At 44.2% G+C, this 138,055-nt stretch overlaps 19 protein-coding genes across 26 annotated transcripts; 7 read left to right on the forward strand and 12 right to left on the reverse strand.

Annotated features, from left to right (window-relative positions):
* Window positions 1-8,691: 8,691 nt before the first annotated feature.
* On the forward strand, window positions 8,692-10,242 carry LOC136355534 (serine/threonine-protein phosphatase 7 long form homolog). Its single transcript, XM_066308226.1, has 5 exons — window positions 8,692-9,018; window positions 9,111-9,409; window positions 9,486-9,744; window positions 9,837-10,091; window positions 10,213-10,242. Exons 1-5 carry the CDS (start codon window positions 8,692-8,694, stop codon window positions 10,240-10,242), a joined length of 1,170 nt encoding a protein of 389 aa, XP_066164323.1.
* A 1,710-nt stretch (window positions 10,243-11,952) lies between these two features.
* LOC4323837 (eukaryotic translation initiation factor 4E-1-like) lies at window positions 11,953-15,187 on the forward strand. Its single transcript, NM_001372193.1, has 5 exons — window positions 11,953-12,326; window positions 13,842-14,007; window positions 14,091-14,216; window positions 14,809-14,874; window positions 14,952-15,187. The coding sequence occupies exons 1-5, from the start codon at window positions 12,052-12,054 to the stop codon at window positions 15,000-15,002; spliced, it is 684 nt and encodes a 227-aa protein (NP_001359122.1). The 5' UTR covers window positions 11,953-12,051; the 3' UTR covers window positions 15,003-15,187.
* A 3,867-nt stretch (window positions 15,188-19,054) lies between these two features.
* LOC4323838 (transcription initiation factor IIA subunit 2) lies at window positions 19,055-21,149 on the forward strand. The gene is made up of 4 exons (XM_015785326.3): window positions 19,055-19,160; window positions 19,464-19,620; window positions 19,707-19,757; window positions 20,659-21,149. Exons 2-4 carry the CDS (start codon window positions 19,492-19,494, stop codon window positions 20,806-20,808), a joined length of 330 nt encoding a protein of 109 aa, XP_015640812.1. The 5' UTR covers window positions 19,055-19,160; window positions 19,464-19,491; the 3' UTR covers window positions 20,809-21,149.
* A 36-nt stretch (window positions 21,150-21,185) lies between these two features.
* Window positions 21,186-25,065, reverse strand: LOC4323839 (DEAD-box ATP-dependent RNA helicase 58, chloroplastic-like). Its single transcript, NM_001372194.1, has 10 exons — window positions 24,691-25,065; window positions 24,526-24,619; window positions 24,311-24,424; window positions 24,118-24,213; window positions 23,724-23,828; window positions 23,394-23,552; window positions 23,219-23,287; window positions 22,747-22,836; window positions 21,839-21,979; window positions 21,186-21,737 (listed from the first exon to the last, which is right to left on the reverse strand). Exons 1-10 carry the CDS (start codon window positions 24,852-24,854, stop codon window positions 21,453-21,455), a joined length of 1,317 nt encoding a protein of 438 aa, NP_001359123.1. The 5' UTR covers window positions 24,855-25,065; the 3' UTR covers window positions 21,186-21,452.
* A 1,119-nt stretch (window positions 25,066-26,184) lies between these two features.
* LOC4323840 (plastoglobule-localized metallopeptidase 48, chloroplastic) lies at window positions 26,185-28,708 on the reverse strand. Its single transcript, XM_015785242.3, has 8 exons — window positions 28,458-28,708; window positions 28,240-28,297; window positions 27,942-28,009; window positions 27,325-27,504; window positions 27,077-27,173; window positions 26,884-26,990; window positions 26,651-26,784; window positions 26,185-26,543 (listed from the first exon to the last, which is right to left on the reverse strand). The coding sequence occupies exons 1-8, from the start codon at window positions 28,653-28,655 to the stop codon at window positions 26,402-26,404; spliced, it is 984 nt and encodes a 327-aa protein (XP_015640728.1). The 5' UTR covers window positions 28,656-28,708; the 3' UTR covers window positions 26,185-26,401.
* Window positions 28,709-30,325: 1,617 nt separating this feature from the next.
* Window positions 30,326-33,697, reverse strand: LOC136356316 (protein MAIN-LIKE 2-like). The gene is made up of 5 exons (XM_066310059.1): window positions 33,551-33,697; window positions 33,096-33,475; window positions 32,597-33,010; window positions 32,268-32,468; window positions 30,326-32,163 (listed from the first exon to the last, which is right to left on the reverse strand). Exons 2-4 carry the CDS (start codon window positions 33,198-33,200, stop codon window positions 32,361-32,363), a joined length of 627 nt encoding a protein of 208 aa, XP_066166156.1. The 5' UTR covers window positions 33,201-33,475; window positions 33,551-33,697; the 3' UTR covers window positions 30,326-32,163; window positions 32,268-32,360.
* A 3,906-nt stretch (window positions 33,698-37,603) lies between these two features.
* On the reverse strand, window positions 37,604-42,627 carry LOC4323841 (pentatricopeptide repeat-containing protein At3g48250, chloroplastic). The gene is made up of 2 exons (XM_015785177.3): window positions 40,849-42,627; window positions 37,604-38,111 (listed from the first exon to the last, which is right to left on the reverse strand). The coding sequence occupies exon 1, from the start codon at window positions 42,588-42,590 to the stop codon at window positions 40,869-40,871; it is 1,722 nt and encodes a 573-aa protein (XP_015640663.1). The 5' UTR covers window positions 42,591-42,627; the 3' UTR covers window positions 37,604-38,111; window positions 40,849-40,868.
* Window positions 42,628-45,802: 3,175 nt separating this feature from the next.
* On the forward strand, window positions 45,803-48,170 carry LOC4323843 (protein DEHYDRATION-INDUCED 19 homolog 5-like). Its single transcript, NM_001372195.1, has 5 exons — window positions 45,803-46,008; window positions 46,636-46,748; window positions 47,316-47,393; window positions 47,495-47,718; window positions 47,820-48,170. The coding sequence occupies exons 1-5, from the start codon at window positions 45,924-45,926 to the stop codon at window positions 47,926-47,928; spliced, it is 609 nt and encodes a 202-aa protein (NP_001359124.1). The 5' UTR covers window positions 45,803-45,923; the 3' UTR covers window positions 47,929-48,170.
* A 211-nt stretch (window positions 48,171-48,381) lies between these two features.
* On the reverse strand, window positions 48,382-53,047 carry LOC4323844 (uncharacterized). 2 transcript variants are annotated; one of them, XM_015785198.3, is made up of 15 exons: window positions 52,714-53,047; window positions 51,813-51,965; window positions 51,625-51,733; window positions 51,396-51,539; window positions 51,093-51,197; window positions 50,556-50,639; window positions 50,202-50,317; window positions 50,018-50,119; window positions 49,827-49,940; window positions 49,508-49,564; window positions 49,367-49,433; window positions 49,044-49,097; window positions 48,890-48,964; window positions 48,765-48,800; window positions 48,382-48,670 (listed from the first exon to the last, which is right to left on the reverse strand). In XM_015785198.3, the coding sequence occupies exons 2-15, from the start codon at window positions 51,839-51,841 to the stop codon at window positions 48,554-48,556; spliced, it is 1,209 nt and encodes a 402-aa protein (XP_015640684.1). In that variant the 5' UTR covers window positions 51,842-51,965; window positions 52,714-53,047; the 3' UTR covers window positions 48,382-48,553. The 2 variants fall into 2 exon arrangements, with proteins under 2 accessions (XP_015640684.1, XP_025878288.1); XM_026022503.2 differs by having other exon boundaries at window positions 52,065-53,047.
* A 2,553-nt stretch (window positions 53,048-55,600) lies between these two features.
* Window positions 55,601-57,421, forward strand: LOC4323845 (cysteine protease XCP2). Its single transcript, XM_015785228.3, has 2 exons — window positions 55,601-56,607; window positions 56,972-57,421. The coding sequence occupies exons 1-2, from the start codon at window positions 55,729-55,731 to the stop codon at window positions 57,188-57,190; spliced, it is 1,098 nt and encodes a 365-aa protein (XP_015640714.1). The 5' UTR covers window positions 55,601-55,728; the 3' UTR covers window positions 57,191-57,421.
* A 1,457-nt stretch (window positions 57,422-58,878) lies between these two features.
* Window positions 58,879-60,422, forward strand: LOC4323846 (cytochrome b5-like). The gene is made up of 3 exons (XM_015785314.3): window positions 58,879-59,077; window positions 59,843-59,909; window positions 60,000-60,422. Exons 1-3 carry the CDS (start codon window positions 58,994-58,996, stop codon window positions 60,254-60,256), a joined length of 408 nt encoding a protein of 135 aa, XP_015640800.1. The 5' UTR covers window positions 58,879-58,993; the 3' UTR covers window positions 60,257-60,422.
* Window positions 60,423-60,760: 338 nt separating this feature from the next.
* On the reverse strand, window positions 60,761-66,732 carry LOC4323847 (glycerol-3-phosphate dehydrogenase [NAD(+)]). Its single transcript, XM_015785217.3, has 12 exons — window positions 66,185-66,732; window positions 65,364-65,440; window positions 65,208-65,280; window positions 64,634-64,851; window positions 64,442-64,549; window positions 64,276-64,339; window positions 64,159-64,196; window positions 63,954-64,074; window positions 63,829-63,883; window positions 63,597-63,645; window positions 63,384-63,513; window positions 60,761-61,226 (listed from the first exon to the last, which is right to left on the reverse strand). Exons 1-12 carry the CDS (start codon window positions 66,294-66,296, stop codon window positions 61,216-61,218), a joined length of 1,056 nt encoding a protein of 351 aa, XP_015640703.1. The 5' UTR covers window positions 66,297-66,732; the 3' UTR covers window positions 60,761-61,215.
* Window positions 66,733-66,980: 248 nt separating this feature from the next.
* On the reverse strand, window positions 66,981-70,043 carry LOC107281139 (pentatricopeptide repeat-containing protein At1g11290, chloroplastic). 3 transcript variants are annotated; one of them, XM_066306852.1, is made up of 2 exons: window positions 68,087-70,043; window positions 66,981-67,219 (listed from the first exon to the last, which is right to left on the reverse strand). In XM_066306852.1, exon 1 carries the CDS (start codon window positions 69,910-69,912, stop codon window positions 68,212-68,214), a length of 1,701 nt encoding a protein of 566 aa, XP_066162949.1. In that variant the 5' UTR covers window positions 69,913-70,043; the 3' UTR covers window positions 66,981-67,219; window positions 68,087-68,211. The 3 variants fall into 3 exon arrangements, with proteins under 3 accessions (XP_066162949.1, XP_015640465.1, XP_066162950.1); XM_015784979.2 differs by having other exon boundaries at window positions 67,073-67,211; XM_066306853.1 differs by lacking the exon at window positions 66,981-67,219 and adding an exon at window positions 67,612-67,736.
* A 509-nt stretch (window positions 70,044-70,552) lies between these two features.
* LOC4323848 (uncharacterized) lies at window positions 70,553-72,681 on the reverse strand. Of its 4 annotated transcripts, none has more exons than XM_015785275.3 (5): window positions 72,192-72,681; window positions 71,952-72,125; window positions 71,330-71,512; window positions 71,009-71,079; window positions 70,553-70,904 (listed from the first exon to the last, which is right to left on the reverse strand). In XM_015785275.3, exons 1-4 carry the CDS (start codon window positions 72,624-72,626, stop codon window positions 71,077-71,079), a joined length of 795 nt encoding a protein of 264 aa, XP_015640761.1. In that variant the 5' UTR covers window positions 72,627-72,681; the 3' UTR covers window positions 70,553-70,904; window positions 71,009-71,076. The 4 variants fall into 4 exon arrangements, with proteins under 4 accessions (XP_015640761.1, XP_015640769.1, XP_015640748.1 ...); XM_015785283.3 differs by having other exon boundaries at window positions 70,553-70,912; XM_015785262.3 differs by having other exon boundaries at window positions 71,009-71,115.
* A 1,599-nt stretch (window positions 72,682-74,280) lies between these two features.
* LOC4326391 (transcription factor PCL1-like) lies at window positions 74,281-75,580 on the reverse strand. 2 transcript variants are annotated; one of them, NM_001401653.1, is made up of 2 exons: window positions 75,424-75,580; window positions 74,281-75,334 (listed from the first exon to the last, which is right to left on the reverse strand). In NM_001401653.1, the coding sequence occupies exon 2, from the start codon at window positions 75,318-75,320 to the stop codon at window positions 74,604-74,606; it is 717 nt and encodes a 238-aa protein (NP_001388582.1). In that variant the 5' UTR covers window positions 75,321-75,334; window positions 75,424-75,580; the 3' UTR covers window positions 74,281-74,603. The 2 variants fall into 2 exon arrangements, with proteins under 2 accessions (NP_001388582.1, NP_001388581.1); NM_001401652.1 differs by having other exon boundaries at window positions 74,281-75,537.
* Window positions 75,581-76,596: 1,016 nt separating this feature from the next.
* LOC4326392 (pumilio homolog 1) lies at window positions 76,597-82,976 on the reverse strand. The gene is made up of 9 exons (XM_015785166.3): window positions 82,144-82,976; window positions 79,814-81,060; window positions 79,396-79,537; window positions 79,215-79,322; window positions 78,563-78,775; window positions 78,342-78,452; window positions 77,587-77,781; window positions 77,261-77,435; window positions 76,597-77,166 (listed from the first exon to the last, which is right to left on the reverse strand). Exons 1-9 carry the CDS (start codon window positions 82,597-82,599, stop codon window positions 77,129-77,131), a joined length of 2,685 nt encoding a protein of 894 aa, XP_015640652.1. The 5' UTR covers window positions 82,600-82,976; the 3' UTR covers window positions 76,597-77,128.
* Window positions 82,977-84,912: 1,936 nt separating this feature from the next.
* LOC4326393 (probable E3 ubiquitin-protein ligase RHC2A) lies at window positions 84,913-86,254 on the forward strand. The gene has a single exon (XM_015785339.3). The coding sequence runs from the start codon at window positions 85,027-85,029 to the stop codon at window positions 86,029-86,031; it is 1,005 nt and encodes a 334-aa protein (XP_015640825.1). The 5' UTR covers window positions 84,913-85,026; the 3' UTR covers window positions 86,032-86,254.
* Window positions 86,255-105,587: 19,333 nt separating this feature from the next.
* LOC4326394 (zinc transporter 1-like) lies at window positions 105,588-107,484 on the reverse strand. Its single transcript, NM_001397949.1, has 2 exons — window positions 106,765-107,484; window positions 105,588-106,198 (listed from the first exon to the last, which is right to left on the reverse strand). The coding sequence occupies exons 1-2, from the start codon at window positions 107,429-107,431 to the stop codon at window positions 105,807-105,809; spliced, it is 1,059 nt and encodes a 352-aa protein (NP_001384878.1). The 5' UTR covers window positions 107,432-107,484; the 3' UTR covers window positions 105,588-105,806.
* A 10,294-nt stretch (window positions 107,485-117,778) lies between these two features.
* Window positions 117,779-118,748, reverse strand: RTFL3 (Small polypeptide ROTUNDIFOLIA LIKE 3). The gene has a single exon (NM_001397950.1). It carries the CDS (start codon window positions 118,553-118,555, stop codon window positions 118,181-118,183), a length of 375 nt encoding a protein of 124 aa, NP_001384879.1. The 5' UTR covers window positions 118,556-118,748; the 3' UTR covers window positions 117,779-118,180.
* Between the last annotated feature and the right edge of the window lie 19,307 nt (window positions 118,749-138,055).

Raw genomic sequence — 138,055 nt, forward strand, 5'->3', positions numbered from 1 at the left:
GCCTACACATAATCCATCGAAGAAAACAAATGTTCTGTGAGACTGTGACCTAATCACACGCACAGCTATATATATATATATATATATATATATATATATATATATATATATATATATATATATATATATATATATATATATATATATATATATATATATATATATATATATATATATATATATATATATATATATATATATATATATATATATATATATATATTCAAACCGAATACAAACATTCCAAAACCATAATTACGAAAATGATTTCACATATGGTTCTCCTTGTTGGTCTTTAATTAGATTCGTCATGTTCCATGAATTAATTTCCTCCTCCTCTTGAGCCGGCGCCGACTTTGCAGTTTGCACGGCGGTTGGAGGACGGCTTTCCTGTGCGGCATCTTGCGAGCGAGCGGGTTCCTCATCGGCGCGGTGGCGGGATTTTGATTGGTCGTCTGCGCAGTGCACCGCCCGGCATGCATGCGTGCTTGTAGTAGTGTTCCTCCTTTCTCTCCGGCGGGCGGCGGCCAACCGGTACGTACAGTACATAATTATTGACAAGGAATTACAATGGTATACTCCATTTACGAAAGTTATTTTAAACTACGACACGGTCTCCAAAACACAACTTTAACTTCTTGTTTCTATAAAAATATTTATTGAAAAGTGATATAAAAATATTTATTGAAAAGTGACATATGTATACGTTTATGAAAGTACTCCCTCCATCCCAAAATGTTTGACGCCGTTGACTTTTTTTAACATGTTCGACCGTTCATCTTATTCAAAAAATTTTAAGTAATTATTAATTCTTTTCCTATCATTTGATTCACTGTTAAATATACTTTAATGTATACATATAGTTTTACATATTTCACAAAAGTTTTTGAATAAGATAAACGGTCAACCATGTTTAAAAAAGTCAATGGCGTCAAACATTTTGGGATGGAGGGAGTATTTTTCAAGATAAATCTATTCATATAATTTTTACATTTTCAAACTCAACAACTTGAGAGTTATTCTTGATTTATATTCCCAAGGTTTAACTTAATCATTCTAAACGATTTTCTTTACGAGTGAGTACGGAGGGAGTATATAGCAAGTGTCAGATATATATATATATGATGAATCCAATTAAGCACTTGTATTGGTAATACAACCGTAAGAAACGAGAAGAGACGTATTTTACGGAAAGACTAAATTCGCGTGCGTTGGCGCGCCGCGTTTTAGGCCCACGCCCGCATATGCGTTTCTGGCCCACCAGCTACAGTCGATTCCAATTCCGTCCGACCGCCAGCCATCTGCCAAGTGCGTGCGGTTACTACAGGATTAGAAAAGATCATTTTATAATTAAGTAGTTACTAAACTAAGATAACCTTTCTTTTTATATTGGCGGGAGTTTTTTTTCTCTTTCTCTACTATTATAAAAATTCACGATATTTTTGTCGATATTTTGGTACGTCATCCGTGTATGAGTGGGTTTTTAAGTTCGTCTGCTTTTGGAAATACATATCTATATTTGAGTCGGTTTTTAAGTTCGTTTATTTTTGGAAATATATAAGGAGTCGTATAAGAAATCTCTTTAAAAAGACTCGCATGCTAACTTGATATGATCGGACTCCTAACTGCAACTCATTGTTTTCTAGAAATATATATATCCAAGCGAACTCCCATAGTGAATTTTATCTTAACTAAACCATATAACAATAATAAGATTAAAATAAACTTCATCCGTTGCAACGCACGGGCATTTTTGCTAGTTTACTAAAAAATTGAAAATCTATACATATTTTTTCTTAACTTTCAAATAAAATCTAAAACTTCCTAAGAAATTAAAATTCATTAAAAATGTAAAACTTCCAACTTGAGATTTGAAAACTTTCAAGTCAAATTTGAAAACTTTCAACTCGAAATTTAAAAACTTCCAAGTCAAATTTGAAAACATTCAACTCGAAATTTGAAAACTTTCAAGTCAAATTTGAAACTTTCAATCTGAATTTTAAAACTTTCAATTTGAATATTGGAAACTTCCAACCCAAAATCAAAGACTTCCAACTCAAAAATTAAAAACTTCCAACTCATAATTCAAAAACTTTCAACCAAAATTTAAAAACTTTCAACCCAAAAATTAAAACTTTTAATTTGAATTTTTGAAATTTCAACTTGAATTTCAAAACTTTCAATCCGAATCTTAAAACAAATGCACCTAAATTTTTGAAAAATTTCAACTCAATTATTTATTTATTTATTATTTCATTATAAAGGACTACTTAACGCTAATTGTTACTCCTTGTTAGCGCTAACATTTGCTCTACGGCACTAGGCTGTGCGGTTGCCAGCCTGCCACGCGTGTATGGGCCGAAAAGTTGGGGAGTCGGACTGGGCTAGGAATACGATAAAAGAAAAAAAAGTGCTCGCGACCTACCCTTCTCGCGCGTCTGCACGAGCTAGGCATTCTCGAAATTTTATGGTCATTATAAAATATCCCAAGGTATCTCAAGTTACTTAACTAGAAAAAGTGCCCGTGATTTGTAACGGGAAGTGTAAAGATCAGAAAATTAAGGAAAAGTTGAGAAAGATTTACATTAGAGTAAAGTGCATTGGCGGTCCTTAATCTTGTAGGGTTGTGTCATATAGATCCCTAAACTCTTAAAATGCATATCCAGATCCCAGAACTTATCAAAGTGTATCATCTAAGTCTCAAATCGACACATCTCCTATAGGATCCTACGTGGCGCTGATGTGGCATGCCACATGGACGTGACATGTCCTTTTTTTTCTTCTTTTTTTCTTTTTCTTTTCCGTTTTCTTCCCATTCTTCTTTTTTTTCCTTTCTTCTGCTCAGGTCACACAGAAAGGAGAATAAAGGGGGGAAAAGAGAAGGAAAAAAAAGAAAAAGGAAAAAAAATTAAATAGGTCCCATTTGTCAGTCAAAATAATGCCACGTTATATCTGCGTGGCATGCCACATTAGCGCCGCGTAGGATCCTAAAAGGGTTATGGCGATTTGGGACCTAGATGACACACTATAACAAGTTCTGGGATTTGGATATGCATTTTGAGAGTTTATGGACTTAGATGACACACCCCTACAAGTTTAAGGACCGCATATACACTTTACTCTTTACAATATGTGATTAATTAAAATACAAATTTTCTAAAATATTTGGTATTTTTAAGTAGGTAGGTATATAATTAAATCAATTTACAAGTAAAATAAGTGTGAGAAATAAAATGATATGGTTAAATTTAATTTTATTAAATTCCCATGATTAGTTACGCTCTTTGAATTTTATTGGAATTTTCAGAGCTTAATTGCTAATTTTAATAATACAAACATCATTTAACAATTATTTAATTAGAAAAAGGAATCAAAATCCTCCCTTTTAGTTTGGGCCGAATATGGAAAAGTTTATAATTCTCCCTTCTCTCTATTCTATATGTCTGGTCTGTTTCCTTTCTCTGTTGAAGTCCATTTTGTGTCCTCCTACAATCGGGCCTATGAAATGATGTCCCAGAAAAAGTCTAATTTACGCCCAGTCGCTACAGTAGCTTCTTCAAGCTCCAGCCAGTAGCCCGGTCTACACCCGACGACACCCGAATCCCGCGTCCGATTCAACTAAACACGTGGAGATAATCTTAAATTAGTTGAGGGCTTTTGTTCTATATCTTCTACTCTATTTTTTCCCTCAAGAAATTGAAGGAAATCCCGTGAAAATCGCTCCCATATTAAGCTCGAACTCGAGTTTATCTCTCCAACGAACCCTAGTTTTTTTCTCTCCGGCGAACTCGAGTCCAATACAACCAAATTAGCGTGTTTACGGATGAAAACACGAAAAAAAAACAATGTAACGATCGGAAAGTTACGAATTTTTTAATTAATTAAGATTAGTACTTTTAAAACTAAAAAAATACCAAATTAATTTTAGTAATAAAAAATATGGTACAATGACCCTACCTACGGACGTGTATGCTCACGAAAAAATTGTTTCTGTTTTGAATTTATTTTGAAAGACTAACTCTGACGATTAAAAGTAGTATTCCTATTAGCACTAAATAGTGAATTTTTTTTATTTATAATTTTTTTTATTAAAAGTTTTACAAAAATAATTTTCCATTTTGAAAATTGACGGAAATAGTCGCCTACCGCCCTCTGGGAGGGCGATTTTTAAAAATCGCCCTCCCAGAGGGCGGCGAAAATGACGTGGCAGACGGCCGTTCGCTCTCGGGCGACGGCCGTCAACGAAATTTGCAGGCGGCCCCCTTGCCGCCCTCCGCGAGGGCGATTTTATACTGTGCGGGGGGCCGCCTGCAAATGGGCGGCGAGGGGGGGCATGGAATTTTGCAGGCGGCCCCCTTGCCGCCCTCCGCGAGGGCGATTTTGTACTGTGCGGGGGGCCGCCTGCAAATGGGCGGCGAGGGGGCATGGAATTTTGCAGGCGGCCCCCTTGCCGCCCTGGGGGAGGGCGATTTTTGCCTCCCCCCTATAAAGCCCAGCCCCTCCCCTGTGAAATTTCATTATATTCACTAAAAATCCAAAAAAACGAAAGAGAGAGAGAGGGGAGGGCAGCAGAAGGGGAGCGGCGAAGCCCTGCTGGTTCGCTCACTTCATCACAGGTATGCTCCCATACATCTTTTGCATTTGTACTAATATATTACGTTTGAGTACATATGTTGCGTTTTAGTTTTAGTTCCATATATTTTAGCAGATCTGTAGCACACAGCACATATGTGTAGATCCAGAGCATAGAATATAATAGTATGAATTGAGACATAGACAGTAGTGTTAATTGTAAGATGTAGTTTAGTTTGATCTGGAGAATGTAACCTACTTTTAGAAATTTAGAGAACAATATTGTAGAGAATGTAACTTAGGGCGTAGTACAGAAATGCGAGGTTAACGCAGTTATTGTTTTCATCAGGCACAATGTCAAGTAAGGTCACATTTCAGATAGTTCACGGTGAAGGAAATATTAGATTTGGTCCAGATGGTGTTGATCTGTCAGATTTTGTAATGACATCTAAGGGCATCGATAGGCCTGCGGAGAGAACATTTCAGTCAATTTATAGTTGGTTGTTGAGAGGATTTAGAATAGACCAAGAAGTCTACACAATGTCAGTATCTGTTGTAGTGAGTCGTGCAATAGAAGGTTATTTTTGGGAACTAATGCCGATGGACAGCACTGCTGCTTGGAGACGGTATGTGGAAATGGCTTTTGAACGGTCATGGCCCCTCGTTATATTTGTGTCGGTACAAGAGAAAGATACAAATGTTTCAATGCAAACCGAAGATGTGGAGGGTCCTAGCAATGCAGGGGATGTTGTTGGACCATCGATGCAAAATGAGGAAAATCAACCAAGGGAGGAGCAGGCCATGGGCATGGCGGATGAGGGGGAGAGAGTCGGTATAATTGTTGATGAAATGGAGAGGGAAGATTCGGATAATGAGCAAGCGGAGGACGACGCATCATCCGATGAGGAAGGTGATGTAATGGCCACTGATTGGGCAAATGAGGACTTCTCTGGTCTTGTTATATCAGAGGGTGATCATGTACCCTGGGAGTATAAGGAGAACGAGGTAATTGAGGGTGCAAGGTATGCTCATAAGGATGAGATGAAGGAGGCGGTGAAGCATTGGGCAGTTTCATTGCAGAGAGAGTTTAGGGTGGTCAAGTCAACAAATTATGTGTATGAAGTGAGGTGCATGAAAGAAGATTGTCCGTGGCGTGTCCATGCATATAAGGGTAAATGGAATGATTATTGGAAAGTTAGCATTGTGACCGAGCACAAGTGCTACTTACAAGGGGTGGAGAAGTATCACCGAAACATCACTTCAGCTTTTGTGGCAAGTGAGATGTACAGCAGTGTTGTTGGTAACATTGGCTTTGAACCAAAATCAATTATTAGGCACATCGAGAACAAATTCAAGTACACCATAAGCTATGCAAAGGCCTGGAGAGCCAAACAAAAGATCATTGAGATGAGGTATGGCACATTTGAAGCTTCTTATGATAATTTGCCTCGTTTGTTAGCCACCATTGCCCAGAGGAATAATAATACTTACTATGACCTACATACATTTACATCGGTTGAAGATCGAACAAAGAGTGTGCTGCAAAGAGCCTTTTTCTCATTGGGTGCTTGCATCAATGCTTTTGTGCATTGTCGACCTGTTCTATGCATAGATGGAACTTTTATGACAGGTAAATACCGAGGTCAGATATTGACAGCAATTGGGTGTGATGGGAACAACCAGGTTCTACCTATGGCTTTCGCATTTGTAGAGAGCGAGAACACTGAAAGCTGGTACTGGTTCCTAGAGAGAGTGCACATTGCAGTGGTGCGTATGAGGCCCAACGTTTGCCTTATACATGATCGTCATGCGGGTATGTTGCGGGCTATTGACTACTTGCAGAACGGTTGGGATGAGAAGGGACTTCCAGCTAAGTGGCCTGATGTTCGGAGTCGGTGGTGCATGCGTCACATGGGTGCAAATTTCTACAAGCAATTCAAGAACAAGCATCTTATGGATCTCTTTAAGAGGCTCTGTGCACAGAACCAAGAGAAGAAATTTAATGAGTTGTGGGACAAGTTGGATGAGTTGACAACGAAGCAAACAGATGAGCAATCTCGCAGACCACAAGTTGAAGGTGACGAGCCTCCCATACCTCTTGGTGCATTACATGATGACCCACCAACAATGAGAAGGAGGTCAGGGTCGGCCATCAGAAATTTCTCTCAGTGGATTGAGAATGAGCCTAAGGAGAAGTGGGCTCTATTGTTCGACACCGATGGATCTCGGTATGGCATAATGACAACCAATTTGGCAGAGGTGTACAACTGGGTAATGCGAGGAGTTCGGGTACTTCCATTGGTTGCTATTGTTGAATTCATCCTTCACGGCACGCAAGCCTACTTTAGGGATCGATACAAGAAAATTGGTCCGTCCATGGCCGATAACAACATAGTGTTTGGCAACGTAGTGACAAAGTACATGGAAGATAAAATCAAAAAGGCACGGAGACATAGAGTTGTTGCTCAAGGCACACAAGTGCATCGGTATGAAATAATGTGTGTTGATAGGAGCAGGCGTGGTATCTATCGCAAGCAAGCCGTGCAGGAATGTATCTTGAAGGCGGATGGTGGATGTACCTGTAGTTGTATGAAGCCGAAGCTTCATCACCTTCCTTGCTCACACGTTCTTGCTGCTGCCGGTGATTGTGGCATATCTCCCAATGTGTACGTCTCAAATTATTTCAGGAAAGAAGCAATCTTTCATACATGGAGTGAGGAGATATATGGGTTCGGGATCTCAGGATCTTACACAACGCTGAGTGCCCAAGTTTTTTATATTCCAGATCCATCTAAGTTAAGGGTGAAAAAGGGTCGACGCCAAACTAGACGCATCAGAAATGATATGGATGAGTCAGAAGCAGGTGGGAGGACTTTACGCTGCAGCAAGTGTGATCTGCGCGGCCATACTTACAAGAAATGCCCGAAGAATGCAGAAGTTCCAAGCGGCGCAGATGCTAGTCCATCTGGACAGGCAAGTGATGGTAGGCGACCACCTGGTGAAGGAACAACAAGCAGGCGCGCAAGGCCAAGGCGTCGTCGCGCAGCAGGCGATTCCATGGTGTAACAATGCTTTCGATTTAGGAAATAAAATGATGTAATGAGTGTTCGGACTAAATACTTCTATCGTGTAATTTCAATTCAATCTTGTTGTAATGAGTACCTCCGACTATTGTTGTACTAGTAGTATTGCGAACTATTCGGTGTTGTATCATAATGTTATCGTGATGAGTGTTCGGACTAAACACTTTTGTTTGTTTGTACTCTTGTTTAATATGTGTTAGTAATTCGCTTATGAACATTTATTACTTATGTTGAACTAATTATTTATATGTTTCTGATCAACCTATTTGATGCAGGTATGGCGTACGACACACCGGCGCTGTTGAACCGTGGGATTGACAGGAACCACCGCTCGTTCCTGTCAGCAGTCGAGGGTGCACAGCTCGGCACCTTCCGTCCACGCACGTCGCGCGAGTGGTTGCGTGTCGACCCCCGTCACGTTCCTTGGTACGCGTATGTTCACATTTGAACTCAACTTTGCTTTGTTTTGCACTTATGTTTGAAGTTTGCTCTATACAGGTTGCGTGCGGCAGGCCTTCTACCACTTTGTAGGCTTGTTGAGGCGGCGGCGGACGACCGTGACCCAGCGAAGCGGTGGGATGCAGACCGGTCACTCCTTGCCGCTCTTGTAGACCGCTGGAGACCTGAGACGCACACGTTCCACCTTCCCTGTGGGGAGATGGCTCCGACACTGCAGGACGTGTCGTACCTGCTCGGGCTACCGCTGGCGGGAGCACCAGTTGGTCCCGTCGACGGTGTTTTTGGGTGGAAGGAGGATATCACTGCGCGCTTCGAGCAGGTGATGCGCCTTCCACACCTAGGACCGACCACCACCCTTCCTCCGTACTCTACAGTCGGGCTTAGCAAGGCTTGGTTGCTCCAGTTCACTGTAAGTAAATAAGTTGTTATTATCATACATGCTTATTTGCGACCGGATGAGTGTTTTGTACTAACATTTCATTCTTAACTGTAGGCGGACCTTCTGCACCCTGACGCTGATGATTACTCGGTCCGACGCTCCCTTGAGGCGTACCTGTTGTGGTTGTTCGGGTAGGTGATGTTCACTAGCACCCACGGGCACGCTGTGGACTTCCGGCTGGTCCACTACGCACGGTCCATCGCGGATGCTCAGCCACAGGACGTGCCGCAGTGGAGCTGGGGTTCTGCCGTGCTAGCAGCCACGTACCGTGCCCTCTGTGAGGCGTGCACGAAGACTGACGCGGGAGCGATCATCGCTGGCTGCCCTATGTTGCTTCAGCTTTGGGCAGCCGAGAGGTTTGCCATAGGGCGACCAGTGGTGGACAGCGCACCCTACGGGGTTGGTCGCAGCGCGCAGTGGCCAGAGGACGGTCCCACGATGGGGACTTACTGGTGTCGACGTGGGGTTAGTGCAACTTCGCTGCGTTATAAGTTTATCAGTCCTCTTCTTTTTTTTCCTTCACATAACATGTCTAATTCCTATCATGTTTATTGCAGCGTCGTTACGCTCACGTCCAGGTGAGACGTGGTTACCCGGACTTCGTGTTCGAGTTTGACCGTCTCCAGCCGAGCGACGTCATCTGGGAGCCGTACACAGAAGAGGCCGTCGCTGCGAGAGCACCGCTAGGACTTTCGTCCTTGTGCACACGCGACCAGGCTTACTGGCTCACCATCCTGCCGATGGTGTTCGACATTTTCGTTGAGCCTCACTGCCCGCAGCGTGTGATGAGACAGTTCGGACTTAGGCAGGTGTTTCCGGGCAACGTGCAGCCGACCGTCCCCCCTGCCGACCACTCGTGAGTTCGGATTGTTCATTTCTAAATTTTTATGGTAATTACATCATCGAGCCATACAATTTACCTCTCTTCACAGGTTGACTCGACGGGGACAGCTAGCAGGCGCACTTTGGGCTCCACGTGTACAGCAGTACGTTGACGACTGGGTGTTAGCTACAGAGGAGGTGATCAACGAGCTCTTCCCACACACGGAGGAGAACTACCGTGACTACCTTCGCTGGTACCTTCCTCGCACTCGTTCGCGTGTGACCTTCACTCCAGACGCCCCAGAGCCGCACGTTGCCGCTGTCACGGACGCGTATCCCACGCACCGTGACCGAGACTACTTCGTGGCGGTACGTCCAATTTGTATTACTTCCAACAATTATGTCATTTATCTTGCATAATATAGGACAACTACTGAATTTTTTATTTCCATCTTGCATAGGCTGATGCGGCACGGGATATCAGTGCCGATATCACCGCAGTCCAGGTGAGGTTGAACAGAGGTTTGCACTTGACTGACGTTGAGCAGAGGGCGACCTTCGACCGGATGCAGGAGAAGATGCGTGCGGTCATGCGCGTCTTCTCCTGTCGCAGCGCCGTGGACGTCGTACCTCCAGCTGGTCCGGTACACCCACGGCCTCGCGCGCCTACCGTCGGAGCAGGACCTCGTTTGTCTTCGAGCGCCCCTAGCTTCGGAGCAGTGCGACCTACAGCACCGGTTTCGCACGGTACAGTTCAGCCCAGATATTAGTTCATTTTTGTTTCAGCTTTTGCACGAATGTGTCACCATGTTTTAACTGCACGTTTCCTCATCGCAGGACCTCGTCTGCATTCGAGCGCGTTCGTAGGCACGACCGGCGCTTCCGCGAGCTCCGCAGGGGCGTTCGCCACCTCTTCGGGCGCGTTCGCCAGCTCTTCGTCCCACGGAGCGTCGATCCCTCACCCACACGGTACTTTACTTTTTATTAATACTGTTAAATACCTGTACGAAACTGATGGTCCTTGTCCAGCAGGATTTGCAGCCGGGATCTTCGGTACTGGGGCCTCTTCGTCTCACGCCGGTAGGACTGGTCCTACTAGCCAGTTCTACGACGACGACTTGCACGGTGCAGACCACCAGGACGTACTAGTCTCCTCTCAGCTTGGAGGAGCTCCAGAGGCGCACACTCAGGAGCAGCCAGAGGTCACACCTGTACAGGCAGGACGGGTTGGCCGTGCCGTACCCCCGGACCGACTCACGTACTCCCAGGGGCACATTAGGGCGCAGGGTAGGAGGGACAGGGGTAAGAGGCCTCGTCAGTAGTGTTCTACCTCTTCAGTCCTTATGTGACCGTTTCTTTTGGCTTACAAACTTGTAAAGCAGTACTACTTTTGCTATTACTACTGCAGTACTACTTGTGTTTGTCTCGTCTACGTAGTTCTTTTCATTCATATGGTGCTTGAACAACTTATGCTCACAACAACACACTTTCGGCGCTTCACGGTAGTGCCATATCCAGTAGCGCGCACAGTCCACAACAGCACACATGAAAAGCGGCAGCTCGAGTTATCACTATCAACTTTCGGCGCTGCCTGTTGACATAAAGTGAATCACGCCCACGCGTGATCGTCTTGTCACATCTAATGAATAATGTATCTCATTGAGTTCACATATATTGCACTGAAAACGACGCTATATAATTGACAATCTGAAGGCAACCTCTTCATATCTTCTTTCCAACTACCACACCACACACGAAAATGGAAGCCTATTAATTGGTAATACGTAATCTAGAATTGAGATTATGTACAACATTCTTCACTACAATTTTACATTTTGGCAGCAAACCAAATATGATCAAATGCAATTTTACCTTACCAAATATTTGGTAGTGCCAAAACTTGCTTATATTTTGGCATTAACAAAATATTTGTACGGTAACATTCCAAATATGCCCTAAAAAATAATAAAATTGTATTTTACCAGTCTTGGAGATTTTAATCTTGTATAGTTTTCAATATAAAAAGATTTGATAACTATTGATATTTATATACAAAAAAAATATAGAGCACAGTACAAAATCGCCCTCCCCCAGGGCGGCAAGGGGGCCGCCTGCAAAATTCCATGCCCCCTCGCCGCCCATTTGCAGGCGGCCCCCCGCACAGTGCAAAATCGCCCTAGCGGAGGGCAGCAAGGGGGCCGCCTGCAAAATTCCATGCCCCCCCTCGCCGCCCATTTGCAGGCGGCCCCCCGCACAGTATAAAATCGCCCTCGCGGAGGGCGGCAAGGGGGCCGCCTGCAAATTTCGTTGACGGCCGTCGCCCGAGAGCGAACGGCCGTCTGCCACGTCATTTTCGCCGCCCTCTGGGAGGGCGATTTTTAAAAATCGCCCTCCCAGAGGGCGGTAGGCGACTATTTCCGTTAATTTTCAAAATGGAAAATTATTTTTGTAAAACTTTTAATAAAAAAAATTATAAATAAAAAAAATTCCTAAATAGTCCTTATTTGGGCCCATGGGCCTGATAAGCCCAACGCATCCGGTACAATACAAGTTCTTCTTCTATACTACACGAGTGGAGAGGGAGATATAGAGACGGAGAAGCGAGAGGGGAAGAGCACCGACCTCGACCTAGCTAATTAAGGCGCAACACAGAAACCCTCACCGCCGCCCGCATCCATGGCGGAGGAGCACGAGACGAGGCCGCCGTCCGCCGGAAGGCCGCCGTCGTCCGGCCGCGGCAGGGCCGACGACGCTGACGAGAGGGAGGAGGGGGAGATCGCCGACGACGACTCCGGCCACGCGCCGCCGCAGGCCAACCCCGCCGCGCCGCACCCGCTCGAGCACGCCTGGACCTTCTGGTTCGACAACCCGCAGGGAAAGTCCAAGCAGGCAACCTGGGGAAGCTCCATCCGCCCCATCCACACCTTCTCCACCGTCGAGGACTTCTGGAGGTTTCCCACCCCCCCTCCTCTTCTTTTCCCCTCCACAACCTCTCCATCCCTTGCCTTCATGAATCAGTATTGTAGATTCCCCATCTAGCTGTTTAACCCGATTCGATTACATGCGTTAGGCTTGCCACTCATGCCCACTTTACTTTGTCCATGTCATAGGCTTCATGTGTAGGACTGAGATCTAATGTGGATCTAGTTTTTTTTTTTTTTGACTTGGTTGCAGATTAGGCAGAATTGTTTTGAGGAGGAGTACACTCTTTTCGTGAATTATAGTGTTTTTCTTTAAGCAGAATAATATTTCACATCTTCATCGATCAGTTTATGTTTCATGCTGTGGATGGATGCTTTTCTTTGTTTATCTATTTTGATGGAAACTTTACTTAGTATAGGGTGATAATCTGTATATGCTATCATCATAATGTTCTTAGATGAACAACATGTCTTGAGGAAAATTTGTCTTGAGTGATTGATACCCTGGAAGAAAACGTCTCAAGTGAGAAGTACCAAACTCAAATACTTATTCCATGGTCAACTGTAGAATTGAATTCTTAGTGCAGGCCACATGATTTGTTATGCCTTTATTTTAATAAGCCTAACTGTGGTTAAATCGGTGTGCAGAGTTTGTTTGTTGAAATGTCGGTACGCCGATTGTGATTTCTTGGCATGGTTGGGGAAATCAATATTATGTGTTATCCTACATTGTAGTGCATTACATTTGAGGTGCAGAGTTGGGTGTTCTTTGGTTTCTCTTCATGCATATGTGTTGCAAATTGTGTCCAAGTGTTCTGCTTGTTCACACTTAAGCATTTGTTTACAGTCCTGCTGTCATAATTATGCTTTTGGCACCCTTCATGTTTCATGTCAGAAATATTTGTTGATCTTGCTGTATCATTGTGCTGTTGTGCCTTTTGACATCTTTCTGGCTGCATCATAAGCCAGTTATTTATTGGCGTTCTTCTATTTTCAGTTCTAGGTTATTTTGTCTAAGTCAGATATTATATTTAATATAAACATATCTTTTTCCATTGTCATCATGAAAGGACATGAATCAGATCCTTCTAAAATGCGTATGATCCTTCTTTTTTTTTTTCTGGCCGAATATTTGTCATCTTTTACTTTCCATGTAGTATTAGAACTTGGAAGGTGATTGGCTGATGGTGTTTTGTTCTGTTTGGTGATTTTGAATTTTATGTATCTGACATTTATAAAAAGAATGTTAATTCTCTGTGGCTCTATTTTTTTATGAGTAATTTGAGCATCCTGAGTTGATACATGTTCAGAGATCTGAGATAGTCCACGTATGTTGACACATGTGTCGTCCTGAGTTCTCTCGACAGTTTATAACATGTGTCATTTGTCGCAAATTATATCAATGCATGTGCTTCAGGGCTTCTTTCTTTCTGCTAACAGCTCGCTTAAATATTATTATTTTTTGGCAATTTGCTTCAGTATTTTTTTTCCTTCTATCTTTTCATGTATTCCTTTAGTCTAATAAGGTTGAATGTGGTATTTCAGCCTTTATAACAATATCCATCACCCAAGCAAGTTGGTTGTGGGAGCTGACTTCCATTGCTTTAAGAATAAAATCGAGCCAAAATGGGAAGATCCTATCTGTGCTAATGGAGGTAAATGGACCTTCAGCTGTGGCAGAGGAAAGTCCGACACAATGTGGTTGCATACTGTAAGCATTATTTGAATCACTTATTTGCACAGTTATCCTTTATACAAATATCTCCCTAATTCTTTACCTTATCCTGTGCTTAGTTATTGGCAATGATTGGCGAACAATTCGATTATGGGGATGAAATTTGTGGAGCAGTTGTTAGTGTGCGTGGCAAGCAGGAAAGAATAGCTATCTGGACTAAAAATGCTGCCAATGAAGCTGCTCAGGTACTATTTCTAAGATATGTGCTGCTAATTTATTTGTTACCTGCAGATAATAACCACATAGTTTTCAACATCATTAAATTCAAACTTTTACATGTCATTGCTGTCAAATACCACTATGTATTAATAATGGCATGATCTGGTTATCTGGAGCTATTTATGTCTTGAGCCTGTCCAAATGTTGCTCTGTACATGTGGAATGCTCTCAATCTGCATATACACAATGCATAGCTGAAGAGATATATTCCTGAAAAGATTGCAACATTTGGGTGCACTTGCTTAAACTTCCAGGTGAAGTTTGTCATAGGGGGATTTTCATTATTTTGGCCAAGATCATGCTATATACATTGTGCAGCTATTTTAACCAAGGTTTATATTGAAACGTTAAGTTCTGTTCTATCTTGGTGTTCCTTTCGTGCTATATTGTCCGCGTTATCTCTTGTAGTATTTTCTTGCCATTTTAGCGTTTTGTATGACTGCTGCAATATATGCATCTTGTGGCAAGTTTTTTGGTTCCTCATCACATCATTATTATATTTGATTCGCCTAGGTAGGTCAGATAAGCTGAACATAATTGTTTCTCTTTCTTCATCAGATAAGCATTGGGAAGCAGTGGAAAGAATTTCTGGATTACAAGGACTCGATTGGGTTCATTGTTCATGTGAGTAGTCCTTAGCTTTGTTACATTATATGCCTGGATGAATAACTGTTTCTTATTCGTGCCCTTTTTGGTTGTAGGACGATGCAAAAAAGATGGACAAAGGTCTCAAGAACCGCTACACAGTTTGATCTGAGCACTCCTGTCCAGATATCCAAGAGAGTAGTATATCCACATGTAGGATGGGTTTTCTTCGATGCTTTAGTGTTTGTCATTCGCTTGTAGCGAGCGCTTGAAGGCTATAATATTGCCGTGAACTGTTTAAACTTGAAACGTAATATAATGACGTATCAGAGGTGTCTCTGTACTCTATAAATCAGTCCAGTTCTTCCTTTGTTTGCTGGTATCTGAGGGTGCTTGTTTGTTTAGTCTGCCGCTACCGCTAGCTAGTTTCTCTGAACCTGCATATTTTGACGACGAATATTGACTGGGAATTGCAGTGGGATATACTTTCCAAATATGAAGACATGAGCGAGTTATATGCTGAGAGTTTGGTTAGCTGAATTTGCTTCATACCGTTTTGCGATCTGGGATGGTTTATGATTATTATTATTATCACTAATTGTGTGGTTGCATCTACCCTATAATTCACCAACTACACTCCTACAAACCCCGTTCATCAAATCTGACGGTCCAGAATCATTTGATCCAACGCCTCAAAATCGTCGCGGACCCTCCCCTCCGCACGCGCGTCCTCCTCTCCCCTTTCCTCACGCGCATCCTCCCAATCACGCTCCTCACACGCATCCTCCTCTCTCTCGCACGCCGCCGACGCCGCACTCTCACGCCGCCGCCATCGCCCTATCCAGCGCCATCCGCCATCGCGACGCCGCCACGCCAACAACGGCCATCCCTCCTCCGTCGGCCGGCGTCACCAACGTCGTCGATCTCCTCCGCGCCTCCGCCCAAGCCGATCTCTCCCGTCCGCATTGCCACCGACGGCCGCTCACCGATCTGCTCCGCTAGCGTCGATCTCTCCCGTCCGCATCGTCACCGACGGCCACCTTTGCCGATCTCCTCTGTGCCCAAGGTAAATTTTTGCTCACAAGAATTTGACCAGGTTACGAACTGAATGAATTCCTGCTTTTTTTGAGTTCTGATTTTGGTAATGCACGTAGAATAGTGTTACAGAGAATTTGGTAATGGAGATAAAATAGTGTTGCAGAGCCCTTCTTGTACAACTAGACCCCATCCATCCCTTTATGTCATCATGTGTATACTACAAATTATGGGAATCAACTAAGTTCCATTGTACTATTGCAACTGGTAATAGGATTTTATTACTGTACTCCATTTTGCTACGAGTTGCAAAACAGGATGGTGATACAGGTAATCAAATTGATTTGAGTGTCTTTTTTCCACCGTCATGAGATAGGTACTGCTACTGCTGCAATTTTTTCCCATATAGCAACAACCCAGTTATCTGGATTCACTACTTATATTTGTGTAAGTAGATACCGGGGTGGGTAGATAAATATGTTTCTGATGAACTTCAAACATACGAACTGAAATTTTTGCAAATGACTTCACATATTTATTTGTGATAAATCTCCTCTCACATAAGACAAACAATTAGCAATATATGGAGCATCAACATGTACTCTATTTGATAATTTGTTCCCTTTTTTCCCTTTACAGGACAGAGTGAAATTGCTAACCAACTTGTGGGGTAACTACTCCATTCCAAAAGACAACCCATACACTGATGACAGTGACTTAGAACTAGAAGTTTGGGCATTGGGTCTTAGAAACCCGTGGAGATGCAGCTTTGATTCCGCGAGGCCTTCCTACTTCTACTGTGCCGATATTGGTCAGGTAACATTCAGCATTATATGAGCAACTCATGATAATTTGCTACTTTTAAATTTAATACTATTGGTTAACAACTGATGCAGTAAAAGTAGTGGTTCTTCATCAGTTCTTCTTTTTAAGGAAATTGTCCATTTTACTCCATAAAGTAAGCTATCAGTCATCAAGTGTGCTGGCTTGCCAACATCAGGTCACTGTCTTCATACAGTGTTTCTCAATTCCTGCATTTTGTTTCCACCTCTCCCTTGCACGAAGCCCTCTGCTATCCACCAGCGTACAACATGGGAGCAACTTTTTCAGATGTGCTGGAAGGTAGATGTAGCTAAAGGTTAAGGATATTCCTGATAGGTTCTACGCTTGGGTTGTTGCTTATCTCCCGGTTAAGTTGTTTATATTTGCGCCTAAATACCACTTCGTTCTTGTCACCAACAAACATCGATTCTTCATATTGGATTGGAGTTACAAAATTAGCATTTCAGTTTGCAGTACATGACAGATTCATGTGTTATATCGACTGAAATTCATATGTTAGTTCTGAGCTCAATAATGTACACAATGTTGGAATGCATAGTTGTTTGGCGGGCTTTGGCAAGGGTTGTTTCACTTCTGAACTTTATTCATTTATTTACCCCATATTTTCTATTTAGAGAAAATATAATGATCTCTATTTTGACATGTGATGGAATAAATTTGTGCTTTGGGCACTTTAAGTGTTTATCTATGGCTTGCATTTTGAAGCTTTATGCCTATGCTTTGAAAATTAATGTATGGAGTATATTTGTGATATAGTCAAATTGATGAGGAAAATCATTAAATTTTAGAAATATATTCTTTTTCTTATTACATTACCTTAATTCAGAACCTAAAATCAACATCATCTTGCTTGTCTTGCTTGGGTAGTTTGGTACATTATACAAGATTGCTGCATATTTTTTTAATGAATACTTGCAGAAAACTAATGTTGTTGTTTCAGATTCAGGCATTCAACACATGGTATATTTCAGAATATGTATATAGCTATGTTAAAATTTCAGAATGTAAATAGGCATACATGGAAGCACATGATAAGACAGTTTAAGTTATAAGTTACCATGGTTAAGATTCTGAAAGTCTAAACTTTGGAATATTCATTGATAAAAGTTAATTATGAAAGTCTTAACTTTGGTTTGAAAGTCTGAAAATCTGAAATTCCGAACATGCAGCGGCTAATATCGATTGATCAATTGAGGCGTGGCCCGTGCTGCCAAAGTGAATCGTTCCAGATCATTTGGTACTATATGTGAACTGGAAATTTATTTTGTAAACTTTCACCGCCATTAGCTTTTGAGGTAGATGACACCAAGCTGAAGCATGTTGCATTTTTGGTCTACTTAAGTACTTGGATCATTTAATTGGCTGAAATGCACATGTAAATTTGTTTCCCAGATCCAATAAGTTTATAGTACTTTCTGATCGGTGGGAAGACCTTGGTGACTGGGTGAGCAACAAAGCCACCTGCAGACTCAACTTATGTCTTTGCTCTGTATGTATGTTCTACTGAGGGAAAGAAGATGCAAGGTCTCTTGGACTCTCAATTCTCTTAGGCCAGGTGATCAAATGAAAAAGGGAAATGTTTTGAGACTGAAGTTCTATTGTAAACCAGATATATATCAAATATTAGATGCTATAGACTTCTATGTCTATGCCTGATTGTGAAGTTGTACAATAGGCTTGCATTGTTTCAAATCAAAAGATAGAAAAGTCACGATGTTATTTTACTCACATCGCTATGTAATTAACAATATAGTAATTGGCTCTGTCATTCTTTTTTTTAAGAATGATAAACTTTAATAGTTTAATTTGCATTACTAAATATTACCGTAGCGTTAGCACGGGTCAATTACTAGTGAGCTTTAATTCATCGTGCTCTTCATCACCTTCACCCATCCTGGCTTAGTAAGAAAAACCAATACAACGTGGCATATATTTCTGGAGGTTGAAAGCTGAAACGCTCTATTAACACAAAAGAGAGCCAAATACGTTCTCTATGTATAACTAAACCAAGCGACTATATGTAACTAAACCAAGCGAGAACAATAATATATGATGAAAAGGTAAATGATGACGTGGAATAATAATAATAATAATAATAATAATAATAATAATAATAATAATAATAATAATAATAATAATAATAATAATAATCAAAGGAAAAAAGGAAAAGGAATAATAATGAAATGAAATGAAAAAAAAAAGAAAAGGAAATAAAGCAGTATGCATTGACCAGGTCAACGGGAGAGGGAGGGGCAAAATCGGCATTTGGCACCGACATAGTCGATCCTTGCTGCTGCCTCCCCTGCCTATATAATCCCCAAATCCCCTCCTCCCTTCCCCTGGCCTCCATCGGTATATAAGCCCCAGATTTCGAATTCCTCTCTGCGGCTGCGCTTTGCTCCTCCCCTCAATCCTCCTCTCCGCTCTCGCTCTCAGTCTCAGATCAGGTATGCGGCTGGTGCTTGGTTCGATTCGATCATGCGATTTTTTGTTGGGATCGGGATCTAATTTTTAGGGAAATTTTGTGCCCTCGATTCGATTGGCCGCACCGCACCCAACCAAACCAAATAGAGGGAGGGAGGGATGCGATACTTGTGTATATGCACGAACGATCACATCGATGAATTTTCTAGATTTTGATTTGCGGCGGCTGGCCGGCAAACAGACCCGGAGGATTTTGATTAGTTCGTTTCCGCAGCCTTTGCATGCCGATCTTAAACTTTTTATGTATCTGGGCTGCCTATCTGCAGGAGGGAGGGGATCGATATTCGATCATCGATGGCCACCTTCGAGCTGTACCGGAGGTCCACCATCGGTATGTGCCTCACCGACACGCTGGACGACATGGTCTCCAGTGGGGCGCTCAGCCCCGAGCTCGCCATCCAAGTCCTCGTGCAGTTTGACAAGGTTTCTTAACCCCCTACCTCTCCTTCATTACTGCTGCCGGATGTGGATTACTTGTTTTTCATATATGGATGTTCTTGTTGTTTCAGTCCATGACTAGCGCTTTGGAGCATCAGGTGAAGAGCAAGGTTACTGTCAAGGTATGCTCTTTCTATTGATTCTCTTTTTGTACTGTAGGTTTCATTAATAGCTGTAGATTTTTTTTTAAAAAAAGGAATCGATGAGAATGCCGTATTGTTGTTATTTAGTTATGAATTAGTAAACTTTCTAACTGTTGACTTATCTTGTTAATCATCAATTCATTCTATGGTGTTTGCACACATCCAAGTTATGCAATGCAAATGAGTACTGAGAGTGCAGTCTATAGATAACATTATTACTATGTCATGTTGGCATGTCATTAAGTTTGTGGCATAGGAGTCTTCTTTTAGATCTACCGTGTATTCTTTTGTGGGAAGGCAATTCCTGCTTGCTTCATAGGCTACTCACCAATTCGATAGACTTTCTGTGAGAATGACTGTGACCAATAAGTTAAGCACTTTTGGGACAATCCAAATTTCCATGAAAATAACTGGAATATTGATTGATTATGTTCTGATGTTAATTTCTAAATATCAAGGTCAAGTAGCGGTGCACAACATTTTCAATCATGGTTCCTGTTTGGACAAACCTACAAATAACTGGAATATAATATTGATTAATTTTGTTCTTTTATTGTGTGTCATGTATGTCGAAGATGGCTACTTCTGCAAAGCTTTTGAAGTAACATGATTATCTTTTGCAATTGTGTTGTACTTTATGGGAAATAATTCAAGTTCTGTATGATTTATTGTGCATTGAGGTTACACATTCGAAGTGATGAGTATATGCCAATATATAGCTTCACTCAAGACCGTCGATGTGTTACATATATCTTAATTAGATTTCTTATGTTTAGCACATTGACTGTGCTTTCCTGCCATGAGTCCTTTTGAAAGTATTCACATGTATAGTTCAGACCGCCTGCATTTCCAGTGATGGCTTTCCCTTTTCTCTGCACAGGGCCATCTGCACACCTACAGGTTCTGCGACAATGTGTGGACTTTCATCCTAACAGATGCAATTTTCAAGAACGAAGAGATTACAGAGACAATAAACAAGGTGAAGATCGTGGCCTGCGATTCCAAATTGCTGGAGACTAAAGAAGAGTAATTTGCGGAAGAGCCCATCCTGCTTCTCTTGATGCTGCAGACCTGGCGCACCTGAAATATAATCTTGCATCTGTTTTCCTGGCTCGTATCATGAATCTGAACAGTTTCCATGGTAGGAGTACTAGAGTATCATGTTCATAGTTTCTGTCTGCCATCCGCATCACTCATGGATCGATTTCTCTCTTCTCTGTTGAGTGATGGACCGATTTCTCTCCTCTGTTGATAATGAAGAGTGTGATGTGTGACATGAGTGTGCTCTGTACCTAATCATGCTCTCGCCGAAGGCAGACCTAACATTTGAATTCTAAATCTTTGAACAGGATGTTCAGATTACCTTGTTCATCGCCTGATACTGTTATTTTCGAGTCAATGCTGGTTGGATATTGAAGAGTTCAGGGGTATAACCCTGTTGCAACTAATGGGAATTTCCATTAAAAAAGCTACAATCCAGTGAATAAGGATTAAGGATACATAACAACTTTATGCTTTAATATAAATACGTTCAACATCTTTCTCCACTCTCCAGAGGGAAAATAACCAGGACACTTGTTCAAACCTCTTCATCTAGATTAAACAGAAAAAAGAAAAACCTCCAACCGGGGGATGAAATCAAGAGAAATGGCTATTTACATCCAGTGAGGGACGTCACAAGTTAAATGCGAACATGGATTCTACAGGTAGCTCTTCACAATGGAACTTGAGTTCATTCTGAAATCTCTGTAATACAAAGTGCTCATCCTCTGTTATGAGGGTTGTCACGCTGCAAGCTAACTTGGAGAATGGTTCTCTCCCAGTTCTTCCAGCACGATGCAGATAGTCAATAGCCGTCTTGGGAAGGTCAAAGTTGTATATGTGGCTGGTTTGTGGGAGGTCAAACCCTCTGCTTGCTATGTCAGTGGAAACTAGAAGAAAGCCTTTTCCCTTGACCTCCTGCAGAGGAACATCGATACTTGTGTGAAGATATGGATTTTTCAAAATCAAACATGTCTTTATAGTGGGAACGTCAGAAAGAATAGAAAGAGAACACGAACGGTGAATGATGTAGCACGGGCATTGAAATTCATATCTTCTTCCAGTAGAAGGACCTCTAGGCTTCCCATGTACGTAGTTCTCAGGAATTCAACAACAACAGTAGTTGAAGGAGGGTGTCCAGCCTTCTTTGATTTCTCAGACTAACAGAACAGGTTGAACAGTTAACAAACAAACTGCAAACGTGAGGTTGCCACACTACTATTCTGGTTAAGTAAATATTCATTCGTTCTAAAAGAATTGCTCAGACCTTGGTGAAAAACATATGATACTGCCCAGTTAGTAAACAAACCAAATTGCTAGTACTTACAAATGTCTGTGAATGCTGAATATACGGTTTTAAAAATTGGAAGTAATGTAAATGAAATATAGAACTGTTTTCAAGAAATATTAATGTATATATATTATGGTCTGGAGCTGGTAATTAATCATAGCACATTAGCACCAAGCTAGTACAGAATACCCTTATATGCTGGAGTGTACGGTACCCCTACACAAACAATGCTAATAGGTTCCATCGCCCCGGCATTTTCGGTATACAATGATAAAGGACATTTTGATTTTTTTTTAAAGTCTTGTTAAATGTTTTGTTGCTAGTCATAGGAACGATAAAAATAAAGAATATCAGCTAATGGACTAGCTGGTGATTCCCATTGAAACAGAATCAGATATTAAATCTTCAATCGTACCAAAAATGAAAATTATTCCATACCAGCAGATAAAGACTATCTATGATAAGTAACATTTTGTATTTGCATATAGGATAGCATAAATGGTCCATCATGAGGTCCCTTGGCCGGTTGGTCCCTCTAGAATAATTTCTAACCCCTAAATTGGCACATCCCATCACCCTGGAGCAACACTATAATCAACATGCCATGGAGTAAATGGAATCCACAAGTAGCAATACCTGTTCAGCAACAAATATAATCCCTGACTTTGGTGCATCCTTCTCAAGCAAGGATAGTAAAACATGCAACCTTTCCTTCTTACTGCAGATCTGTACATTAATTAAAAAATTACCATAATCAGCAAGAACAAAAATCAGGTCAAAAGATATTTTTCAGGAGCAAGGGGGTTAGTCACCCATACTCGCAAGATTTTTCAGGAACAGAAAAGTAAAAGAGACTCATGAGATCACTGAAAACTAAAAGAAGATGTGCAATGCTTTGTAAAAGGACTAAACTTTTGCCATAATCACATGCATGCTGTTTAATGAGCTTATGCAAGGAATGCCCGTGCCTGTGGGTTTAGGTTTTAGGCCCCAACTGAAACACGCCTATTTACTATGTTCAAGACAGGTATTAAGTTCCACAGTTGTAGGAAATGATTGAAGGCATTTAGAATGTAAGATTATCATAAAAAGAAATTTATATGCCCACCGCATATTTGTGCTGGAGGTGAGAGGGCATGGGTTGTACAGGGTTGACATGAACATGAACCACATCAGTCTGCACACAGATAAGACAGAATATGCAAACATGAGGTCAAAAAGGTCCATCTTTTCATTCAATAATAATAGTGTACGTTCAAGCCATATAGATAAAGAAGTGCAACCTTAGTCCACTTATGTTGCACACAGTCATGCACAAAGCGATTGTGCTGAGGAATCGATGCGCTAGCAAATATGGTCTGACGACTGGAAGCTGCTGAATAAGATGTTAATATTTTGCGAAGAGAGCTTACTTGCTTTGACGACCCAAAAATAAAATCAACCTATCAAACAGCAATGAGTACATTAGGTATTCTGTCTTGAAAAAAATCAACTAAATGAGTTCCAAACTTCAAATAGCCTCTTGGGCTCTTTGCAAATATACAGAGTCAGATATTGCATTAGCAGACTGAGCTTATACTGCAAAAAAGTTTGATTTAGGACTCAAGAATCACCTCATCAATAACTAATACTCTCATAGACTGAAGACTGAAAGCACGCTTCTCAATCATTTGGCACAAGCTTGCAACAGTAGCAACAATTATAGCCGGGGGCTCTGCCTGGAAATAGATCAATATAGTCAGCGGGGAAGCAAACAACAGGTAAGAGAAATTTAAATAGCCTGCTCTTTATGCGTCAAGTAGAAACAAAAAGAAAGTGAAGTGCGTACATCAGTATAACCAATTTGGCAACATTTACACCAAGAGGCCTGAAAACTAATATCAAAGGGAGATATGGACATAACCACGGCATGGCTAAAATGCTCCTGTATTAAACTGAAGCACTATCACAGTTTTCTTTTTGGGCTAGGAACTGAAGAATTAGCTATTGAGCATAGACTGAAAATACCTTTACCCAACTCTTTTGCCTCCTTAGCATTCCACCATCAAGCAAAGCCATAACGGTGCAGGCCTTTGCTGCAAGTATTCGAGCAACTTTGGTAACCTTACATTGGCACAATAACAGCAACAAGGTGAGTTAGAAGGGACGCACAAGGCAGGTGGAAGATAATTGCATAGCAAGCAGCCAAGCAGCTTATCACCTGCATGCCGAGCTCCCTGGTTGGGACCACAACCAGCGCTTGCACCGAGGATCTCCCAAAATCTATGGCCGAGAACACCGACAATAGATAGGCAAGTGTCTTTCCAGAACCCGTCTACATTCAACCAGCAATAGTAAGATCAGATTGCTATCACTGTACAGCATGAAACAATCTAAGGAGAGTAAGCAAAGCTTGAGGAGGAGGAGGAACAGCACCTGTGCGTGGAGGATGCAGTCTTGGCCAGACAAGAGGACAGGCAAGGATTGCTCCTGCACCTCGGTAGGGACGACATAGCCAACCTCCTCAGCCCTGGAAGAAAATTAAACCCATGAGCATAAATAATTAAAAAAAAATCTCGAACGAGGAAGAGAGGGAAGCACCTCTGGAGGACGTGCTCCGGGACGCGGCCGGCGCAGACCTCGCGGAGGGTGGCGGCGGAGGCGCGGAGTCGACGGAGGCGGAGGCGGTGGCGCAGCGTGAACGGGGCGAGGCCAGAGCGTAGGGTGGTGGAGAGTGGCGAAGCGCAGCCGGAGAACGCGGCCATGGAGGAGGCGGCGGCGGCCGCTGGCGCGCGCGGAGGCGGAGGCGGAGGCGGCGGCGGCGGCCGCGGGCAAGGCGGAGGCGGCCGCAGGCGAGGCGTCGAGGTCGCCGCCTACCTCCAGGGGTGGCACCTTGAGGAGGTGGCGTCGCTCCTCGCCGTCGACAGCCTCCTACGCCGGGTGGATGCGCCTCCGCCTCGACTATCTCGTGCCGCCGCTGCAGTTCCTCACCTTGCGTCGTGTTTGTGATTTTTGTCAAATTTTGTAATCGCCTAGTATTTGTGAATTTTTTTTTGTTAAAGTACAAAAACATCACAAGAGATGCTCATATTTGGTCGAAATGCTCATCACACAAGCTGAAATCACAGAATAGGGGCAAAATCATACAAAGCTAAAAAAAAACAGGGGCAAAAATGCAATAACCACCAAGGGTATAAATGTCCTTTTTTCTACTGCTAACACTGTTAAAACAGGATGTTAGAAGTGGGGATACACGGCTGATTCAGATTCAAAAAGTGGGGGTAAAACTGCAAACCTTAAAAAGTGGGGGTAAAACTGCTAACCTTAAAAAGTGGGGGTAAAACAGCAATTGGCTTCGAAAGTGAGGGTAGCAATGCAATTGCCCCAGGATATTTTAGTCATTCTCCATCTCCACTAATTCCACCTCGGGATGCTAGGAATAGAATTTTTTTTGGATGGAGGGGAGTACTTATCAGCTGTATTAATTAATTAATTAATTATTATTAGCTTGCGGCAGATCATCAGCTGTGTTCCATCACCAAGTACACTATTGCACTAAGGCCAATCCTAACCCAAGACACTAGACATAGTTTACATAAATTGCATATCATCAAGAAACTAGTACCAGACACTAATCTTTCAATGAAAACACCACTTTTCCATATTTAAATTTAGTGCTACTTCTCTCACATGATATTTTGGAAGTTGTGTAGAAACCATGTCTCATGCAAGACTTAGTTTTCTTATCTTTCCTCATTTATTCACTTGTCACATCATTTTTCATCCTAGGTGACAGCTTATTTAAAGCTATGGACACCATCCTAGTCATTAGATTGGAAATGGCCTAACAAGATTAACTGAGGACATCGCCACACACAAAAAAAAGAAACAACATTAAGCAGCTTAAATTATCGTTTCATGTTGGTCCAAGTTAGACTGGATTGGCTACTTGGCTTGACCCATGTACATATCTTACACACACAAATTTTACGTACCTAATTCGTATAAACCAACTAACGAATGTTAAAAAAAATCTAAAAAAAAGTGCATATACTTTTAATAGTATTACACCAGATGTATATAATATCGTAGATGTGTATAGCAGTTAGTTTATTTTTCTTATTAAAGAATCAATATATCTTTGCATTTTCTTGTATATCTGTGGTGTGCATATTCTTCACTAGAATACAATCTGACCTCCAACAGTTCGGTTCCGTTCCATCCATGTACAAACATATACAGCTAGATTCCATTTCTACTTCTACTTGTACAGTGAAGTGAGTTGATCAGGCCGGTCCAGCCTGCAGCTTAGCTAGCTTGCATCGTGATCATTGAGCTGGAGCTGAATGACCTTCTGCTGCACCGTCTTGTACTCTCGGCTCCTGGACCACTCGTCGATCTCGCGGGCTCGCATCACCGGCAGAGGATGCGACAGCTCTCTCGTCTGAGCGTTCCTGCACCACACACACATATGCATATGACAAACACCAAATTAATCTCACCAAGCAGTAGCAGCAAGTTAAAGCAGCAGCTGGAGTAAGAAGATGTTTGTTTGGCTGACCGGATGTACCAGCCGACGGGGTTTGACGCAGCTTTGTCGTAGGAGCGAGCTTGCTCCAGGAAGGCGTCCACGTTCAGCTGGTCCGCAAGCGACGGGCACCCTCCGGCCAGTTTCATCAGCACAGATATCACAACCTCTTGACAATCAATCAACACGCCCGTTCAGTCACATTAATCATCACCGAGTAGTAAGTACTAGTACACTGCTACAAATCCAATTCAGATTTTGATTACCTTGGGGTCCTGCACTACAAGAAGAGCCGCTCGATCACAAGTCAGCTCTGCAGCCCGGAGCCACCTGTAGAGCTGCTCTTCCAGAAACCCAGCAACCATGCCAAATCCTGGTAAGATCAATACATGCATCTGATGGATTAATACTAGTGTACTCCCAATTTAAGGTTAGTTATTCAGATGGAGATCAGCTTACCAGGGACAGAGTATGCTCCCATTGTCAGTATGTTGGCAAATGTAAGCCACACGCCATGGTCACACTTGAGGTGTCCCAGTTCATGAGCCAACACAGCCTAGCCAAACACACAAATCTTCACACCATGAGTTACTACTAACACCATAGTCTGATATGATATCTTCATGGTTTACAATGCAAAGACTGAAGAGAGCGGGTTAACTGATAAATAAACACACAGCTACTGATGATCACAGTCATGTATCTACCTGCAGTTCTTTTCTAGTGAGCAGCTCCACAAGGCTTGTATGAACAACTATGAATGGCTTTTTGCCACTGATCGCTAAGGTGTAAGCATTAGGAACAGGGTTCTGCCGAATGTACAAGTCAGGAGCGTCTGTGTTCAATAGTTTTGCTGCCTCGGTCAAGATCTGATGAAGATCTGAAAGCTGAGGAAAAGAAACAAAAGTGTAAATGCCGCAATGGAGTAAGAAAAGAAATCATAAGATATATAAAAGACATGAAATGGTAGAACCAGTGTATGGTTGGATATCAGCGTTACTTATGCTCATTGTTTGTGCAATGTTCTACAAAAAGTTTTTTTTTCCCAACAAAAGTAATTTATAATATATCCATGGATTTGTCTGCATGTCTTATGCGTGCTTCTGCCTCTCTTTTGCTAGAATAACTCCATATTCATAGTGGAAGTAATATTATGATTTACATGGAAAAGTTAAGCCTCATGGCTTTCTATCGGTACTACTGGTTTGTCCTTTTTTTTTATCTTTGATGAACTATTTTCCCCTTTCAATGAGGTTATCTGTTATTGCAATAATAAGTTAAGAAATTGAAAATGGCTTAAAAATGATTAACATGAAAAGCGCACCTGGTTTTCAGAGACTAGCACAGACGATCCAATGTTCTGAAGTACCATAACTTGCTCAGAAACTGGTCCTGCATTAGCATTTAGGTAAAAAGAAAAAAAAAGATTAACAGCAAGAGAAAGGCACAGTATGGAGCAGTAAATAACACTGTGAAGCAAATATTAATTCAGCTAAGTTAAAAGAGTTACAAAAAGGGGAATTGATCAGTGAAGGATGATAATAGTAATTGATAAGGGTAACCTAAGGATGGGACTAAAGCTGAAAAGAAGAGAGGGGAATTATTGAGTAAGTGGTGGTGACCTAGCAAAGCCTTGCCCATATCATTAAGCCCTGGAACTGCTCTCAGCAGCAGTGTGTTCTGCAGGCCAAGGAAGGAGAAACTCAGCAATCATCCATCATCATTCAGGAAGGACATACTTAATCCTTGTATTACATTACATATATACTACAGTAGGCATGATATATCATAAGCACTGCAGCAGTGGAAGCAGGCAGTAGCAAATTAATTGGGAATTCACCTGCTTGTCCAGCGGATGGCGGAAGTCGTCTGCATCAAGGCCCCGGGCGGCGACGGAGGCGCCGGCGCGGGCAGAGATGACCTGGCGGCGGGGCCGGTGCCAGTTGCGGCGGACGTGCTCGTGCTGGTGTGGGAAGGTGGAGGCGGCCGGCGGCAGGAGGAGGCGGGGAGCAGAAGCAGCCGCCGCCGCCGCAGCCATGAGGATGAGGGCAAGCAAATTAAGCAAAGTAAACAACGAGGGCGACGACCACTGCGCGGTAATTTCTGCTCAGCTGGTAAAATACTCTGGCAATTTCCCGCCGTTTCTTTTTTTTTGCTTTTCTTTTTTGTATGGTCACAGATGATGCAACTTGCAGCAAACAAGAGCAGCAGCTGATTTTTTTTGAAAGATAGCAGCAGCTGAAATTGACGAACGAGTGATGCGAATAGATTCATCGCCATTCACCAGGCAGTCAGTTAAGCAAAGCTAGCAAGCAAGCAAACAACGCCACTCGATCATTATCAAGCAAGAGCAGCACGTCGCTGTCTGATCCATCGACTGACGTGTTCCATCTCAAACCGCTTAATTACCTAATAGCCTTCCTCACGGCCGGAATGAAGCCCTAGTAGTTTTTTACCTGAAATAATAAATTAACAAATAATGCATCGTCAAGATAGATATATATATTATACATACAGATAATTAAAGTCTAGAACTAAACGAATGTGTATAGCAATTAAGTAGCTCTTCCTTCTTACTATAGTTCGACAGCGATTAGTACGTACAGTAGAGTTCTTTTACCAGGTACCAACCACAGTGTGTAGTAGTAATAAGTCACTGCTGACGTCTCCTGCAGCCTGCAACGCGGCGCTTCATCGCGTTCGGCGTCGGGAGGAGGAACAATAAACGTAGTAGTATATGGTTAGAAGAGGTGGGCCGCGAATGGGCCAGCCTAGTACACCAGTGAAAACAAAGGGAACGTAGAGTAGTACTTTTTAGAATTTTTTTCGTTTTTAGATTTTTTTTAATATTTACAGAAATAATCTATCGGCCAAAAAAAATTGCAAAAATATACCCTGCCGCCCCAGTGGTGGGCGGCAAGCTGACGTGGCAGACGGCGGGTCGACCGCGCCGTCTGCCGCCGTCGGCCAAAATTGCAATTAGCCCCGAGGGCGGCAAGGGGCTAATTGCAATTTTTGCCGCCCATAAAGAGCTTGCGGCCGTACTTTTTGCATCTGGGTCCCTTGCCGCCGGACCCATATGCAAAAGGTATGGCCAAAAGATTTTTCTATGTTATGTTAATAATAAATAAAGAAGTATTTATTGGTAAAACTTGTTATTATTGTTATAAAAATGTATTGAAGTTGGTTGTTTCGCAATTTCATATGTTAAGTGAGGTATTATTTTGTACCTTATTTGACGTATTAGTACTCGGATAATTAATATAGGCCTATCGCAGTCTCGGTCGTAGAAACATTATATGGACTTAAACAAGGAGAATTATGTAACATGAAGAAATAGTAGTACAATTTGAACATGATACAACTATTTCCATTGCGGTTACATAGATGATATTAGATTCGAACTAGGAGGGAGGTAGTGCAATAGTTGAACACAACGACAATGTAGTAATGGGACAAGGAAGCATGACAGTAGAAATTTCAATATGTCAAGTTGTCCGATAATAGCTAACCCCTACGTGAGGATCCCTCTCCTCTCTCAAACCGCGCTTTAGTAACCCTGTATTGCTCTGGTAGTTCAAGCTGCATAACACGGCTAGGTGGAGTTAGAACCCTTCTGGTGTCTATCCATTCTCTGTATTGACATCTCCTTGGTGGTTCCTGGGAGGAAAGAATAGATGTAAAGCGAGCAAAGTTAGTAAATGTTGTGAGAAAATAAGGATTCATGTAATCAAAATATTCTTACCATGAAATCGTCGTCAAGAATATTTGGACAAACAAAGAACCTTCGACCCAATGTTGTAGGCTTTATGGAACGGAGAACCTGACAACGATCACCACACCTGCATCTTGGACGGGCTTCCCATGGAGGGAGTGCCGTAGTTAGCACCCGACAGTCGCTCTGTTGTTCACGACATTATCGTTCATAAGCCGCTTTTCTATGTAAGTATTGCTCAATACTTTCGGATGCGAAATACCAGCGACCTTCTTGTAAACAAGTGCTTAGGTCGAGAACGGGATTTTTTGTATCGACCCACTCGATTTATGCGCAAGCCGTAGTGCGCGTCTGCCGAATAGAGTAGTGTTACGAAGAATAAAGCGATTGCCCATACGGAATGAATAAGCATGTGCAGATAATAAAATACCTCACGGTCATAGTTAGGGCACCTAAAAAAGCGCATTCCTCGAATATCAGGATTCCTCGAAGCCATTAGTTGGCATCGATCACCGCATAGGCAGAGAGGACGCTGGCACCAAGGTGGTAGTAGGTATACACAAGGATCGCTACGCCAGTTCAGATCCTCAACACCCCGACGTCTAGCCATTGACGAAAGCCGGTAGGATTTGTAATGAAGCAAGTGGGGAAGAGAGTACTGAATGTGACTGAGTTCTGAAAGATTGTGAGGCCTCACTCGTTAAGGCGACTTATATAGGCGCAAAAAATCGAGTGATATCCCTGACATGTGAACGTGGTGGGGCATGGTGGGTACGCTTGATTGGCGCCGAAAGTTACATGCCTGATCGGCGCCGAAAGTTACATTGGTTGTATGCGGCAAATGGCGGGCAAATACTCGTATCGCACGCGAATAAAGGAGGCTGCATCGGTGCGGCAGAAAGTAGCCGTGCATGCGCCGAAAGGTATCGTGCATGCGCCGAAAGGTATCGTGCACATATAACAACAACGTAGTCATTACACAAGCATACAGTTTTAGAAAGTGAAGCAAATAAACAAAAAGAAGACTGCTCTACTGGCCCTGCCCCGCGCCGCGACCACGCTTGGTCCTCCGGGCCTGTGCTCGCACGTGGTCCTGGGAGTAGATGAAACGATCCGGTGGCACAGCACGGGTAGCACGAGTGTCTGGCGGAGGAGTGGCCTGCGCCTGGTCCTGCGTCTGCACCGGCGGTGCGCCTCCCAGCTGTGAGGGGCCGATGACGTCATCTGTTGAGCCTGAAGCGAAGTCGAAGTCAGTGATGTCGAAGAGCAAGGTGGATGGCACCAAGCGGTCCGACGAGGTCCCAGCATGGTCCAGTGGTGGACCCTGACTCGACGTGCGCACTCGGAGAATCGAGCGCATCGACTCCACCATCCGCGTGTACGTCGTCAAGTGCTCCTCTACGGGTACCGGAATCCCCGCGCCTAAACGTTGGATTGTCGTTGAACCGTCAACGACGACCCGGTTGATGTCGTCGACCTGCATGGTTAATTTGTTCATACATATTCGTAAAATTTGACGAAGAGAAAGACATGAAAACATAAAGGAATGGTGCGATGCAGGGTACTCATAGCACGAGCAATGTCCTGGTCGCGGTGCCTGGCGTAGAGGTCTCTAGTGCTCGCAACGTGGGGCTGCTGCTCCAAGGGAGCGAAGGTGACCCTAGTATGGGTGCGTGGCTGGTACCAGCGTAGGTAGGCCTGGTATGCCTCCTCAGTGTGTGGCTCTCCCTCGTGGTCCATGACCTCCTCGGTTGCGAGCAACCAGTACTCAAAAAAAGTCGCCAACTTGGCGGGCCAGTCGCCAGCTGACTGCTGACCCTTGCGCGAGTACCTGCGAATTAATGTGTCATATTAGTGTGAATCGACAGATGTTACAAATTATTGTGGACAGGTAGATTTTAATGCAACAACTCAAAGCGTAGTGAAAGATCTTACCGGTGAACAGCAGCTGGGACGGTCGTCGGAAACGGTACTGGAAAGGGCTGACGGAAGCCGAACTGCCACATCACGCGGAAAGGGGCGTGAGGCTCAACTCAGATGTCGAAGACCATCGGAACCGTAGTCATCTAGTACGTCTGGTCCCTGGTGCAGAGTGTGGACAGACCCAACGGCGCACGAGCCTGGGTAGCCGCGGCACTGTAGGGCTCCCACACGACGTCAGTCGGCAGAAGGCGGTCGAACTCCATAAAAAACTCAAGATACGACCACCTAACCTGGACGTGAGCCCATCGGCGCTGCAATACGAGAAGATCGATGCAACGTACCTGACGACGGCACCACAGAGTACCCATCGTAGGGTAGTCGACCTCTGGTCGCTCCGCGTACAGTGACTCCTCGTATGCGTGCTGGTCCACCTCAGGGCGGCCGCTCGCAATCCTCTCAGCTGCCCAGATAGAAAGAAAGAGAGGGCACCCACCAAAGGTCGTGCTGGGATCCGTCTTCGTGCAAGCCTCACAAAGGCCACGGTACAGAGCCGCCAACAACGCGGAACCCCAGCTCCACTGAGGCACCTCGCCTACCGCGGCGTCGGCGATGCTCTTGGCGTAGTGCACGAGTCCCTTGTCGACCGCGTGCCCGTGACCGCCACAGAACATCACCCAGCCAAAAAGCCAGAGCAAGTACGCCTCCAAACAGTGGCTGTAGGAGTACTCGTCGGCCTCCGCCTGTAGCTGCTCGACCTGCAAGCGTTCGATAAAATATTAGGCACCTTAACTGTGGACTAAATATGTAGTACGCTTGTCATTTCGGTACAAAAACACTCACGGTGAACTGAAGCAGCCACCTCTTCGTAGGTCCGGTGTTGCGGTGGTGTGCCAACGGCTCGAGCGGGAGATGCGGTGCGCGCTGTACTAGTGCGAAACGTGCCATCAGATCGTCCTGCCAGTCCACACCCGTGGTCACTAGCCCAACAGCGTCTCTCGTGAGCGGTAGCCCCAACAAGTACGATACGTCCTGTAGGGTAGGGGCTACCTCACCGCACGGCAAGTGAGCACGGCAAGTGAAAAGTGTGCGTCTCTGGCCTCCATCGGTCGACCAAAGCTGCTAGGAGGGACCGGTCCACAGTCCATCGTCTGGCCGGGTCCGCGTCGCCGGCGGCAGCCTCCACCAGCCGACACATCGGTAGGAGGCCGACCTCACACAGCCTGCAATAACAAATTAATATGTCATTATAAAAATTATTACAGCGCAACTAATTTATAGTAATACACTGTTCGTACCTCTCGACAAAGGAGTCGTGAACCGTAAGTAGCTCACCGCACGTCCGTGCCCGGAACATCCCAAGCTGAGCCCCCTGCACCGCAGTAAGGTGAGACCGGTGTCGGTGATCTATCGCGGGGTCCAACAACTAAGGTGTATCCTGACGTGCCATCTCTGAAAAATATAGTGTTTCGTGTTAGAACAATTCAAAAAGTAGTAATGTAAAACAAAAGATAACTTGTAAAATTATGAAATAGTAATAAAATCATGAGAATAATTATGTACAACAAGAGTACAGGCTATTTAAATATAGCAAACGTTACTAAGGGTACATAACGATGACGTGCAATTTAACATATATGTAGAGTTCGATAACATAACATAACATAACATAACATTACGTGTCGAAGTCCGACATTACATCAGCATACCTAAAGACACTAGGTGCCTTAGTCTGACGTTACATCACGAGACCTAAAGACATGACATGCCGAAGTCTGACATTACACAACGAAACATAAACACATCGATAAGTTCAAAACAAATTACAAGCAAAGCCACATGCCAACATAGAACATAAGAACTACACCACGTAGCCAGACGTGGCACGACGACGCCTAGGACGTGGTCGAGTGGAGGTAGTGCCTTCACCCGTAGGGCGAGCTCCATCTGCTGCTGATCCTGATAGTCCTACCTCCGCCGCACTTGGTTTCTCCTTGTCTTTAGGACAATGCTTGTAGGTGTGCCCACGTTCATCGCATTTGCTGCAACGCTTCACCCTGCCAGCCTCCGACTCGTCCATATCGTTGCGGATGCAACGAGTCCTCCTCCTTCCAGCCTTGCCTCGGAGCTTCGATGGGTCAGGAATATTGAGTACTTCATCGTTAGTCTCTGTGAACTCCCCAGCTATGCCGAACCCATAAATCTCGCCGCTCCATGTATGATATATTGCTTGCTTACTGAAGTACTGTGACACATATACTGTATCTGGTATGCCACACTCCGCTGCGGCAGCAATGACATGGGTGCATGGCCTGTGGAGCAGCTTCGGCTTTGCACAAGAGCAATGACATGTGCCGTCGGCTTTGAGAACACACTCCTGCTTCACTCTCTTGCGGTAGATACCCCTGCCTGCCTTATCTTGACATAGTATCTCAAACCTGTGTTGTTAGGTACCTTGCACTAGAGCTCGATGTTTCATGGCCTTTTTACGCAACTCCTCTAGCTTTTTCTGCATGAAAGTTCCAAACAAAATGCTGTTGTTCGGCATAGAGGGAAGAACTGCCTGGAACCGATCCCTAAAATACCTGCATGTCCCATGTAAAATGAACTCCACTATGCCAACTAGTGGCAGTCCACGGACACCACGCATCACCCAGTTGTAAACTTCTGCCAAATTTGTTGTCATTATTCCATATCTAGCACCACTTGTGTCATACGCCTTGGCCTATTTCTCTTTTGGTTCATGCAGAATCCACTGAGAAAATTTCCAAATCTCCAATCCAGTTCTTCTAACCAATGTTGGACTATCCGTTGGGAGAGGTCCAAGAGCTTGAGGAGGGTCAGCAACGGCGGTCGATGGAGCCGCTGCACGCTGATCACTGCATTTGGCTGTCAATTCATCTAATCTCTTCCAAAGCTCATTGAATTTTTTCTCCTGGTTCTGATTGCATAGCCTCTTGAACATGTTCATGAGCTCCTTGTTCTTGAATTGCTTGAAGAAATTAGCTCCCATATGACGCATGCACCACCTACTCTGTACATCTTCCCAAACACCAGGGTATCCTCGTTCCATACTCCCAAACTGCAACTCTTCTATCGCTCGCAGAATGCCAGCGTGCCTATCATGTATCAGGCACACATTTGGCCTCATACCAACAACTTTTGTTTTAACCAATTTCAGGAACCAGTACCAGCTGTCGGTATTCTCACTCTCAACAAAAGCAAATGCCAAGGGCAATACCTGATTGTTCCCATCTACCCCTATTGCTGTTAGTATCTGGCCCCGATACTTTCCTGTCAAGAATGTCCCATCAATGCAGAGAACAGGACGACAGTTCACGAATGCCATCTTGCATGCTTGTAGAGCTAAGAACGCCCTTTGTAGCACACTCTTGCCAGGATATTCAATTGAGGGGAATTTCTTCACTTCGTAAGAGCTCCCAGGGTTTCTTTCCTCGATAACACCAAGCAGGCGTGGCAAATTGTCATACGAGGCTTCGTAAGTTCCAAATCTCATCTCTATTATTTTCTGTTTGGCCCTCTAAGCCTTGGCATAGCTAATAGTATACTTGTATGTCTCTTCGATGTGTCGGATTATTGACCTTGGTTCATATGTGAGATTATCGATGACATGCGCATACATCTCAGATGCAACAAATGCACATGTAATGTTCCTGTGGTATTTCTAAACACCAGGTAGAAAACATGTATGCTTGGTAACGACTGACACTGTCCAATAATCCTTCCATTTCCCCTTATACGCGTGCACTCTCCAGGGACAACCATCTTTTTCCTTAACACACCGAACTTCATATTGCGACCGGTTGGACTTGGCAACCCAAAACTTTCTATGAAGTGACACTGCAAAATGTTTTACCGCCTCCTTCATATCTTCTGCTCTACTATAAATCGCTCCCTAAATAACCTCATTTTCTTTGTACTCCCATCTCACACTATCCTCTTTAGAGACGACCAGCCTAGAAAAATCCTCACTAGCCCATTCTGCTGGATTAATATCCGTCTCATCATCTGACGAATCACCTTCCTCTACACGCTCGTTGTCAGAATCCTCCCTCTCCATTTCATCCACAATGGCACCGACAGTCTTCCCCTCGTCGGCCACTCCACCTGGTTGAATGCCCACTGGAGCTACTACGCCCCCGTCCTCTCGTGTGTTGACCTCCTCCACAGAAGTCTCATTTACTTCAGCACTTGGTCCCTCGCCATCATCCATGTTCATCTGCACACCTGGATCCTTCGAGTGAACAAACGGAACCATAGCTAGAGGCCACCCACGTTGCAATGCATTTTCCACATACCATCTCCACACTCGAGAGTTTTGAACTGGCATTAATTCCCAATAAAAACCCTCAGTTGCCCGACTTACTATAACATTGATTGTTATGTCACTTGTCTGTGGATCAACTCTCAAGCCCCTCATTAACCATCCTTTTATAGAAGGTACACTCCTCTTAGCCGGTCTATCAATTCCCCTTTCTGATACAATACAATCTGACAGATCTACCCCAATTGGCCCGTAACGGATGTTTCCTGGTCCATGGTAAACTTGGAATATTTGTTTGTTTGACATATCTGTCAACGAAATAACTAGATCATATTACTCTTTCATGCAATAAACATCTACAACGTAATATCTTCTTGTATATGCCAATGCAACGGTAATGTATTGATTCCAAACTAGCAGATCTACGTAGTTACCGATATCTACAATACGCACTTCTAGATTAATACAACTAAAACCCTAAAAATATAATGCATTTATTCAAACAAAGTTTTAAAAAATACACACTATTTAACTCAATAGTCACATATAGGATCTATGAATATTACCTGAAATCGGCGTCTGAATCCGACAGGGCTTCGCCCCTTCTTCTCTTCTCCTCCCCTTTCTTCTTTTTTTTTTCACTGGATTTGAGGGGGGAGGAATGAGGGCTGGGGGCTGGGCGGCAGGCCTTTTATAGGCAGCGAGGCCTGCCACCCGGCAAGAGGGCGGCAAGGGGCCGCCTGCAAAATGGCCGGCCCCGACTGGCTTTTTTTGCATTCGGGCCCCTTGCCGCCCCACCAGAGGGTGGCAAGGGCTTTCCTGCAAAAAAACCCTCCCTCCGTCACCGCCCGTCCCTCTCCCGTTTGCCACGTCAGCTTGCCGCCCCAGAGGCGGGCGGCAGGGTCTATTTTTGTAATTTTTTTTGGCCGATAGATTATTTCTGTAAATATTTAAAAAAAATCTAAAAATGAAAAAAATTCGTACTTTTTATTCCTTTCATTTCCAATAAATAAAAGTTGATTCGGGATTTTTTTTTAAGGTCATAGAAGGCTAGATAAGTAAGGAATTTTACAAGCTGTAACAAATATTTTCTGTAATGTATTATATATGGAAATTGTTTCAGCATTACCCAAGACACAGCAATCAGACAGACAGAGGTAGCGAACCAACAGGCAGTAGCTAAGCAAAACTGCAAAAGGAGATGTGGGGAAGAAAAGAAGGCAGGCAGCAACCTGTAATAAAAGTCGGTGCCTGGAAAGAAATGTTGACGAAACTGATGGGGATGCTGGTACATGAAAGATATGTGCCGGTACATGAAGATGCCTATGCGATAATATTCGGCATGTATTATTGTTGGCAGAGTGCGAGGAGCATCTTCAAAGACCAAATATCTTGAGCATATAATCATCATATCGCTGCTCTCTGTTACCAATCTTTGTCTTGCCAAACTCCGTCAAGCATGGAGTGCTTGAACTGACCCAGCTGGGAATCTATCCATCCAATCTAAGCTGCCATCACATTCAGCCACAGTTTTTGCCCTCTGCCTCTGCTGAAAATCCATCGCTCGAGCAACTCTGCAAATAAACGAAAGAACAGGTTATTGAACCACGCACGTGAAAAGATGACCAAGACAAGGAAAAGCAACCAATAGTTTTTTTTTTCAAGTAAGGGAAAAGGCATCGAATAGTTCGTTTCAAAAGAAAGAAATATCAGGGTATCATATGCATGATGATAACTTTTCAGTTAGTGGAAACGTGTTACATGTACCAGAATACTACTTGCAGCATCTACAGATGGATCCAAAATTGTTCAGATTATATTTCAAAACCTTTAGAGCATTGCCTCAAATTCATGTGACCATCTAATAACGCTAAGTAACATTTCAGAAAAAGTTTCTAGCTGTTTTTATTCATGCTGCGGCACAACATTACACAATGTCTAGTAAGATGAATCAAAGTTATACTTTGGGGCTCCTCCCCACAGTGGTTCAGTAAAAAAAAAAAAGGAATCAAAGTTTCTGTGGGTAAGAAAGGACAAAATATTGTTCACTTAATTTCCACTGAAATTAACAAACATAACATGCCTGGGATTTCTTAATATTGTCACACTTAACAGAAAACGAAAAACATTGCACACACTTGGTCCCAGGTCAGCACATGATTGAAGGTAGCTATTATTATTGTCAAAGGGAGAAAACAACTCAATGATTTCTACTGCAAGTGATAAGAAGAAACTGCCCATGGAACTTAGCTTTAGTTAAAGTCTAGGTAGCCAAATTATGCAAGAGATGACGGTTAGGTCGTGTGCTGCCTAACAAATTTGAATGAAGAAAGACAACAAGATGAAACAAATAAGATTCGTTCAAATTTGTCAGAGGTAGGGAATAAGATTCTCGCTTATCCTCCAAAAATGCACATCCTCCTTCGCCTATAAAAGAGGACAAGAAAACATAGCTTCCGCAAACCAGTTCCATCCCTTCCTACACTTCCTCAATACCTTTACAAGGAGCCAGGCAACAATGTCTCACTCTCATAATCAGGTCCTCTATTTCCAAGCCCAAAGAAAGGTCAGATTTCAGGATAACCAAGCCAATATTATGAAGGAAGTACCAATAGGAACAAATGAGAAGTTGGTGCATGACCAAAGGATGAAAGATGACAAGAACAAGGATGTAGATTCAGTAGCTTCAGACTTCATCAAGCTCAAGCACAGGGCTTGGGCACTGCAGAAGAGCGCAAGCATGTATCAACCTTCTTAAATGCGGTTCCAATAGTATGGTATTCTCCACTTATGCGTCTTCACTACATAGGCTCTGGTTTGAATAAGACATGTTGCTTGAAAGAGCCATGGCTATCGCCAAGTTGTGCTACTATGGTATTGCTATTTGCAATATATGAATAAGAAAGTATTGTGTCTGTACTATTATTTGCCGCACGCCCGCACAAATGTATGTGATACCTTTTATGTTAACATGACCATATTTTAAATTGTTAATATTGCAATGTGGAACTAGACTACTATTGTTTGCAGCAGGATGTACAGCATACCTTTTTTTGTGAATATGAGGGCATTTTATTTATACTATTATCGTTCCGACATATTTCTATTTGAAAAGTTACAAAGTTAAAAGCAGCGAACAGAACCAGGTCAACCACTTTTGCCAAACCCTGTCAAGAACAACATAGCACGCAAGCCCTCATGGCTACAAGTGGGTATTGATGCACATCAGACAACAAAGGAGTCAGACGCTTTTGAGGAACCTTTGTTCGTCCTAATGTAAAAGAAAATAGATTTCCTGACATATTAATCTTCTCTAACCAGCTAAGAGGAAGCAAACCTATGGACCATTAAGTTCCTGATTTCTCCTTTAAGTTACAATGCAAAATCGATCAACAAGGTGTTTTATCCCAAAAAGGAATAAAAAAAGGTGCGATTGCAATCCCAAATTAATGCTAGACCATAGCTGCATATAACTTAGAAAAATAATTATGCTGACAAAATAACTTTCACAAGCATGTTGTAGGAACCAAAGGCTTGTGAGTAGGAAATAATGTGATTATAACATAGCCACTGACATAAGTCAAGAGTTTTTCCCTCTGATAAGGGATTATATAGCATCATCGACTCATCGTGTATGTGGTGCTAATTGATGTCATCACTGAACACCAAGGAATGATATAACACCATTTGATATTTGGTGTTGTATCCTGCAGTATAATCTATCAATTATCAAGTATTACTACAAAGGCAGAGCTTCGAAAAAAAGACTATAGCATTATGGCATAGTTTGGCAGCAAACTATGGAGTTTTTATCGCTAACGATAGTTGAGGCAAGGATTCAAATTCTGCTTTTCCAAAAAAAAAAAAAAAATCTCCAGACTTGGCTAGAAGTGGCCAATTACTGGTCAAATATAAGCCATACCTTTTTGTCCCGGCTTTTCTTTTGAATAACGACATCTAATAACAAATACAGAAATAACATATTCTTTCTGGTATTTTCTGCTCATGGAACGGTGGTATCGACCTCTCTTAATATGTGCAGGCAACATTACTGGTACTATAGTAGTATTACTGGAAGAATTTCCAATGTACGTTCACCAAAAAAATGTGCAGATGTGCTTTAATTTGAATGGTAACTTTAGGAAAGGCCATCTATGTAGCTGCAATGATACTGTCAACAGTAAAAGAAACAAGTGTGGCACAGGAAAGTTAATTCAGCAAAAATATCCTTTAGATGTGGCAACTATCACACCATGATTACTAAACAACATCTAGTGAGTATAAAAAGGTAGGTGCTTGCCGTAATCTCACCAATAATTTCTTGCACTTCATCAAGCCGCACTCTCACTTTCAACTTTTATTGATTCAAACAACTCGGTGACATCAGGATGCTTGCGGATATGGAAAGGGCATTTATACAGTAAATCCTGAGCTTCTGAATATCTTCCCTCTGTGAAAAATGACTTGAAAACATGCAGATAGGCAGTGGGTGATGGGTACTTGTTATTCACCGTCAAGGCCTTGAGAAACTGCCTTGCATCATCAAATGTCCCGTACTTGGCGATGTGAGTAGGGAATGGGTCTGCAAAAGGTGGGAACTTGCGTGCTTTCATTGATCTCAGGAGACCCAGAGCCTCCTCAAGTTTCTTTACCCTCAGCAATTCACCAATTATATGCTTGTAAGTGCCTTGCCAAGGGCTCAAGTTGGCCTTGTCTACCATCTCAACAAAGAAAGCATACGACGCATCAATCTTATCATCGCTACAGAGACCTTTCACCATTACATCCAACAAAGCCGCATCTGCCTCCAAATTCTTCTCAACCATTTCCGTGAAGTACTGCAGGGCCTTTTCCACCTCCCCAGCCGCACAGTGACCTTGGATCAACATGGTCCAAGTCTTTAAGTCGGGGACACACCCTTCAGCCTCCATTTCATCAAGCGCTTTGCGAGCTTCATCAAACCTGTTTGCCTTGCAGAGCCCAAAGATCAGTTGGCTATACGTAATATTGTCTGGCTGATGACCTTCGCCTTTCATCCTCTTCACGATCTCGGCAGCCTCATCAAACCTCCCATTACTCGTCAGCGCCCTATGGATGCCATCAAAAACATCCTTAGTCTTGAACTCCCACACCGCCTCGAACTTCCTAACCACACGATAGACCAGCTCAAGGTCCGGCGAAGGCCCCAGAGCAATGCGCCTGATGAGCACCGGACCATCCTGCTTCGATGGCTTGTAAGGACCATCCATCATGAGCTCATAGAGCTCCACGGCCTCCGTGAGCATGTGGCGCTTCTGGAACTGCCTCGAGAGCTTCACATAGGTGTCGATATCGACATGAATCCCGTCGGCCTTCATCTCTTGGATGAGGTCCCAGAACTCCCGCATGGACTCCTCTCGCCCGAGCACCCTCACCATGGCATTGTAAGACACCGAACCGTGCTTGTACCCAATCTGACGCCCCGCCCACCTGAAGAAGGCTAGAGCCTTGATCGGATGGTCCCTCACCTCCCGGAGCACCCTGGCCACGGCGGTCTCCGTTAGCGGCAGGTCGACGCCCTCCAGCTTCTCGTCGAGCTCCGCGCTAGCATCCGAATCCGAGCCATCCTCGAGGGCACGGACGGCGTCGGCGGCGGCGGAGGTGGGGGTCCCACCCTTGGCGTCCTCCTGGGCCTTGGCGTAGTGGGCGGTGAGGGAGGCGTAGTCGGCGGTGAGGCTGGCCTTCTTGAAGGAGGCGAGGGCGGCGAGGTAGGTGCCCTGGTCGATGGAGTGGCCGGCGTCGTTCATGTCGCGGAGGAAGGGCCAGAAGTGGGAGTGCGCGGAGGTGGGGTGGGAGGCGAGGGTGCGGAGCATGAGGTTGTAGGCGGCGGATCCCAGCGGGTGGCCGCCGGCCTGGGAGCGGCGGAAGAAGGCGAGCGCGACGGAGGGGTCCTTGGAGAGGGTGCGGAGGGAGTAGAGGACGGATTCCGGGGTCGGGGCGGTGGCGGTGGCGGCGGCGGTGGAGAAGAGGCGGCGGAGGCGGGAGAAGGCGGTGGGCGGCGGCGGCGGCGCCATCTCTCTCTCAGTTGGGGTTTCTCTAGGGCTTTTGGTTACTCAAGGTGCTCGACGAAATGGGGAAGAAGAAGGCAGGTGGAGGTGGAGCCATCAAGATGGGCTGGGCCTCTCACAATGGGCCCATCAACAGAATCTTCATTGGACCTTAGGCCCAATGTAAAGCCACTAGGATGAACTTGGGCCTTTTGGCACAGTTGGAACTTGGATAGACATTTCTCATTTTCGGAAAAAAACGGCTTTCTGAAGAAATTCTCACCACGATCATCAGTCAATGATATTCGTGTAAATTCGTGCGTTTTTTGATATAATTTGTTGGTTTCAGACGTGATTTATTCGGTCCGATCTTGGAACAAAAAAATGTTCTAGCTATGGTCAACACAAAGCAGTTTTGTTTTTATATGATACATCTTCAGAGGATAACTAAAGAAAGATATAGTTCTCCAGTGTTGCAAGAACAGTTGCAGAACAAAATGGATTGTTCGGTTCTGAAAAAAGGACAGATGGATTGTCTTGTCAGCATAATTGATATATGGTCCCATTGGCCAACTAATGGAAACAAAAGGAAATCAAAAGTCTAAGGAAAAGGAGTAGCATAGCATGCGTATTTTTCATGGAGGCAGAAAGGAAACAAAGAAGAAAGAAAGGAGAGGTTCCTAGTTGCAGTAGTACAGACAAGAACAGCATCATGGTTAGGATTTAGGAAAAGCAATCAATCATCTCCTTCTCCACTAATATCATGCTCTCATTGGCTTCTAACCCACTAAACAAAACCAAACCTACATCTGTCGCTGTAATCCTTTTTCTGAAGAAGAAACATATATTACACGCCGAGAAGAAAAGGTGGTGGTATGAATTGATCTAAAATGGAGAGAACTAACTGAGCTGACTCAACAGCAGGTCACTTGCTACCCAATTTCTTAATATCAGAGGAGAAAAGGCACTTTTCTGAGAAATATTACTTTTTTCTTTCCTTTCTCTTGTCTGTAAAAAGGATCAGAGCACTGTCATCCACTAGGCTTATACACCTGTCGAATCTAAGAACAAGTCTGTCAAAAAGTTTACAAAGACCATCCTCAGATCAGTGGACCAGAAGCAGGGTTCCATGTTTTGGAATGCAAAACAGATTATCTTTTTTTCCCTTGAGGGGGAGAAATTTGGAACTGAAAATTTTGAAATTTGAACAACTTTTCACTGAATTTGAATATCCTTTTGGTAATTTTACTCCTACATGAGCACACCCTATTAACTATCAAGAGCCACCAATATACCTGAAATTTTGGGAATTTTGGAAAATTGAGTCCAAATTTGTGACATCCAGCTAATAAGCGAGAGATTGATTGAAGCTACGTGATTAAAAGAAGAAAGCAGAGCTAGGCATGGCGCTTTCTTAGGTAGAAGGATGCATGCAGTGAACAGTGGTGTTAGGTTGAGAGGTTGGAGTTTGCCACAAGTGAAGTGATGAGAATGTAATGGGACAGCAATTAGCATTAGCATTAGCATGACCGACTAAGTTGGTTCACTGCTTATTCTAACCAAGGACAACACGAGTCCATGTCCATCCATGCTTTCTCTGTCAAGTGACTGGACAACATGGCATTCTTTTTAAATTTTCTTCTTTGATTCAAGGAGGACAATTCGCATTGCACTGGGAAAGCTACGCATCATTAAACTATGTTTATTGTGGATTTTGTACTTTGTGCATCGAGTTTGATCTGTATTATAATATTGTCCAGAAGATGGCAGGAATCTTGGCAGAAATAATACTATACTCCACATGTAGCTCTCTGCATAATTCCTGGATAGTTTGCTGCTCATTCTTTGTCCATCCTTTTCTTGATTAAGTACTTTTTTCTGATCTTTGAGTGAAGATCAAGCACACCATATCTTCAATGGATGCTCTCATTGCCCAGACTTCGAGGAATTAATGGCACAGCTCAAACAGATGGATGATCTGAAACAGTGGAAACCTGAAAATATGCACAGTTACATCAAAAAGATGATCGTCTTGACACTGAAACACAGATAAATCCCCTCTTGTGCTATATATGTTGAGTAAATAAATATCTGCAGCTGAAAACAGGTAGTACAATTAGTGGATAAGATCTAATGAAATCTCAAGAGTAATATATGCCACAACAATAAGACAAATCAGAAAGATTAACAGTGGGCCTATGAGGCAGATCATTATTCAGACAAAAAGGTGTCCAGCAACTACATAAAACTTTCTCCTTGCAAGAGTATGAAGAGCAAAAAATTAAAGAGAGAGCACTAGCACACTAGCAGATGCAATGCAACATCACTGTCTCTTCAATTGAATCGAGTGGCCACAGCTGCTTCCTTTTTAATTCTCTACAGGGCTGGAGTGGCTGCAAAGTCCAGAGGCAGTAGCTTTCTGCGCATAAAGTCGATCGATCGAGTGAGTACATTGAGGAATAACAATAACTCCATATCATCTCATGAGATGGCTGGCTTCCACCAACAACCATACACCACGCACGGGTAGCTTTCACGCTCGATTGCTGACTGGAAAGATACTCACTACACACTGCATCTCTAGTAGTATTCATCACATTAATTAACTCAATTGTGGCAAGAAGAATTCATCGTCTTCTCCTTTTGGTACTTAGCTGTTAATATATTCATCAGTCTTGTAAACAAATTTTAGTATCAATTCCTTGATGATATGCCCATCCAAAGCAACCTGCTGCACTTTGGGACAATAGGACGGAACTGAACTGTTGAGCCATGTGGGAGACAAATGCAAGTAAGATCCTACTTGGCATGTGAAATCCAAGAAAGTTGTTATGAGCTACATATAACAAGAGAGATTAAGATTAAGTCGGTTCTTATAATTTATCTGATCAGAGTTTCGTGCCATGCTAAATATCCCTTAATCTGTGTAAACAACAAAATCATTATTCGGTGACCGTCCGATTGTAATCCCTTTTTGGGTCAGTGGTCGAATCAGCTGTCATTGTTTTTGGCTGAATTCATGAAAACAACTCCTTCGTAGGGAAGACAATTCCTTGCACCGCACGCAGCCATGAGCTTTTCTTTTTCTCTATATACCTAGTCATCAGCTAGTCTCCTTTATGCAATTTCTTTTATCTTCTCTTTCTTTAAGCCACCAATAATACATAACATTTTTTTGTGTGGACAGAATAGGATACTCTTGGGAGCCATATATATGCAGGGAAGAGGCTAAGGAGAGCAACTCCACTCACTCTGTGTTTCACTTGCTGCCTTTCAGTTGCAAAGCATAGCTGTTCTCACACCTGCCTTGTAGCTAGAGTGGTTAGCAGAGAAGGGAAGCAGTGGAGTTCAGGTTCAGCCATGGAGGTTGAGGCTTCCTACAGCTATGGCTTCCTTCCTTCAGGCAGGCACCAGCCTTATGCACCACCTCCTCCCCACCCTGCAGGTATGCTTGCTTGATCCATGGATGCAAACCATGCGTTCTTGTGGCACTTCTACTTCTTGTTCCTACAGTTCTTGGATGAATAGTTTCTGCTTATTGCTTCCTCTCTTCAGCTAAATTTGCTATCAGATTGTTCTCTGCATCTGTATTGTGCTGTAACAGATTCATGTCTTCTTGTGGCACTTTTACTTCTTGTTCCTTCAGTCCTTGAATGAATAGTTTCTGCTTATTGCTTCATCTCTTCAGTCAAATTTGCTATCAGACAGTTCTTTGCATCTATATCGTGCTGTAACAGCTTCATGTATTTTCCTGGCCTTTCTTGAAGAGTATAGCTATGTTTGTCAATGAATTTCTATGCACCTTTTTCCTTGAGTTTTCTGTCACTATTTTGTGGTTGTTTGCAAGCATTTAGAAGCATTGGCTTGGTCTTCAGATACAACCAAAAAAAATGCGCTTCTTTCTTGCCTTCTCGTTTACCTTGACTTATGGGAATCATTGCAAGATTGAGAAGAAAGCTGAACACCTGGCCTTTTTCTTCAATTCAAGGACTAGCATAAAAGAAAAAATAAGTTTGATTAATGATGACTTGACTTACAACATTTTTAACTGGTTTCTTCTTATTTGATTCAGAGGAAGGCGAATTGTGGGAGTACTTTCCATGCCCTTTCTGTTACATCGAGGTTGAGGTGCCCTTCATCTGCAACCATCTTCAGGAAGAGCATTGCTTTGACACCAGAAATGCTGTAAGAGAGCCTACCTCTCAACTTGTTCTATTTCTCTCTGTAGGTTGTTTTTTGGATGGACTAATATGCAAAAACCAGCTTTCATTAATCAAAGCCTAGTCTTAATCTAACCAGTTGCTCATGATGTATATGCATCTTCAATTATGAGATAGTACCTGTATATGCAAGGGAACAATAATAGCTTTCTTGGACCACTTAGCAAATCTGGAGTTATAGGGCCCGTGAGTAAGCAATCTTCTAGAGACTCCCAAGTCCTAACATGATGCTGTATTTATATTAACACATTTCAAGGAACTGACCCTAATTTCCTCTCATAGAAAAGGACTTTTGTGAAGTAATCTCTGGATGAAATTATTGTTGCTTAACAAGAACTTGTGTTAACAATTTCAAGAAACTTAGCATAAGTTACTGACATATGAGACAATTACTCGTTCATACTACAAATGTGGAATATACACAAATTAGATAAAGTTCCATGCTAAACTTGTTCCTAAACAAATGGTAAACAAGTCAATTTTATGAACTTGCTGTCCATTCTGAAGCTGAGTCGATGTTCATGGAATTCAGGTGTGCCCGTTGTGCGCCGACAATATAGGGAGAGACATGGGTGCCCATTTCAGAGTTCAACACTCACATCTTCTCAAGGTACCACTAATCCTACTACTTGAGAACCAATGCCAGTATATTATAAGCACAATGAATCATTCACTTCATCATCTGATCAAACATAAATCTGAACATGGCAGAGAAGGAAACCTTCTAGGCCCAGCAGCTCATGGCCTACACCCTCCAACAATTCAGACCCCTACTTTGAGGGGCCTCCACAGTATATGATGAACAACAGGACATACCAAGATCCTGCACCTGATCCACTGCTCTCCCAATTTATCTGCAGCATGGCTCAAACTGACACTAACTCGGATAACACAAACACTGAAATTGCAGTTTCAGCAGTCTCACATGATCAGAGGTAAATAAAGATTTCTGTTCATCGTTCAGTAGTTTAGAACTTGGTGTTACTGGAATACTGGTTATGAATGCCAAGTAACTGATGATGCATTCTTGTTGCAGGTTGAGTCAGCGTGTGACTCTGACTGATGATGCATCCAAGCTGGAACTCAAGGAAAGGTTGCAAAGAATCGAGTTTGTCAAGGAGATAATCATGTCGACAATTCTTTAATTTGTTGTCTAGTGTTACTTAGCAAGTTTTATTTATGTTTTGTGTTTTGTGAGCGCAGATGTATCAGTCATGTATGCGCAACATCCCCTGGCTCACAGATATATAATCTATACCATGTAATATTCTAGTAGATGAATGCTTGCATACTTTGGCTCCAAGTTTGTCATATGAATTATTATACATCTGGCAGGAGAATATGCCATATCCCATACTAATACCTGGATACATAATTACATTAAAAAGAACTCCATTGCAGGAATCGTCTGTTCCAGTTGACTCGATAGCATCTTCCAGTTATGAGGACGACTAGACAATGCTTCTGGTTGTGGTCACACTATATAATATTAAGCTATAATAATAATAAGAACACAGCATGGAGGGAAAAAAAATAAAGTAGAAACAGTGAGGAGGGCTGTGACAACTCATGAAAATAGCATAGCACAGCACAGCAAGGAGATCAAACAGAAAAAATGGAATTAATAGATAGATATGACGTTTCGTATGCTCTACACGTATCATGAATATCACCATCATCATATCTAGCTTAGCTCTCTACACAAGTGCTACTATTGTATTGGGGCTAAAAAATAGGTGAGCGGATTAACAGCAGGTAATGTATAGTAGCCTAGTGGACAAATGTTACGTTTGGTGGGGGGACGCCCATCATCTCGTAATATGACTTCTCTGCCTCCGCAATTCTCGTCTGGAAAATTCCCCATTCTTTCCGACAACGTTCCCTTACCTGAAATAGAACAACAACAAAGCTCAGTAACAAGCATTTATGCACAACCCTGCAAGGAAGACGATTCGATAAAAGAATGTTGTTGGATGCCTACCCCTTCCCACGGTGCCCTCCCGTGCTCTGACTGCCCCTGTGAATTTTCAACAAAAGACAAAGACATTAAGCACAAACTTTTCCGGGCATCTCGTTCTCTATAGATGTGATTCTTTTGATCCTTACCTGGTTCCCAAGAGAAGGAACCACTTGATGTACAATCCATTGGGAATCAACGACACCGATTTTCTCATGTGCAGGCTGCAAAGATTAAAATAATCAGCCAGACAGATGGAAATGATATGGGCAAAAGCCGTAGACAAGTATGTGTGCTGCATACATCTACACATCTTCTGAGAGCGAAATCAAGACCCCATCCATGAACCAAGTCATTCTGCAAAACCGATAAGATCATCAACCATGTGAAGATGTGTAGCACCCCAAGGTCCTGAGTTCAAATCCCCATAGGAGCGAATTTCGGATTGGGTTATTTGAGGGCTAAGTTCCCTGTTTGATAGGCTAAGTTCCTAAATTAAAATGGCTGCATATATCCGGTTGGATATAGAGGCCGGGTAAAAAATACCCTTCTCTAAAAAAAAAATCAACCATGTGAAGAGGTGGGCAGATAATGGAAATCTGGTACCTATGAAAATTATGTCATACCTGAATCATATGCCATACACATCTCCATGCATCTCTGGAGAACACCGGGGCCATTATTTCAACAAAGCTGTACATCAAACACAAATAGTTAGCCCCTCTTCACATACATCAGCTACCCAAGTAGAGGAGGAAGCTACATACGCAGCACAAGGTGGAAGATGAGGGTCAGTGCACCAGCCTGGTCTCTCCTCTGTCTCCCTGTAAAAACGAATCCACAACATAACTTTATGAGATTATAAAGGGAAAGAAATGAAGTTCTATTGATCAGTAAGTGGGCTTTTTTTTTTTTTTGCCTTGCTCAAGACTTCAAATTCTGAATCCTTGTTACAAGCACATTTTTAGGAGCATAGATCAAATGATGTCTCAACCTTACTAATCACTATGCATTATAAAAAAATGCATGTTTGTAAGGGACACAAACCATACAGCTATAGCTACAGATGAAAGTTCTTCCACTTACTTGTGAACCTGGTGATCCCCTCTTCTTTTGGTCATCTGCCATGTCAATCCCCGATCTGGCTCTAAACCAGGTTGTGAGATTTCTAGCTGATATTTCTTGACAAGTTTAATGTACCTGCATTGTAAATCCTGTCAGCAGAATCACCAGAAATCTGCAATTGAGAAATTGTTCAATGAAGATCGAAAGCATACTCCTCTGCGTTAAAATGCTCAACTCCAAGATCCTCGTCCCAGATAAATATGTACTCATAAGATGCCACGATATCAGGGTGTAAGAATCTTTTGGCATACCACCTACAATTTAAACAAAACAGTATCTTTAGAATCACCTTCCAATTTAGACAATTATAAAGGATATCAAAGGAGCAGAGTGTACCATTTCGCTTGCCTCCGTACACTAACATGTATAGCTCGCTTTGACCACTCAAATTCATCCCATTCACTCACCCGACCATCATAGTGAAATAACAGGATAGCAAAATTATCAGAAAACTGCAACAGCAGAAAAATAAAAGATTAGGCAATTGACAAGTTACAATTTCATGGTGTGTTTAAATTAAATACAAAGTAAAGTGTCCAATGACACAAACATGCGCTGTACAAGAAAAGAAACAGCGGTTGTTTGACTATACAACCTTTGGGTGTGGCAGTACTTTCAAAGGTGTCTTATAGCTTAGTTTTCAAGTTCTCTAAAAATACATGTGTATATAGTTCAATTTTCAAGAATTACCTTCTTGACTGCCCTATTTATGTTCTCTTTCTGCGAAATTCCGACAGTGAAAGTAACAAGGTACTTCGGTTTGAAGGGTAGATCCTGCAAAATTAAGTATCAGTATCAGTGACAGACAAATATATAGCTATACACTTTGTAAGGGACATCAATACTATTTTTTAGGAACAATAAAGATCAGCGAGCAGAAATTAAGACCCATTGCCATTAGCCAACTTTGATGGAACAATAAGGAAAAACCAGAAGAGAATTCACAAAAAACAGCTCAGATTTGCATGGTCGAATCATCAGTATATAGCAGCATGAATTAGTTGCATGAGAACAACTAATAGTGACAAATCGGCGCAAGAACATAAGAAGTTATTTAAGAAAAAAGCTGTGAGAACTGAGAAGAATATAGCATATTTGTTTTCTCTTTTTAAGTGGAAATATAGCATAGTCAAGTGAAAAAAAAAAGAGAAGGCATCCAAGAAACTGAACATATCCTGACAGGAATTAGAGCTGATATGAAACATAGAGTGGATACATGAATATTACCTCATCTGGGTTTCCCCATAACCTGCGTGGATGAAAATCGGACTCTGGTACAACAATACCAGGTGCCAGGCTCTCTGCTCCTCTGGGGTTTGTTGGTACATAAATCTAGAAAGTTATCAAGCAATAACAGTGTCAGAAATATCAAAAGGAAAAAGTTGGTCAGAAACAAAACATAGTTCCCCTTGATGCTGTCATTTAGAGTAAAAGTACTGTATTCTTGCGCAACAGAAAAAATGGGGGAAAGAAGATTGTTTGTGGTGCATCACTCAATTGTAGGATCAAAGCAAACACACAGCATCGTACCTTCATGGCAGTGTCTGAGCTTGATTCAGTATCATTTCCCTTTGCATTCCTAGCAGCTGTCCAAGCATGATTTAGTATCGCTTGAGCTGTCAATGCTGAGTTCTTGTCTTCTATGTACGAAACAATACTAGATGGGAAGTGAAGCTGCAACATATGCAAAGAGCAGCATGTTAAAACTCTTCAAAGGAAACTTACATCAGTGCAGTGTATTGATAAGCCATGTCCATACCTTTGTTATGCTAACTGCTGGGAACGAAATTCCAATAAAGAAACCTAACATCACCCCAATAACTGTTACTACAAGAAGCCTCATGCTTTCGTTGGGTTTGCGAGGTGCACTGCATGAGCGCCAAGATAAGGATCAAAAGGAAGTAGCATAGCAAGGAATATAGATAAGGAAAAGGAAGCGAGACAAACCTGCGACCAACTATTGGAAGTTTGGCCATTGTTTAGTATACTGGTACAAGCATAGGAGATGGAGCCTCGTGAGTGCAGCTTCTATGCATTGCGCAGCGAGAACATAACGGTGATAGGTGGAGTCGTGTATGCACCAACAGAAGGAACGCAAACCTGAAGGACAGTGATACATAAATGAAAATAAGACGGATGTAGCTGCATAACAAGGTTAGCTGAACCAAAAGAGAATTAGATTGATTACGATAACAATACCATCAATCAACGGGTAAAGCCTTTTGCGAGTGGCAACTAGGCTTTTGTAGGTTGGAGTTGTTTGTGGGAATAAGGCCTTGAGCTTTGGATACAAGGCATGGAAATTGGAGGTGTGCAAGGGAGATCCCGAGGCTTGACTTAAAAAGGGTGGGTTCTTGGAGGGTACTTGTAGTAATGGTAAGGGAACGTACAGAGTAGACAGTCGGTTCATGGTTTAAATTAAGGCAAGAAGTGGGTTAATAAGGTTGCAGAATATAGAAAAGCTGTGAACTGGCGACCAACTAACCAAGCTACTAGTAACAGGAATCAGTTCATCCTGTCTGTCCCCCGCTTAAGTAAACATGGGGAAAAAAGACACGCTTTTTTTTAGGGGGACAAGAATAACAGTTGTACCGTCTTTTTTCCCCCCGCCCCGTTTGCGAGATAATCCCTCCCGTAAATAGTCCATACAGCGCAAGTACAAGAAGAAGAAGAAGAAGAAGAAGAAGAAGAAAAATTGGTTTTGGAATAATCAGTGGATGCGTGAAGAAAGAAATTGGGTGTGGTTATAAGGAGGAGAGGGAATCTGCAGGGCGTGGCAATTGCAATTTGGTACAAGAAAGAAGAAGATGGTGAGGGGGTGGGGGGAATTGGAGGTATAATAACGTACCTTGGGTGGTGGAATCGCCGCGAGGGGCGAAACCCTAGAATCTGTGAGTCCAATCCCGCACCAGTGCGGGTGCCCAGGTCGAAGAAGCACGGGGCCGGGGCAGTAGGAGATTTGGAGAGGGGAAGGGGTTGGGGTTGGCGCGCACTATGCAGGCAAGCAGGTCGATGAGATGGGATTGCGTTGCAGGGGGAGAAGAAGAAGAAGACGACGACGACGACGAGGAGGAGGTGGAGGAGGAAGACGACGATGGCGTGGCGTGGCTCCGGGGGGGGACCAGACCGAAACCGCGACGCGGCTTCCGTTTCGACTCCTCCTCCTCGACCTCACTCCAGCTGAGCCGACCCGACCACACACACCCTTTACTGTAGTCCATAGGTTGGTTATCTATCCAACCTGGGCTCAATCTCGATGGCCCATCATCGTACAAGCCCACCACGCTCTCTGTGACTGTCATGTGGGCCCATCAACAACTTGGACCTATTCTCTGCTGTCTTTTCTGCTCTCACTAGTCAACGGTCAGCCCTCCACGTCACAGCTTCATACTCTTCTTCTTCTTTATTTTTGAGATTACATACATTTCGCTTCTTTCCTTGCTTCTCCACGCTGATGTGGACGGTTGAAGACTCACACGTAGTACGTACTTACTTCATGCCAGACTTTTACTATTTTTTTAAAAAAGTTGTATAGAAAAATATTAAGAACTGCATGCATGAATTAATATTGGATGATCCATGGACGTGTACTGCTGGCAGGATCACATTAATTAGTTAGTAAGATATGCATGTGTTAATTAGTAGCCTTCATCTCTCCCTATACCAACAAAAAACAAGCCTCCATTTCAACTCGATCGATCGTGCCTAACTATACTTGCTAGCGTGCGAACGTTCTCTCTCTAGATCATCTTTATCCACCACACGTGTACCTATCTTAATTATTTAATTGATTGCGTGGCTTTGATTTCGTCAACGCAACTCTAGTATCAGGTGGAGACTTCGTTTTTCTTCCTCAATTAATTCAACCCATACGTAATTAAGTACTCCATTCATATATTTTAATATATGACGCGTTGACTTTTAACAAACGTTTAACCTTTCAAAAAAAATTATGTAATTATAATTTATTTTATTGTGACTTGATTTATCATCAAATGTTTTTTAAGCATGACACAAGTATATTTTTATATTTGCATAAAAATTTTGAATAAGACGAGTGGTCAAATGTTAGTTATAAAGTCAATAACGTCATACATTGAAAATACGGAGGGAGTAGCTAGGACGTATATATGCGCGATATTCTCTTGATGCAGATAGTCGCGTACACAACACACGTACTACGTAGAGATCTCGGTCGATCTCCTCTCAACTCTCAAGTCTCAAGTCGTCTCAGCAACTCTCTCAGCCTTCATTTCCATCATGTTTCCTTGTCTTTACCATTCCACCGATCGTTTACCAAGAATATACTTTTCTACTGATGGAGTATATATATTTGTAGTTTACTGTACATTATTTGTAGTTTTGTACCATTAATTTGTACTACTAGTTAACAGTCTCGACTAGATTACTCCATCTGTACCATAAAAAAAGGGCAGATTTTTCTTTGCCTTGTGCTACTAGTATGCGTGTCTTTATTGACTCCCAGGGCAATAGATTAGTACTACTATACTTCTAATTAAGCTTGCATGATTGCTAGATTACGGTCATAATGGCTAGCGAAAGTACGTACGTACGTGTGCCAAACCTGCCTGCCTGCCTATATATCTGAACAGAGTTTCAACAAAAGTACTCCTCCAAATGATGCACTACGGACGTAGTATTATTCTATAGCAGTACAGAACTTTACATGTGTTGGAAAAAAATCTAAACAAGATAATAATATTTACTTGTTCCGTAACATTTCGATCAAAACTCAAGAGCTGCTAGTTGTTATTATGGGCGGCACAAAAGCGAAAATGAGCTGGTTGTGGGCTCCAATGTGGTTGACGATGATATATACCAGCCCATGGGCTTACTTTTGGGCCTTCTTATTTGGAGTGTACAAGAACAATTTAGGCCCTTATTAGTTCTCAAAAGTTTAGGCTTAATTAGTTCACCTGCGTTTTTCTCTTCTATCTTCGTCTTAGCTGTGAAGTAAAGTAGTAAACCATATATGAAATGGATTATATACTGCCAGGAAAAAAAAACACGTGAAGGATAATAATTATGTCTCTCTGAAATTAAGTACTCCAGTTCCTCTCGCATGTGCAGTTTGCTTCAGATGCATGCCTGCCTGACACTTGTTCAGGCTTGCTTCTAGATGATACTCCGGAAGAGGAGTTTGATCACTCGAGGGGATATCCTCTCGTTGTTTGCATATCACTCAAATGATTATAAAAAAATTTGAAAAAAATTAAGAAGATGTATTAATATGTGATATATCACTCCACAAACATGCAAGTAAAAATTCAACTTCTACATCTCGCAACGAAAAAAAACAAATTTGGCTCTGAATATACGTTAACTAGCTGCGGTTCAATTTGTTTTTTTCGTTACGAGATGTAGAAGTTGAATTTGAACTTATATGTTTGTGGAGTGTTATATCACATGTTAATACACCTTTCCAATTTTTTTTAAATTTTTTTATAACCATTTAAGTGACATACAAAAAACGAGGGGATATCCCCTCGAGAGATTAAAACAGTTTCCCTGATGCTCCATATAATACTACTACTACTACAAGAGTAAGCGCCCAGCGTTCATATCATATGCATGCTTAAAAGCAAAGTCTAGTTCTTCAGATACCAAATCATCCAAGATGCTAACCATGTCTTAAAGCTCTCGCATGGTTCATATAACCTTCAACATGTAGCACACGCAGTTGATCTATCGATCGATCGATCGTGTCTTTGCTTTCAAGCAAAATTAACAATCGATCTAAGAAAGAAAGAAAAGCTAAGCTATATATACACATGCATTCTCTCATCTCTACCATGCACAGCAGCAGCAGCTTGTATCATCCTACTAGTAGTAGCTTGCAACAATGGCGGCTTCAATGAATTCGAAGCTTCCCCTGGCTCTTGTGCTCCTCCTGCTGTGCGGCGGCGCATGCGTAGCGGTAGCCATGCCCAGTGAATTGTCCATAGTTGGCTACTCGGAGGAGGATCTGGCGTCGCATGAGAGGCTGATGGAGCTGTTCGAGAAGTTCATGGCCAAGTACCGCAAGGCCTACTCCAGCTTGGAGGAGAAGCTGAGGAGGTTCGAGGTGTTCAAGGACAACCTCAACCACATCGACGAGGAGAACAAGAAGATCACCGGCTACTGGCTGGGCCTCAACGAGTTCGCCGACCTCACCCACGACGAGTTCAAGGCTGCCTACCTCGGCCTCACCCTCACTCCGGCGAGGAGGAACAGCAACGATCAGTTGTTCAGGTACGAGGAGGTGGAGGCGGCAAGTTTGCCGAAGGAGGTGGACTGGAGGAAGAAGGGGGCGGTGACGGAGGTGAAGAACCAGGGGCAGTGCGGCAGCTGCTGGGCGTTCTCGACGGTGGCGGCGGTGGAGGGGATCAACGCCATCGTGACCGGCAACCTGACGCGCCTGTCGGAGCAGGAGCTCATCGACTGCGACACCGACGGCAACAACGGCTGCAGCGGCGGCCTCATGGACTACGCCTTCTCCTACATCGCCGCCAACGGCGGCCTCCACACCGAGGAGTCCTACCCGTACCTGATGGAGGAAGGCACCTGCCGCCGCGGCAGCACGGAGGGGGACGACGACGGCGAGGCGGCGGCGGCGGTGACCATCTCCGGGTACGAGGACGTGCCGAGGAACAACGAGCAGGCCCTGCTCAAGGCCCTGGCCCACCAGCCCGTCAGCGTCGCCATCGAGGCCTCAGGCAGGAACTTCCAGTTCTACAGCGGGGTATGAAACAATTAATCAACAATGTTCTCTCTTCAATAGCTAAAAAAACACAAATGCTTTGCTATAGATAAAAGAAAATATATTATAGTATGTAATAAATATTATAAAAATTATCGAACATATTAGTACCACTTGTTTATTTGTTTGAACTGAATATTTGGGCTATTCCATAATAACAAAAGATATCAGCAGTCAATTTTTAAAAACAGCAGTGGGTGTTTGATTCACTGCCACCATCACTAGAGACTTTATAGGAGTATAGGTTAATGGAATTTAATTGTAGTAGTAAATTGTTTGTAATTACTTCTTAATTTGCCATTTTCTTCTTGTCCTGACTTGAAATTAATGGTGATTAATCGGTCAGGGTGTGTTTGATGGTCCGTGCGGCACGCGGCTGGATCATGGCGTGACGGCCGTTGGATACGGGACGGCCAGCAAGGGACACGATTACATCATCGTGAAGAACTCGTGGGGATCGCATTGGGGTGAGAAGGGGTACATCCGGATGAGGAGGGGCACCGGCAAGCACGACGGCCTCTGCGGCATCAACAAGATGGCCTCCTACCCAACCAAGAACGCTTAAATTAAATCAGTTTCTTAATTTCAAGGATACAAAATAATAACACAAGAAGAGGACTCTCTTAATTCATCCTGCTTGTAAAGTTCGTTGTTGTTATCTCGGCACTTCCAAGTGTTTCTCAGTACTCGTATTCATTGTTATTCATTTTCAATTCCCATCCACATTTCAAGATTGTTTGTCTCTCATTATTTTTCATCGGTGAAAATTAAAGATGGTGATGGATAGATGTAATAATTACTGGGATTCCCTCTTTGTTTCTTTGTAATATTTATTAATAATCGGTGGCTACTTTGGGGCTGTCACAAATTCGTAAAAATAAAAAACGAAGAACGAACTCGACCAAACTAGCCTCTCTCTCTCTCTCTTAAAATCTTTCGATCATCTCAGTTCTGGTCTTATTATAGTTTGCTTTTCAGTTTCTGTTAGTTTCCCATCTTTAGAAAGCCGAAAAATCAACCTTCTTCCCACATCGATCCCCATGTTATATCGTCTTCACTGTTGCTTTTAAAAAAAATATAGAATGTGAAAATGTCTGGTTACGATAAAAAGGAAAACACCCGGATACGATTATTGAACCATGTCGATATTAGCTAGAGAGATAACAACTGAGTAGAGCATAATAAAGCAATTAGATCGCCATATCCAACAAAATATGGATGGCCATATCCTATCCATGCATGACCGTGAACCAAACACACTCTAAGTTATGTATGTTATCCAAGAAGACAAAAAAAAAAGATATAAATATAGCTGAATGAGAGATACTCCATCCGTCCCTAAAATATAAGAGATTTTGGTTGGAAGTGACACATCCTAGTCCAACGAATTTGGACATGCTTCTGTCCAGATTCATTGTAATAAGATATATCACATCCCACCAAAATCTCTTATATTTAGGGACGTGGGGAGTAGTTCATAATTATAGAGTTAGTGGCACATGATGGGAAGCAAGTGAGAGTTGCATAGGATTTGGGCAGACTTGGCAGGTTGGCTTCCGTCCCATAATATAGCAATCTAGGATGGGATGGAATCTATTATAGGACAATGTATCTAGACATGACTCGTAATATAGCAACCTAGGATGGGATGAGATCCATCCTAGGACTAGATATATTATGGGACGGAGGGAGTAGTTTATACTTTGGGTAAAAACATAAACCAGTAGGAAAAAAGAAGCAATTATTTTTGCACATTTTTCTCTTTTACGTGAATAAGTTTTGGTGGTCGTTCAGAAAGAGAATTTGAATTTCCAAAAGACTGTATAAACCGTGTAGTATAACTGTAAACCAATTGGCCACCACTACTTCTGTTGGACAGAAAAGCATGAAGTACAGTAGTACCGTATTTGTACAACATACAGATACAGGGAGGGAGGGCCCACACACCAGACTAGTCTAGTCGCATACGGATCGGATCCACAGACTAGCTGGCTAGCTGCTACGGTTGTTGGTGTGGAGTACACAGAAAAGAAAAAAAAAAGGAACCATGTGGTTGGGGTCGGTGAGACAAGCGCCCTTACCCACCAACCAAACTGACTATGACTGGTGGGCCCTTCGACCTACTCCCACTATACAACTCTACTGCTCCTCAATCCTCTCCTCCTCCTCCTCCTCCTCATTCGCGATCTCTCTCTCTCTCTTTCTTTCGTCGTTGGATCCAAAGCTCCTCCTCCTCCTCGCCTCGCGCTCCTCGTCCCTTCTCTCGTCCCATCTCTCATCTCATCTCTTGGTAGTTGCCAGTTGGGACTTGGGAGAGAGAGGAGCAGGAGGCAGGAGCAAGAGGAGGGCAAGATCGATCAAGATCAACATGTCCAACAACAAGGTGCTGACCCTGGAGGAGGTCTCCAAGCACAACACCAAGGACGATTGCTGGCTCATCATCGGCGGCAAGGTCTTCTCCCTTTTCTCTTCTCTTCTCTTTTCTTTTGATTAGTATGACACACGGTCTTGCTGGGAACTTTTAGGGACAAACTTTTCATCACTGTGCGGATATGGCTTTCCAGATAGGATAGGATAGCAAACATCCCTCATAAATTAGCCTATCCTGACCTTAATTTTTGTTGAGAATCTCCTACTGCACATTTTTTTTCCTGTAATGTTCCTGAACATCTTTTCTTAACCAGTCATTTTCATGGAGCCTATATAAGAATGTACCTCACTAGTCCTGGTATAAATATTTTGTGGTTTAATGCGAGAAACTGTTCTTTGTAATCTAAATGTGCAGCTCTTGTTTCATCTTTTATTCCATAGGATTCACAATTCTGTTGATATGTCAAACGCTAAAGAATAATGCAAGATCTTTTACTTCATAGAGCCAAGGAAAAATCAGTTTTGCTTACTTCTCTATTTCCAGTTCAATCAGATGAACAAGCCTGTTTAAAATATGCTCAGAACTTTAGGGAGCTTATATGTTCTCGTGTAGTATATGTCAAGAAGCTATTTTGACTCTGTGAACATGATGTTGGCTGATCAAAAGATATGTATTTTTTCAACAAACTGTTCTATAAGGGAGGTTGCTAGGGTCATTTGCTCATTTTTATACACTGAAATGTGCTTGGTTATTGTTGCTTTTATATTGACGAGGCCTTATATGGTGAAAAAAAAATCCCCTTTACACAAATCAAACTCATAGAAGTATTTGTTTTGCTACTTGCAGGTGTACAATGTGACCAAGTTTTTGGAGGATCACCCTGGAGGTGATGATGTCTTGTTGTCTTCGACTGGTAAAGCCCCATTGCTGCATTGCATACTTGTTGATCGATAAGGTTTCAGGAAATCTGATTTCAGCTTACAATGGTACTTGAATATTGCAGCCAAGGATGCTACCGACGACTTCGAAGATGTGGGGCACAGCACCACTGCTCGGGCGATGATGGATGAGTATTATGTCGGCGACATTGACGCAACCACGATACCCACCAAGGTGAAGTACACGCCCCCGAAGCAACCACACTACAACCAGGATAAGACACCAGAGTTCATCATCAAGATCCTCCAGTTTTTGGTTCCCTTGGCGATATTGGGATTGGCTGTTGCTGTAAGGATCTACACCAAGTCAGAGTCTGCTTAGTATTGTTGTCAGTCTTTCAAAAGGTCAAGAACTTAATAAGTTAGTGAGGATCCGAGGATTGCGTATTTTGTACCAGCATGGTCTGTCATGTTTGTTATGGTTCTAAGACTAATACTGGTAAAATGTGACTAAATCAAATGGATATTTGATCATATTTTCCATGGTACTGATGAATGTTCCAGAATGGCTGCTCTAATTTGATGTCATTTTCTGTACCTTGCTCAACCAGATATGCTTATGGATGTATCTGCAGCATTACAGATTCTGTACTGTCAGATAATTTCAGCCTGATGACTTTTGAATTCATCTACTTTCAATTGTTTTTATCGAATCATAATCATATTTGAACGGGAGGGACTCCTTATCAGAGAAATGTAGAATGAATGATAACAACAACGATCTGCAGATCTCAGTGCCAAGTGCATCAAGCAAGCAACAATTCTCAGGCATATGTAGAATGATAACAACGATTTGCAGATTTCAGTACCAAGTGCATCAAGCAAGTAACAATTCTCAGGCAAATGTTGGACTAATATTAAACACAGCCTGGAGTCTTGAACTGTTAAGGGGTTTAAGTATTCCCAGCGTACAAAGTTTTTAGTTGTGAATATAAAACCTCAACATAGTTAACAAGCCACTGTTAGACGATAACAAATATGAGCAAACTATATTGCTCACATACTGATGCGTTGTATCATTAAAAAAATAAAGCACATATGAGCATAATGTGTAATCAGTCATAAACAGATGTGAAATGTAAGTGCATTCTGACGACTTCTTGCATGGACTGTTGCTGAAGGCCTGGAAATGTCCAAGATCTGACAGATGAGTTGATGACCCCGCAACGAAGAACACTGACATGAAGAATTTCCTGAGCCTTGCTCCACTAGAAAGCAGAGGTCCTTCAAGACCTTTAGCAAGCTGAAACTGTTATTGATGACATCTTCAGAGAACAGCATTCAGTGGATTCCTGAAACGGGTTCATGTCAGGTCACAATAGAAATAAAAACTTATGCCAGTTGGAATTGAAACATGAGTCACAGTTTTCTTTTAAAGAAAGAAACTAGGTCCTGAATTTCGATGAGCATATTGCCATGACTCCAAATAAATTCCGCTGTTCAAGTTTTGGAGGTATTTCATGTTATCTTGTTTGTGTCTTGTCTAGGCTCAACACCAAAAGTTACTTTGTAGACATAAAAAGATGAAAGTGATGTGTTTGGCAGATTCTTTTGGTCCTTGTTCCCCAGGAAGATTGGAATTTAAAATGTTGTGGACAATTTAATCCACTAAAATATGATAAATCAACTAATCCGTGAAAGGTGAAATAGTTTATTTTGGTTGCATCTAAGACAGGACATGAACAATCATTAGCGTGTTTCCGCTTCATCTTCATATAGTGGATACTGTACCATGAATAATTTTATCTTGGCAAATGCTATTGCAATATGTTTAAGATTTGATTATTGAGATGAAATTGGAGAACTACAAGTGAAAACTGTCCAGGGAATACAAAACACTCCTAAAATAAATATCATTTCTAAGTAATACCTGCATGTGTTAAGAGTAAAAGAAATACATCTTATATTAAAATAGATCATCAGAAACACATGCCATTCAAAAAGGAAATCAACAATCTATTCACTGTATCAAGTAGCCTATAGCAGAAAGTTGCATTATCTGAAGGTTCTTAAGGTACTTGGATTGTAAAATTCTAAGGCCACTAAAATTTACTGAAAGGAAGCAGCATTTTGTATCAAAGACCAAATTTTCAACTAGCAAACTTCGATAATAGTGAAAATGGGTTCAGCTAAGAGAAGCTTAACAAAATCTGCATGACAAAAGCTAGGTGCAAAATCTGCTACTCTTAAATGAAGTCATTGGACGAAACTTAAAATATAGAAAGTACACTTTTAACTTCTTTCATTACATAACTCGCAAACTTCTTCTCCATGTCATAGTGTGAACTCTAGGAACTTGAATTCCAATTGATTCAGAAAATTATAGTAGAATGATTATTTGTTCAAATTCAGTCTCTAATATTTTATTCCTGTGTTTCACTGTATTAGAATGCAATTTCTTCCATTAGAAATGTTCTCCATGTTTGTGTCCAATGATATCGTCAGTACACCCAATGACCCAGAACTGGATCAGCACAGGCATCAAGTCCACCTGGTGGTCCTGGAATATTCAGTTAGTTCATTGCTTACTTATCATATAAGGCAATACAGTGATCGCTCTCAAGTTCCTTGCACACCTCCACCTACCCCTCTACCCATCATGATTCCAGGCCAGTGAGGCTTTCGGATGAAACATTCCATCTAGGAAGTAGGAATATGGTATTATAGTTCTACAATCCATTGTTGCTCTGTCTGTCAGCAAAAGCAGCTCCAAAATTACAAGGCCTGATCAACAGTTTGTAATTGGGAATCCTTCCAAATTTAACATTTCAATATCAAATCAGCACTCCATGAATCCAAAACAACACTATTTAAGTCTTCCCAAATTATCACTCAACATTTCCTTGGTCTTTACTACATACAATGAATTATTGAAATGTGGAAAGCTCTAAATATAAAGGCTCAAATATTAGTTTTCTTTTGTGATACTTGGAAGTTGGAAACAATGTACACAGCGTGTTTGTAAAAACACACTATATTACAAAATTATGAAATGGGTGAACAGTGAACTGCATACTGGATGTAAATTGTTTCTTTTTTTTGGGCGAGGGTCATTAACTTTTTAAACTTCCAGGTTATTAAACTTAAGCATGGCCTGTTGTTTGTGGTGTTTCATTCAAGAAGCACCCTTATAAATTATACCATGAAATTCTTTCACTCTATTTTCCATATAAACTGAATTTGTTTATTCCAATCCATGGATTTCTGGCAAGGTCACTCAATTTCCAAACAACAAGGGACAGAAACACATAATCAGTCATGCACTTTATGAGGTGACATGGCTGAATAATAATATTATATATATAACGGATTCAGACATTAGGTATGTTTCAACTTGTTCTGTTGTAACAAGTGATACTGAGAATAGTGGCAATAATACAATTTGCAGAATCTAGCTCAGTAATACGCATTAGAACCATTGATGATGGAGAGGTTGGGCGTGTGCTCACTGTATTCAACTATTGATGTAGGAGGTAGCTGACCAATACAAATCTCATGCACTGTGGACAGAAGAGGAAACAATTCTTGCCACCCTCGATAAGTCAAGACTTCATAAACTTCTTTTGCTGTGGACACTCCCTGCAAGTGAAACTAATAAAGATTAGATGCACTAAGAAGGCAACGAATTCACCATGTTTGCTTGGTTCCAGATATTTGCTTACCTGAAGTTTTTGGCCATGTAGCATCTCGGCCTCCAACTCATCAAAAGACCTGTAAGAATGATGAAATACCATAGTTATTATGTAATCATCACAAAACAGAAAAAAAAATCTATGTGAAAACTCTTTAGTATAGGCCATCAACATCGACATACTTTGTATTTTGATTCTCTAACAAAGTTAAAGTATAGAGTAAAATTATCAAAAGACATTATGTATGTTTTAGACAAGAAACCTTTTGCCACCATTTCGTGCAAAGGCCTCAGCGACTCTTCTGTTTCTCCCACCAACTGCCATGAAACACTCATCTTGTCAGTGTTTGTCAGCTCAATGGTAAAAGGAGAACAATGAGATACATACGGCATGTAGTTATTAGGTCAGCCACACCACAGCTCTCAAAGAAAGTGTTGTCCCTGACTGTAGGGGATAGAAGCTTAGAGAAAGCACGCATTTCCCGCAAACCAATCCTCATTATTGCAGCCTGACAAATAGATAAAACAGATCATTAAACTCTATGATACAATGAAAATTCTTCTCTGTTATGTTTTCAATAAAAATAGCATACCTTGGTATTGTTCCCCATATCCAAACCATCAACAAGACCTGCAAGTTGATTCCATCACTTAAATATTAAAATTTGAAAGGAAACAATGACTACTACAAATTAACAAACATGTAAAACCTGCTGCAATGGCCACGACATTTTTCAGTGTTCCACATAATTCAACTCCTTCAATATCCTCTACCTGTACATGAAGGACACAGGTTTTTCATTTTCTGCTGAACCACTGCTAGGAATCACTCTGGTGAGAGGGTTTGTTTCAATGAGATTTTATGGTTGAACTTACAACAGAAACCAGGAAGTAAGGTGTTGTAAAAAGTTTAGCCCATCGGGTTGCCACTTCCTTGTCTTTCTTATATCCAATTGTCGCTTCACTGAATTTCTCAACAGCAATCTGCATTTGAAAGGTGCACCTGGTTACTTTTCACCTTTAGGGAGTACAAAGAAACTTTGCATGGGAAGTTCAGAAGATGCTTGCCTCATTTGCAATGTTAGCACCCATAAGGACACAGCAATTGATTCCAAGTATGTTTGTAATTAATTTAGATATCATGCATGGTCCTTCCATCTTGACCTCCATGCCCTTGATGAGGGAGATACCCTCAGTTCCTGGCCTTAGTTTACCCACAAGCTTCTTACATATACCCTCCACAAATTGATGGGGAGTCACAAAAACAAGCATATTTGCATCTTTCACTGAAAAAAAAAGGAGACTTTTATGGGTGTTTGTTTGTCAAGATGAAAAAAAGCATGATGTAGACAGGGAGGCTGCAATGATGATAGCATTTTGCTTATGAAACCTATATTACAACATCCCACCCACCCCCCAAAGTAGTATCAAATAGCACATCAAAGCTAATAATTTTGAGTGTATCTATAAGTTGATTTTCATTTTACTGAAGCAGCTGCTGGCTTTTTTCTTTTTCTTTTTCTTTTTTTTGGTGAAGAGAACTTCCTTCATTAACTAGATCTCTAAGCATTATTGTAGCATCCAAGAGCAATGTATCCAATTAAGAATAATTATAATTAGGAATACAATTTACGGTGTTTACCTGCATTCTCCAAATCAGGATCAGCAATTACATTAGCTCCGAGCTTTATACCAGGTAAGTATTTGCAATTCTCCTGTAATATGCGAGGATCATGCTAGAATCATTTACTGATTCCAGAAGTAAAATAAAGCACGGGGAATTAGTTTGAACTCTTACATTTGCTTGGTTAATGGACTCAGAGAGCTTCTTGCCTGTTGGTAATATTTCTTCAAACACCCACATCCTTACTTCATCTACGAATAAATTACAACAAAATCAGCACAAATAGGTGCAGGATGTAGGGTTGTCAAAAGAACTCATGCAAAAAAGAACCATAGCTAGCATTAGAGTTCCCCCAAGTACCCAATAAATACTACTCCCTCCATCCCAAAATGTTTGACGCCGTTGACTTTTTTAAAAATGTTTGACCGTTCGTCTTATTCAAAAAATTTAAGTAATTATTAATTCTTTTCCTGTCATTTGATTTATTGTTAAATATACTTTTATGTATACATATAGTTTTACACATTTCACAAAAGTTTTTGAATAAGACGAACGGTCAAACATGTTTAAAAAAGTCAACAGCGTCAAACATTTAAGGAAGGAGGGAGTAGTACGTTTGTGGTAGATAATTTGCAGACTACAACATGGCAATTCAATCTTAAATAATAAAGTCAATTTGATGGTTTCATGCGGTTGGATAACATTGATAGGCTCTCAAAAGAACATCTTACAGGGGCTAAGTGGAATGCAGTAAGATTGTTTTTGTTACAAGTAGAAAGATCCCAACAAAACACAGGGTATATATGGTCTCTGATTGAATGGTTAGAGTCTTAGAGAAGACAATTACAAACAACAATAGACATGGAAATGACCCAACAGTTGTAGCAAACACAATGCATATGCTGATATGCATAGAGCCCACATAGGGAGATGCATAATTCAGAAATGCAACACATGGGGAATTAATGGAGAATTGTGAGAGGGAAGGTACCTACCATGAAAGGAGGGCAACTTAGCGGTGTTAGAAGCGATGAGGCGGGAGGCGACGCTGCCCCAGTTGCCGCTGCCGATGACGGCCACAAGATTCTTGGCGTGTCCGTTCTCCATCCCGGTGGCGGAGGGCGAAATGCAGATCAAGAAAGAACCCGACCGACCCAGCCAGCCAACCAGCAAGGGGAGGGAGCAAACAAAGAAATAATAGGAAGAAGGAGCCAACAAGAACGAGCAGCTAGCTTATATATACGGATTGAGGAGGGGAGGGAGCACAAGAAAGGGAAAGAGAAGTAGAAACAAAGAAAATGGGGGGTGAAGAATGTTACTAGGAAGGAGGGGCGAGCATCCCCAAGAAGTGCATGTGTCTGTATCGTGCGAGCCGCTCTACCAGATTGTCCTTTTCAGCAACAGACCATTGGAATCGATAGAGACATGGCAGTCTGTCTTGGCACTTGCGAGCGAGCGGGAGGAGGAGGAAGAAGAAGACTCGCTGGAGAGGACGGTGGCTGTGGCGGGGAGGATTTGTCGATCTGCTGCTTTTGCTGAGGTCAGGTGTGGAGGCTCTCCCGTCTCGGTGGTATCGGAGGATTGCCCTCCTTCATCCTCTCGCTGGGCTTCTTTGCTTCCTCGGCCCAAACCATCAAGGCCCAAACCGCCTCCAGCCATGACATTTCTTCGTCTTGTCTGTCACAAGCTTTCTCTCAAGCAGCAAACTGAAGGAAAACCCCCGTTCTCTTAGCTTAAACAGGCATCAAACTGCATGATACAGTCTGTAACATGACTGGCCATCAAGCAAGATTACTTGTGTATGAATGATTACTCAAAGTGATCCCCCTTTGGTTTCTGGAGCGCCCACAGGAGAGGCAGACACAACATGGATTCTACCATCAGGCCAGGCCAGTCGTTTTCTGATTTGTTTCTCCCCCTTGCCCACTTCGATGGACCAACCTAAGCCACTCGGTCTTGACGCTCCTCGATTTGCTTGGTACAAAGTCCTACCAGCTCTTCCCTCGGTCTATGGAAGTTCCCCTGCAAAACTGGGTCCAAATTATGATGTGCAGGAAACAATAACAAAAGCACATATCAAACAAGAAAATGCACCGTTGGTACTAAGCTATATATGGGTCAAATAAGTACTGGCGCCTTCCACTCTTTCTTAAACTCTTTTAAGAAAAACTCTTATCTTTGTCTTCTCACAGAACATTGCAAACCAAAAACTACAAGGGGTGGGTTCAATGTGCAGTTTTAAGAAAAACTCTTATCTTTGTCTTCTCACAGAACATTGCAAACCGAAAACTACAAGGGGTGAGTTCAATGTGCAGTTTTAAGAAAAATAACTCTTTATCTTTGTCTTCTCACAGAACATTGCAAGCTGAAAACTACAAGGGATGAGTTCAATGTGCAGTGAACAAAAGGATTGCATGGATAGAACCTTATGCTATATCATGCAACAATAGCACAGCAAGTTAGGATGAAACATTTTGCTGGTTCTATTGTAAAGGGCCTACAATTAGCTCACAGCCTCACATACAGCCATAGAGGCCTGCAAAGGCCCTGTAAAAAAAGATTGAAAAAAAAGAGTTAATTTTATGTACAGAAGGAAGTGGATGTTTCTTGTTTAACTGAAATACACTTTCTGTTATGCACTTATGCTTATGCAAAACAAGAAATAGGCTAAAGGGTTCATTACATCAGGTTAATTTAGGCTCCAGTTATACGGCGATCAGTTATCTTGCTTCCAGTAGAACTCATCGTTATAACACCAGAATTATCCAATCTGGTGCTGCTTTACTCACTAATGATAAACGCAATGAGGTTCATACTAAAGCAGAAGGAAGTTTAACTGTTTAAACCTCCAAAAATTTACGAGCAGGTAGTCAAATCTATCACTAACTTTGGCATACCTTTTCTTACACATATTTCTAGCTTGCTTCGTTCGGTAAGCATCACCCTCAGAGCTTCGGTCTATAATTCAGTTCTAGGTAGCAACCAAGACAGTGGCATGCATCTTGTAAGCACAGGCTGCTTATTATCTATGTTGCATCTGGTCCTCAATACGACTCCAAGATGGCTCCTTCACTATTCCTTTACCTGACATGGTCTCCCTGATCTCAGCAGCATTACCCCAACGGCCATCACCAGCAAAGGCATTTGATAACTGAACATGAACAGATGAGTCATGAGGATTTAGCTCCATTAGACGCTTGGACACTCGGATTGCAATCTCAAGGTTCCCATGAATCTGGCAGGCACTGAGCAGAGCTCTGTATACTGATGCACCAGGTTTTATAGGCATGCCATTAATCAAGTATTCAGCTTCATTGAGATAGCCTGCTCGACCAAGAAGATCAACCATACAAGCATAGTGTTTTGTCCTTGCTCCCACAAGATACCCTTTATCTTTCATCAAGTTGAAATACTCGAGCCCTTTATCTACCAAGCCAACATGGCTGCAAGCTGTGAGGACTGACAAGAAGGTTATGTGGTCTGGCTGAACATGTAGCCTCCTCATTTGTTCAAACATCTCAACTACCTCCTTTCCATGGCCATGTTGAGCACATCCCGACATTAGTGAATTCCAAGAAACCAAATTGGGTGCTTCCATTGAAATGAAAACGCCATTGGATTCCCCTATTGCACCATGTCTGGCATACATGGAAATCAGGCTGTTCTGGACATCCACAACAGAATCATATCCAATCTTCAGAATAAGAGTATGAACCTGCCTACCCTCTAGCAACGAGGATGAGCTACCTATAGCCTTCAATATGCTGGCAAAGGTGAACACATCCATATCAGTGCCGTGCCTTCTCATTTCCAAGAAGTGTTGAAACGCCTCTTTACCTCTTCCCAGACAGGAGAGCCCAGAAATGACGGAATTGAATGATACCTGATCTTGACATGAAACAGACATCTGCACCTTGACAAAATCTTCCCAAATGCCGCACTTGGAGTACATTGTCACAAGAGCAGACAGAACAAACGGATCGTGCTCCAAGCCCTTCTTAAGCACTGCGCAATGAACTTGCTTCCCATGATCTATGTCCTCCGGGCTCGCGAATGAGCTGAGAAGGCTGCTGTACGTCATCAAGTTTGGTGCCACACCAGAGCGTTCCATCTCCCTGACCAACAGCACGGCGTCATGAGGCCTTCTGCTTAGAACGAACCCTGTCACGAGCGCCGTGAAAGTGGCCACGTTCTTCTCTTCCATCTCCCCAAACACCTGCTGCGCCGCGCCCAAACGACGGCATTTGGCGTACATGTCCACCAAGGCAGTGCCGACGACGACAGAAGCAAAGAAGCCACACCTGAGGCCAACGGAGTGCAGCATTGCTCCAGCACCGGCATTCTCCAGCCTGACGCAGGCGACCAGGACGCTGGACACGGACGACGCGGTGGGGGAGACGCCGGCGCGCACCATGCGCGCGAAGGCCGCGACGGCGAGGTCGGGCGCGGTCGACTGCGCGTGGCCGTAGATGAGCGTGTTCCAGGTGACGGCGGTCCTTAGGGGCATTTGGTCGAACAGGTGCTGTGCCTCACGGAGGCGGCGGGATCGGCAGTAGAAGGCGAGGAGCGCGGTGTTGGCGAAGGGGTTGGAGGCGGAGAAACCGAGTTTGGTGGCGGCGGCATGGCACTGGTCGGCGGCGGAGGGGCGCGGCGGCTGGGCGGCGAGGAGTTGGACGAAGGCCCGCGGGGTTCGCGACTCGGCGTGGCGGAGGAAGCCGCGCATTTCATCATTCAATTCGGGATTGGATTTGTGGAGCCCGATCCGATTGAAACGGCGAGATGCTCCCTCCCACTGAGCAGTGAGCACTGCTATGCTACCTCGCGAGAAAGTGGCAAAGATGGTGAACGACTCATTTTCGGGGGATTTGCAATTATGACGTTGCAAATATTAACATTTGCTATAATGACACAGGACCCACATTTTATAGACACAAATGGGCCTATTTGTCACCCACTTGTGTCAAAAGTGCGAAACCCCAATGTTTACAGTCCTAATATTGCAATTTTCTCATCATTTTGAACAAACAAGTTTGATTAATTATGAACAAACAAGTTTGATTTAGATGATGATTCCACAGTACAAGTAAGCTAACAGAAGATGACAAAAGGCATGTTTATGAGATTCTAAGAAGCAACTGGTTGGTAGCTAGCTTATGATGATCTGGAAAAGCTAGGTTTCCTACCTTCTAGCTTTTAATTCATTTTCTAGATTTTATAACTACAGTTTTTTAGAATCCAGACAAAAGCTGAACTGTTTAGAGAAGTTTCTGATTCTCGGAGAAGCTACAGAAGTTAAAAGCACCCCCAATCAAGCCCAAAATATCCCCTCCCCTCCGCTTCAACACAAGAGGCAAGTGACTAAGTGAGTACCAATTCAGCAGCTTTCTGCCTAGGATTGGTTACAAATAAAATTGCAATATATGTCAACATCGTGTAGTTAATCACGAAACGTTAATCATTTCTCCATTGAGTGGCAAAAAGGTAATCCTAGATATACAAGCAAGATTAGGTTTTGGGACCCTCTATCCATTTGCCTGTCAGGCACGTCCAAAGCTGTCCGAATTCCAAATAATCCATTTGCCTTTTCCTCTCTTCTATTGAGAAAGATCAACCAATCCAATTGTCACAAGACATGCCCAGTGACCTAAGTCATAATTTTGGGTGTTCCACTAACATCATGAAGCGCGTCATCATCTTTCTTCGCCCATTTTCCCCCTGCAAGACTGAGACTCATTAGGTTCATGGCAGTTGTCCAACTAACTAACAAGTGCTAAAGTTTCAAAAAAGAAAAAAAAAACTAAGGAGTGCTAAATACCTACCTTTCTGAAGTGTATTCTTGAGAATCAAGGACGTGTAATATTGGGATGAAGCCTTAAGAGATGACCAATCACTGAAAACATACTGCCAAACTTCAGCATGGATTTCTCTGTAGAATTAAGAAGGTACAGTATGATAACAGTGGAATGAACAAAATGGAGTTATATAACAAGAAAAGATATGACTCCCAAATGTACCATTGCCATAATTTCCACAGGCTAATGTTGTATTTCCAGTACTACTGAAGAATGTTCAGAAATTACTACTAATTGACTCGAGCATGTTGGAACAGCAATTGAGCAACACCCTTGTTTACAGTTTACCTTATCTTGCAATCTCTGGATCCTCTGAGCTTCTTCTCTGATTGAAAAAAGGTTGGTCTTGATCTCATTACAAATCCTCCCTTCCAGTAGCCTCACTGGAACCCAGAGCTTCGGCTCCAGTTCCACCACATAAGAAAGTATAGTCTGAAATTCCTGATCCGCTGATATTTCCCCACCATCAACCTGAACAGCACACCCAAATCATCATATTATCTAACCCTAGTCTCGAGATTAAGATTCAGAAAATGAAATTCATAGCATCTTGCTTCTAGAATCCAGACCAGCTGGAATCAGATTTAATCGAGAATAAGTACCGATGGTTAATGCAATGAGCAGCTGATTGTATGAAAAAGTGAAAAATCTTAAATCTGAACCACCATCAATGCGACATGTATAGAGGCTGGATTTCTATCCATTATCTAAAAAAATCAATGCAGTATGTCGTATGTTTGGGATGAATGGGGGTTGATTCCTTTTCTCAATTCATGCTTACTATGCACTACTATCTCTCTTCTTCTTCTTCAAAAAGAAAGAAAGAAAAAATCATGCTGTTGGGATCATGGCATGGAATGAAATGTGGTAGTATGATTCGGCAACATGGATTTGGAATAGCATCTCACACCTCCTCCTGGACGGACCAGTTGCCCTCGAAGACCTTGAAGTCGCCGTCGATCATGTTGAAGGCGATCTCCCTCCTCCGCGCTCCGGCGGGCAGCAGCTGCAATTCGCCCTCGTAGCAGTCGATGGTGCCCCTGGCGTTGAACTTGAAACCCAGCGCGAGATCCTGCTCACCCACCTGCGGATGAAAGCACAGATAAGGTCAACCTAAATTGATTGGTGGTGGAGGAGGAATTGGGGGTACCTGGTAGAGGCGGGCGAAGCAGTCGGACTGGTCGAGGAGGCGGCACTCGGAGAGGCCGGGGATGAAGCCGGCGAGGCCCTCGTAGTCGGTGAGCGTGGCCCAGACGGCGTCGAGCGGGGCGTCGACGCGGACCCGGGCGCGGACGAGGCGGCGGTTGCGCTTGGGCAGCTTGCGCACCTGGATCTCGAACCCGTACCGCTCGTCCCGCTCCTCCTTGTGGTGCTGACCTTCCTGTTCGTCTTCGTCGTGGGCGACGTCGGGCGGTGGGTCGGGCGAGGATGAGATGGGGGAAGGTAGCCTCGACGGAGTAGTGACGGCGAGGCGGAGGCGCGCATGGGGAATCGAGTAGCTGCTGCCGCTACTGGCGGAGGCGGCGGCGAGGAGACGGAGCGGTGGGTGGAGGAGGCCATGGGAGGAAGAGGAGAGCACGGCCATGTCAGTCAACTCAAAGCTCTTTTTTCCTTTTTTGTTTTTTTTTTCCTTTCTCCCTGCCTATTGGCAATTGACGGACTAGTAGTATCTATCCGTACGAACAAACAAGAGCAAATGCAGAAAATTCGTTGTAATTTATACTCCACACAAATTTTGAAATTGGCCTAAATTTGTAGACTGTAGTCGATTATGGCGGTATCGCATCGTGTTGACCGCTAATGAGCTTATGATTTCTTGGAGAGGCGTGCGTGATAATGGAGTACAGATGGATCCAATACATTACAGGCAGCATATGATATCCCTGAACTAACTATTTTTCTTGCTTTCACCGGTGATAGATGTTGTTGGGAGGCAGTTGATTTTTAAATACATGATGATGCAGTTGATTTTTTTATAAATATTTAATCATTTATTTTATTTAAAATTTTTTGTGCAAATATAAAAAATTTTAAGAGCATTTGACGATAAATCAAGTCATAATAAAATAAATAAATACATTATTTTTTTAATAAGATGAATAATTAAATATATCTTAAAAAATCAACAGTACCATATATATTAAAAAACGAATAGAGTACTACACTAGTTTGACACTAGTTTGTATAGAAGCTTTTGAAATTTGGTAATAGGAGAGAGGCTGCCGGCCGTCGTGGAAATGTTAGCGATGGAGCGATGGCAATATGTGGCATGGCCATGTTCTAATGGTACAAGGGAAAAAAAAAAGAAGAAGAAAAGAACGAAACCCAATCCGAACTTCTATTGGTACAGGGCGAAGGGAAGGGAAGCAACAGTGAGGTTTGCCTTGGCTTGTGCTCTGGTTGTGTGGTGGAGGAAGAAGCATATCCAATCCGAAGCCGAAGCCAATTCATTTCTCTCAGGCATGGCATGGAAAGGATAAAAACGACCGTGATACTGATACATTTACTCCTACATACATAGTAGAGATACAGACAGAGAGGCAGGCGACGTGCACTTGTCTCCTCCGCTCCTCATGCCTCATGGGACTCGTCACCATCAGTGCTGTTCTCCGCTGCTCCACACATTACATTTCTTCATCAAATAAGTAGTCTAGCCACTTGCTCTTCCTTGCAGCAATCAATCTTGTCATGTGTACCCAATATCTATCTAGAACAAATCTCTCTGTCCTTGCTATTCCACAACCTAGTACCATATTAGGTGGTGTTTGAATCCATAGATTTAACTTTAGTCTCTATATTTAGACACTAATTTAGAGTATTAAATATAGACTACTTACAAAACTAATTACATAAATGAAAGTTAATTTGCGAGACAAAATTTTTAAGCCTAATTAATCTATAATTAGATAATGTTTATTGTAGCATCACATAGGCTAATCATGGATTAATTAGGCTCAATAGATTCGTCTCACGAATTAGTACAAGATTATGGATGGGTTTTATTAATAGTCTATGTTTAATATTTATAATTAGTGTCCAAACATCCGATGTGATAGGGTTTTATTAGTATTATCTATGATGAATGGATATGTATTTATTCGCTATTCAGTTCATTTGCCATCACACAAAGAGAAAAGTATGTGTACCATCTAGATAGATTTGTAGTAATAGTATATATCGCATCTATATTCGTAGTATTAGTTTTGTTTTTTATGGAACTGAATGTGTAGAGTACAGTGTGAGCATCACAATTGCAAGAATCACAAGTATGAATCATTTCTGGATTCCCCAAATTGCAAGGGAACCATACATATGCATGATGCCTTTGTCACGCAGGTAGGTACATAGAGATACATGTCATGCATCCAGCTCAATTAACAACAGCTACAAACAAACAGCGTGGATGGATGGATGGATACACTTTGCCCTTAATTAGAATTAGGAGTTTACAGTTGAGGGAGCATTCTCTTCTCTTCTCTTCTCTTATTGATGAAACACCTTCGTTATGGAGTAGTATGTGGTATATAGATGTGGAAATGAAATGATGATGAGAAGGAATGGATCAGTGGTTGGCGTGGTGGTAGTGGTGGTAGGAGGAGACGGTGGCGGCATAGGCGGCGTTGTTGTAGGAGTGGTGGTGGGGGTGGGGGTGGTAAGGAGAAGGAACCTGGTCGTGGAGGGAGGCGTGGGGGACGGGGGTGGAGGCGAAGATGTGGTCGGAGGGGGAAGGGCCCTCGTTGGAGAGGCCCTGCATCCGCTTCACGTAGAGGCGATACTTCTGGAGGTGGCTGGCGACGTTCTCCCGGGTGAGGCCCTCCACGTTCATCAGCTGCATGATCGTCTTGGGCACCGCGTTCTTCATCCCCAGGTGCGCCACCACCTCCACGAACCTCTTGTGCAGCTGCGGCGTCCACACCAGCCGCGCCCTCTTGCTGCTGCTGTTGTTGGTGTTCCCGTTCCCCCCATCCGCGCCTCCCCCTGACTCCGCCTCGTCCGCTCCCGTTCCCGCTCCCTTCGACGCGAACGCCGGGAACGAGCTCGACGACGACGACGACGCGCGCCGCAACCGGGACACCGTCGCCGCCGACGCGCGGTGCACGTCGAGCAGCGTGCGCCCGGGCTCCGGCGGGATGCGGAACGCCGCCGCCAGCCCCGCCGGCACCAGCGGCTGCGACAGCGGGGTCAGCTCGTCGGCGCCGGGCAGCCCCGTCTCCCACTCCATCACCCGCTCGTCCTCCCCGCCGCCCAGCTCGTACTCCTCCGGCGCCTCCTCGCCCATAATACTCGGATTTTCTTCTCAATCAAATCAAATCAAATCAAAAAAACCACTCGTTCCTCCTCCTCCGAATTACTAATCAAATCTCAAATCGATGGCTACTCACTCTCTAGAGAGACCCAGACCCTTCTTCAGGCCGAACCAAATCGGGGACTCGAAGAATCGGGCGGTGGGTGAGAAGAGAGAAGATATTTGTGCGAGTTGAGTTGAGTCGAGGTGGAAGACAAGAGGGGGAAGACGAATAAATAGTAATAAAAAAAGAGGGGAAAAGGGGAATAAAGAGCAAAGTGGAGGTGGGTGGGGACGGAGAGAAGAGAGCAAAGGGAGATCACGGTCCACGTGGACCGGTGAGCCGGATATTTTTGATTCGGGGGATGCGCTTTTGCATCCCGGCCGTCCGCCCGCGCCCTTTTGCAGTGGCACGATCGTTATTCCCGTGCTCTTTTCGGGGCACTCCTCAAGCTGATTAGGACTGGAGATATTTCCTCAAGATTCGGATAGGGCGAATCCGACGGCGTGGCTCTGCTCTCCGCCTTTCCCTTTTCTTCTTCCTGTATAATAATTGAAAATTGTGGGCGATGCGATGCGATTCTGTGGATTGGATTGGGTTGGGATGGCCCGGTCAACGATGCCAAGCTGGAGCAACCAGATATTTCTCTTCTCTTCTCCCACCCTACTCCCCTTCAGTCTTCAGCAACCAAAATAAACTCTCCTAACCTTAGTCTATACAGTCTATCCTTCTTTTATACTGCCTATGTTCCAAATAAAAATTACATTAGTAGTAACACCCATATCCCATAAATAATATACTAGCAATTTCGAATCAAATGAAATATAGACTTCATCTATCTAGTACGAATGTATCCTATCAAATGTTATACTGTTACTGTATATTTTAGGATGTAGTGTTTTATTAGGTCCCATTCGTTTCTAATGAAAAGAATGGATGGAATTTTGAATTCTCGTGGCATGTTTTTTAAACTGTTAAACGGTGCGTTTCGTGCGAAAACTTTCTATATAAAAGTTGCCCTAAAATAGCATATTAATTTATTTTTCAAGTTTGTAATAATTAAAACACAATCAATCATAAGTTAATACCACATCGTTTTGCGTAAAAAAACTTAATCTTCATCTTCAGGAGAAAAAGAACACCACCTTAGTACTGTTATAAATTGCTGCATTTAGATTATAATAATATGTCCAGAAACAAGAAAGATGACGATAATGATACACGATCTACCCTGAAAAGAACAAGCAAGCGACCAGTAGATGATAAATGTAGTAGTAAAAAAGAGCAAAGCTGAGATTAATAGCTCCAGCTTCACCCACAGAACAGCTCAAGGCATCATCTGTGGTACAGTAGTAGTAGTATATGTTACAACAAAACGCGACGCCCTGATATGATATCGAATCATCGATACCGGGCAGGGCTGAGATTAATTCTTTTTTTTTCAAAAAGAAAAAAGTACTAGTGACTGGCTTTTTAAAAGTTTAATAAAACAGCTAACAACAGCCCTCTCTTTCGCTCTAGTTCTAAAAAATTTGTACACCTTGCTCCTCCTCTTTTTACACAGTTTGAGAACTCATAGTACACGGTACACATGAAGATTCTTTTTATCTCCCTCCCTTGTGCTAGTTCCTCAGCTACAGAATGTACACTCTCCGGTGCAAGCTACTACTCTCTCTCTTTATTTCTAACAAGGCCATTCAGAACAGAGCCTCGTACTAGTAGGGGTTGGTTTAGATAGAAAAACATGACGCCAGTGCAAACCTAGCCACTGTTAGCTGTACAACTAGATAGCGCTTATTCTTCAAGCTGCAGTTGATGGTTGAAGCCCAAGCCGCTTTTCTGCGCACACACAAAAACAGCTTTGTGTTATATATAACAAATCATCATATCCTAGTCACACAAAACTTATCTCTCTTTGTGTTATGTCCCGTACCTCCGGCTGCGACGAGCTTTTCCACGCGTGCCACTATATGCTTCCCGTAAGTATATTTCTTCAGTGTGTTCAGATGAGCTTTTATCCTTGTAAGGATCATCTCTCTCTGCTGATCATCACAGGTCTCTAACACCTTCTGTACCACATAGTTTGCAAATTGATCTTTCATCATCACCTTCAGATTTCAAACAAAAAGACAAGTCACTTTTAGCAAGGACCATCAACTTTTCATATTAGGTGCTTAATTTTCTGAGAAGCAGAGATGTTGCAAAACTGTACCGCATAGAAATAACGAAATATGCCCACAAGTTAAAACAGACACAAACCTCAAGATGTTCGCTCTCATTACTGGAGCCAAGCATTTCACCAATCAGGACTTGACGCTCCACAGGATTCCCAAAGGCTAAACACTTCTCAATGACATTTGAAGCAAACTTTTGCTGGCTCATTTGTACTATCTGCCCAATCAACTTCTCAATAATAGCAGATCTCTCGTGGGGTTTGCCATGTTCCAGAACATGCTGTCAAATAAGGTTGGTTATTGAAGAGAGAAAACGCCTTTTGCAGTGAGAGAGCAAATGAGGGGAAAGAAGCACATGCATCAACATTCCAGGCTTATCATGTCTACTTGCACAACTGCTAAATTCCACTGATCAATCAATCACAGTATATGCAAACTATTTTCATCGTTCACCCTATACATAAATGCAAAATAGCTTAAGGTGGAAAAGGGGAAGGAAAAGCATGTTCAACTGAGCGAGTGTATTACTCTTGGGGAAACACAGTTCGGCAAGGTCCAAGCAAACTGAGCTTTCCTCATAAAAATCCTATCTCTAATATCTAGACATGTCATAGGAAGTGGTTGAAATAATTTAATATAACCATGTTTGCACATCACAGTGCTAAAGAAATATTAAGAATCTCTTACATGTAATTGATGAACATTTGGGTCAGTATCTCATGTAGTAGTCAGTATTTCAAGTAGCAGAAACCCTATTTTTTAGCAAGCGGCTACAGTTGACAGGTGCTGAACAGGAGCAAATCCACCATAAAAACAAAAAGGGAAAATTTTGTCACTGACCTGGACAACATAGTTACCATACTGGTCTGTAGCCAGCAAGCAAACAGATTGTAGGATCTCATCCATCATGATTTGCTGGGTTTTAGGATCATCACAATGCTCCAGCACCCTCTGCGTCCAGTGAATTTGCATGACAAAGGTTAGTGTAGCTATGAAGTAGCATGAATAGACTGGATATTGAAGCAATCAACGGATAGCATGCTGTGGCACTACAAGTGTACCTGTATCACCCGACAACCATATGGATGAGTTGATAGCATCACAACTTGACCATAGAAGGTTGAAACAATGAACTGGATAGCATGCTGTGGAATGCATTCAATACATTTCTGTATAACGTGATTTCCATTTTGATCACGTACACAGCGCATCACTTGTCCATCAAGCTCAGCAACCATTTTAGTCTGCTGATCTAAATCAACAACTTCTATGGCCTGCATGAATATTGTCCATAACATCAGTTAAACATCTTATTTGCTGCACCTTTGAGCCCTTCATGCAATATATAAGGGTATATGTGCATGGACACAAATAACTGGATAAGATCAAGCATGCCTGTGGTTGCCAATATGCACTTAGATAACCAGAGATGCATTATATGTCAAAGACCGATGAATAGGAATCGACACACATGTATAAATATAAATTCAATCTGTCATGCCTTGCAAACCAAGAGTTTTGCTGACAACTAGGTAACTTGTACTCTCTTTTGTCCACAATATAGGTTGCTAAGGGATCCATGTGATCAGATTGTAAAAGTTTTTTATTATTAGTACTTGCCTACTTGGAAAAGTAAAATATATTTGACTAAGCAAAATGATCATTATGGGTTTAATTCAAGAACCAACAGATGGGTTTTCAAATTATCTGCACCTTCTGTATAACTCGGCAACCATACATTTGGAGGCTGAGTGCTAAGACACGTCCAATTAGCTGATCAGCCAACTCCTTTATCTGAGCTGAGCTCCCATGCTCAAAAAACTGGTTCAAAGGATTACTGTCAGCGGGTAAAATCATGATGGCTATTATACTGACAAAAAAATGTTATCAGTACCTTCTGAACAACATAGTTTCCAAAGACATCAGTCATCAATGTGAGAGCCTGAGGCATGATTTCAGCAAAAACCATGTCTTTTTCTTCAGTGCTGGCTGTTTCAAGCTTTTGCTGTATGAATCTACTTCCATATTGATCCGCACTGAATGTAAACCAAAAAAAAAAAAAGATTAGACCAATAAAGATGAGAGATCTGTGTACATAGCTCTTCCAACAATTATGGAATGAAGCAGTTACCAATATTAAACATCTTTCATGCAATCACTGAATCCTCCAATCTAGAACTAATATATGAAAGTTAGCGCTATCCAATATGGTATGGGGGTTTTCTATATATTTCAATTTTCCCCATTCTACCACATATCCTTAAAATTTAGTGGGTTATACAGAAACATATTAATCCACTGAGAAGGAGTACCTGAACTCAACAACATGACCAGCGATTTCAGAGAGCTCATATGATTTGCTTTTGTTGCTCTTAAATTCTTCCAGAAGTGATGGAACTAAATTGGCCTCCATCTTACCACCGAGATCTGAATTCCAGGAGCCAAAGGAACCACCAAAATTTCTCATCCCAGATGGATAGCGCATGCTGCGATCCCCGTGCCTAAGTGGACTACCAGGTCCACCTGGTGACGAGGGAAGAATAGGACTTGTTAAAGAGTTACCAGCATAGCCAAGACCAACCCCGAGATTCCCGTAGTAACTATATTGCTTCTGTGACTGAAGCAATGGACTAAGGTACGCCTTCTGAGGGCCAAATAGATCCATGTAAGAACCTCCTAGATTAGCCCTATCCATCAAAGGATCCTCACAGTTAGCTGCAAGGGCAGCAATTTCTGCTGCCCGAAGGAACTGAACATACAGTGGATCAACAGGCATCTGGTGGGCAGAAGCTGCAGTTGGACTTCCAATTCCAACGTAGTTTGGAAGGTTAGATGCACCAGTTAGATTTTGCCGTGAAGATAAACTCCCACCTGGTGATCGGGATCCAAGCCTAGGAGAAGCAAAGCCAGATCCCACCGATGAGTTGTTAAATGATGTGAAACCACCAGCATTGATCTGGCTTCTCATAACAGAAGGATTCATAGAAGCACCAGAATATTCTTGAGGAACCTTCACGTGTCCTTGTTCAGAACGTTTCATGTAGGAATGGCGCTGATTGCCATTTGTTTGATCCATGTACTGATCAAAAAGGAACTTACGAACATCATCCACATCCTGATGGAGCTTAGATTGGTCCATTGTGTTTCCGTTCATTGCTCTTGATGACGACAGGTTCATACCAGATAGAGCAGACACCAAATCATCAGATTCAATAATATTGGGAGAACTACAATTGAAAGAAGATGAACCAACATTATTCTTCTTATCTGTAGCACCAAGTTTCACACCAATTGGGGGGAGGCAAGGACTAGGAACTCTCCTCACTAGTTCAGGATCTGGAGATGCACTTCTTGAAAGTGATGATCCTATTATTGATGCATATGAGTGTGATGATTCATTCTGGTTTTCTGGCAAGCATGGTGCTTTGCTGTCTGAGTGAAGGCCACTAATAGCTCCAGTCTCACGATGTAGACCATACTGCACTTTAGAAGAACTCAACAAGTCTGTACCATTGCAGTTGGCACCCTGTCTATCCGTATCGTGTTGATACGAGTCATCCTGCATCATATATAGGTCAGAAGTTATTTCTTTAGCCTTGAATAGAATTATAACTGAAGAAAAGAGTAATTAAATTCCCTTGAGAGTTAAGATCTACCCTATTTTATACAATCCGCACACGTATACGGGAAATGACCTACATGTCAATGTAAGATAATAATTGTAATCATGATGCAGTGCATTTGGCAAGAAATGCGATGCCACATCCCTAGATAGCAGTTCTAGAAGCCAACAATACATGTTGCACCGAATATCAATACAATAATGATATAAACTTTATTGCAAAAAAAAACAGAAGAAGATATAAATATGACATTTGCTGGCCAATTATCATACTGCACTATTCTAGCATGTGTGGCAAGGGAAGCTTTCTCAGAACCATTTCCATCTACTTGTAACGAAATATACTGCAGAAAATATTTCCTGAATATTATGCAGCTTCCGTGGAATCTAGACCAATTTTGTGTATGCATGCTAAATTCAGCATCTCCCTAACCATGTACAGATCACATTACTCAGATGACCGAGACAAACATAGCATAGGGAATGGGTACAGATCCAAGAATGTGGTAACAAACAACAAGGCAGTAACACAACAATTTTGGCTGCAAATAGCATATTGGTCGACAACTTACGAAGTTTCAGGACCAATACTTTTGCGACAGAAAGGCGTTTTATAGTGCCAAAACCTAGCAAACGTCAGCCAGAACTTGAGGTTTTATCATACAAAGTAGCTATGAAGGTGGAGAACTATTGGAGTTATCAGTCACAATAAACCAATCTAACTCAACTATTGGAGTTATCAATCACAATAAACCAATCTAACTCCGTAACAGTAAAAGCAGCAGGAGAAGCGTATACCCTGGTAAAAAATTTAGACATGAACATTGACTCAAACGAACTCATCTACTTGAATGAACGAAAAAAGGAACCAAAAGTAATAAAACTCCTATGCCAATGCTTGTACTCGACATCTACTGCGTGAACCACTGACATAATCAAGTCATGAAAGCTTAGGTGCAAGCAATGCAATGGCAGTTAAATAAGATAGGATAAGTTGTTCTAGTGTAGAAGAAGCACCACCTGAAAGATACCGGAGAAGCTATTCTGGCGGCCAATCTCGAGACCGGGCATCCCAATGAGGCCATCCCCTGGACCCATCCCTCCAGCGCCGCCGCCGCCGCGGCCTCCACCTCCACCTCTGGGCTTCCTCCCGTCGCCGATCCCACCCAAGCCGGGGCGAAGGCGCTGCGCGGAGCGCCAGTCCTCCTTGGACAGCAGCGGCGGCGGGAGGCGAGGGTTGATGTTGCCGTTGGAGTAGTAGTAGGAGTGGTAGGCCGGGTCGGCCCGGAGCTCGTCCTCCAGGAACACGTCGGCGGCGGCGGCGGCGTGGAGCGCGCCCATGGAGCCCTCGACCGTGGGCGGCGCGGAGCCGCTGCGGAAGAGGTCCAGCTCGCGTTCCCGATCGGCCTCCGCCTGCGCCTGCTCCCCCTCCTGGCGCCGCCACGGCTCACCTCGCATCGCCATCTCGGTCACCATCTCCACTCCACACACACAAAAGGCGGCGGCTGCTCCCGCAACAGCGACCTCCCAAAACACTAGTGGATTCTAGATGGTTTTGGCGACTAGAAACGAGACATCTCCACGATTGGACAAGCCATTGCTACCCAAATCCCTCCTCCCGAAAGAAAAAGCCTCAACTCTGGACCAAATTTAACCCCAAAAAAGATGGCCCCAAGGTTGAATAGCCGGCGAGAAGCTAACGGAGCGGATTTGCGCGAGGAATGGGCTGATAAATCGGGCGATTAGTTGGGATTTGGGAGGGATTTGAGGGGGGGAAAGGAGCAGATGAACAAAAGCTTTTTCTTCCTTCCCTTTCCTTTCTTTTACAGTGCACTGCAGTATTGTGTTGTGACAAGAGAAGAGACGAGAGAAGTGGATTGCGGCTGCGTTAAGTACAACGGCCGGCGAGGTCTGGGCCGTCGGATGAGGCGATGGACGGATGGGATCTCGCCGAGGGGTTTGGGGGCCTAGGGTTTTGCGGTTGCGCACATGGGGAGCACACGCACCTCCCATCTCTTTTTGCTTAAAACAGAAAGAAACGCAAATTTGCCTTGCTGCTACTGCAATCCGTAATGGATGTGGATATGGCGCTCCTTTTCCTCTTTTTGCTCTTTCCTCATTTTGAGGGTTGACATTTGCTACCTCCAGTAATATGCTATTCAACATTTTTATTTTGGTGTCCATTATAAATTTTTAATTTATCATTTTGCTAGATACATCTCGACAGAAATTCTGAAGAAAATTTGTTAAATTTTAGACCATTAGATTTGATCAGGATTCCGAAGCATGCGTAGGTAGGAGGATTCAAACCTTTTGCTTCCTAAGAGATAACACACTATTTCCCTTGAAAAAAAAGATAACACACTACCACTGCGCTAACAACCGCTCTAGATAACACACCATTAACTTTTTCGCGTAACATTTGACCATTCGTAACCATTGACTGTGTGAAGAAGGGTACATCCTCTTCCAATGTAAATTTAATCATTATGTATAGCGCAAGAACATTGGAGTAGGGTATTATGTTTCTCAGTGGCCCTAACCTGTATAAGCCACATGTCTTCACTTTCTTTCTCACGCGCCCGACCATGAGCTTGGAACTTGCAACATGATTGAACTCTCAAGAAAGGGTATATTGTCTTTCCGCTAGAGAAGCTTCTTGCTCCGATATGTACACTAGTAGCTTTTAAAAATATGGTATTTGCGAGACAAAAATTAAGTTCAAAAGTACATTCTTTCAAAGATGGAGTATATGTGTTTTTTTTTCCAATTAAAGCTGTGTTAGTCTAGAGAATATGGGATTTCTCCCCCTAGATGTATGTCAAATAAAGCGACTCATTAACACATAATTAATTAATTAATAGCTAAAAATATTGAAAGGTAGATTAATATAATTTTTAAAAGCAAATTCCTATAAACTTTTTTAAAAATAATAGGTAATATGCACGGTTTACAAGTTCGGAAAATGTGATCTTAAGATGGAAAGATGGAGTATTGAACAGAGGTATAGGGAAAAAAAAAGCACAAATAAATCTTGTTTTCGACACCTGGCTACAAGTATGAGATATTTAACTATCTGTCACTTTTACATGTGGCATCACTTAACCCAAATATCATATATACATGAAGACACATATGTCACATAATACTTAGAAAAAATGCACGTACGTTGCAATTGGTGAAGATTATTTTAATTTTATTATTGTTATACGATTTAGTTAAGGTGAAATTCACTATAGGAATTTGCTTGGATATATATATATAGAAAATCATGAGTTGCAACTAGGAATCCGATCATCTCAAGTTAGTATGTGAGTTTTTAAAGAGATATCTTGCGCGCCTCGTTGCATATTTCCAAAAAGGACAAACTTAGAACCCGACTCAAACATGAATATGCATTTCCAAAATCAAATGAACTTAAAAACTAACTAATACACGGATGGCGTATCAAAGTATTGGCAAAAACATATTCAATTTTTATAATAAGTAGATATGAGTGATAAATTATTAAATGGCACATTTTAAAAATGGTAAATATTTAATTTCCAGCGAGGATGGAAGGAAGGAAAGCCCAAGGAAAAAGGCCAGAAACAGCCGTAATGGAGAGAACTAAAATGAAAATATTCGCGAGCGCGTCGTGACTCTGTTTATTAAAAATAAAATAAACAATAAGAAAAGGAAAAAAGAAAATAAAACAGCGGTGGGAGCAAGTGAGCAAGAAAAGAGAAGAAGCGTGTTAACACGCACGCACGCGCTTCTTCCCTCCCTCCGAGCCGAGTCGAGTTGACTGGTCGGTCTATTCTCCTCCTCGCCGCTTTAAAGATAGAGAGAGAGAGACTCATATCGCCGCCACATCTCTCACATCTCTCTCCTCCACTCCGCTCCCGTCGCCGCCACATCGCCATGGACGACGACGCCTCCTCCTACACCTACTGTTGCCACAGCTGCGACAGCTTCGTCCACCCGCACCCCCACCTCGACGCCGCTGTGCTCTGTCCCCACTGCAACGCCGCCGGCTTCCTTCACGACCACGAGATGCCTCCCGCCGCCGACCACTCCCCGTTCAACCCCCCCGTCATCGTCCTCCGCCGCTCCGCATCCCCCGACGACGCCACCACCTTCGATCTCCTCTACGACGACGGCGCCTCCTCCGCCCTCCGCCCCCTCTTCGACCGCCTCCTCCTCCGCATCCCCTCCGCCTCCGACAACCCCAACCCCCCGGCCTCCAAAGCCGCCGTCGACTCCATGCCCACCATCCTCATCGGGGCCTGCCACCTCGCCGCCGACTCCCACTGCGCCGTCTGCAAGGAACCCTTCCACCTCGCCGCCGAGGCCAGGGAGATGCCCTGCGCCCACATCTACCACCACAATTGCATCCTCCCCTGGCTCGCTCTCCACAACTCATGCCCCGTCTGCCGCCACCGCATGCCCACCGATGACCACGACTCGACCAATGCTGCTGCTGCTCAGGCTGCCGCCGGAAGCAGCGACGAGGACGCCACCACCGTGGGTACTCTCACCATTTGGAGGCTTCCCGGTGGGGGATATGCGGTTGGGAGGTTTGCTGCTGCTGGTGGGACAAGAGCCGGTGAGAGGGAGCTCCCGGTTCTCTACACCCAGATGGATGATGGCGGCTTCAACGGCGGCGGCGGCTCGGGCTCGCCGACGATGATCGGGTGGTCATCTAGAGGGAGTCGTTCGTCCCAGAGACAGAGAAGCATCATCCCACGCTTGTTTCGCAACATGTTTGCATGCTTTAGGCATCATGATGCAACTGCAGATTCAGGAGATTATTCCTCACGGGCTGGGAGGAGATCCTCCTCCTCTGTCTTCACCCGCAGCCTGAGGAGCCAGATCACGAGCTGGAGATCGGAAGATGGCCACCCCGATGCCATTGCTACTAGATGATAATGGTGGTATGATTTGGAAATTGATCATCACCTGCATCTTTTTGCTACCTTTTGCTTGATGATTTTGTGTAAGTAGTAGATAATATCAAGAAAGATATGATGAGTATTATTGTTTGTAGGCATAGCAAAATTGCTGCTTAATTTGTACATATAGCAGATTGTTCAGGTAACAATGTAACATTACAATTCAAATATCATATATCTTTGGTTTGCCTATTCAATGATGAGCAAGAGAATTTGTTACTTGAATGAGCATTTGGGAATTGGGATAGTTAGAGCTTCGATTGTTTGTAGCAACCAATGTGGTTGCTTTTCAACTCTAGTCATTTCAGTGTTTGTATTCTACTAATGTAATTTACTTACAGCCTATTGATGGTCAATGTTCAGAAATTTTTGTGCTTCACTATCATGCTTCGTCAATTCTTCAAATGGATAGTGTTGTCTTGTCCAACTGTATCTCTTTTCATCCTTATATTTTCTAGCTATCTTCACTGGGAACAAGAGATTGTCTGTTCATGAATCATGATGCCTAATGACTCTGACTTCCTTTTGGATGCTCTGTTCCTTTCTACTACGAAGTAGTATCTTCATATCTAGTATTAAACCTACTTGCTGTCTTGTTTCATAAATGGTCCATATAACCTGCTGTCTTCTGTGGTTTGATTTTGTTGTTACTTTGTTAGCTCCAACAATTTAGGCATTTTCCAGTTGTTTTATTCCTGGCATTGAGCTACTCTGGTTGTTGACCGCTTGAGCTGCAACCTCATAGTGTTGCTGGTGACTGCCGAAAGATAGTAACAGTTTGCTCAGTCTTTTTCTAGTAGGTGTAGATGCATGTGCTACATTTGCTGAAATAGTGCTATTTCAGTGTGTGGTGTGTTTAGCTGCTTTCCTCATTGTGATTACGACATGGCATCTTCAAAACAGCCAGCATTCATTCAGGAGATTTAGTGTGAAACAGCTTGTGCTGAGAATTAATTGGAAAGTTGGTACACGGTGAAAGAAAGTCACCGTCTTATTTTCCATGTTTGATGCCATGTTTGTCTGAAGAAAACAATTTGGTAGAGTATGTGGTACTCCCTCCATTTCAAATTGATCTATATACTCCCTCCATTCCAAATTGATCTACATATAGTTTTTTTCAAATTATTTCTAAATGATCTACATATTTGTGTTCATTCATTAAGTCTATTCGTTATTTGTGCATTGGAGTAAATGGACATTGATGCATGCATCCATGCACACAAGTATTTAGAGCAAGGTCAATAGTGCAGCCCACTACTAGCTCCAAATCATCTATAGCCAATGTAATAACCAATTCATACAATAGTTGCTTACTATACTATTAATACCTGGTCCCACCTGTCATACACACATTACGTATTGAAGTCCGTGTTGTAGCTGGCTACAGATCAGTAGCCTTCTGCTCTTCTCTCTCTTTATTTATCTCTTTAAAATATGTTTATAGCTGGCTTATAGCCTGCTATTGTACCTGCTCTTATAACCCATATGCAATATCTTGATTTGCTATTGGCTAGTAAATAGTGGGGATGGTGCATGCATCGAGTTTTTTGCTAAAGTAAATATAGGCTCTGTTTGATTCAGCTTAGGATTATTATAATCTGGATTATTAGGAGTAAGCTGAAACAAATAAGTAGATTATTATGCTATATTATTATAATCTATAAGCCAGATTACTATAATCTAATAATCTCCTCTAGAAGAGCTTTTTCCAGATTATTTAGTGGCTAAAGACCCATGACGGAGCTCGTGGCTCCTCACCGGGAGACCGCGCAGGCCCCCCTTTGCCAGTTCGGCCGGGGGCTTAGGGTGAAATCTCAAGCTCTCGCTCTCCCTCTGTATCTGGAAAGATCGTCTGCCCGCAAGACACACGAGACACGGTGATGTATACAGGTTCGGGCCGCTGCGAAGCGTAATACCCTACTCCTGTGTTTTTGTGGATTTGTGTATGAATGAGCTCCAAAGTGTGAGCCAACTTCTTCCCCGTTCTAAGCTCTAAATCTGGAAAGAATCAATCCCCCTTCTCTATGGGCAAGGTCCTCCTTTTATACTTCAAGGGGATACCACATGCACCCTCTTCTTTCCAAACTGGACTTTTCCTCTCTTTATGGACGGAGATTGGTATGGTCGCTGTCCGAATGACACTTCGATGGGACAGCCCACACCTACCTCCACTCCCGGCGGAGACGGGCGCAACGTGGGATCGTGGCTGCCCGTTGCTGACGCGACCAGTGTCAGACTGGTCATTCTTGTCCACCATGTGTCAGTTTAACAAGATGCATGTTTGCCCTTCTTCGTGTAACACCTTGCCTGTAATGGTTAGGATGAAGCCTGGTATAAATCTAACCAGGGCTAACGTGCCATCTCTAAGAGATAACACGCTAGCTCCGGCTTGAGACGAGTTGCCTAGAGGCTTTCGTCTTGACGGGATGGGGCAAGGCGTGCGTCAGACCGCCAGTCGCCACCTAACCCGTGATCTGACCGGTCTGTGACTGGTCACAGACCGGATAAAGGAACGCGCCGTACTGCGCTGCATACAGCGTGACACGCTTGACCAGACTGCAATAAATGCTGTTAGGTGAGCACAGCTGTGCTCACTTATCCCATATGTGTGGCGCAGACTTCCTTAAGGGGGTCGGGGTGCCTCGGCCCTCGGGGCCGGGGCAAGCGCAACCCGACCCCCCCTCGGGGGAAATCAGGAGGAGGGCGGACACCTCACCCTCGGGCCCGACGTCCCCGAAGGTGCCAGGCCACGTGGGCGATTGTGTCTGCCTTAAGCCTCTAGTCATGATACTCCCGGTCCCATATCACCGACAGTAGCCCCCGGCGTTATGCCAGAGCAATTTCCCTTCCCAAGGGAAGCGGTCAGGTGTGACGCCACCCTGTGACAGGTGGGACCGGTCTCCGTAGTTGGGCAAAATACCCAACGGTCTCAATCCATGCACATTGGTATTGGTAACTTTGGTTGTCCATAATGGGCGGTCTATTCAAGACTGCCACACCACTTGAGCAGCGCGCGAATCTGGGTGAGCAGATTCGTCTCGCCCGGAGATATGGTAACGCCGCTTCGGTCGGCGAGCGTAATTAACGCGCGCACGATACAATCCATTTCGATTGCCACAACCGCATATCCACTCAATGCGCCGTAAGCGGGCGAATGGGATTAGTGGAAGCGTGGGCACGGGAAACGAGGGAGCGAGATAGCGAGATACGAGGGAGCGAGGTAGTGGGCGCGAGAAACGAGGAGTCAGGCCCAGCGATGGCAAGGGTATAAAAGCATCGAGAAAAGGATTTGCTTCCTTCCTTTCGCCATTGTTCCTCTTGCCTTCGCCACCTGAGCTCTAACTCTTTCTCTGCTACGCCCTACTTTCGCCACACGCGCTCGTTCTCAATCATCTCTTCCTCCGCCGCCATGGCACGGGGCTCTGCTCTGCTCGACGGCAGTGCACTACCGCCTTCCCGCATCGTGAATGAGAGGCACGCCGGACTGCCGCGCCGCTTCATGCCGGAGTCCGCCACCGGTCGGGAGATAGTGATGCTGGGCGAGGGGCGCCCGGCACCAGACTACCCGGGGCGGTCCATCTTCTTCCTCCCCTTCGCGATGGCTGGGCTAGTCCCGCCATTTTCTCATTTCTTCATGGATGTCCTGGAGTTCTATGACCTCCAGATGGCGCACCTCACCCCCAATGCGGTGATGACATTGGCCATCTTCGCGCATCTGTGCGAGATGTTCATCGGGGTGCGCCCCTCTCTTCAGCTGTTCCGGTGGTTCTTCACCGTGCAGTCGGTGTCACCGCCGTCGGTGGTTGGCGGCTGCTACTTCCAGCCGCGGGGGCCGGTGTTGAACCGCTACATCCCCTGCGTCCTTCGCAAGAAGTGGGACGACTGGAAGAGCGACTGGTTCTACACCCCCCTCGCCAACGAAGCGCGCCTCCGACTTCCAAGCCAGCCCCCGGCGCAGGTCTCCAGCTGGCGGGCGCCGGTAGATCTGGGGGAGGACTACGACGCCGTCCTCGACCGCCTGGCGGGCCTGCGATCCCAGGGGCTCACCGGGGCCATGGTGTACGGCGATTACCTCCGCCGCCGGATTGCGCCGCTCCAACGGCGCGCCCGGAGCGCCTGGGAGTACACTGGGCCTGAAGACTACATGCGGACCCACCAGGGAGCCAGATGGGATTGGGCTCCCGAGGACTTCAAGATCGTGGTCCAAAGGGTGCTGAATCTTAGCTCCGCGGAGGTGTCTCGCATTCCTCAGGAGATCCTCCCCCTCTGCAGCGATCCCGACCGCGCCTCCATTCTAACCATTATGATGGGGGTCGGGGCCTCAGAGGAGAGAGCCCCTAAGGGCCACGACGGCGCGGGCGAGCGCCGCCGATGACGGAGGGGCTGACTTGCGTCTCCAGCAGGTCTCCATTCTTCCACGACCGCGCCAGATGACGGAGCTCGTGGCTCCTCACCGGGAGACCGCGCAGGCCCCCCTTTGCCAGTTCGGCCGGGGGCTTAGGGTGAAATCTCAAGCTCTCGCTCTCCCTCTGTATCTGGAAAGATCGTCTGCCCGCAAGACACACGAGACACGGTGATGTATACAGGTTCGGGCCGCTGCGAAGCGTAATACCCTACTCCTGTGTTTTTGTGGATTTGTGTATGAATGAGCTCCAAAGTGTGAGCCAACTTCTTCCCCGTTCTAAGCTCTAAATCTGGAAAGAATCAATCCCCCTTCTCTATGGGCAAGGTCCTCCTTTTATACTTCAAGGGGATACCACATGCACCCTCTTCTTTCCAAACTGGACTTTTCCTCTCTTTATGGACGGAGATTGGTATGGTCGCCGTCCGAATGACACTTCGATGGGACAGCCCACACCTACCTCCACTCCCGGCGGAGACGGGCGCAACGTGGGATCGTGGCTGCCCGTTGCTGACGCGACCAGTGTCAGACTGGTCATTCTTGTCCACCATGTGTCAGTTTAACAAGATGCATGTTTGCCCTTCTTCGTGTAACACCTTGCCTGTAATGGTTAGGATGAAGCCTGGTATAAATCTAACCAGGGCTAACGTGCCATCTCTAAGAGATAACACGCTAGCTCCGGCTTGAGACGAGTTGCCTAGAGGCTTTCGTCTTGACGGGATGGGGCAAGGCGTGCGTCAGACCGCCAGTCGCCACCTAACCCGTGATCTGACCGGTCTGTGACTGGTCACAGACCGGATAAAGGAACGCGCCGTACTGCGCTGCATACAGCGTGACACGCTTGACCAGACTGCAATAAATGCTGTTAGGTGAGCACAGCTGTGCTCACTTATCCCATATGTGTGGCGCAGACTTCCTTAAGGGGGTCGGGGTGCCTCGGCCCTCGGGGCCGGGGCAAGCGCAACCCGACCCCCCCTCGGGGGAAATCAGGAGGAGGGCGGACACCTCACCCTCGGGCCCGACGTCCCCGAAGGTGCCAGGCCACGTGGGCGATTGTGTCTGCCTTAAGCCTCTAGTCATGATACTCCCGGTCCCATATCACCGACAGTAGCCCCCGGCGTTATGCCAGAGCAATTTCCCTTCCCAAGGGAAGCGGTCAGGTGTGACGCCACCCTGTGACAGGTGGGACCGGTCTCCGTAGTTGGGCAAAATACCCAACGGTCTCAATCCATGCACATTGGTATTGGTAACTTTGGTTGTCCATAATGGGCGGTCTATTCAAGACTGCCACACCACTTGAGCAGCGCGCGAATCTGGGTGAGCAGATTCGTCTCGCCCGGAGATATGGTAACGCCGCTTCGGTCGGCGAGCGTAATTAACGCGCGCACGATACAATCCATTTCGATTGCCACAACCGCATATCCACTCAATGCGCCGTAAGCGGGCGAATGGGATTAGTGGAAGCGTGGGCACGGGAAACGAGGGAGCGAGATAGCGAGATACGAGGGAGCGAGGTAGTGGGCGCGAGAAACGAGGAGTCAGGCCCAGCGATGGCAAGGGTATAAAAGCATCGAGAAAAGGATTTGCTTCCTTCCTTTCGCCATTGTTCCTCTTGCCTTCGCCACCTGAGCTCTAACTCTTTCTCTGCTACGCCCTACTTTCGCCACACGCGCTCGTTCTCAATCATCTCTTCCTCCGCCGCCATGGCACGGGGCTCTGCTCTGCTCGACGGCAGTGCACTACCGCCTTCCCGCATCGTGAATGAGAGGCACGCCGGACTGCCGCGCCGCTTCATGCCGGAGTCCGCCACCGGTCGGGAGATAGTGATGCTGGGCGAGGGGCGCCCGGCACCAGACTACCCGGGGCGGTCCATCTTCTTCCTCCCCTTCGCGATGGCTGGGCTAGTCCCGCCATTTTCTCATTTCTTCATGGATGTCCTGGAGTTCTATGACCTCCAGATGGCGCACCTCACCCCCAATGCGGTGATGACATTGGCCATCTTCGCGCATCTGTGCGAGATGTTCATCGGGGTGCGCCCCTCTCTTCAGCTGTTCCGGTGGTTCTTCACCGTGCAGTCGGTGTCACCGCCGTCGGTGGTTGGCGGCTGCTACTTCCAGCCGCGGGGGCCGGTGTTGAACCGCTACATCCCCTGCGCCCTTCGCAAGAAGTGGGACGACTGGAAGAGCGACTGGTTCTACACCCCCCTCGCCAACGAAGCGCGCCTCCGACTTCCAAGCCAGCCCCCGGCGCAGGTCTCCAGCTGGCGGAAATAAGGATGATCTGTGCCGTGGTCTTTTTGCGTCTTAGCTTGAAATAAGGGCCCGTACCCAAGTCCCAGTCCTCGAAAAGCGCGGGTCGGGGCTAGTGCCTGGGGAGATCCGCATGTCGAGACTGGCCAGGCCGGGAACGTGGTGACCGAGGGTTATGGGTGACCCGATTGTGGGTTTTTGCCGATTCCCCCCCGAAGTTCACCACGCCCCGGGGCCCTAAACCGTTTTTTCCTTTTGAAGAATCTTGACTTGAAATAATGTCACTCGTGCTCAACCTTGCCCTCGGGGGCTCGGTTCGGTCAGCTAAAATCGCCAAACGGGGCCCAGAGCCGAGCCGTGCCCCGGGGCGTGGTGAACTCCGGGGGGGAATCGGCAAAAACCCACAATCGGGTCACCCATAACCCTCGGTCACCACGTTCCCGGCCTGGCCAGTCTCGACATGCGGATCTCCCCAGGCACTAGCCCCGACCCGCGCTTTTCGAGGACTGGGATTAGCGTTTAGGGTTTAGGGTTTAGGGTTTAGAGCTGAGATATGCCTTTAACTTAGTAAGGGCATGTTCAGCTTCCTCCGTCCAAGTGAACGGCCCCGAGCGCTTGAGGAGCTTAAACAAGGGAAGCGCCTTCTCTCCCAGCCTTGATATGAAACGACTTAGGGCGGCCATGCAACCAGTGACGCACTGCACATCCCTAAGTTTGCTGGGGGGGCGGATCCGCTCTATAGCTCGTATCTTCTCGGGGTTGACCTCAATGCCTCGGGCAGAGACCAAAAACCCGAGAAGCTTGCCCGCAGGTACACCAAACACGCACTTATCGGGGTTCAGTTTTATGCGGGCGGAGCGGAGGTTCTCAAAAGTTTCCGCTAGATCTGAGAGTAAGGTCTCTTGGTTGCGCGTTTTTACAACCAAGTCATCGACATACGCCTCAACATTACGTCCTATTTGGCTACCCAAAGAAATTCGAGTAGTACGCTGAAAAGTAGGACCTGCATTCTTTAACCCGAAGGGCATTGATGTATAACAATAGGTTCCTACGGGGGTAATGAACGCAGTTTTTTCCTCATCCTTCCTAGCCATGCGAATCTGATGGTAACCAGAATATGCATCTAGAAAACACAAAAGGTCGCACCCCGCAGTGGAGTCGACAATCTGATCTATGCGAGGCAGGGGGTAAGGATCCTTAGGACATGCCTTGTTAAGGTCGGTGTAGTCGATGCACATCCGAAGCTTGCCGTTCGCCTTGGGAACGACCACCGGGTTCGCCAGCCACTCCGGATGGATGACCTCACGGATGAACCCGGCCTCCAAAAGTCTAGCCACCTCCTCGCGGATGAAGGCTTGACGTTCCGGGGCTTGCCGCCGCACTTTCTGCCGGACCGGCCTTGCGCCCGGCCGCACGGCGAGACGGTGCTCAATCACCTCCCTGGGGACCCCGGGCATGTCCGCTGGTCTCCATGCGAAGACGTCAGCGTTTGCCCGCAGGAAGGAGACGAGCGCGTCTTCCTATTTGCCATCCAGAAGACCACCAATCCGTGTGGTCTTGGATGGGCCGTCGCCCAAGGCAACCTCCTTGACCGGGACCTCGTCGCATGTGGCCATCCGCTGCCTCGGGGCGGTGGGGGCAGAGGGGCCAAGCCTCTCGTCACCACCCTCGGGCTTGGACGCAGCAGCGAGGCGGTCCGCGCGCTGCTCCATGCAAGCAAGCGCGACTTTAAGGTCGCCACAGACAGAGATGGGGCCACCGGGGCCCGGCATCTTCATCTGGAGGTAGGCGTAGTGGACCGCCGCCATGAACTTCACCAACGCGGGTCTCCCTAGGACCGCGTTGTAGGGCAGACTGAGGTCCGCCACATCGAAGCTCACCCGCTCCGTGCGGAAGTTGGCGGGTCCACCGAAGGTGACCGGTAGGTCGATGTGACCTAATGGCCACGTGTGCCCCGGCGTCACACCGATGATCGGTTGAGACGGCTGGAGCACCATCCCCGGGGCCTTGATAGCATCAAAGGCCGCGGGGGAAAGGATGTTGAGAGCCGCTCCTCCATCTATGAGGACACGTCCCAACTTCACGTTGCAGATGGTGGGGGAAACCACCATCGCAACCTGCCCTCCCCGGGCAATGCACGGTGGGTGGTCGGTCTGGTCGAAAGTGAGAGCAACCTCCGACCACCGCGCCCGACGCATCGCCTCATGGGTAGGGGCCATGGCCAGAAGCTCTCGCTTCATAGCCTTGAAGCTCCGTCGAGAGACGTGAGCACATGCTCCTCCATCGACGGTGGCAATGGTGGCCCCAGGTTCTTGGAAACCTAGGTCATCATCACCATCATCGATGTCAACAGCGGGGGCCTTCTGCTTGGCCTCACTTCGCCGTTTGCCGGAAGGAACCGCCGGGGACTTGCCCTCACGGCGTTCCTGCCTCCTGTCCTCCTCCCATTTCCTCGTTCGCTCGGCCAGGTTTTTGACCGCACGACAGTCCGCGAGATTGTGGAGGGAGGTGTTGTGGACAGAGCACCATCTGCCGGCGAGGCGCTCCCTGCTGGGTGTACCAGCCTCGTTCTTTTTGTCGCTCGCAGGCCTCCCCTTTCGAGTGGCCCGCGGAGCGCCCTCGACGGCGAGGACATGACCCTCGTCGCCGGAACGGTCCGGCCTCTTCTTCCTCCTCCTGTCACGCCGCCCTGTCTGAGCGGCGGATCCGGGGGCGGCCGAAGCTGCCACTCCGGAACCGGAGGAGTTCCAGGTCCAGGCCTCCTCCTTACGAGCCACTCGGTCCGCGAGCTGAAAAAGCTCTGCGGTAGTCTGGGGCTCTTTGGAGGCAATCTTTTCGAGCATGCGGTTGTGCCGCACACCCCCCCTGAACGCATAGATCACCGCGTGTGCAGGGATGCATGGTATATGTCGGTGATATGGGACCGGGAGTATCATGACCAGAGGCTTGAGGCAGACGCAATCGCCCACGTGGCCTGGCACCTTCGGGGACGTCGGGCCCGAGGGTGAGGTGTCCGCCCTCCTCCTGATTTCCCCCGAGGGGGGGGGGTCGGGTTGCGCTTGCCCCGGCCCCGAGGGCCGAGGCACCCCGACCCCTTAAGGAAGTCTGCGCCACATATATGGGATAAGTGAGCACAGCTGTGCTCACCTAACAGCATTTATTGCAGTCTGGTCAAGCGTGTCACGCTGCATGCAACGCAGTACAGCGCGTTCCTTTATCCGGTCTGTGACCAGTCACAGACCGGTCAGATCACGGGTTAGGTGGCGACTGGCGGTCTGACGCACGCCTTGCCCCATCCCGTCAAGACGAAAGCCTCTAGGCACTCGTCTCAAGCCGGAGCTAGCGTGTTATCTCTTAGAGATGGCACGTTAGCCCTGGTCAGATTTATACCAGGCTTCATCCTAACCATTACAGGCAAGGTGTTACACGAAGAAGGGCAAACATGCACGTTGTTAAGCTGACGCGTGGTGGACAAGAATGACCGGTCTGGCACTGGTCGCGTCATCGACAGACAGCCACGGTCCCGCGTCATCTCTGTCTTCGGGGGAGGTGGGGGTAGGTGTGGGCTGTCCCATCAGAAGGGCTCCCGGATGGAAACCGTACCGATCTCCGCCCATTAAAGAGAAAAAGAACAGTCCAGTTTGGAAAGAGAAAGGTGCATGTGGTATCCCCTTGAAGTATAAAAGGAGGACCTTGCCCATAGAGGAGGGGTTTTGATTCTTTCCAGATTTAGAGCTTAGAACGGGGAAGAAGTTGGCTGACACTTTGGAGCTCATTCATACACAAATCCACAAAAACACAGGAGTAGGGTATTACGCTTCGCAGCGGCCCGAACCTGTATACATCACCGTGTCTCGTGTGTCTTGCGGGCAGACGATCTTTCCAGATACAGAGGGAGAGCGAGAGCTTGAGATTTCACCCTAAGCCCCCGGCCGAACTGGCAAAGGGGGGCCTGCGCGGTCTCCCGGTGAGGAGCCACGAGCTCCGTCATCTGGCGCGCCAGGTAGGGGGCTCAGCGTGTGTTTTCTGAGCTCTCAGACTCTTCCGTGTGCGCCAAGTTTTTCTTGTTCAGCCTAATGGCCGAGCAAGGAAAAGCGCACGATCTCTCTCCGAGTGTGAGCGGCGACGACGGGGAGCCGAATCCACGCCGTCGAGCTCGTACTCCCCCACCTCCTCCGCGCCAAAGCCCTAAGCAGGGGGAGGCGCTTGAGAGGGTCGACAAATCCGTGGCATCACCAGTCGCAGGTGATGCAGGAGAACGGCGAGATGGGGAGCGTCGCCTCCTCGTCTACGGCGACGGCAGCACGCCTCAGGGCGCGCTTCAGGCTGCTGGCGCGCTCCTACGACACCCGCCCGTCGTCCATGACCCGGAGTCTCCAGCCCAACGATGGCTGGACGACGTGGCCAACTTGGTCATGACGGCACAGCAGCGCCTGGGTGCTGGTGGACGGTCCGCCACCACCAAGACCTCCGGCGCCGCTACCACCGGCTCCGTGTCGTCAAGACGGAGGGCGCGGCGAGCGGCGGCTGTTGCACGCCATTCGGCTGCCACTCCCTCGTCGGCACCTCCGACTCGGGAGGATCAGCATGGAGAGCCGGATGCCCGCCTCGACATCGAGCGCCGGCGTAATAGCCGGCGTACTCCCCGCGCAACGGAGGGCGCTTCCTCGTCCAGAGTGTCACCTCGACACGGACGTGAGGACCAGCCCTCCGTGCCCCCGGCGGGTGGTGTCGGCTGTAGAGCCTTTGTGGCGAGTCTTCGGAATGTCCGTTGGCCCCCAAGGTTCCGGCCCACCATCACCGAGAAGTACGATGGGAGCGTCAACCCCACTGAGTTTCTCCAGGTCTATACGACCGGGATCGAGGCCGCTGGGGGTGACGACAGGGTCATGGCGAACTTCTTTCCCATGGCCCTAAAAGGACAGGCGCGGGGTTGGCTAATGAACCTGCCACCCGCGTCGGTCCACTCCTGGGAAGATTTGTGCCAACAGTTCACCATGAACTTCCAAGGCACATATCCGCGCCCAGGCGAAGAAGCGGACTTGCATGCGGTACAGCGAGGCGATGATGAGTCGCTTCGCTCGTATATTCAGCGGTTCTGTCAAGTCCGCAACACCATACCATGCATCCCTGCACACGCGGTGATCTACGCGTTCAGGGGGGGTGTGCGGCACAACCGCATGCTCGAAAAGATTGCCTCCAAAGAGCCCCAGACTACCGCGGAGCTTTTTCAGCTTGCGGACCGAGTGGCTCGAAAGGAGGAGGCATGGACCTGGAACCCCTCCGGTCCCGGAGTGGCAGCTTCGGCCGCCCCCGGATCCGCTGCTCAGACAGGGCGGCGGGACAGGAGGAGGAAGAAGAGGTCGGCCCATTCCGACGACGAGGGTCATGTCCTCGCCGTCGAGGGCGTTTCGCTGGCCACCCGAAAGGGGAGGCCTGCGAGCGACAGAAAGAAGGCCGGCGCTCCTTGACCTCGACTACTTGGAAGAGCGAAGGCGGCGCGCGGCCCTCCAAGCCGCGCGCTACCAGCAGAGCCTGCGGCGCTACCATCAGCGCCACGTCCGGGCCCGATCACTCTACGTCGACGACCTCGTCCTACGCCGCGTCCAAACGCGTGCTGGATTGAGCAAGCTCTCACCAATGTGGGAGGGTCCGTATCGAGTGATCGGCGTCCCCCGGCCGGGCTCCGTTCGGCTGGCCACGGGTGACGGCACAGAGCTGCCTAACCCGTGGAACATCGAACACCCTCGTCGCTTCTACCCCTAGTGGGGGTCGGGTGTCAGGTCTTGGGCTCGGGCCAACCCCGCACCCCCCCCGGGCGTGCAGGGTTGGCCGGGGGCTTATCTTTTTTCTCTTCCGTATTTCAATAAAAGCATTTTCGATTTCCTAAGGACGATGTCTGTGCCATTGTTTCCTTTTGAAGAATCTTGGCTTGAATTAGCACGCTCGTGCTCGATCCTGTCCTCGGGGGCTCGGGTCGGCTAAAATCGCCAAACGGGGCCCAGAACCGAGCCGTGCCCCGGGGCGTGGTGAACTCCGGGGGGGAATCGGCAAAAACCCACAATCGGGTCACCCATAACCCTCGGTCACCACGCTCCCGGCCTGGCCAGTCTCGACATGTGGATCTCCCCAGGCACTAGCCCCGACCCGAGCCATTTGAGGACTAGGACCTGGGCACGAGCCCTTGATCAAGCCAAGACGCAGAAGGACCGCGGCACAGACCATCCTCGTCTCATACACACAACAAATAGAATTGACATAGAAATTTCCTCTTTATTTGGTTGCAGATTAAATAAGTCTATACAAGAAGGGGGCCCGAAGGCCTCGGAAGAAGAAAGAAAAAGCTATTCAAGATTGGCGGGGGCCTGGGGGCTCACTCCGACGCGCCCGGGTCACCAGCCTTGTCGTCGCTGTCGTCCGCACCACCGTCGCCGCCCTCCTCGTCGGAGTCGAGGGCGAACGCGAGCCGAGGGGCCATACCCTCGAAGCTGTGGACGATGTGGTCGGCGGCGTCCCGGACCTGCGCGCGTGCGCCGTCCTCGGTTCCGGAAGGGAACTCTTCCAGCGCTACCCACGGGGAGAAGTCAGGGTCCGAGAGGCCCCCAAGCCGAACGGCGGCCCAAGGCCCCCGACGGCCGGAGTTGGCCCTCCGCCTGCTTGTCCGACGGTGTCAGGCGCCCCCGACCCTCAGGATAGCCTCGGGGCCACTGCGGGAAGGCCGCGCCTGTCGCCCTCTTACCCCGAGGATATCGGCGCAGAAGCCGAGGGCGCCCCGCGCTGCCTCTCGGATGAAGAGCGCCCTGGAGATACGGCCCCTAGCGAAGAGGATCGGCCCCGCCGAAAGGTGCAGCGGCCCGTCTACTTTGTTAGTGAGGCCCTCCGGGACGCCAAAACCCGATACCCTCGGGCCCAGAAGATGCTATACGCTATTCTGATGGCTCCGAGAAAAGCGCCATTACCGTATCTCCAGGCGAGGCAAATCGGCTCGCCCAGATTCGTGCGCCGCTCAGGTGATGTGGCAGTCTTGAAGAGACCGCCCATTATTGACAGACAAATTACCATTACCGGTGTGCATGGTTTGAGACCGTTGGGTTTTTGCCCAACTATGGAGACCGGTCCCACCTGTCACCAGGCTTTAGGAGTGGCGTCACGCCCGGCCGCTTCCCATAAGAAGGGCGATCGCCCTGGCATAACGCCGGGGGCTACTGTCGGTGATATGGGACCGGGAGTATCATGACCAGAGGCTTGAGGCAGACGCAATCGCCCACGTGGCCTGGCACCTTCGGGGACGTCGGGCCCGAGGGTGAGGTGTCCGCCCTCCTCCTGATTTCCCCCGAGGGGGGGGGTCGGGTTGCGCTTGCCCCGGCCCCGAGGGCCGAGGCACCCCGACCCCTTAAGGAAGTCTGCGCCACATATATGGGATAAGTGAGCACAGCTGTGCTCACCTAACAGCATTTATTGCAGTCTGGTCAAGCGTGTCACGCTGCATGCAACGCAGTACAGCGCGTTCCTTTATCCGGTCTGTGACCAGTCACAGACCGGTCAGATCACGGGTTAGGTGGCGACTGGCGGTCTGACGCACGCCTTGCCCCATCCCGTCAAGACGAAAGCCTCTAGGCACTCGTCTCAAGCCGGAGCTAGCGTGTTATCTCTTAGAGATGGCACGTTAGCCCTGGTCAGATTTATACCAGGCTTCATCCTAACCATTACAGGCAAGGTGTTACACGAAGAAGGGCAAACATGCACGTTGTTAAGCTGACGCGTGGTGGACAAGAATGACCGGTCTGGCACTGGTCGCGTCATCGACAGACAGCCACGGTCCCGCGTCATCTCTGTCTTCGGGGGAGGTGGGGGTAGGTGTGGGCTGTCCCATCAGAAGGGCTCCCGGATGGAAACCGTACCGATCTCCGCCCATTAAAGAGAAAAAGAACAGTCCAGTTTGGAAAGAGAAAGGTGCATGTGGTATCCCCTTGAAGTATAAAAGGAGGACCTTGCCCATAGAGGAGGGGTTTTGATTCTTTCCAGATTTAGAGCTTAGAACGGGGAAGAAGTTGGCTGACACTTTGGAGCTCATTCATACACAAATCCACAAAAACACAGGAGTAGGGTATTACGCTTCGCAGCGGCCCGAACCTGTATACATCACCGTGTCTCGTGTGTCTTGCGGGCAGACGATCTTTCCAGATACAGAGGGAGAGCGAGAGCTTGAGATTTCACCCTAAGCCCCCGGCCGAACTGGCAAAGGGGGGCCTGCGCGGTCTCCCGGTGAGGAGCCACGAGCTCCGTCAGTATAGTATTGCGGACTTGGCAAAACCGCTGAATGTACGAGCGAAGCGACTCATCATCGCCTCGCTGTACCGCATGCAAGTCCGCTTCTTCGCCTGGGCGCGGATATGTGCCTTGGAAGTTCATGGTGAACTGTTGGCACAAATCTTCCCAGGAGTGGACCGACGCGGGTGGCAGGTTCATTAGCCAACCCCGCGCCTGTCCTTTTAGGGCCATGGGAAAGAAGTTCGCCATGACCCTGTCGTCACCCCCAGCGGCCTCGATCCCGGTCGTATAGACCTGGAGAAACTCAGTGGGGTTGACGCTCCCATCGTACTTCTCGGTGATGGTGGGCCGGAACCTTGGGGGCCAACGGACATTCCGAAGACTCGCCACAAAGGCTCTACAGCCAACACCACCGGCCGGGGGCACGGAGGGCTGATCTTCACGTCCGTGTCGAGGTGACACTCTGGACGAGGAGGCGCCCTCCGTTGCACGGGGAGTACGCCGGCTATTACGCCGGCGCTCGATGTTGAGGCGGGCATCCGGCTCCCCATGCTGATCCTCCCGAGTCGACGGTGTCGACGAGGGAGTGGCAGCCGAATGACGTGCAGCCGCCGCCGCTCGCCGCGCCCTCCGCCTTGATGACACGGAGCCGGTGGTAGCGGCGCCGGAGGTCTTGGTGGTGGCGGACCGTCCACCAGCACCCAGGCACTGCTGTGCCGTCATGACCAAGTTGGCCACGTCTTCCAGCCATCGTTGGGCTGGAGACTCCGGGTCATGGACGACAGGCGGGTGTCGTAGGAGCGCGCCAGCAGCCTGAAGCGCACCCTGAGGCGTGCTGCCGTCGCCGTAGACGAGGAGGCGACACTCCCCATCTCGCCGTTCTCCTGCACCACCCGCGACCGGTGATGCTGCGGATTTATCATCCCTCTCGAGCGCCTCCCCCTGCTTAGGACTTTGGTGTGGAGGAGGTGGGGGAGTACGAGCTCGACGGCGTGGATTCGGCTCCCCGTCGTCGCCGCTCACACTCGGAGAGAGGTCGTGCGCTTTTCCTTGCTCGGCCATTAGGCTGACCAAGAAAAACTTGGCGCACACGGAAGAGTCTGAGAGCTCAGGAAACACACGCTGAGCCCCCTACCTGGCGCGCCAGATGACGGAGCTCGTGGCTCCTCACCGGGAGACCGCGCAGGCCCCCCTTTGCCAGTTCGGCCGGGGGCTTAGGGTGAAATCTCAAGCTCTCGCTCTCCCTCTGTATCTGGAAAGATCGTCTGCCCGCAAGACACACGAGACACGGTGATGTATACAGGTTCGGGCCGCTGCGAAGCGTAATACCCTACTCCTGTGTTTTTGTGGATTTGTGTATGAATGAGCTCCAAAGTGTGAGCCAACTTCTTCCCCGTTCTAAGCTCTAAATCTGGAAAGAATCAATCCCCCTTCTCTATGGGCAAGGTCCTCCTTTTATACTTCAAGGGGATACCACATGCACCCTCTTCTTTCCAAACTGGACTTTTCCTCTCTTTATGGACGGAGATTGGTATGGTCGCTGTCCGAATGACACTTCGATGGGACAGCCCACACCTACCTCCACTCCCGGCGGAGACGGGCGCAACGTGGGATCGTGGCTGCCCGTTGCTGACGCGACCAGTGTCAGACTGGTCATTCTTGTCCACCATGTGTCAGTTTAACAAGATGCATGTTTGCCCTTCTTCGTGTAACACCTTGCCTGTAATGGTTAGGATGAAGCCTGGTATAAATCTAACCAGGGCTAACGTGCCATCTCTAAGAGATAACACGCTAGCTCCGGCTTGAGACGAGTTGCCTAGAGGCTTTCGTCTTGACGGGATGGGGCAAGGCGTGCGTCAGACCGCCAGTCGCCACCTAACCCGTGATCTGACCGGTCTGTGACTGGTCACAGACCGGATAAAGGAACGCGCCGTACTGCGCTGCATACAGCGTGACACGCTTGACCAGACTGCAATAAATGCTGTTAGGTGAGCACAGCTGTGCTCACTTATCCCATATGTGTGGCGCAGACTTCCTTAAGGGGGTCGGGGTGCCTCGGCCCTCGGGGCCGGGGCAAGCGCAACCCGACCCCCCCTCGGGGGAAATCAGGAGGAGGGCGGACACCTCACCCTCGGGCCCGACGTCCCCGAAGGTGCCAGGCCACGTGGGCGATTGTGTCTGCCTCAAGCCTCTAGTCATGATACTCCCGGTCCCATATCACCGACAACCCACTACCCTTAGATGCCTCTAATAATCCAGAGAAACAAACAACTCGTAGCTTATTTTATGTTAGCTTATTATAATCCAGCTTAGAGTAATCTGATTTAATAATATAGATTACAATAATCTTAAGCTGAAACAAACAGAGCCATCGTATGAGAGAGTTATTAGCTTTTCTTGGTTTTGGTGTACCTATGAAATATGTAGATCAATTTGGAATGGAGGGAATATTTCATGGGTACACTAAGACCAAGAAAAGATAATAACTCTCTCATACTATATTTACTCTAGCAACAAACTCGATGCATGCACCATCCCCAATATTTCCTAGCCAATAGCAAATCAAGATATTGCATGTGGGTTATAAATACTTGTGTGCATGGATACATGCATCAATGTCTATTTACTCCAATACACAAATAACGAATAGACTTAATAAATGAACACAAATATGTAGATCATTTAGAAATAAACAAAAAAAACTATATGTAGATCAATTTAAAATGGTGGGAGTAGTAGTTTGGATGTCTCCAGCTGAAACGTGCGTGTTTAATGTCCGAGGTAATGTTCGTTTTGCAGTTGAAAAATTGTATAATCGTGTGGTGCTATCTGCCACCTTTCAATTCCAGATGACCCGTTTCATTGTTGGTTAGACGCATGGATGGTGGAGGAGAGATAGTCTTTACTGGAGTAATATATTTCCAAATGCAAATTAACTGAGCTTCTCATATCCAGAAGTGTTTGTATGCAAATATGCAATGCAAGCAGTGAAGCAGAGGCAGAGGGGCATCCAGCTCTGAGGCTCCGGAGAGATGGGCCGTAGTGTTGGGCTTGGGCCGCATCTTTTCTTTGTGGAATAAGATCACTTTGACTCCCTCAACTGACCACTGAATCTAAATCGTATCCCTCAACCACAGTACCAGAAATCTTGAACCCCAACTTACAAAACCGGTACAATTTGACTCCCTTAGTGATTTTGGAGAGTGGTTTTGTTGACGTGGCGCACACGTGGCAGTGTTGACTTGGTCTTCGTCCCACGTGGCATTGACGTGGCGCTTATGTGGCATTAAAATTAAACCCATTTGTCATTCATACAAAAAATAATTGTGGGCCCTACTGACATGCGGGTCCCACATATCATCCTCTCTCTCACCACCCTTCTTCCTCCTCTCTCCCTTATTTCTCTCTCTCTCTCTCTCCCCTTGACATGAGCCGGCGGCAGGCGAGGGCTCGAGCGGCGGTGCGGTCGGAGAGCTCCGCGAGGAGCGCGTTGACGGAGAGCAGCGCGGCGGTGGAGCTCGCGATGACGCCGAGCACGACGCCTGTGGTGCCCACCACCTTCCCAGGCACCGGCCACTCGATCTTCGACATCTCCTACGCGACGCCGGCCCACCACCCGCCGGCGGCGGCCGCGGCCTCCGCCTCCTTCAGCTCCGCTGCCACCGCCTCGGGGCTCTTATCCCTTCCTTCTCCTCCCGCCTCCTCCTTCCCGGCCTCCTCCGCACCGTCCACCACCGTCGCGAACGCCTCCTGCTACTCCTGCTCCTGCCCCTTCTTGTTCTCCGCTGCTCCTGCGCCCTTGGACTTTGAGGCCGCGCCGGCGAGGTGGCCGCGGCAGCCGGCGGCGACGGAGCGGGAGAGGGATAGGGAGATCGCGGGAGGGCGAGGGTGGAGAAGGAAGCGTGCGATGCGGCGGCGGGCGGCGGAGGGGGTGGTGGTGGTGGTGGTCGGCGTGGTCGCCATGGCTCGGCGAGGTGGCCGCGGCAACCGGCGGCGGTGGAGCGGGAGAGGGATAGGGAGATCGCGGGAGGGCGAGGGTGGAGAAGGAAGCGCGCGATGCGGCGACGGTGGGGATGAGGAGGCGGGCGGCGGAGAGGGTGGTGGTGGTGGTGGTCGGCGTGGTCGCCATGGCTTCCCGGTTTGATTGGTCCGGTGGCCCACATGTGAGAAAGAGGGAGACATAGAGAAGGGAGGAGAAGGAGAAGGAAGAAGGGATAAAGAGGGGATGACATGTGGGACCCACATATCAGTGGGGCCTACAATTATTTTTGTGTGAATGACAAATGGACCCTGCTTATATTTTTAAATTTTAATGCTACATAAGCGCCACGTCAATGCCACGTGGGACAAAGACCAAGTCAATACTGCCACGTGTGCGCCATATCAGCAAAACCACTTTCCAAAACCACCAAGAGAGTCAAATTGTACCGGTTTTGTAAGTTGGGGGTAAGATTTCTGTTATTGCGGTTGAAGGATACGATTTAGATTCGGTGGTCAGTTGAGGGAGTCAAAGTGATCTTATTCCTTTCTTTGTTGGTCTCTGCGCACTCAAATTCATGCGATATTTTTCATCATCAGAAAAAATGATCCAACGAAACCAACAGTACGTTTTATAACAACTTTTATTCACGGTTTGATATATGTAGATAGATACAGCAATCATTAGTGGACATGAACTGTTTCGGCCACGATTAATGAATGGGGTGATAGAAATCGAACATGCATGCAGCATGTGTACATACAGTTAATTAAACAAGCCAAATTAAGCATACATACATGGGCGCAGGAATTGAAGAAATGAAGCAGTGTAATACTAGGATGGATGGATCAGTCCCAGATCATGACGACAGCCATGACGGCGACGCCGAGGAGGACGGCGAGGAACTTGAAGAGCGGCTTGTCGGCGGCGGTGGGGTGGTGGGGGCGGTAGCCCTTGGCGATGAGGTGGTTGATGGCGACGTAGATGAAGACGCCGGTGGCGAGGCCCATGGAGATGGCGTAGGTCCAGTCGGCGGCGCGGCCCTGGGAGGTGGCGTCGATGGCGATGCCGATGCCGACGCCGACGGGGCTGGAGACGGCGAAGGCGAGGGAGTAGACGACGGTCATGAGGAAGGGGCGCTTGGGGATCATCCGGAGCAGCGCGATTCCCATCGCCACCGCCGCGAATATCTTGTGCAGCCCGATCGTCCACAGGTTCCTCCACGCCTCGCTCTTGCTCGCTGCAATTCATCTCATATTGACATCAGAGAGTCCAATTATTTCATCCATATATACATTCCAATTTTTGTTCCTTTTCTTCCAGTAATCACTCAAGATTTTCAAGAAACCATATCATCGTTCAAATTATATAGCACATGCAGTTTTACTAGCTAGCTAGCAATTAATCGTTACATCATCTGTCTATGTATAATGTATCCCGTAATTTTGATCATGCTAAAACAACAGGCTAATATTGTATTGAAATTAATTAATGCCTTGAAAATTTGTAACTTATCAGCTGTAAAAATGATTAAGCAAGAGGACAAATAATTCAAGTAACTAGTGAGATGAGATGATCAATTAGCCAAATCAAAGAGATCGAAATATCTGGAGACAGAACAAACAACTCTAGGTTTTAGCATAACAATTGGCCTAAAAATGAGTCAGCTAGCAATGAACATTAATTGCACACTGACAGAATTTTGTCCCAGAGACTTGGAGCAAAAAAAAAATCAGTCAAACTGAATTTAATTAGTTAAAAGAACTGAATTTAAATGAATCAGATTGCAACAAGCTTTGTCCTGACCTGAGACACCAATGGCGATCCCTTCAAAGACGGAGTGGAAACAGAGCGCGACGATGAGCAGCACGGCGTCCTCGAACGACGATGTCCTCACCAGCATCGCCGGGTGCGCCACCGCCGCCGCCTCCTCCTCCTTGCGGCTCATCACCGCCCCCTCGGCTTGCTGCCGCTGCTGCTGCTCACTGACCTGGTTGTCGCTAACGCCGGCGGCGGCGCTCCTCCGCGCGACGGCGGCGATGACGAGGTCGCTGAGCATGGTGAGCAGGAAGCCGACGCAGGTGAGCATGAAGGAGAACGGGTACTGGTTGGTAGTGAGGCCCTTGAAGGTGGAGGTGGAGTCGGCGAGGAAGTGCATCAGCGCGGTGCCGAGGAAGACGCCGGCGGCGAACTGGGTGCCGAGGAGGAGGAAGCTCTCGTTCCACCGGTAGAAGTAGGGGGAGACGCCGCCGGCGAAGGTGAACACCAGCAGGATCACCAGGCACCACACCTTCACGGCGATCAGCCCCTTGGACCGCACGCCGGACGACGACGCAGGCGTTGCCGGGGCGTCGACCTGCCCGTCGCCGTCGTTGATGCCGCCATGGCCGCTGCACGCCTGGAACGAGAGCGCGGCGAGGAGGACCACGGCGACAAGGAGCGAAGAAACCCTCATCGTCATCGTCCTGGCCATGGTCGTGGCTCGCGCCGTCGCCGTCACGATCGATCGATCGACTTCTGGGCCAGCCACTAGGTAGGAGGCTGGATTGTGAGAGCTTATATATATATACACGTCTATATATTATAGGTGTGTTAAAGTAAACTCGGGTTTAGAGATGCCCAACGCTTTGCTGCTGGATATATGTTAGATAATGGAGAAATGATGAAGGACTCGGATTGATATATTATAAAAACTAGTATGGTGGCCCGCGCAGATTGCGCGGCTAGCATCATTATATTTTCTCTCATATAATAGTATATATGTTTTCTCATTATATTATTAAAATATATTACAATGACAACGTAATTTTAAATTTTGCAATAACTTTACGAAACTACTAATGTGTAATATTCATATTGTATTTTATATACGTGTTAGTTATTAATTATTTTTAATATCAAATTTTAGTTATTTGTAAATTATATATATATATATATATATATTCCTATATGGACTCTAGACTTATCTTTTAATATTTCTTTTTTAATTCTGAATTTTTATTATTTCTAATTGTATTTCTATGTGGACTCTAAACTCATCTGTCAATATTCTTTAATTTTTAATTTCAAATTTCAGTTACTTCTAAATTGTATTCCTATATTGACTTTAAACTCTTCTTCCCATGTTTTTCTTAATTTTAAATTTTAGTTATTTGTAAATTGTATTTTTATATGGACTCTAAACACAACTTTTCATTTTATTATGTTTATTCTGAATTTTATTTAGTTTTAAATTTCTATATGAACTCTATACTCTACTTCTAATATTCCTTATTTTTTTAATTCCGAATTTCTTTTTTTCTTAATTATATTTCTATATGGACTATATACTCTACTTCTAATATTCCTTATTTTTAATTCCTAATTTCTGTTATTTCCTAATTGTATTTCTATATGGACTCTATACTCTACTTCTAAAATTCCTTATTTTTAATTCCAAATTTCAGTTATTTCCTAATTATATTTCTATATGGACTCTAGTCTCCTCTTCTAATATTCCTGATTTTTTAATTCCTAATTTCAACTATTTCTAAATTGTATTTCTATATGGACTCTAGTCTCCTCTTCTAATATCCCTTATTTTTTAATTCCAAATTTCAGCTATTTCTAAATTATATTTCTATATGGACAATGCTTTTTCATATGGCTCTATACTCTACTTCTAATATTCCTTATTTTAATTCCGAATTTCTATTATTTCCTAATTGTATTTCTATATAGACTCTATACTCTACTTCTAATATTCCTTATTTTTAATTCCGAATTTCAGTTATTTCCTAATTGTATTTCTATATGGACTCTAGTCTCCTCTTCTAATACTCCTTATTTTTTAATTCCGAATTTCAACTATTTCTAAATTGTATTTCTATATGGACTCTAGTCTCCTCTTCTAATATTTCTTATTTTTTAATTCCGAATTTCAGCTATTTCTAAATTGTATTTCTATATGGAGTCTGCATTTTTCTTTTTCTTCGATTAATATGAAAATTTCTAGGTTATGTGAGTGAACGTGGAGGCTCCTTTTTCTATTCCTTTAATAATATAATAGATGATTAATTTGAGAATGATGATCCAGTATGTGTATGTTTAGTTTTATAATGAAACAAATTATAAATATAATTATTATATGCTTGCATGTTAAGTTTTATGTGCTTAATGAGTTGATATGGCATGCTTGCATATGTGTTTTAATAGTGCTAATAAATAATATGTTTCACGTTGAGTTTTAGGTATTCAGTGGATATTAGTTTTATAAAAAGAAGGGATACGATGATGTTAGGTTAAGCTAGATGTACGTTTTACCTTATCCAGTAATAAATATTTACAGTTTATTAGAACAAAATTTTATTAAACTTTGATCATCAATTACATCTCGAATATCCATATTTTTAAAAGGACGTCCATAAATTTGCCATGAGAAGTCATAATATTACAAAGTACAGTTAGATTTTATAAGCTTGTTCTAATATCAGTGGTCAAGATATCAAAAGTTTGATCGAATTTTACTTTTTACTATAAACATAAAAAGTTTTGGATGTGGATTCTGATCCCTCGAGGGGACATCCCCTCGTTGTTTGCATACCATCTAAATAGTTATTAAAAAATTTGAAAAAAATTGATAATATAGATTAATACGAAATATATATATCACTCTACAAACATGCAAAACCAAATTTTACTTTTACAAGTTGCAACAAAAATAACAAATTAAACTCAAAATAGTTATCGCACATTCACAAATATATTTATTGGGACCTTAGGTCACGAACAAGATTGGGGATAGACCGGAAAGAAGTATTTTCCCGCCTATCCTTAGAAATGAGCTCAAACAACAAACACAACTCTTGAGGATTACTTTTGTATTAAAAATATCTTGTCTTGCTACAGGGATTTGATCAGCTTTTATAGCCTACGGTCTTACATGTGATGTTACATTTCTACCCTCATGGGCTTTAGTGAATTTCCTATAACGCCCTTGCCATGTCAGCAACCTTAGGGGTATTACAGTATATTCTCAGGGTCATTATAGTCTTTTGGCTCCAGCTGGCAAGAGTGGTTGAGAAGTGGCCCCCACAAAATCTTCCATTCGACTTGATCTCAACTCGAATAGGTTTTTCCTTCGAGTTCTTCTTAGCCGAATGTCTTCTATTCTCGAGGGTTCGCACATCCTCCATCAACTTTCCAATCACCCCGGTTTACCTGCCATGTAGTTAGAATTCATCTTTAAGTAAGATGAGTTACATATAACTGATAAGAAGCCACTCAAGAGTGTTTTCCAACTCGAGAGTGTTTTCCCTGTTTTACACTTAGAATCTTTCCGTAAACTATTTTAGGTGTTTCAACCGGATAGGAGGGAGGGCGTTATCCCCCTATTACAATAATATTTGTTATTTTTGTTACAAATTATCGAAGTTGAATTTAAACTTGCATGTTTGTGAAACGATATATTTCATATTAGTCTATATTGCCATTTATTTTATATTTTCTTATGACTATTTAGGTGGCATGCACGAAACGAGAGGATATCCCATTGAGGATGAAATCACTTTCCCAAAAGTTTTATAACTGAAACAAGTATTGATTGATATAATATATAATCCAGTGACGTGTGTTAGCGGGAGATGAATTCTAAATTGACAAGTCAGATCAAATTTTCAATAAGTAAGGAACTAAATTAAATATATTGTACTATATAAAAGCGTGAAGTCTTGCTCGGGCCATCGCATATATATGTGCATCAACGAACGAACGTACTACGCATGGTGTGCAGTACAAGTGCTGACTTTTTGAGGGTCAAGTTGTACTACAACTTGGGAGCTGTACGTCGTCCCCTAACTCTCTCTTTGTCATGTATGAACAACTGGATGATGACTATTAGCTAAGTTTGTTAATTGGTATATGCTCTCCCACCAATAATCTCTGAATTAAATGTTTAATTAGATTATTGGATACTTAGCTTCTTCAAACGCGGCTTATCCATTCATCCTCCATGGCATATACGGACTAGTGACGGCAGAGCTTTCCCTTTCAATTACATGAGACACTCATACCCACACACATTATCACCGAACACACTTTTCATGAACGAGCAAAAGAATTATGCGTCAATATATTAAAAAGAGAATTACACAACGCAAATGGCCAGAAAGATTGTCGCCAACGTACATGAAAAAATGGAAACGGGAAAACTGTGAAAAAAAAACTTTAAGGAAAAGAAAAGACTCCTAATATGAGGGAAGGTGGTGGTGGAGCCCACTAAAATCCTAGAAATACTCCAAAAACAGCAGCGCCGACAAAAGACTAGAGACGACCTTCCAAACGGATGAACTCCAATACCACCAAAATTGAAAAAGAGTGAGTAGTCGAAAAATCTAGAGTTCCGTTCGTTCCACACCTGCTAGGATATCAAGAGGATTAGGGAATCGAAACCATTGCGAAGATGCTCTGATAGGCGTGCCCTAGAAGGTAGTCACCAGACCTAGAGCGAGCAGCCAAGAGAAGAGGCGAGGTCAGACCAGCCAGAGGAATACAAGACTTGGCGTCAGACCTGACGAGCAAAAACACAATCGAGAAGGATGTGGTTCGCCGTCTCCAGCTCTTGGGCGTAGAAGGGGTAGGCCGAGTGGCTGTTGATACCCCGCTTGAGAAGAAGGTCGGCCATCCAACAATGTTGCTGGAACGCAAGCCAAAGGAATAATTTGCACTTAACGGGACTTTTAGCTTGCCAAAGAAGATTGGCGCAAGCAAAGGATTGTTGGCCGAGAAATAACGCATGGCAAGCCAAGCGAGTCGAGTATCGTTGGTCACTCGTCCAACGCCAGACAAAATGCGTCCTAGAGCACGAGTAACTAAGAAATGACAGGGACCGTGAGAGTGCCATGAATATTCCCCACCCAAAAGTTATCGGCGAGAGCCAAGAGGACCGTGCTTAAAGCCCGGATACGTGGTGGCATAACAAGGAGAAGGTTGGGTGCAAAGGAAAGTTACCGAGCGGCTCTCAATCTGGTTAGACCAGAAAAGAGTGGTGGTGCCGTCACCTGGCACGAAATCGCTGATCAACACACTTAATTATTTGAAGCATACGAGATCGATTAGCTTAAAGCATGCTAGCTGGAAAAAAACTCAACAAGCTAGCTAGTTTTTGTTTAGATAATATATATAGCCATGAACAATAAATTCACGAACTCATTTCAACTCGCTCCTGCATAGTAAACCCATAGGCGCCGTAGGGCGTCGCCAACTCGTCATATCAACCCATCTGTCTCTACTAGAAAAAGAGATTTTTAGTGACACTGGTCTTTTATTTTTTTCAGACGGTATGATTCTCGAAGCCAAATGTCCACCTGAAAAATATAAACCGGGATGGGTTTTCATCATCCATCTGCGAAAATCAATTTTTTCAGACGGACCACTTAAGAGGTTGGCAGCAGCAGCGGCAACATAAATCTTTAATTAATTCCTCTAATGGAGTACAATTGACAGCTACTCTTGATTAATTTGCACCGTACGACGAGGATATAATGATAAATTCATACAGGTTATTTCTAGTGCACATAACAGATCGGTTAAGGTTGTACTTGGGGATGCGTGGTTTCGATCTGGCTTGCAATCATATAGTACGATGCAACTGATTCGATACGTACACCGGTGGATATATACATTATCCATGATTTTACTCCCTTTTTTAAAAAAGAAATAGAGTACTATACATGGAGAGTGCATCCACAATTTCATTCATGTATATTCTCCATCTGTTTTATGTTATAAGTCGTTCTGATTTTTTTTTCTAGTCAAGTTATTCCAAGTTTAGCAAAATTTATAAAAAAAATTAGCAACATTTATAACACAAAACAAACAAATTACCAAACATCTAGTAAAACTAATTTGGTAGTATAAATATTTCTAAATTCTTCTACAAACTTGATTCTAGTCAAGTTGTTCCAAGTTTAGCAAAGTTTATAAAAAAAAATATAGCAACATTTATAACACAAAACACACAAATTATCAAACATTTAGTTAAACTAATTTGGTGTTATAGATTTTTCTAAATTCTTTTGCAAACTTGATTGATGGTTTAACGAAAAAAAAGAGTCAAAGTTATAATATGAAATGGAGGTAGTTCTCGTTATTTCTCAATAATTGGGTTGGATCGATGGTCAACATTGCGTTGGGATTAACCGGGTATGGCTTAGCCAGCTCTTGCTTACAATTTTGGTTTTGATTGGGAGATGCACGCATATACTTCATATGTTTCACAATGTAAGAATTTCTAGCATTGTCCATATTTATATACTCCCTTCATTCCATAATATAAGGCACAACCACTTTTTTTTGATAATCCATAATATAACTATGGCCCATTCTCCATGAAATTATTACTTTTTTAAATCCTCTACTCTCATGTTCTCTAATTCTATTGGATGCATGCATTGTATTTATTAGGATGATACAAACTACAAGATGATACTACCTCCATATTTTAATGTATGACGCCGTTGACTTTTTGACAAATGTTTGACATTTCGTCTTATTCAAAAAAATTCATGTAATTATAATTTATTTTATTGTGATTTGATTTATCATCAAATGTTCTTTAAGCATGACATAAGTATTTTTATATTTGCATAAAAATTTTGAATAAGATGAGTGGTCAAACGTTGATTAAAAAGTCAACGGCGCCATACATTAAAATACGGAGGGATTAATAATTATTTCTTGGTCTTTGAGTTAGGGTTGGTTATGCCTTATATTTTAGAATGGGGGGAGTAGATGTTAATTAATCTATATACATATGTGGCTAGATTCATTAACATATACATACATATATATATATATATATATATATATATATATATATATATATATGTATTTATATATATATATATATATATATATATATATATATATATACATGCATACATATATACATACATATATACATATATACATGCATACATATATACATACATACATACATATATATATATATACATATATATATATATACATATATATATATATACATACATATATATATATATATATATATATATATATATATATATATGAGCAATGCTAGAAAGTTTTACATTGTGAAACGGAAGAAGTATATGCTTATGGCCACAGTTTGTTTAATTTGGTCCCCTTGGATCGAATTATGTGAAATGTATCCCATCTCTTCTTCTAATAATTAACTTAAAAATCTACTGCAACTTGATTCAAATATTCTTTTTTCCTTTTTGGAGGACACATTATCGTAGAGAAGAAATCAATTTCCAAGCTGCAAGTTGAACCAGAAAGGAGCTAGCTGCAGCTTAGCAAGCATAGCAAAGAAAATATGTCAAAGAAGTACTTTGTTTTCTGTACTCAAATCCACCAAAATTGTACCCATTTGAGTTCACTGAAAATGAAGAAAATTACTACCATTCCTCCCGTACACTTGCAAGCTGGGCCAAACGAGGAACAGTTTCTACAAACCAAATCCAGACTCATCATACTTTCTCCCATCTATTTAGATTTAGTTATTATAGTATAAAGATATTTTATTTTATACGAGATGGTTTTATTTTGGAAGGAAGGACTGTCCACGTCAGTAAAAGGACGACCTGACCTGTACGTCCACCCATGCATTTCAGAGACAGACGAGAGCACAGATGGGCCAGTGGTGGGGTTGGGCCGACACAAATTAAATTCAACTGAAATACAATGACCCACCCGACCTGACCACAAAGCACGGGCCCATCAATTTCCCTTTCCCCCCCTTCTTTTTATAATCTGTATGTCACAAACAATAATACTACTACTATTAAAATTCCGTTTGAAGTGGCTATAATTTGATCTGTAAAAGAAAACATATACAACCATTAATTGTAAGTTTTTGGTTTTGTAATAAAACAACCATAACACAACATAGCAACCACAAACTGAGCATAATAAATTAAGATATATATAGGATTTTTCATGTGATCTATTTTTAATATATATAATTGCATTAATATATATATATTTATAAAAATACATATGCACTTGTTAAATATACATTCGTGTCCATCTCTCTTCCATTCCATCAACATGTTGATTTTTGTTGGTTCTCATAACCCTATGTCAGTAATGTAACTAATCATAGTATTCGAGTCACCTTCATCCTTCATCCTCCAAACTAGGGGAGGCAACAAGAGAGAAATTAAAGAGAGAGAAGAGGGTGGTGGGGGTAGGGGGTAGCCCGGGCTTATCAGCGATTGCGACGACGACGACACTCTCCTTGATGATCGATCTCTTCATCTTTCTCTTTACTAACAAAACCTAAATTATGACAAAAAACCTACTAATTAGAAGTTAGGGGTGGGTTAGGGGAAGATGAGGAGGGTGGTTCACCGGGATTTAGAGGGGTGGCCAGGAGACTATATCAGAGAAGGGGAAGACGGGAAGGGTGAGGAAACCTGCGGCCACTCAGGCATAAGCATAAGGAGGAGGAGGAAGGGTGGAGTCTGGTGAAATGTGCCAACGCTATTGGTGACTTATGAAGCCTGCGAGCATGGGTGACAAATGTGCGGGGCAAGGTGGAGAGGCCAAATGCATTACGAGGAGGAGAAGAAGGGACGGGGAGAGGATAAGGTTATTGTGCCGCACCTATACAAATCTTGGCATGATCAAAGCCGTCACAAAGTGAAAGTGGCTGAAATTTGTAGGTATTTTTATATCACTGAAAACTAGAGTGCTCCTTCTTTAAAAGTGGAATTATATTTATAACATATTGCATTTTCTTCTATTTTACAAATCCAATAGCATTTTGTACACAACTGCATTGATCAATCTGGATTGTTATAATCAAAACTCAACATAGATAGACCACATATATATATACCTCTCCTCTTTTTTCCCCTTTAGATAATGAGATATATATGTTTACACCTAGAGCAAAATGTAGCAGTACTAGTTTTTTTTTTAATCTTCTAAGTCTTATTTTTCATAATAAAATACTCAAGGCAGATAGACGGATGGATTGCGTGCACATGCATTTGTGTGTGTTTCAGGGATGGAGGGCCAAATTGCTAGCTGTCCTAGTAGCACTAGTAGTCATCAGAGAGCGTGTGAGTCATGAGAGTCACACACACAGAGCCAAGGAGAAGGAGGGCCTGCTGTCCTGTTGCTGCAGCTGCACGACCTGCCTGCCTGCAGTGGATGAGTGGCAAAAGAAAGAAAGAAAGAAAGAAAAAGGTAATCGGCACGCACTGTTGAGGCCTCCAACTCACAGATCTGGTCGCTTTGCATTGCATTGCATTGCTTTGCTAGCATTGCTCAGCATTCATGACATGTTAACAATGTTAGTAGCAGCATATGCAGAGTGTAGTAGTATACAGTATGTAACAGCATGCATACTCCTAGATGCTTGATTAATGTGTCTTGTAGTTAAGTTTGTAGTAACTGATGATATTTACAGGACAGTAAATAGAGTATAGTACTAGCTAGTAGATAGGTGGAGGAGTAAAATGGAAGAGGGGTTGGTTGCATTTGCATGGGTGTGGTGTTCGTGTTGGCAGGCGGAGAAATGAGGGTAGTACTATCAACCGAAAATGTACGGGCGGGCAGCAGATCCATGCATGAACCAATTAACGTGGCCAACAGAATCTCGCACGTGCGCCGCATGTGGCCCGCCCGTCACATCTGCTCTCTACTCTGCTCTCTGCTCTGCATCTCAAGCTCTACTACGTTGTGCACACTGCCCTTCAATTCGCCTGCCAATCCGCCATAGCATCGACATGAGCATCAGCATTAGCAGCTGCTCGATCGATGATATCAGATACTCCTAGTCATAGCATATACTACTCCACTACTGGAGTAGTATATAGGAGCATGAATGCATGCATTAATCTGATAAGCTAGCTACAGACAGATAGTAGTACGTACAGATCATGCAGTCACTAGTACGTTGGTCAATCAATTAGCGGCTTGATTAAAGCAGGCGTCAACGCCCAAGATATATACTCCCTTCGTCCCAAAAAAAATAAACCCTAGTTTCCGTGTGCAACGTTTGACCGTCCGTCTTATTTAAAAAAAATATAAAAAAAATTAAAAAGACAAGTCACGCATAAAATATTAATCATGTTTTATCATCTAACAACAATGAAAATACGAATTATAAAAAAATTTCATATAAGACAGATAGTCAAAGTTGGACACGGAAACCTGGGGTTTGACTTTTTTTTTTTTTTGACGGAGGGAGTAAGTCCTAGACCGACCGACGACTAGCTAGTCAATTGATTGAAATGGAAGAGATGAGTACTTTGCATTGCATTGCACTGCACACTAGAGTGAGTGAGTGAGTGGTATTTAGCGAGGAGGAGCGAGTAGGTGAGGAAGGCATATGCATGGGGGGCCGGGCCGGAGGAGAAGGACGACACTTGGTCTACGCACACATGCTTCATCTGATCAACTCGCCCTGCCTCCTTCTCACTCAGCTCCCCCCCGGGACTGGACCATATACTCAGTAGAGTATGTATTATTCTTCTGCCTATCTACGGCTACGACCAACCATTATTCACTCATTAGCAGACACCAATGCCCCCACACCTACTGTACTCTACTCCCTTTCTTTCCTCTCCTCTCCTCTGGATTATTATTGGTACTCTTTGGATTATCGGTCCATCATCAATCATGATGATGATTCAAATCCCTAGCATGCATCCATCCGTGTCATGCTCATGCATGCATTGACTCATTTTTGGCTTCAGTCGTCGTCACTCAATTGACTGCCTCCACTCTAGCTCTGCCTGCCTGCCTCCAAATACTGAGAATTACAGACAGCCAGATCGATATATATACCATTGGCATTTCATAAATATTTAACAGAAATCAGCAAGCACAATTCATCGGCTAGCTCCAAAATCAACATTCCCGGACGACTAGCTCACCTCACCTTTATATACATTACATACTTGGACTAGCTGATCGACTAGGTAGCTAGGAAGGAACTAAATAGATAGTAAGAAGATGAGAATGCTAGCTACTAGCTAGTAAGTATATACTTGTAGAGAGAGCAATGCAAGATTAATTACAGAAAGAACAAATTAAGATGCAGGCAGAAACACACAGAGATCGATGATGATGATGATGATGATGCATGGAGCTAGCAATGGAGTATTATGGAAGGGAAACAAATAAATAAAATTGAATCAAACTGAGCTAGAAGAAGAAGAAAAAGAAGAAGGAAGAGGAGACTGAGCTAGTAGTCTCGCCAGCAGACGAGCATGGAGACGCAGCGGCGGACGATGTAGAACCTCGCGCGATGCTCCTTCACCGCCTCCACGCACTTCTTCGACAGCCGCTGCGAATTGTTGCTCTGCTGCTGCTGCTGCTGATGCTGATGCTGCGAGCTGCTGCTGCTGCTGGCGCCACCACCACCGGCGCCGGCGGCGGACCAAGCGGTGGTAGCGTGCCTGCTGGCGGTGACGCTGGCGGAGTAGCTCCGGCTGAGCGTGGTGGCGTTGCTGCTGTTGAAATCGGAGGAGTGGTAGTAGTAGTTGCTGCTGCTGCTGCAGGATCTGCCCGATTTGCTCCTCCCCTTGCTGCTCGACAGCTTCCACCTCTCGTCCTCCATGGATATTAATTCGACCACACGCTCTAAACAATTACAACTACTCCAGTAGAGAGTGGGTGGCTAGCTGTGGATGGATTTATAGACGGGAGAATGAAGTTGGCAGATCGAGAATGAACTGGGGACTAGGAAGAAGAAGAAGAAGAAGAGCAAGAGCTAGGGACATCCAGCTGATGAGCCTGAGAATAATAACAATAAAAATGCAATGCAAAATGTGCAATGCTGATTGCGAGAGAGAGAGAGAGAGACTGCAGTGCAGTGGAGTAGTGGAGTGTGTGTGTGTGCTCTGCTATCTTCTGCTGGGAGTGGGAGTGGGTGGGACCCAATGAAACCAGTAGGAGTACTTGGGCTACTCACCCACCTCAGCCCGTTGGATCCGACAGCCGTGTGCGCGCCCGCGCCAATCTCAACGCACCAAGGAATCGTCACTCACCCTTTTTCACGTGTACCCTTCCAAAAAAACAACTTCATTTTCTCCTCCAACCTCTCTTCCGATTCATCAAATTATGTACCGTGAAAACAAGATTGACGGTGAGATGTCTAACCTCGATCACCGCCAAGGACTCTTGTGCCAAGTTTTGGATTTATTTTTGCAATATGTTTATTATGGGTCTATATGTGAAATAACTTTTTGCAAAGGGGAATAGTATAAAAAATAATCCAGTCCTTGTGTGTGTGTTGTTGATGTTGCTATGGTTGAGACAGACAGAAAGAGACCTATCCTACTCAGCAGCAGCAGGAGCTAGCTACCATTGCAGCATTGCATCTCATCGCTCATACTATATCGTTTGGCTTGGCTTTCGATCTAAAAATTCTCTTGGTACCTACACCTACCAACCGTAGTACTCACACCCAGTGTACCAATAACCACTACTAGTCCCTCATGCTTTGCTCTGCATCACATCGATCTCTCTTTGCTAGCTGCCGCTGCTGCTACTGCTAGTCGTCCAGTGTAGTCAAGTGTCATCTCTCTTTCTGAATCATCACATGATTGCCAATGTGTTCCCTACCTTTCTTTCTTTCTTTCTTTTCTTCTTCCTCTTCTTCTTCTTCCTCCTCCATCCACCAAGCTTGTTATTATGTAGCCGTTGCACTTTACCACCATGACGTACGTACTCCTGTCATTCCCAAGCTAAAGCCTTTCTTTTCTTTTCTTTTTTTACTTTTATTGCCCTTTGGCGCCTCTCTAGTTTCAATCAAAATGCAAGTGCCACATTCACATGGATGAGTGCAGGAATATATACATGCATCAATGTGGCAAATAATTCTTTTCACAGTATTAATTTGCAGAAAGGAGGGGGAAAAATTAAAGATTGAAAATGCATAGCCGAGCTCATGCATGCACTTTTGATCTGGTATATGTCACATCCTGCATGGGTCAACATTATTAAGCAACTGACACTATAGTAAAAAAAAAAGAATCAAACTCCTACTATATATATACATTATTGAGCTAGCTATAGAGAGTCGACCGATCGATCGGCGTGATAATGTATTTTTTTTCGAGGATTAGATTAGATGGGAGAGCAGTATGGTTAATATGTAGCAAGTGACAAGCTTTGTGAGACATTTGCATGCAGGGGGAAACTAAAGAAAAGGAAGGAAAATGTTGGTGTGGGGGAGGAGGGCTATCACTATCAGCAGTGTAGTGCAGGCGATAGGAACAGAAAATTTGCAGAGAGGACGATCTCGATCAATGGAAGAGGAGACATCCATATATGTAGGCCAGGTAGGGTTGGATCCCATTGCTTCCTACTCCCTCCGTCTTATAATATAAGGGATTTTAAGTTTTTGCTTGCAATGTTTGACCACTCGTCTTATTCAAAAATTTTTGAAATTATTATTTATTTTATTTATGATTTACTTTATTATCCGCAGTACTTTAAGCACAACTTTTTGCTTTTTATATTTGTAAAAAAAATTTGAATAAGACGAGTGTTCAAACGTTACAAGCAAAAACTTAAAATCCCTTATATTATAAGACGGAGGGAGTACAAATTATGCATATGTATTATATATATACATATTGTTTCCCCCACTGCAGCTAGCTAGTAATGACTGATTAATTACTTAAAACTAATCGCATCTCATCGATGCACACACACAAGGAGGACGACGACACTGTCAGATGAGCGCCGAATATATACTCGATAAAAGTGAAAAGCAAAGGTTTTTATAGGGAAACAAGGAAGAATAATTAAGGGAAGCAGAGAAATTAAGCTGTCAGTCAGCAGGGGCGGAGACAGCATGGGGGCAAGGGGATCTTTAGACCCCCTACCTCCTAATATACCATTAAAGCCCCCATAATCTATATATTTATAGATGAGGGGCTAATATAGACTTTGTTTGAGGTTGTTAGAAGGCCCAAAAGACTAAGAAGGCCCAAAAAGTTTTAAAACCAACCCTAAATCTCTCTTAGTTGCTCTTGGTCATTTTGATTTAGCCCCCGTTATAATTTTATCCTGGCTCCGCCACTGTCAGTCAGTATGAATATAGAGCAGTTTTAATAGTGTATATAGTCAATTACTAACTCTAAATTATTGATAGTCAATCTAATAATCTATTTATCTACAAGTATATATTACACCATTAATACACGGTATCACTTTTCATAAATACATAGTTTTAAAGTTGGTGTTGTAGCTAGCTACATAAATATGTAGTCCAATTTTCTTTGTTATCTTCTTCATATGTATTAATTTATACTAGTTGGTAATAATTGCTGTAATTGCGACGAACTGAAGCTGACCGAGCAGGGACAACAGTTGCAGCTAGCGAAACCGAATCGATGCCGGCACTGTGCTCGAGGATGTAGCAGTGTCGGATCCGGCCGGTTTGAGCTTAATTAGCGTGCTTAAAAATTGTTTAATGCCTGACCAGTTAGTCACAGCAATCTCTAGATCATGGCACTGCACTATGCGTAACAGTAGATGATACTACTACTACATCCATTTCATTTTCCAAATGGGTTGGGTTGTGTACAAATGTACAATGTGGCATGTGGGGTTGGGAGGAATAAAGTCCACTTTAACTCCCTCAGTTATATGTCCTATCTGAATCGTATCCCTCAACCACAATACCATATATTTTGACCCCTCAACTGGTCCCATATGCTGTCTTACTTAGTTAGATAAGGTCAACGATCCATGTCAGCAAAAACCCGAGAGAATTGTTTTGCACCCGTTTTTATAGTTGAGGGGTTATGATATCTAATCTAATATTGCGGTTGATGGATACAAATCACATTAGTACATTCTTTTAGGGCGACAAAGTGGACTTGTTCCGGGATTGAGACAAATGGCTGCTATTGCTGTTGGGCTAAAATTCAAAATAGTCCCTCGCTAGAAAATTTCCAAATGGGCTTTTTACAGAATCTTTAGTACGGACTATTGCTAGGTAAGGCCCATGCACAGATTGTGGGTTTGTGGGCCTAGTACTCCTACTCCAGTCTAGTAGTGAGCTCAAGAAGAAGAAGAAGAAGAGACGAGACAAGAAGTCAGAATCAGAAGTGAGTAGTCTACAACGTTGTACAGGATCGATGAATGATACAGGCATGTATGCGTATGTATTAAGTACATATATATACATACGTACGTACTACTCTTAGTCCTAGCTTAGCTACCTGTGTAATGCTACGGATAGTAGAGTACGTACGTACATATACGACGTGTCGACATGAATATTGTAACGTCACTCCTGATATGATGTGCTTTATTTATTGCGAAAAGAAGAGATAACTATACTTGTACAGTGGTCTACTGGAGTATATAGTACGTACGTAGTGTCGTAGTACGTTACATATATACTCCCTCCGTATTTAAATATTTGACGCTTTTAGTTTTTCTAAACATATTTAACCGTCAAAAACTTTTATAAATATTATTTAAAAACTTAAGTAGTACTAGTATATTTATTAAATGATAGGAAAAGAATTAATAATTATTTAATTTTTTTAATAAGATAAACGGTTAAACATGTTTAAAAATTTTAACGGCGTTAACAGATGGAGTACATGAAGTGCCAATGTGATATCGATCGATCCATATATCCGGCCGCCATGTAAAGTCGAGGAGCATAGTATAGTACGGATTAGTAGTATCTTGCTAGGTAGTATAGTCGTAGCTCTCACTAGGTAGCCAGGAGCCCAGGACCTGAGTTGTTGACACAATGCAAGTTACTGTAGCTAGCACCTGTGATGATGACCCTACCTGCATGTATATACTACTCCTACTACGTACCCGGATACTTTCTCGGTCACAAAATAATTAGCTTGTAATAAGATATGTTATTTACTAACGCAATAGGATCTAGATATATGCCTCTATCAGAATTTTTTATAGTAGAAAATGTTACATTCTACTTATTTTAGATAGATTGTGACATTGCGTTAAGTATATACTTATTACCTGGGATGAGATGGATCGATCAATGTTAGCAATGTTAGCAGAGCTTAGTACTTATAATTTGGAGTGGAGTTGTGAACCATATGGTTGATAGAGATCGATACTCCTATATGGCTGCAAATTACAACAACTCCTACACGTACGTACTGTATGCTACAGTGCTCTACCGCGTAGTACGTACAGTATATAGCTGCAGGAGCAGAAGTACATACAGTATATACGTACAGTAGTATGTACGTACGCAGCTAGCTGGCAGCATTGATCGATCAGCATACATGTCGTATCGAATTGAAGCCCGTAGAATGCGCGACTGGATTTGATTGATTCCCCCCACCGCATCAATCCTACTAGCCTTTTTTGCATGCATCCATCGCTACAGGACAAAAAGAAAAGTCAATGTTACTAGCTCCTTGCTGTGGAGTATAACTTGCACACTGTTTTTTCTCTCTCTTTTCTAAATAATGATGTTATACCAGTAATAACTTACTCTATTTAATTTGTTTTTAATATATAGCACCATATACTTTTTAAATATGTTTAACCATTCAACTTATTTGTTATGACTTGTGAAGTCCTCCCTAGCTAGCTTAGCTAAGTCATAACCAGTCCTCCAAAAAGGAATACATATATGCAACTGAAAAAAAAAATCAAATGTGAGTGAATTAATTTCACAAATTAACCTACACTAAATTATATGGCCAATCTAGATATAAACAAGTTTATTGAAATAAGTTCTTACCTGCTAGTCAATGTGTCACAGAAAGAGGGAGGGAGGATCACTCTCGCCGGCGGCGTTGGTACAATTAAGCTGATGCTTAGTCATTAATTTCCGATGCAGCATCATCAAGATTCCCACACATATATACACATGCGTTTAATTAGCTTCGATCTCTCTCTTCTCTCTCCATGCGTGCAACCATGCATCATGCAGGTCAGGGCCAGGAGAGAAATATTAGCTAGCTAGGTTGTTGAGATCAGAACAACAAGCTCAAAGATGCATAGACATATGCATGCATGCAATGTAATGTGTGAATCTTGATGATGCCACGTCAGAAATCACCGACTGCTAGCTGCGGCATCACACTCTCTACTGCCGGCAGATCGAGGCACTATCTTGTAGTACTGTACGTATATCGAGATTACTGATGTTGTAGCTACCTAGCATGCAGCTACAGAAATCCCCTTTGTTCACTAGTTCTCTCTCACATATATAGTGGCTACAACTTTTTTTTTTGTTTTAAGAATAGGAAAAGAATAACGAATATAACCTGCGGCAGCCCAGGAATATCTCTATACACACAGCTAGTTAGAGATACTAAAAAGAAGAAGAAGAAGAAGAAGAAGAAGAAGAAGAAGAAGAAGCGATCGATTAGGAAGAGGTAGCTAGCTAGCTAGGTGGAGCAGAGACAACAGCGAGGTAGAGCCAAAGGAATAAAGCTAGCTAACTGCTTACCAAGAATCTTCAGAAAGATAGAACAGCTATATATATATATACATACACTGCAAGCTGAAATTAAAAAGGAGCTTTAATACGCAAGGCAGAAGGGGAAGGAGAGGCCGGTGGTAGGTGTGTGTGTGTGTGTGTGTGTGTGTGTGTGTGTGTGTGTATATATATATATATATATATATATATCTTCAAAATATGAATAATCTAGCTAGACATTCTCTCTCCATCGGTTAATATTCTATCTCATACTAGCTCTCGAACGAATTGAAACAAATAAAAAAGAGAAGACGAAGTGGTCGATCTGGACACAAGTTGTGTGTTCAACTACAGCTATAGCTTGTTAGGTAGCAAGGAGCTTTGTCTGAAGCGAAGCAGGTTGCTCTTGCATGCAAGAGATCGATCGATGGAGGAAGAGGGAAAGAGAGCTGAGAGAGAAAGAGAGAGAGAGAGATGCATATGCCAAGCCATCAAGCGTGAGGATGGCACATATAAATACAGAGGATCGAAACGGGCGGCTTAGCTGGCTTATCTGCACGCACCTCTGCCTGCCAAACTGAAACAGTTATGCACTGTGCATGCTATTGTGGCACACAGACTAGTCATATACTCAACTCGATCGATCAACATGTACACATATATGATACCGGTCGAGCTGATGAAGCTAGCTGCATGCGAGTGATCGATCAAGGACTGAGGAGCTACGATACTACACTACTTTCTGTTCATGTCACTGTACATGCATGTACTTGTATGTATGACGATGATGCATGTGACTAGCTATCTAGCCGGAGGGACCAATGCAAGCAATGCATGTATTGCAATTGATATACGTAAGCATATACTCCCTCCATCCCAAAATATTTGACGCCGTTGACTTTTTAAAAAATGTTTGATCGTTCGTCTTATTCAAAAATTTAAGTAATTATTAATTCTTTTTCTATCATTTGATTTATTGTTAAATATACTTTTATGTATACATATAGTTTTACACATTTCACAAATTTTTTTTGAATAAGGCGAACGGTCAAACATATTTAAAAAAGTCAACGGTGTCAAACATTTAGGGAAGGAGGGAGTACGTATTACTCCTATATATCTTAGGTAGCCATGGTGGCTAGCTCGATCTGTAGATACATACGTATACATAGAGTGGTGGTTAGACATCGCCATCGGTAGTGAGGGGCCAAAAGACACGGAGGCTTTTACTGCATGCGTTCCCTGATCTGCATTTTGCTACTTACTGGAGTAAGAGTAGTAATTGAATTTCACTGCTGCTAGCTGCATATATATATATGTATATATATGTATATATGTATATATATATATATATGTATATATATATATATATGTATATATATATATATATGTATATATATATATATGTATATATGTATGTATGTATGTATGTATGCATAAGCACGTCACGTACGTCATGCAATATCATTTCATCGATATAGGGCGGATCCAACGCGGGTGCAGGGGGACTCGAGTCTCCCCTACACCCACAAGACCTATAGATACCTCCTGGAACACCCCCTTCTATTATTTTCACTATAAATGATAAACTAAAGGTCTCTAGATGACTGGAGGTTTAAGAAACTGTGTAATTGAGTCCTCCAATTTTTTATTTCTGGATCCGCCCCTGGATATATATGATGTATGTATGTATATATAGATCCATCGATCGTGCTGTGTACGTACATATGCAAGCAACGATCGACGGGTAGGCATGGCAGAAATTATAAAAGGCCTGCCTTTAGAGGAAACTAAACAAACTCTCTTCAATGCATGACATCCCCACTTATGCGACCTCTAGCTAGCTACTCCAGCTACCATGGCTAGCTAGCTGGCTGGCTTCATGCAATTCCAATACCCATAGATGACGACGATGCGTACAGCTGTCGTCCATCCATCTTCATCTCTTGTATCTCTTGCATGCGTACGTTTGTTTACAAGCTAAAGATTATATAGCCAGCTTGAGCTTGTTACGTAGCTCGCTACGTTCCATCAAGCATATATAGATAGTAACATATATAGTGGAATTCCGAACAGTAATTAAGGGTCTGTTTGGTTGTTGCCTAACATTGCCATAACTCAATTTGTCATAGATGTGGCATGACAAATAAAGTGTGGCCAACAATTTGTTGGCAACAAGTGTGGCAATGTTTAGTTAGAAAATGAGTATATGACATGTAGGCCCATGAAACAAGAAAGTGTGGTTTGCCACAACTGAAACAAGTAACCAAACGCTAAGCTAACAATCTGTGGCATGCCTAACATGTGGTGTGGCAATGTGTGGCACCAAACCAAACAGTCTCTAAGTAACTAACCTTATTTTTCAGCTCTTTTGTGGCCTCCTTAGGAGAGACCCATGAATAATACATAAGTAGTACTTTCAGAAAACTTGGTGCAACATACAAGTAGTACTAGATCTGCTATTTAGCAATATTTGATTAAGAAGCCATACTTATATATACCCCCTTCATCTGTTTCTAAATATTTGACGCCATTGATTTTTGTAAATATGTTTGACCGTTCGTCTTATTAAAAAATTTAGGTAATTATTAATTCTTTTTCTATCATTTGATTCGTTGTTAAATATACTTATATATATATATACATATAGTTTTACATATTTCACAAAAGTTTTTGAATAAGACGAACGGTCAAACATGTGCTAAAAAGGTCAACGGTATCGAATATATAGAAATGTAAGGAGTAGGATATTCCTGCACCTGGGCATGCAGCAGCTTATATATATATGCACGCAGGTGGAAAGTAATTAAAGGGAACTGCATGTAAGCTAGGTAGAGCTGGTCAAGCTAGCCATGCATTCAGATAAGGTCGATATATATATATACATGTATATATATACATATACATATGTATATATATATACATATGTATATAGATACATATATATATGTATCTATATATGTATATATATGTATATATATATATATGTATGTATATATATATATATATATATGCAGCCAGCTGCTATTACTTACGTACGTACGCTGAAGCAACAAATGAACAGATGACAGCACTACATATGCATGGCTGGCTCGTCTCCACGCTAACATAACAGTACACAGTGTGTCCTGACTGTTAGCTGCTAGTAGTACATCGCAACTAAACTTGAAGCGGTCCGTGCCAGCATGCATGATAGTATCATGTACTACTCCCAAGTGGAGTATGTGAAGAAGATTCTTCTTTCTTTAATTTCTTTCTAGCACACACAGATGCATGCATGCATGTGAATTGATGGTATGATCGATATATATCGACCGTGGCACATATTGCATCGGCATCTGCATGCGATTCTCTGCGTATATGCATGCATGTGTGTACGTGTTGCACAGGATCCCATGCATGACCTGACCTCACCATCCTTCTTTCATGTAGTACAATACTGCATGCCTTCTCTTCATGTAGTAGGAGTATACTCCTACATGTGCCATTTACGCGACCACTGACCACGACCAGCTGATCAATCGATCAATTCATTTTTTTTAACAAAAAAAAAGCATACGTAATTAGTATACTTTAATTTGGGCATTTCTAGCTTGATCATCTACTACGACTCTACTCTAGTCTCTTTAGCAGCTTGCATATATGCATTTCGATCACAAATCACAAATACTCCCTCCGTTTTAAAATGTTTGACACCGTTGACTTTTTAGCACATGTTTAACCGTTCGTCTTATTAAATTTTTTTTTGAAATACGTAAAACTATATGTGTACATGAAAGTATATTTAACAATGAATCAAATGTATGAAAAGAATAAATAATTACTTAAATTTTTTGAATAAGACGAATGGTCAAACACGTATTTAAAAAGTCAACGGTGTCAAACATTTTGAAACGGAGAGAGTATATACGTACAACACTGGCCACTAGCTAGCTAGTGAGATCGAACTAGCGGCACATGTACACGTACGTATATATATGTAGATGCGATGCTTATATATGCTGCAGAATCTGCTCGATTTGTCCGCTTCTCATGCATGCATGAGCTTGAGAGGAAGCTAGCTAGCAGCCACAGCCTGCCTTACTTTTGTAACACTTTGCATGGATATCCGGCCACTAACGTACACGGATGCAAGTCTTGCTGCCTGATCTCATCAATCTCTCTTGGTAATTGTGAAAAAGAAAAAGTCCCATATGCATAGTACGGTCATATATCTCTGTAGTGCCACATATACCAAGTGGAGATCGATCCATCGATCGAGTATATATAGTTTTATTTTTCATTCTCGAATATTCCAACTGTACTTCAATAGTGTACTATGGGGTTCTAGGATCCATCATTATGTTCCTGAACAAAATACACCTCTTTTCGTCTACACTAGACCCTGCCAAGAACAACAATGCGACAGAGGAGCTCAAGCGAAGCAGCAAGGTGGCACTTATAGAACTTCTATAAGTGAATGATAATAGGAGAGTGATGAATTAGAGCAAGTTTTACGGTAAAGGTGATGGTTACATCTAATTTTATTCGCGTCATCTACTCACAAATTTAAAGTTAACCTAGAGATCAATGTATTATCTTTGACTACATTTTCTACCCAATGCACTTCTTTTCTTCTCTCTAGTTACTTAAAATTTGTGTGGAGGTTACCTTATATACAAGGGACGACTTCTCCTTTCTCTCTCTCTCTCTTTTTCTATATATATATATATATATATATATATATAAAATCAAAGTATACATCTTAGGCTGAGTTTAGTTCCAAACTTTTTCTTCAAATTTTCAATTTTTCCATCACATCAAAACTTTCTTACATACACCAACTTCCAACTTTTCTATCACATTGTTTCAATTTCAAAAAAACTTTCAATTTTGACATGAACTAAACACACCTTAGCCGACTAGTGAATAGTCGGACCAATGGAACATATATCGTACTTGTGCCAAAGAAAAACAAATACTACTCCTCCTCCATGGAGTACTCGTCAGAGCTACTGTAGTAGGGTTGTGAGAAAAATTACTTGGCAGTATGTGGATTGCAGGAGCGGTAAAAGAGAGGAGGAGCAGAGAGCAGTTATGTACGTATACTGTACAAGCATGGCACGACCTGAAAAGAAAAATATTTTTGATCGATTGGAAAACAACATGCTGTTGTACTGTTTGCATGCAGTTGATGTTCTCGAGCTAGCACATGTTGCTGGACAGTAGTCTCTCTCTGATGCCGCAGCTGCAAATACACCTCCACTACTACTGTACAGTATAAAGGCTGCACCTGTCAAGTTACCGCTGGGCCGCGGGGCCCGAGTACAGCCTTCCGTCCAATCCCATCCATCGTATCCGTCCATCTATTTGCCCATCCATCAATCCCGACCGTCCATCCGTGTCCCCGTCAGTTTGTCACCTCCACCTTTGCTTACGGCAGGAGCAGTACACGCTGGGTTTTCAACCTCCACGTAAGCCAACACAGGGCCTGTCCTAACAGCCACACAAAAATTTGGGCCCTCAATAGCTATATTAACTTCATTTTAGTAGCATGAAAAAAAAGAAATAAATACTATCTACAACAACGAAAATTTTAGTCATAATATTATAAACTTATCGGATTTTACGAATATTTTCTAATATAGATTTGATGGTTGGAATTTTGAATATGTATGATGAAAGCAAAAATTTTCAATCGTTATTCCTATTCCCAAACCCAAAAGTAGTGCATCCACAGTGGTATAGCATATACTAAGCATTAAATATGTACTTGTTAGTTAACCATTAATAAATATTTTGAGAGTAGTAAATAGCTACTACCAGATCACATAATTAACCGAATTACCGGTAGTAAAAAAATTTGATGAGTGTCACCTCACTTTTTTAAGTCACACCAAGGCTTAGAGCAAGTCTAATAAGTAGACGATTAGCTAACAGATGATGTCTCGAGCTGACGTGGAAGAGAAAAAGCGATGTGAGAGAAGGAAGCCGGCGCTTCTTCAACCGCCCGCTAGGCACGAGCGCCTAGACGTGCTGACTGCTTGGATCCATATCAAGAGAAAGAAGGTATATGACATGTCGGTCCCACCAAACATATAAAAATGCTTATTTATTTGTAGTAGAGTATGTGTACAGAGCATGCTATTATATGCACTGGCTATAACATCTTGCATAAGCCCATAGCAGTCTCCTCTATTATCCCTGCTCTTATGAGGTCTTCCTGCTAGTTACTTTAGCTGACAACGGGCGGGTTCAGCCTTATTGCTTAGTGTGGGAATAAGCATTGCTCATACTTTAGAGCTTTAATTTTATTTTATGTTGAGGAAGGCAACGAATGAAGCTAGCTAGCCGTCTAGCCGATCGAGGACGATATGATCCTGCATGTGCCTCGATGGCCAGCGGCTGTTAGAAAAAGACCGATCGCTACTCCCTTCGTCCCATAAAAACGAATATAAGACTGGATGTGACATATTCATATGACTAGATTCACGGTACTAGAATGTGTCACATCCGGTACTAGATTGATTTTTTTATGGGACAGAGAGAGTAGCTAGCTAAAGATCAAGATGGATACACTCATACAAGGGCGGATCTACGTAATTGTGAAAAAAAAGAGACACAGATGGATACACAATATTCCCTCCGTTTCCAAACATAAGCAAGTCCAAATTTTATGCACAACTAGATAATAATTTCAATGTAAAAATGTAAACATTTTTCAGTCAACCAAATGCTTAGAAAATGACTCCAAGCAATTTAAAATTCAAAATATATTGAACCATTGATAGAATGTTTTCCTTTAATCTTAATCTTTACTTAAACAACCTGAAGTATATATATTTGAAAACAGATGGAGTATATTGTTAAGCTACGGTACTATATATATTTTTGAAAATAGAGGAAGTACATATAGCTATACTGGATTGATCGGTGAGCTCCTTGCAAGCAAAATTGTTGCTGACAGCGAGGTTTGATTTGATGCATGCTTGCATTGCTAGCTAGCTAGGTGATGAATCCATCCATGCGATCCGAATCCTATCGATCCCGGCCAGCTACCGTCAAACTGCATTGCATGCATGGATGCCTGCCTGCAACCAGTTATATACTCCTGCATATTGTGAGCTATCGTCCAAGTGCCAGAAAGTAGCTAGGGGAGAAGGAAAAAACAAGGATAGGTGAACCTACAAAATGGTTAGGGGTATTTATGTAGGCTTATTGTCTGTTACATGATCTAAAATGTAAAAGTTTTAACTGATTTGGCGTTAATGATCGACAAGTATTACAACAGTGGCTGAAAATAACAAATAATCAGGGGCCGAAATATAAAAATCACTTGAATGTTGCCTACATTGCGGAGGTGGTACCCTCCTAATGGTTCATGGTTTTTTCTAAGCTTCAGTTTTTAATTTGCTTTTTCTCGCTTTCCCTGGCATAAGCCGGTCTGGCTGATTACGTCGTGTAACTTCAACTTTTTTTTTCTAATTATATATTGATGTGCAATCCTTTTGGGTGTTCGCGGAAAATAGTGGTACTTATGTAGCACATATTTTGTTCTTGAGACATTGTCTTACAAAGTGCGTACTATATGCATGTTGGAGTTAGATAGATAGCTAGAGGGCTGGCTGGCTGCTATTAGTTTGTAGTAGGCCATCACTCTGCAATCAGCGCGCTGCAATATGCTGGCCCTGGGGTGTTGGACGTACACCTCATCCATCTCTGCTAGTGCTGGCGCCCAACCAATGCAACCAGAACATATGCATGTGAGATGTGCGCGCATGGATGCAGTGGTAGCTGGTGCTTGACAGCGGCGGGAAGCAGATCGATCAGCCAAGCCATGTCCGTCGTCGTCGTTCCATGCATCGATCATCCTTCTGTCAGTCATATCGATCTATAGGGAGTAGCTACCAAAGCTGGGGGCATCAGAGTCAGGCATGCAACGCACCAGATTAATTGGTCTGCAATATACTGCTCCATCCATCCAAAGAAATAATAATAATAACCTAGAACAGTATGTGACTACCATTCTCTTTCCTAGATTCGTTGTAGTACTAGGAGGAGTCGCATCTCCTTCTAAGTTGTGTTTTTTTAGCACGGATGGAGTACATCTGTTTCATATTCACATTATAAGTTGTTTGATTATTTTAAATAATCAAACTTTTTTAAGTTTTTAGAAAAATATATTAACATTTTCAATATTAAATAAACATAGTATCAAAATATATTTAATGTTAAATTAATAAAACTAATTTTGGCGTTATAAATATTGCTAACTTTTTCTATAAATTTGGTCAAACCTAAATAATTTTGACTTAAAAAAAGAATTAGAAACGGAGGGAGTATCACCGTTTTCTAATGTGTAACGTTGTCGACTTTTACATCATATTTAACTATCCATCTTATTTAAAAGGTTTATGTAAATATCTTTTGTTTTGTTATATGGCTTGATTTACTAAATATGAAAATTTTAAGCATTACTAAGATTATACTAGCTTGCAATTTTAAGCTTGAATTGCATGGCTACTACTCCCTCCGTTTCAGGTTACGAGACGTTTTGACTTTGGTTAAAGTTAAACTGTTTCAAGTTTGACTAAGTTTATAGATAAATAAAGTAATACTTATAATACTAAATTAATTTCGTCAAATCAATAATTGAATATATTTTCGTAATAAATTTTTCTTGGGTTGAAAATGATACTATTTTTTTCTATAAACTAAGTCAAAGTTAAAGCAGTTTGACTTTGACCAAAATCAAAACGTGTTGTGATCTAAAACGGAACGGAGGGAGTAGCTACAACAGCTGGTGTGAATAATTCAGGCACAGTAGTACGTAGTGCATGCATGCATGCGCAGGCAAGGGCGGCAGTATGCACGAGCTAGCAGAGAGCAGATGCACGTAGCGCCGGCTGGGCGTTGCTCCTCTGCCCTGCTGGCTGCTGCAGAAATAAAATGCATGAGAATCCGGCCATGACCTGTCCACTCCACTCCCGCCCGCCCCGCCCGCCGGCTCTGCTCTGCTGCCCTGGCCTCGATCGACCGACGACATGCATGCATGCCCGCCCGCTCCCATTATTTGGCTGACACATGCTTGCATGCATCTTTATTTTCCCTGCCCTGTAGTACACTGGAGTACGCCCCCCTTCTTCTTCTTTTTTCCTTCTCAAGCTTAGCTAGTGAAAGAAAGACCACGTTAATTAATTATTAAACCAACTGAATATTAGTTACGTCCTTCGTCTAAAAACCAAGTTTCACCGGCCTGATCGATATCGTTTGTCTCTACAGCTTGAGTTTGGTACATCCAAGCGATGACGACGACGACGACGACGACCAAGAGGAAGAAGAAGAAGCAGCAACAGCTAGCTCACCAACACGAAATGGGCCCTTGCATGCACCTTTCGCCCAACAGATTACTTGGCCCATCCATCGCTCACCCCTAGGCGGAGCATCAAAGCAAAAATTCGGCCCGTGAATCTGAGTGGGCCAGGACACCACACGGAAATCGTTTCGCCGCCCGCAACTGCTTGCGATCAAAATTGGGCCCAAAGCCCCCAAACATTACATTCTCCGCAAGAAACCGAGCGAGCGAGATGTATGAGCTTTTCTCTTGGGAGAGGTAGGCCCCATGACGTACTCTTTCTTTTATCGGGCCTCGTGGCCATATGTTTATGGAATTAGTTCACCTTAAATCCCTCATGGTGACGTACAGTTTAAATACCATCCTCCAAAACCGTAATGCTAGATATAAAACGTCCTATCGAAACATGAATTCGGCAATAATAAAAGGGGGTAGCGCACGAGACCTAAAAGTGGATGGATGCGGAGACAAAAGATTTAGACAGGTTCAGGCCCTCTCAATGAGATGTAATACCCTACTCCTGTTTGGGGATTTGAATCCGCCGAGTGTGCATTGATCTGACGATCAGGTTGTCTCATGCCCCTAGAGGGGGCTCCCTGCCAGCCTTATATAGGTTGGGGGGCAGGGTTACAAGATAGAAACCTCAACCAATACGGTATTGGTTTCCTAAATCTACTCTACAATATTATCAAACCAGGACTTTAGGCCGTTCCGTAATATACAAGGAAACGTAATACCCAAGTCATGATCTGTTACATATTCTATAGATATAAGTTATCCTCTATAACTAGTCGGATAACCATGCCATGTGGGTATGGGGTACCCATAATATCCACAGTAGCCCCTGAGACCTTCGCAGTCGAAAAGATAATCTTCTCTCGAACCAGATTACTCCAAAGCCGAGTGCTTCAATCATCTTTGTCATGGTCTCCCGAGTACTTTTACCAAATCTGAAGACTGTGGAGGGCTGGAAAATAAAGTCAGGTGCACCGACTAGATGCACCTAATAGGTGTAGCCCCCGACAATGTGGTTAATTGAACAAACCAAGCATATAGTCAAGGAATAAATAATCCAACCAACCGAGTGGTTTTGATAATTGTAATCAACCAAGTGACTTGATATCAATATATAGCATATGCGGTGTGAATCCTCCAAATAACATGATCCAAGTGATATACCGACTGCTTTGTAAAATATGATGAGTGTAACCTAAAGTTGGCTACATTATTGAAAATTCACATAGCAAAACAGCTATAAAGAAGCTTGTATGTTGTGAATAAATAAATTTCCAAAGTATTGGGCATACGCCATGCGCACACTGCTTTAACAGACGTGCTTTAGTCCCTAAAAGACACATGGTTTCACCACACCTGGAAATATATGGCATATGTGGTATAAAATCCGAGTAAATAAACTCATAAGGATTTATCAATCGTCTGGAAAATGACCAAAATATATAATCAGCCTAAGCCATAATATTGGTCAATAAAAATGCACACTTACGTGGCAAAAAGCAATGATGTTGTATTCAATCAATTGCTTGATAAACCCAAACAGCGCCATGACTATATAAAAAGTCAGCGGGGCAGCTATATAAAGCTTTACTGTTTGACACCTTTTAAGATGCATTGTACCAACTCCTAAAAAGTTGAGTAACTGCGGTATAAAAGGATTTTAAGGTATTGGGCACTAGATCACGCGCACTTTGGCCTAAGCAAAAAGTGCCTAAGTCCCTAAAAGAACGTGACAGGCCACACCTGAAAATATGGGCTGCAGACATATTAGGCCTAGGCCAAAAAATATGCCTTCGACACCCTTTAAAGGATGACGCATATAACATGCTCCCGAGTAATAAATCTTCCGGGTAATATAGACCAAGCGTAGCTCATATGAATAGCTTCTAATCTGAGTGATTATCCCTTATGGGATACTCCAAAATAGATGTAACAATTGATTCCCGACTGGCGCAAGTATTCAGTTGATAACCCTTACGGGGAATAATAAATAGTCCAGTCTTTGAGCATATAAAATAGACCTATGATCATGAATTCATGTTGCATGTATCCGGAGCAAGTCCAAATTGAAGATATAATACTTGTAATTGAGCTAGTAAGCCCCTGAGCACGTAGTCACGATTGTTCATTGATGGTAGCTGACGCAGTTGGCATAGAGACAAGACGACCAATATAGAGATAATATTGCCCAACAGAGGTGGCAAAAATATTGGTGGTAGTGAAGATAGTGATACCAATCAAAAGTGATGAAGTTGCACAGCCGTGGAGGCGAAGCAACCAGTCGGCAACAGTCAGGTCAGCCATCAATGAAGATGAAGGTGCCCAGCGATAAAGTTGTATAGCCATGGCAGCGAAATAATCAGTCGGTGACAGACGAGGCATATCAAAGGCGATGACGAAATCCACCAATCATGAAGATGACGATGTCGGTGATCCAGTCAATAGCGGTGTAATTGCCGATGATAATGACGAAGACGCTCATCAGCGTTTGCATAGTTGGTCAACCGTGAAGGCGAAATAGCAAGTTGGCGAAGTCTTAATCATCCATTAGCAACGGCGGAATGTCAGAGCCGATGAAGCAGAGGTGCTGGTGATGATGTCAGTGACAATAATCCATCAAACTGTTGTAGATGCTTCACTTGGAGGAAAGTATATGCTGTTGTTCAACTCAGTGAATCTGATATGAGTTGATTGGTTGATGACTCCAAACTCCCAGACATGTAAATTTAATCTTGACCTACTGCTCTGAAGCGAAGACAAAATTGATGACTCCCAGAGTTGACTTGTTGGCTGATTAATTGATTGCTTCATCTTGACATAAAGCTTGTCAAATTTTGAGCCATGTATTTGTGTAGCCCCCGACTCTTTGATTAGTTGGGAAACAACTGAACATAGAGTCGAGAATTATAGCTTCTTGTTGTCGAGTAGTCATCACTTGATTGAAGATATGTGTTGAAGATGTCCAAGTAGAAATCATGAATGTTGGAGAGCCACTTGTTGTAATTAAATAACACGGCGTCGCATGCCGATATGTCGAGATTCACAACAACGTTATGGTTGGTGATGTAGCAAAACTTGTGAAGTAGCAGCAATAGAGTTTGCCAGTGCCGAAGATAATAAAGATGAAGTCGCTCCACCATGATGACAAAGTTGTGTTGCCGTGATGAAGTGAACACGAGTCGGCGGCAACAGAAGCAAACCGGTAGTGAAGACGAGTCGGCGGCGGAAGACGATGATGTCCATCAGTAGTGGTAGCTGTATAAACCAGATGTAGAGGCGAGGGCACTAGTCAGCAGCAGACGAGACGACCAGCGATGAAGATGGTAAGGCCAATCAACACTGGCAGAATCATGCAGTCATGGAAGTGAAGAAACCAGTCGGCAGCCATGGCAAACGTAGGTAGCTTGTGTTGAAGATACTGATGCCTATTAGTAGTGACAGCGATGTAGCCAGCCGTGAAGAAGATAGCATCAGTTGGCGTTATAACAGGCCAGCCGTGCAGGCGGTGACACCAGTCAGCGGCGGATGCGGCGGCCGGTCGGTGAAGACGTAGACGCCCAACAACGGCGGCATAAAGGCCAGCCGTGCAGGCGGAAGCACCAGTCGGCGGCGGTCGAGGCGTCCGGTCGGTGAAGACGTAGACGCCCAACAACGGCGGCATAAAGGCCAACCGTGCAGGCGGAAACACCAGTCGGCAGCGGCGAAGGCAAGCCGGTCGGTAAAGACGTAGACGCCCAACAACGGCGGCATAAAGGCCAGCCGTGCAGGCGGAAACACCAGTCGGCGGCGGCGAAGGCAAGCCGGTCGGTGAAGACGTAGACGCCCAACAACGGCGGCATAAAGGCCAGCCGTGCAGGCGGAAACACCAGTCGGCGGCGGCGAAGGCAAGCCGGTCGGTGAAGACGTAGACGCCCAACAACGGCGGCATAAAGGCCAGCCGTGCAGGCGGAAACACCAGTCGGCGGCGGCGAAGGCAAGCCGGTCGGTGAAGACGTAGACGCCCAACAACGGCGGCATAAAGGCCAGCCGTGCAGGCGGAAACACCAGTCGGCAGCGGCGAAGGCAAGCCGGTCGGTAAAGACGTAGACGCCCAACAACGGCGGCATAAAGGCCAGCCGTGCAGGCGGAAACACCAGTCGGCGGCGGCGAAGGCAAGCCGGTCGGTGAAGACGTAGGCGCCCAACAACGGCGGCATAAAGGCCAGCCGTGCAGGCGGAAACACCAGTCGGCGGCGGCGAAGGCAAGCCGGTCAGTGAAGACGTAGACGCCCAACAACGGCGGCATAAAGGCCAGCCGTGCAGGCGGAAACACCAGTCGGCAGCGGCGAA

The sequence above is a fragment of the Oryza sativa genome, chromosome 1 (genome assembly GCF_034140825.1).
Source record: "Oryza sativa Japonica Group chromosome 1, ASM3414082v1".
Lineage (NCBI taxonomy): Eukaryota > Viridiplantae > Streptophyta > Magnoliopsida > Poales > Poaceae > Oryza > Oryza sativa.

Coding starts and splice junctions, on each gene's coding strand:
- LOC4326392 (XM_015785166.3), bottom strand. CDS start 82,599: ATGGTGACCGAGATGGCGATGCGAGGTGAGCCGTGGCGGCGCCAGGAG. Junction 78,453..78,562: donor ATGGTTGTCGGGTGATACAG/GTACACTTGTAG, acceptor CACTGGACGCAG/AGGGTGCTGGAGCATTGTGA. Junction 77,167..77,260: donor AAAGCTCGTCGCAGCCGGAG/GTACGGGACATA, acceptor GTGTGTGCGCAG/AAAAGCGGCTTGGGCTTCAA.
- LOC136356316 (XM_066310059.1), bottom strand. CDS start 33,200: ATGGCACGTTTCGCACTAGTACAGCGCGCACCGCATCTCCCGCTCGAG. Junction 33,011..33,095: donor GGTGGCTGCTTCAGTTCACC/GTGAGTGTTTTT, acceptor GAACGCTTGCAG/GTCGAGCAGCTACAGGCGGA. Junction 32,469..32,596: donor CTCTGTGGTGCCGTCGTCAG/GTACGTTGCATC, acceptor GGAGCCCTACAG/TGCCGCGGCTACCCAGGCTC.
- LOC4323839 (NM_001372194.1), bottom strand. CDS start 24,854: ATGGCCGCGTTCTCCGGCTGCGCTTCGCCACTCTCCACCACCCTACGC. Junction 24,425..24,525: donor ACTGCATCCTCCACGCACAG/GTGCTGTTCCTC, acceptor GGTTGAATGTAG/ACGGGTTCTGGAAAGACACT. Junction 21,738..21,838: donor CCCGTGCTACATCATTCACC/GTTCGTGTTCTC, acceptor GTTCCTCTGCAG/GAGGTCAAGGGAAAAGGCTT.
- LOC4323844 (XM_015785198.3), bottom strand. CDS start 51,841: ATGGCCAAACTTCCAATAGTTGGTCGCAG. Junction 50,120..50,201: donor GTACGGAGGCAAGCGAAATG/GTACACTCTGCT, acceptor TTTAAATTGTAG/GTGGTATGCCAAAAGATTCT. Junction 49,941..50,017: donor GAGCATTTTAACGCAGAGGA/GTATGCTTTCGA, acceptor TTTACAATGCAG/GTACATTAAACTTGTCAAGA.
- LOC4323846 (XM_015785314.3), top strand. CDS start 58,994: ATGTCCAACAACAAGGTGCTGACCCTGGAGGAGGTCTCCAAGCACAAC. Junction 59,078..59,842: donor GGCTCATCATCGGCGGCAAG/GTCTTCTCCCTT, acceptor TGCTACTTGCAG/GTGTACAATGTGACCAAGTT. Junction 59,910..59,999: donor TGTCTTGTTGTCTTCGACTG/GTAAAGCCCCAT, acceptor TGAATATTGCAG/CCAAGGATGCTACCGACGAC.
- RTFL3 (NM_001397950.1), bottom strand. CDS start 118,555: ATGGAGGACGAGAGGTGGAAGCTGTCGAGCAGCAAGGGGAGGAGCAAA.
- LOC4323841 (XM_015785177.3), bottom strand. CDS start 42,590: ATGGCGCCGCCGCCGCCGCCCACCGCCTTCTCCCGCCTCCGCCGCCTC.
- LOC4323837 (NM_001372193.1), top strand. CDS start 12,052: ATGGCGGAGGAGCACGAGACGAGGCCGCCGTCCGCCGGAAGGCCGCCG. Junction 14,008..14,090: donor ACACAATGTGGTTGCATACT/GTAAGCATTATT, acceptor TCCTGTGCTTAG/TTATTGGCAATGATTGGCGA. Junction 14,875..14,951: donor CGATTGGGTTCATTGTTCAT/GTGAGTAGTCCT, acceptor TTTTGGTTGTAG/GACGATGCAAAAAAGATGGA.
- LOC4326394 (NM_001397949.1), bottom strand. CDS start 107,431: ATGGCCAGGACGATGACGATGAGGGTTTCTTCGCTCCTTGTCGCCGTG. Junction 106,199..106,764: donor GATCGCCATTGGTGTCTCAG/GTCAGGACAAAG, acceptor GATGAATTGCAG/CGAGCAAGAGCGAGGCGTGG.
- LOC136355534 (XM_066308226.1), top strand. CDS start 8,692: ATGTTCACTAGCACCCACGGGCACGCTGTGGACTTCCGGCTGGTCCAC. Junction 9,019..9,110: donor CTTACTGGTGTCGACGTGGG/GTTAGTGCAACT, acceptor TGTTTATTGCAG/CGTCGTTACGCTCACGTCCA. Junction 10,092..10,212: donor CGAGCGCCCCTAGCTTCGGA/GCAGTGCGACCT, acceptor TCCTCATCGCAG/GACCTCGTCTGCATTCGAGC.
- LOC4323843 (NM_001372195.1), top strand. CDS start 45,924: ATGGAGGTTGAGGCTTCCTACAGCTATGGCTTCCTTCCTTCAGGCAGG. Junction 46,749..47,315: donor GCTTTGACACCAGAAATGCT/GTAAGAGAGCCT, acceptor CATGGAATTCAG/GTGTGCCCGTTGTGCGCCGA. Junction 47,719..47,819: donor GCAGTCTCACATGATCAGAG/GTAAATAAAGAT, acceptor TTCTTGTTGCAG/GTTGAGTCAGCGTGTGACTC.
- LOC4323847 (XM_015785217.3), bottom strand. CDS start 66,296: ATGGAGAACGGACACGCCAAGAATCTTGTGGCCGTCATCGGCAGCGGC. Junction 65,441..66,184: donor TAAGTTGCCCTCCTTTCATG/GTAGGTACCTTC, acceptor ATTTATTCGTAG/ATGAAGTAAGGATGTGGGTG. Junction 64,852..65,207: donor TCCTGATTTGGAGAATGCAG/GTAAACACCGTA, acceptor TTTTTTTTTCAG/TGAAAGATGCAAATATGCTT.
- LOC4323845 (XM_015785228.3), top strand. CDS start 55,729: ATGGCGGCTTCAATGAATTCGAAGCTTCCCCTGGCTCTTGTGCTCCTC. Junction 56,608..56,971: donor ACTTCCAGTTCTACAGCGGG/GTATGAAACAAT, acceptor TTAATCGGTCAG/GGTGTGTTTGATGGTCCGTG.
- LOC4326393 (XM_015785339.3), top strand. CDS start 85,027: ATGGACGACGACGCCTCCTCCTACACCTACTGTTGCCACAGCTGCGAC.
- LOC4323848 (XM_015785262.3), bottom strand. CDS start 72,626: ATGGCCGTGCTCTCCTCTTCCTCCCATGGCCTCCTCCACCCACCGCTC. Junction 72,126..72,191: donor GCTTCGCCCGCCTCTACCAG/GTACCCCCAATT, acceptor TTTCATCCGCAG/GTGGGTGAGCAGGATCTCGC. Junction 71,513..71,951: donor ACTGGTCCGTCCAGGAGGAG/GTGTGAGATGCT, acceptor TGTGCTGTTCAG/GTTGATGGTGGGGAAATATC.
- LOC4326391 (NM_001401653.1), bottom strand. CDS start 75,320: ATGGGCGAGGAGGCGCCGGAGGAGTACGAGCTGGGCGGCGGGGAGGAC.
- LOC107281139 (XM_066306852.1), bottom strand. CDS start 69,912: ATGCGCGGCTTCCTCCGCCACGCCGAGTCGCGAACCCCGCGGGCCTTC.
- LOC4323838 (XM_015785326.3), top strand. CDS start 19,492: ATGGCCACCTTCGAGCTGTACCGGAGGTCCACCATCGGTATGTGCCTC. Junction 19,621..19,706: donor TCCTCGTGCAGTTTGACAAG/GTTTCTTAACCC, acceptor TTGTTGTTTCAG/TCCATGACTAGCGCTTTGGA. Junction 19,758..20,658: donor AGAGCAAGGTTACTGTCAAG/GTATGCTCTTTC, acceptor TTCTCTGCACAG/GGCCATCTGCACACCTACAG.
- LOC4323840 (XM_015785242.3), bottom strand. CDS start 28,655: ATGGCTGCGGCGGCGGCGGCTGCTTCTGCTCCCCGCCTCCTCCTGCCG. Junction 27,505..27,941: donor TGCTAGTCTCTGAAAACCAG/GTGCGCTTTTCA, acceptor TCTTTTCCTCAG/CTTTCAGATCTTCATCAGAT. Junction 27,174..27,324: donor TCACTAGAAAAGAACTGCAG/GTAGATACATGA, acceptor GTGTTTGGCTAG/GCTGTGTTGGCTCATGAACT.